The sequence below is a fragment of the Grammomys surdaster genome, unplaced genomic scaffold (assembly GCF_004785775.1).
Source record: "Grammomys surdaster isolate TR1022 unplaced genomic scaffold, NIH_TR_1.0 192, whole genome shotgun sequence".
Classification (NCBI taxonomy): Eukaryota; Metazoa; Chordata; class Mammalia; order Rodentia; family Muridae; genus Grammomys; species Grammomys surdaster.
This window is the reverse complement of record NW_021604637.1, coordinates 2,931,942-3,055,214: the sequence shown is the minus strand read 5'-3', so window position 1 is coordinate 3,055,214 and position 123,273 is coordinate 2,931,942. Positions and strand designations below refer to the sequence as shown.

At 47.3% G+C, this 123,273-nt stretch overlaps 10 protein-coding genes and 1 pseudogene across 24 annotated transcripts in view; 4 read left to right on the top strand and 7 right to left on the bottom strand.

Moving 5' to 3' along the window:
• Positions 1-2,249: 2,249 nt before the first annotated feature.
• Znf668 (zinc finger protein 668) lies at positions 2,250-11,515 on the bottom strand. The gene is made up of 3 exons (XM_028769363.1): positions 11,467-11,515; positions 4,007-4,675; positions 2,250-3,601 (listed from the first exon to the last, which is right to left on the bottom strand). Exons 2-3 carry the CDS (start codon positions 4,651-4,653, stop codon positions 2,389-2,391), a joined length of 1,860 nt encoding a protein of 619 aa, XP_028625196.1. The 5' UTR covers positions 4,654-4,675; positions 11,467-11,515; the 3' UTR covers positions 2,250-2,388.
• Positions 11,469-21,642, top strand: Znf646 (zinc finger protein 646). 4 transcript variants are annotated; one of them, XM_028769361.1, is made up of 3 exons: positions 11,469-11,781; positions 13,988-19,338; positions 21,085-21,642. In XM_028769361.1, the coding sequence occupies exons 2-3, from the start codon at positions 14,070-14,072 to the stop codon at positions 21,183-21,185; spliced, it is 5,370 nt and encodes a 1,789-aa protein (XP_028625194.1). In that variant the 5' UTR covers positions 11,469-11,781; positions 13,988-14,069; the 3' UTR covers positions 21,186-21,642. The 4 variants fall into 4 exon arrangements, with proteins under 4 accessions (XP_028625194.1, XP_028625192.1, XP_028625193.1 ...); XM_028769359.1 differs by having other exon boundaries at positions 11,469-12,548; XM_028769360.1 differs by lacking the exon at positions 11,469-11,781 and adding an exon at positions 12,542-12,637.
• Prss53 (serine protease 53) lies at positions 21,604-26,933 on the bottom strand. Its single transcript, XM_028769364.1, has 11 exons — positions 26,539-26,933; positions 25,478-25,498; positions 25,199-25,361; positions 24,647-24,912; positions 24,359-24,513; positions 23,989-24,208; positions 23,145-23,295; positions 22,823-23,064; positions 22,595-22,740; positions 22,172-22,388; positions 21,604-21,924 (listed from the first exon to the last, which is right to left on the bottom strand). The coding sequence occupies exons 1-11, from the start codon at positions 26,594-26,596 to the stop codon at positions 21,905-21,907; spliced, it is 1,659 nt and encodes a 552-aa protein (XP_028625197.1). The 5' UTR covers positions 26,597-26,933; the 3' UTR covers positions 21,604-21,904.
• A 1,840-nt stretch (positions 26,934-28,773) lies between these two features.
• Positions 28,774-31,356, bottom strand: Vkorc1 (vitamin K epoxide reductase complex subunit 1). 2 transcript variants are annotated; one of them, XM_028769443.1, is made up of 3 exons: positions 31,139-31,336; positions 30,241-30,350; positions 28,774-29,203 (listed from the first exon to the last, which is right to left on the bottom strand). In XM_028769443.1, the coding sequence occupies exons 1-3, from the start codon at positions 31,309-31,311 to the stop codon at positions 29,001-29,003; spliced, it is 486 nt and encodes a 161-aa protein (XP_028625276.1). In that variant the 5' UTR covers positions 31,312-31,336; the 3' UTR covers positions 28,774-29,000. The 2 variants fall into 2 exon arrangements, with proteins under 2 accessions (XP_028625276.1, XP_028625277.1); XM_028769444.1 differs by lacking the exon at positions 30,241-30,350 and having other exon boundaries at positions 31,139-31,356.
• A 339-nt stretch (positions 31,357-31,695) lies between these two features.
• LOC114622901 lies at positions 31,696-32,020 on the bottom strand (annotated as a pseudogene).
• Positions 32,021-41,538: 9,518 nt separating this feature from the next.
• Positions 41,539-46,397, top strand: Bckdk (branched chain ketoacid dehydrogenase kinase). The gene is made up of 12 exons (XM_028769417.1): positions 41,539-41,639; positions 42,228-42,597; positions 42,700-42,768; positions 42,844-42,954; positions 43,215-43,262; positions 43,339-43,458; positions 43,539-43,637; positions 43,805-43,878; positions 45,069-45,197; positions 45,282-45,371; positions 45,711-45,869; positions 45,956-46,397. The coding sequence occupies exons 2-12, from the start codon at positions 42,403-42,405 to the stop codon at positions 46,098-46,100; spliced, it is 1,239 nt and encodes a 412-aa protein (XP_028625250.1). The 5' UTR covers positions 41,539-41,639; positions 42,228-42,402; the 3' UTR covers positions 46,101-46,397.
• Positions 46,398-51,010: 4,613 nt separating this feature from the next.
• Kat8 (lysine acetyltransferase 8) lies at positions 51,011-62,886 on the top strand. Of its 4 annotated transcripts, none has more exons than XM_028769398.1 (11): positions 51,011-51,199; positions 53,006-53,080; positions 53,155-53,330; positions 57,367-57,420; positions 57,522-57,686; positions 59,056-59,145; positions 61,477-61,617; positions 61,708-61,801; positions 61,904-62,054; positions 62,217-62,371; positions 62,699-62,886. In XM_028769398.1, the coding sequence occupies exons 1-11, from the start codon at positions 51,103-51,105 to the stop codon at positions 62,761-62,763; spliced, it is 1,263 nt and encodes a 420-aa protein (XP_028625231.1). In that variant the 5' UTR covers positions 51,011-51,102; the 3' UTR covers positions 62,764-62,886. The 4 variants fall into 4 exon arrangements, with proteins under 4 accessions (XP_028625231.1, XP_028625230.1, XP_028625233.1 ...); XM_028769397.1 differs by having other exon boundaries at positions 51,011-51,231; XM_028769400.1 differs by lacking the exon at positions 51,011-51,199 and adding an exon at positions 51,331-51,435.
• Prss8 (serine protease 8) lies at positions 62,494-67,157 on the bottom strand. Of its 2 annotated transcripts, XM_028769402.1 has the most exons (6): positions 66,861-67,157; positions 66,624-66,641; positions 64,982-65,144; positions 64,141-64,412; positions 63,887-64,053; positions 62,494-63,776 (listed from the first exon to the last, which is right to left on the bottom strand). In XM_028769402.1, the coding sequence occupies exons 1-6, from the start codon at positions 66,943-66,945 to the stop codon at positions 63,453-63,455; spliced, it is 1,029 nt and encodes a 342-aa protein (XP_028625235.1). In that variant the 5' UTR covers positions 66,946-67,157; the 3' UTR covers positions 62,494-63,452. The 2 variants fall into 2 exon arrangements, with proteins under 2 accessions (XP_028625235.1, XP_028625236.1); XM_028769403.1 differs by lacking the exon at positions 66,624-66,641 and having other exon boundaries at positions 63,453-63,776; positions 66,834-66,945.
• A 2,552-nt stretch (positions 67,158-69,709) lies between these two features.
• On the bottom strand, positions 69,710-84,423 carry Prss36 (serine protease 36). 5 transcript variants are annotated; one of them, XM_028769453.1, is made up of 15 exons: positions 84,114-84,423; positions 83,754-83,789; positions 83,530-83,565; positions 82,879-83,041; positions 82,280-82,560; positions 79,456-79,622; positions 73,870-74,119; positions 73,623-73,752; positions 72,998-73,236; positions 72,729-72,904; positions 71,469-71,706; positions 71,215-71,356; positions 70,648-70,913; positions 70,452-70,573; positions 69,710-70,190 (listed from the first exon to the last, which is right to left on the bottom strand). In XM_028769453.1, exons 1-15 carry the CDS (start codon positions 84,148-84,150, stop codon positions 69,906-69,908), a joined length of 2,568 nt encoding a protein of 855 aa, XP_028625286.1. In that variant the 5' UTR covers positions 84,151-84,423; the 3' UTR covers positions 69,710-69,905. The 5 variants fall into 5 exon arrangements, with proteins under 5 accessions (XP_028625286.1, XP_028625287.1, XP_028625283.1 ...); XM_028769454.1 differs by having other exon boundaries at positions 71,469-71,702; positions 72,725-72,904; positions 84,114-84,150; XM_028769450.1 differs by having other exon boundaries at positions 69,887-70,190; positions 72,998-73,269; positions 84,114-84,150.
• Positions 84,424-98,845: 14,422 nt separating this feature from the next.
• On the top strand, positions 98,846-112,560 carry Fus (FUS RNA binding protein). Of its 2 annotated transcripts, none has more exons than XM_028769352.1 (15): positions 98,846-98,935; positions 100,793-100,817; positions 100,942-101,096; positions 102,995-103,136; positions 103,275-103,462; positions 103,718-103,934; positions 105,527-105,561; positions 107,008-107,040; positions 108,471-108,574; positions 109,398-109,527; positions 110,412-110,513; positions 110,636-110,759; positions 111,716-111,816; positions 111,940-112,084; positions 112,324-112,560. In XM_028769352.1, exons 1-15 carry the CDS (start codon positions 98,923-98,925, stop codon positions 112,361-112,363), a joined length of 1,554 nt encoding a protein of 517 aa, XP_028625185.1. In that variant the 5' UTR covers positions 98,846-98,922; the 3' UTR covers positions 112,364-112,560. The 2 variants fall into 2 exon arrangements, with proteins under 2 accessions (XP_028625185.1, XP_028625184.1); XM_028769351.1 differs by having other exon boundaries at positions 102,992-103,136.
• A 5,228-nt stretch (positions 112,561-117,788) lies between these two features.
• The window catches only part of LOC114622897 (apoptosis-associated speck-like protein containing a CARD), a 7,286-nt gene continuing 1,801 nt past the window's right edge, over positions 117,789-123,273 (bottom strand). The window contains exons 4-5 of one of the 2 annotated variants that reach the window (XR_003711691.1): positions 119,256-119,310; positions 117,789-117,909 (exon numbers count right to left, since the gene is read on the bottom strand). The gene's annotated coding sequence lies outside the window, so the exon portion shown is untranslated. The remainder of the gene's footprint in view (positions 117,910-119,255; positions 119,311-123,273) is intronic. The other variant, XM_028769472.1, reaches the window with a different exon arrangement.

Sequence of the window (123,273 nt, the reverse complement as noted above, 5' to 3'; positions counted from 1 at the left end):
CACTTGTTTTTTTTTTTTTTTTTTAAAAAGTATCGCCGGGCAGTGGTGGCGCACGCCTTTAATCCCAGCACTTGGGAGGCAGAGGCAGGCAGATTTCTGAGTTTGAGGCCAGCCTGGTCTACAGAGTGAGTTCCAGGACAGCCAGGGCTATACAGAGAAACCCTGTCTTGAAAAACCAAAAAAAAAAAAAAAAAAAGTACCATGGGCTGGAGATGTAGCTCAGTGGTAGAGGAAATACTTAATACATTTGAGACTCTAACTTCAACATCCAACACCAAAAACTAAACCAAACGAAAGAGAAAGATAGATGGTCCATATTAGCTTTGGATTTTCAGATTGGGTTAAAAAATTGGGCTCTTTCTATACACCAAAATGGTGCACATTAAAGTTCTCATGGATGTTTTCAAGACCATTCATAATGCCATACACAGGCAAACATCCGGCTGGTGACAAGCCACGTGCCCAAGTCAACTTCCATTTTCTAGTTGTGATGATGACATTGGCCATACTAATAAACTTGAGAACATTGGAAGATCAATATGAAGTTCACAGGCCGGTTACATGGTGCGTGCAGTGACCAGCTCCAGGGCTGATACAAAACTCAGGAATCTGGGAAAATGGCAAAAATAATCTGCTCCCACCCCAAGTCTGGTTTCACTGCACTGACAACCAGATGACATGAAATACAAACAAATAGTAGCAAACACACAGAAGAGGAAAACTTTGGTTGTTTTCCCAACAAATGTAAGAAACAGACAGTCAGGTATGCTGGCATGTGCTTGGGAAACTACAGTGGATGTACCAGTTTGAGGTCAACCTGGGCTACACTGTGATTTAATGCAAAAGCAATGAATTTAAAGATTAAACATGGAAAGTCAACTTTCCCCTCCTAATTCTGTATACAGAACCTAGAACCTCATAGATGGTAGTTAAGTCCTGCACCACAACATAAACTCAGCTGTTAAGTTCTGTGTCTCAAGTGGCCCAGGCTACCCAGGAAATCCTGATGTTGACCTTGAACTTAGAGACCCCTGCCTCTGCCTCCTGAGTGGTGCAGACTATCAACATCTTTTAGAACAACTCTGTCCATTGAGACACATGGAACATGCCCACTGCTCAGGCAGTATATGTGATTTCTTCATATAGTTTCACCTTTGCTTTTCATTCTTTCTCTTTTCTTCTTCTTCTTCTTCTTTTTTTTTTTTTTTTTTGAGACAAGGTTTCTATGTGTAGCACTGGCTATCTGGAACTCATTCTGTAGATCAGGCTGGCCTCAAACTCTGAGATCCACCTGCCTCTACCTCCGGAGTACGAGATTAAAGACATGAACCATCAAACCCAGTAAGGACTTTTGTAGTCAGGTTACTTCTTTGTAGTTCATGGGTTTTAATGTGAAGAGAAATGTCTTCCTCCAAATATGCTTCCTAATTTGTTACTGTGATAAACAGGAAGGAAAGATGGGTTGTTTTTTTTGTTTTGTTTTGTTTGTTTTGCCTGGCTGTCCTGGAACTAGCTCTGTAGACCAGGCTGGCCTCCAACTCAGAAATCCGCCTGCCTCTGCCTCCCAAGTGCTGGGATTAAAGGTGTGCACCACCACCGCCCGGCGGGTTGTTGTTACCACCGCCCGGCGGGTTGTTGTTTTTGTTGTTGTTTTTAAGCTGCCTTAAATCTTGGCAGGGGGCAATGTTTTTAAAAAAGTAGTTAGAGAGACAAGTATGGGTGCTGGGAACCAAACCTTTTTTTGTGAGCCTTAGCCTTAAACAGTGAAGCTATCTTTTTCAGCCCAAGAAAAAGTAATTGTGTAGCCCCAGCTTACTATCTGTGAAAGGACAGACTTAATCAGTAAAGGCGTCATGGTCCTGAATATTGGCTAAACAAAGCCACATAGGTTTGTTCGCTGCAGGACTAATACTTTTAATACACCTTTTAGTCACCAGTTATTCTCTGAGGTACAGACACATTTTTGTACAAACTTGGCCATGAAAACTCTTTCTCAAGACAGCCCAAAATACACTTTGGCAATCAATGCATTTCAAGACCTTCTAGGGGCCAGATGTGGTGGTGAGTCCTTGTAATCCTAGTACTGGGAGGCTGAGATAGGAGGACTGGTTGAGTTCAAGGTGAGCCTGGGCTAAAAAATGAGTTCTGGATCAGGCTAGGCCGCGAGAGGCTGTCACCAAGACCCTTCTAATGTATGTTAATCCCAGATTTCCACTGCGGTTAAACTGAACCAGAATACAGGAGACAGCTTGGTGTCAAAGCCAATGCTTTAATGAGTCTCCCTGACAAGTGCTACCAGCCTCCACCGTCCACAGCTCTGAGTGGACCGAGAGTTGAGCTAGCTGCCCAGAGGCTGGGATTGGAGTGCAGTAGAGAGATCTATAGGCTTCAAGCTGACCCTTCTTCTGGCATTCCTAGCAAAGCCACAAGAGGTTCCAGGGGTATGGGGGTCCCCATGGGCACAGGGTGGGTGCGTTCATGTTTGCGCAGATCACTAGCACTCAAGAAAGCTTTAGGACATTGGGAACAGGAGTAGGGACGTACAGAGCTGTGGGTGCGGCTATGCTTACGAAGCCCGGCCCTGTCTGAGAAGCTCTTACCACACTGCGTGCAGGGAAAGGGCCGGAGCTCCGGGTGTGAGCGCTCATGCCTGCGTAGCAGTGTCAGTGTGGAGAAAGTTTCTTTGCACTCACGACACACAAACTGTGGGGGCTTCTCATCAGTCTCCTCACCCCCCACCTCTCCTGCATCTCCTAGGGTACTAGGAGCTTCCCCGGCGCCAGCGTCCTGGCACTCCACATGCTCCACTGTCATGCCCACCACTTGCCACTGTGTGGCCACCACACCCCCAGACTCGGGTGGTATCCCTAGCAGCCCTGCCGGAGCGTCCCCTATGCCTGCACCTGCCACCGGGGCAGCTGAGCCCTCACCTACGACGCCTACAGGCAGTGCCAGTCCCAGTACCAACTCCTGCTGGGGGGCAGCGCCTGTAGTCTCGTTGCTTCTATGGGTACGCTCATGCTTCCTGAGGCTGGATAACACCACAAAGGATTTCCCGCAGGCATTACAGTGGAAAGGACGCTCGCCAGAGTGCATGCGGCTGTGTTTCGTGAGGCTAGCTCGCTCAGCAAACGCTCGCCCACACTCCTCACAACGGAACGGCCGCTGTCCTGAGTGCACCAATGCATGCCGCTTGAGGTCCCAGGAAGCCACAAAAGTCTTATCACACTGCAGGCACTTGAAGGGTCGGTCGCCGGTGTGTACTCGCCGATGCATGGCCAGGTCGGCTGGCTGCCGGAAGTCCTTGCCACATTTCTCACAACGGTAAGGCTTTACACCCTCATGTGCCCGCTGGTGGCGGCGGAAGCTGGAGGGATCAGAAAACATGCGGCCACACCGAGGGCACAGGAACGGCTTCTCGCCTGAATGCGTGCGCTCATGGCTTTGGTAGGAGCTGAGCTGTGTGAAGCCCTTACCACAAGCCGGGCAGCGATAGGGTTTCTGGGCTGCATGGATACGCTGGTGGCATGTGAGGGAAGAGGATCGAGAGAAGCTTTTTCCACACTCTGAGCAGAGGAAGGGGCGCTCACCCGTGTGAGACCTGTGGAGTAATGGAGGACTTGGTTAGATCACAACAAACTCACTCATTCAGCCCTATAGCCTGTCTGGGCGCTAATTCCCTAAGAGCCACAGAGCTGTACCCTAGAGTAAGAAACCCATAGACCTTCTTTCCTATGACCTATCCACATATGTCCCTCCCCTACTACCCTTTGGGTGACTGACTCTACTGCCTACTTTCCAGCTGTACTGGAACATAGGCCAACAGAGCCTCACCCACTCTTGGGGTTCCATCTCTAGTCACTTTGCTCTGCCACCCAGCCTGACCGCTGCTCAACCAGGCACTCCCATCTTTAGACAAATGTCCAGCCGCACCTCTTCCCATTGGCATAGTCTATTGAGATGCTAGTTCCCACGTCCGTCTCCCAGCCGAGGCTAGAGATCGCACCTTTCGTGGTTGCGTAAGTCCTTGAGCTCCGCGTAGGCCTTGCCGCAGCGCTCGCAGCTGTAGGGTCGCAGGCCGGCATGCGTGCGCCGATGCTTGCGGAACACTGAAGGATCAGCAAAGCTCTTGCCGCAGTCAGTACAGGCATAGGGCCGCTCACCTGTGTGCCCACGCTGGTGGATCTTTAGTTTAGAGAGTGTACCGTAAGCCTTGGGGCAGTGTGTGCACCGGAAGGGCAGCTCACCAGCATGGGAGGCCAGGTGCACACGCAGGCACACTGGCTGCATGAAGCGGCGGCCACACTCTGGGCACGGGAAGGGCTTCTCACCAGTGTGGCTGCGCCCATGGCTGCGTAGCTCAGGAGCTGTCTTGTAGGCCTTGGGGCACAGTGGGCAAGCATAGGGCCGGGGCTTGGCTACTGAACCAGATACCTTGTCTCCACTGGCTTCCTCGGCCTTGGGCTCTGTATCCGCCTTTGGCTGGACCTCATCCACCTCCTCTGTGCAGTCGGTAGGAGCATGAGTAGCAGCGTGGCGGGCTGCCCTGGGAGCACTTGGAAATGTCTTTGTACAAAACAGGCACTTATAACGGCGGCCAGAGCGCTTGTAGCAGGGGCCTGGGGACTTGGCCTCTGTAGCTTCCACTTCCATGTCCTTGGTGGGTAGGCCTTCTCTGCAAAAGAAGCAAAATTAGGCCAAAACCCTCAGCATTTTTCACCAAAACCCTCTCAAGATCTCAGAGGTGACCCTATCTTTAAGAAAAATACTTTCATTTTACATGTATGACTGTTTACTGGCCCGTGCCCATGCCTGGTGCCCAAGAAGGCTGTTTGTTCAGTCCCCTGGAATTGCAGTTAAGATGGCTGTGAGCTACCATGTGGGTGCTAGGAATCAAAGGTGAATGGTCTGCGAGAACAGCCAGTACTCTTAACCACTGAGCACCTCTCCAGTCCCAAAGGTAACTGGATCGTACCCATACTCTCCTCCTGAGGCTCTTCACCCAAACCACAGGACCTCTACATCCTTCCTGCTAATGATCCCCAGCTTTGACTCTGTGTTCAAGTACCCCCTGTGATCTGCTCACTGGGGGCAGAATTCAGTAAGTGAGGGCCAGTATTGCAAAAGGGCCAGCTCTATCATCTCCTTAACCTCTATTTTCCAAACCCTTGGCATTCCTAGAACACCTAGGTTCCCTTACTCTCACAGTCTTCCTTTCTCAGTTCCACCCACGGCCTTAAGATCTCCAAGTGTTCAGGAAAGACAGACCTAGATCAAGAGAAAGGAGGAGCCAGCGTTTAGACAATGTTTAGGCTATGTTTGGAGGTAATGGGTCTCCAGTATATGTTGGTCAGTTCTTGGAGAAGCAACTGCTCAGAGAATTCTGACCATGCATAGCTATAAGGCATACCACCCTAGAGAGGAATTTTGGTCCATCCTCTGCACTGGAATCCCTTTCAGTCCTGGCTCTAAAACTCTGGTGGTAGCTCACTCACTCTCAAGGCAGCCTGACTAACTGCTGACAGTCTGAGCCTCTTCCTCAGTCACAGCTGATGTATCTGAGCTAGCGAGGCCTCCTGGGATACTAGCTCTTGATGAGTCCCTACTCTCTGGCCAAGAGCCCAGACAACATCCACACAGCTGCTCCTAGGATCACAGTTGGGAAAAAATAGGATTAACAGCTGCATCAGTCTTAACACCCGCTCATCCTCCCAGAGGGATGAAGGGAAGAGGATTAGGGTAGATCCTCTTAAGAGAAGCTTAGATGTGGTGCTGGGGCAGGGGAGAGTGGGCGAGGAGAGCCAGGTATGCCCGGAAGGTGGCAGCCCAAAGTTCTGTGTTCAGACTTGTACATCATCTACTAGGATCTGCTTATAGACCTGTGTCCTCATCTGTACATCCCAGGAGCTGGGGTGTAGAAGGAAGATGGAACCCATCTAAGAGGACGGTGGGGGCATTGGGGCCTATTCCAGAAAAGGTAATACAGAAGTAGCTTACCTGGTTGACCAATGGAGCCCCTGAAAGGCTCCACAGAGTCAGCACCATACCAGGAAGCATTTGGGGCAGGGGGAGTGAAATTTGAACCCAGAACCTGCTACAGGCCAGATAAGTGCTCTACCACTGAGTCACATCTTTAGCTTCCTAAATTTCCCCAAAAGAAAAAACACAAAACAAAAGCCAGGCTAGGGAGTGTAGCCCAGCAACAAAGGTCTTCACCAGCATGGATGAGGCTCTGCGTGCTCCATGCCTAGAAGAGCAGCTCACATCCACTAAGTGCTTGCCAAATTCCACAGCATCCTAACTTTGTTACATATATCAACACGCCCGTACATCAACACCACAAGAACGCAAGGTTCCAAGAAGCAGAGTTCTGTGCAAACACATATATTCTGAAGGCAAACCATCCAGCTTCGAATCTAGCCTCCACCACTCCCCAGCTGATGTGACTTTTTGTTCAACTCACTGTGTATCTTAGAACCTCAGTTTTCTCACCTGCAAAGTTGAAGTAACAATAGTTTTACCACATGGGATGGCGGTGTGAGGACTGAATGGAATCAGACTGCTTCTCTCAACTACAGTCTTATCAGAGCTCATCAGCTGGGTGTGGCACCTTGCATAATTTCCATACAGCCTGAAATAGGAAGCCCTGACCCCATTTTATAAATGAGAATGAGTTAGTTGAGTTCTGAGAGTAAAGAGACTTGTCAAGTCATACAGCTAGAAACTTAACATGGCTGAGACTTGACTCTTGTGTCTAAAGTTTTTAAGCCCTTGCTCAGAAGTCTAGGACCAGACTGGAGAGATGGCTCCAGAGTTAAGAGTTCAATTCCCGGCCGGGCGGTGGTGGCGCACGCCTGTAATCCCAGCACTTGGGAGGCAGAGGCAGGCGGATTTCTGAGTTCAAGGCCAGCCTGGTCTACAGAGTGAGTTCCAGGACAGCCAGGGCTACACAGAGAAACCCTGTCTCGAAAAACCAAAAGAAAAAAAAAAAAAAAAAAAAAGAGTTCAATTCCCAGCAACCACATGGTGGCTCACAACTATCTATAATGGGATCTGATGTCCTCTTCTGGAGTGTCTGAAGACAGCTACAGTGTACTCTAGGAAGCACACGCTCAATAAATACCTGTCAGTCTCAGGCAGCAGCATAATCATTGGTTCAAAGCCAGCCTGGACTACATAGTAAGGTCCTAACTTAAATAACAAAAATAAGTGGTTAGAGAGACGGCTCTGTAGGTAAGAGCCTTGCTGGTCTTCCATAGGACCTTAGTCCAGTTCCCAGAACCCACAGAGTGGCTCACAACCACCTGTAACTTCACCACATAACTCTCTTCTGACTCCTTGGGCATCTGTAGATGTGTCAAAACACAAATGAAAATTTAAAAAAAAAATTTCTTTTTTAAAAAGCAAACAAAAAGAACCATCATCTAATGAAGTTGATATAGGACATTGCAATCTGTATTTTTACTTCAACATGAAGAATTGCATTAAAGGGCCACAGCATTGGGAAGCTGAGAACCACTGGTCTGGAGGCTATGAACTCAGTTCCCTATACCCATGTTAAGACAGCTCACAGTGGCCAGGCTCTAGTGGATCAGACACCTTCCAACCCCAGTCCTTTCTTCTCCTTCTCCTTCTCCTTTTCCTTCTTCTTCTCCTTCTTCTTCTTCTTTTCGGATTTTCAAGACAGGGTTCCTCTGTAGCTCTGGCTGTCCTGAAACTCAGAGGTCCGCCTGCCTTAGCCTCCCCAGTGATAGGACTATAGGTGTATGGCACCAGGCATGTTTATTTGTGTGTGTGTAGGTATGCAGAGGACAACTGGGAGTCAGGTCTTGTTTTTCAACTTGTTGAGGTGGGTGTCCACAGTCTCCCTTACTGTTACTGTTGCACACGGCTTACTCTAGACTAGCTTGTTGACAAGCTCCTGATCATTCTCCTGTCTCTGTACTCTATCTTCCTATAGCAGTGCGGGATTACAGATGGGTGCCACCAAATCTAGCTTTTTGCCTGGGTTTGGGGGTTTGAACCCAGGTTGTCAGGTTTGTGTGGCAAGTTTTAACTGGCCAAATGATCTCTGCAACCCTGAAATTGGTACTTTAAACAAACTCTGACCATTCCAACCAACACTTAAGAACCAGATATGTGAGCCAGGATATAAAAGGAGAGAGTACTTGCCTGACAGTGTGAGGCACTGGGCTCTACTCTCAGTACCACAGAGAAAGAAACAAAGAAACAAAGAAAGAGAGAAGAGGAGAGGAACACACACACACATCTCCTCAGTCTTCAAGTACTTCTAGGAGGGAAACATTTTTACTACAACTCTATTTTAGAATGTGTTTTTACTACAACTCTATTTAAAAATCCTCACAAGGCAAAAGTGTACACAGCTAATTAAGATGCCCACAGTCAAAACTCAAATCTTCAAACCCAGAGGTTGGACTCTTAAGATCACTTTTTGTTCACTTAAAACCTCCAGCAAAATCAAGACTCTTCCCAGGACAGAGACCAGGACTTTTCTTTGAATAGCACATCTCTAACCTATCTCCCTCTCGCTTAGCTCTGGAAATTCCTTCCGCCCATCACCAGGCTCCATGCACCCCCCCCCCAAGGCCTCCAGTCTTCATTCTAGACTTCAGTTCCTTCCAACCTCAGGTCACTCATACTAACAGCTCTATTGTCAGAACTGCTACCCCTCAGTCTCCTGAGGATCTTTGTATGTCTATGTATTAACTCTTTGGTTACTTCGGGTCTTATGCCCACACACTTCCTCTATTAAGGCTGTCTTTTTTCTTTACAAACTGTATTTCCTCTCTTTGTGTATGTGTATGCACACTCTCTAGGGGGTGTGGAGGGCAGAGGACAGCTTGCAGGAGTCAAGTCTCTCCTGTTACTACATGGCTCTAGGAGGCTAAATTCAGGTCATCAAGCTTGCCCATCTCCCTCCCTCCAAGAAGGCTTTCCTGGGTGCTAGAGAGATGGCACAGCAGTCAAGAGCAATTCTCTTGTTCCAGAGGATACAGATTTGGTTCCTGTTACCCACATGGTGGCTCACAAACACCTACAACTCCAGTTACAGGCATCAGGCATGCACTCGGCGCACATACATACATGTAAGCATAGTGCTCATACACATAAAAAATAGTAAAGGTTTTCTAGTCTATCTTTTTGGGGGGTGGAGTGTGCAGGATCTTACTATGTGGCTCCGGCTGGCCCTGACTCTTCCTGCCTTGGCCTCTTCAGTGCTGGGATTACAGGTGTGACTCCAGTATTTCGGTTCTATTCCTTTCTTTGTGGCACTGCTTGGAAGTGTTAGCTTTGAGACAAAGTTTCACTATATAACCTTAGCTGGCCTGGAACTCGCAGAGATCGGCCTGTCTCCTGAGTGCTAGCATTTTACCACACCTCATAGACTCCTTTAGATAATGATATGTTTATCCTAACTACATTTTAACTTCAAAAAACTTTTTTACAGTGCCATGTGGATCAAATCCTACGTTCAGGCTTACTGCTATGGGCCAGAGATACCATTTGTATTTTATGCACACTGAACTGACTTAGGAGTCTGTTACAGCTGAACGTTCGTCTTCTTCTAAAATTCTTATGCTGAAGCTCTAACCTCCCCCATGACTGTGTTTGGAAACAGGGTCTTTTCAGAAGTAATTAAGGTTAATAAAGCCATAAGGGCAGAGCTTCATGTTGTAGGGTTAGGGTAGTGTTTTGGGGGCTAGCAAGCTGCCCCAGGGGGAAAGGTGTTTTCTGTCAAGCCTGACAACCTGAGTTGTATCCTCAGGACCCACATGGTGAAAAGACAGAACCAATGCCAAGAAATTCTTCTTTGACCTCCACATATATGCTACAAGAACACACAAGATAAAATAAAATACTAAGCATGTCCTTAAAATAAGATATAACAGAAAAGTCAGGCAATTACCACAGACTTAGCTGGTATTTGAAGCCAAATAGTCAGATATGGAAATTCCTGCCATCTGTCCCCTTGACTATTTATTGCATTACTAGCACTAGTATATTTTATTATTTGGTTCTTAATTTTTCACCTCCAGGACTAGGGTCCAGGGAACTCTGTTCTATGCACTTGTTATTCCAAAACTGTTTGGTGGACCAAACACAAACTTCTGGTGGAATTCACACCCAGGTCTATAGCCTCTGCCTCTTCCACGGTAGAAGTTTGTGAGAGTCAGTCACCAACTATGTATTAACTGAAATGCTCCATCTTTACAAGGTTGCAGGGTTCAAGTATGACACTAGTACTCCAATTTGCTGTTGTGACAAAACCCAATGAGGGGAATGACATTTTACTTTCTCACAAGCTAATGAGACTCAGTGCCTCCAAAGCTGGGGGTGGGGGCGGGCGGAGCAGATCAGGTGTGGTTAAAATAATAAAAGAAGCATCTACACATGAGCCTCAAATAAGTCAACATATAAGCCCCACAAACCTTGAGCCTTTTGGTGAATTGATGGAACTGTGTTGCGGTAAATGTTTAATGATATCCTAGGCTAACAACCAGTCAGCTCACAACATGATCCCATTTTTTCCCACCCTCAGTTTCTGTGGCAGTATCCCCATTGGTCAGCAACCTATGCTCCATCAACAATTCACAAACTTTACCACCTCCATATGCAATTCCCTTTGCCCAGGAGCCAGCCCTCGTTTTCCTTCTCCCACGGGAGGATACTTGCATGCTTCCAATACTCCATTCCCCATAAGAATATTTAACAAGCAGTAAAAGATGAGGTGCATCGCGCTCGGGGCCTCGACTTCAGTGGAATAGGGTCCCTGAAGCATATGGGAGTTTGCAGGGCAGTAGGGCCTACCAGACTCTCTGAGGAGGGACAAGACCTGCAGAAACCCAGCGCTCCTCGCTCTCTGCAACCGTGTTTGTGCGGGTGTCCTCGCCAGACAGGCAGCCCCCGCAGAGCGGGGCAGTATGCTGACTCATTTGGAACTAAACCCTAAGATAACGTGGCTTCGGCGAGCGGAACAGGACAGAATGAATGAAGAAGGAAGGGATGAAGAAATGAATGGACGGAGGATCCAGAGCAGGACAAAGGCCTGCAAAATGGCGTTCTTTAGGACCGCGGGAGGGGCAGACAGAACCTCGGACTGGGAGGGGGCGCGCAGCCGCGAAGGGCTTGGCTGGGAGGCCCTCGCCGCTCAAACAAAAGCCCGGAACATGGCGGACTCTAGGACCCCCAGTCCGCGCCGAGCAAGACCGGCAGTCGCGTCCGCTGAGCCTAGGCATCCACAGCGCTGACCGGCGGGCACCGGGCGGGTTCTAGGACCTGCTGGGCCCGCAGCCCGCCCGAGGCCGCTCACGGCTCGCCCCGCCCGTGATGCTCGCGCCTGGTCAACTTCGTCCGATCGGCAGCAGACGGGAAACTGGGGGCACCCCAAACCGCGTCGGTGCCCACTGCCTGAGCCCCTTGCGACTTCCCGCAGACGTGTCCTACCTGGTTCGATTTTCGCAGGCTCCGCAGCTTCGGCAGTAGCGTCTAGCGCCGACAGAGCTCCGGACACTCGGAGAGAGGCTGGCGCTAGGACCCAGCGGGGGGGGAGGGTAGAGGCGGGGCCGGCGATCAGACAGCGGAAGTGGAAGACCGCCTTCCTTGCTCAGGAGGAAGGAAAAACTTACGGAAGCAGCCCCGATTCTACTGAAGCAGAGAAGTATCTTGCGAAGGGTTTCTGGGTGCTAAGGGGATGGGGCGCCAGGCCGATTGACGGTGTACACCCGCCAAGTCGCCGGAAGCGTCTGCAAGAGCTAGGAGGTGGGAAGATATGGAGAGGGCATTCAGGCTTTGTGGTGCCTGAATCCGTTTATATTCCACATTTCCTCTACCAGCGAGGAGTGAACTTAGTGAGGATCCCTCCACGCCTGTCTTGGGAAGAGTCTTTTATGGAACTTCGTGAAAAGTGTCACCAAAGTACCGTAGCCAGGGCTGCAGAATATTTACTATTACTGTGCTGACTGAATAAGCACTTGAACGAGTTTAGCAGCTTTGGACGGAAGTGTGGCTTAAATTCACCAGAACGCCGCGCTGACCTGCGTGGGCGGAGTTAGAGTTGCGCCCACAGCCGAGTGTAATAGCTCAAGCCGCCTGTGAGCTCCGAAATTCTGCAGGTTGAGGCAGGAGGATTGCTCCGAGCTCGAGGCCAGCCTGGGCGACATAGTTAGACTTAATCTCAAAACAAAAAAACAAACAAGATTTGGGCCCACCCGGAACGTAGCGTCGGAAGCGTGTCCGTGTGGAAACACTGCTCGGAGGAGGGACAGGAAGTGTTCCTAGGCGGAAGTTTCAGGGGGGAAGCATTAGCACCTAGGACACTTCCTGGTTCCTGGTAACAATAGGAAGTGTCCGCGGAACTGGGCTAGACTCTTGGCTCATACCAGCTGTGTCCCGGTCCCCCTACCGCCTCCTTTCTCCCGCTTCCTTCCCTCATCTACCACCCCCGGGAACCCTGGCTGAGTGTGCTTGTGTATGAGCTCGAGAACCCTCGCACCAGCAACCACTTAGGGCTCGCGGCTGCAGTTAGGGTAAGGGTCCCAGTGCGCAGGCGCGCTCCCGTTCACGACCTCCAACGGACGCGCCGGCGGCGGGAACCAGAAGGCACTCCTGGTGCGAGGTAGGGATCTAGAGAAAAAATTGGCAGAAAAAACTAGTGACTCTAGAGAAATATGATGGTGGTTGAGTAGGAAAAGGGGACTCGAGTGAAGGAGTTTTGAGAAGTGAGAATTCCAGGAACAGGCTCAGCTTGTGAGATTAGAAATAGTTGTGTTAGGGTCCCAGGAGACTAAGGTCAGCCTCGAAGAAAGGCAAGATGATGAGGCAGAAATGAGTAGCTGCTACTGGGTAAGCGAGGGTTTTGGAATGAAAGTTGCCTCTTGAAGAAGTGAGTTTATGTAAAAAACGAGGTAGCAGTGTTGGATTTAGTGGCGTAAATATACTTAGATTGCTTATCGCGGTGTCACATGCCTCTAATCCCCGCACTTGGGAAGCTAGTGCTACATAGTGAGACCCTGTCCGAATTGCCTCCCCCACCCCCTAATACACTTGTATAACTGCTGTGCTTGGCACATGGTACTGTCCAGCGTGAGTTGCTATCATGATTTAGAGAGGAAGTAGAAGAGAAAATGAAAAGTGTTGGAGACAGCAAGGTAAGGTAGGCAGGGGATAGAAAAGGCAGAGGATAAAATGAAATATCAACCTGAAATGGGATAGGATTAAATATATTTAAAGGAAGTAACACAGACGCCTAACAGGAAAACAGTGTGATGCTGAGAAGCCTGAAGCAAGGTTCATCCCTGAAAGGGCCTCTACCTTCTAAGGAGCTTAGGTGACCACTGAAGAAAGCAGCCACTCTGTCAGTGTTCTCAGAGCACTGGGTTTAACTGACGGTTGAAGAAAGAAGGGTTGCACTTGTGTTACTGTAAGGCCTGGCCAACTGTCGTGGCTCACACTTTCAGTCTCAACTCTCAAGAGTCTGAGGTAGGAAAATGCATGAGTTTACAGCCAGGTTGGGCTACTCAGGGAATTCCAGAGAAGCTTGGACTTCACAGTGAGCCTAGACCATATCTCAAAAACAAAACAACAGCAAAGTCAGAAATAGTTCTGGTTCGTTGTTTAAAAAAAAACCTCATGGATTTTTGTTAGGTTGTTCCAGAATGATAGAGTGCAGAGCCTGAAGAACAGTAAGATCAGTTACATATCATCAGAAAACAAAATCAGGTCTGTCTAGAGTCTAGACTCTAGATTATAGTTTTCCTTATTTCTCTCTGGCTCTAGAGATGACTTAAGCCTAGGGGAACTTTTCTAGAAGTTTGTGCATGGTGAAGCTTTCTGAAGGCACCTCCAGACCTCTAGAGACCAGGTTCCTTGGCATGGATGGTTGGGGAACCTCTTTGTGACATGCTCGTCTAGCCAAGAGACAAAACTGACTCAGTCCTTCCTTTTGACTACTGCTCCCTCTTTCTAGGCCTTGGCCCTTCTGCAGAGAGAATGCTGCTGCCACCTGTCTGTCCCTCCTGAACCTCCAGGGTTTTCTACCACTTTGCCCCATGGAGGACATGCCCCTCTCGTTCAGTTGCTCTGACTGTCAGCGCCACTTTCCTAACCTCCCAGAACTGTCACGGCATCGGGAACTGCTCCATTCAGCTGCTAACCAGGACGAGGAGGAAGCTGATGGCATCCCTCACTCCTATTGCAGTCAACCAGGGAGCTTGGCCAACCACCAGCGGAACCACGAGACTGTTCTTTTCCCCTGTACCACCTGTGGCAAGGATTTTTCTAATCCCTTGGCCCTCCAGACCCATATGACGACTCATGCTCTTGAGAGCCACCAAAGGCACGGACCTCCACATGCCAAGGAAACCACTCCACACCTTCAGAGAGAGACCATGTTCACTGACTCCTGGGGTCAGAGGCTCAGTTCTGGGGAAGGCTGGGAAAATCAGACAAAGCATGTACAAGAGACACGTGAATGGGAATCTGGAGCTGATCCCAGGGCAGCTTCAGAGACTTGGGAAGATTCACATACCAAACAAAGAGAAGCCTTAGAAATTCAGTCAGATTCTAAAGGAAGTACAGAGGACTGGGTACCCACCACCAATTCTGATGGAGCACCACCACTCCCCACTCCAGCGAGCAATCTCCTTAGCAATTTAGAACAGTATTTGGCTGAATCAGTAGTGAACTTCACAGAGGCACAGGACTCTACTGAGCTTCTTCCTGCTGAGGTGGAGCGAAGATACAAGTGTGATCAGTGTGGAAAGACCTATAAGCATGCTGGGAGCCTCACTAACCACCGCCAGAGCCACACACTGGGTATCTACCCTTGTTCCATCTGTTTCAAGGAGTTCTCTAACCTCATGGCCCTGAAGAACCACTCAAGACTCCATGCCCAGTATCGGCCTTACCACTGCCCTCACTGCCCCCGTGCCTTTCGGCTTCCTCGGGATCTGCTGGAACATCAGCAGTCCCATGAAGGGATAAAGCAGGAACAACCATGGGAAGACAAAGAGATGCCTACCACAAATGGACATGCAGATGAAAGGAGCTGGGGTCAGCTGTCTAGACCAGGGGTGTTGAATGGTTCCGGGGAGCTCAGCTCTTCTGGGCAGCTAGACGATGGTAACTCAGAGGAGTATCGGCCTTTCTGTTGTGGGGACTGTGGTCGTACTTACCGTCATGCGGGAAGTCTCATCAACCATCGGAAGAGCCACCAAACCGGTATCTACCCCTGTGCCATTTGTTCCAAGCAGCTATTCAATGCAGCTGCTCTGAAAAACCATATTCGTGCTCATCATAGACCCCGGCAAGGAGCTGGGGAAGACGGTCAGTCATCAGTGTCCTCCGCTGCTCTTATATCAGCTGAGAATACTCCAAAAGAGGAAGAAGTACCCACTGCCAGCCTGGACCATCGTCCCTATAAGTGTAATGAGTGTGGTCGGGCTTACCGCCACAGGGGGAGCCTGGTGAACCACCGCCACAGCCACCGGACAGGAGAGTACCAGTGTTCACTCTGTCCTCGAAAATACCCCAACCTTATGGCACTGCGTAACCATGTGCGGGTACATTGCAAGGCTACACGCCGAAGTACAGTTCCAGGCACTGAAGGTTCACCTAGCCCTGTCAAGAAAGAACAACCTGATCCAGTGGGAATAGAAGCAGCATTCCATGCAGATGAGGAACATGTATGCAAACGTGAAGAAGAGGCCACCAGTAATCCCCCAACAGCAGATAAGACAGTGCCACAGGTGTGTAGCATTTGTGGGATGATGTTTGAAGATCTCAAAAGTCTTGAACACCATGGCATGACTCACAGGGAAGGAGAAAAAAGCAGGACAGACACTACGTTGTCACCAACTAGAACATTTGCTTGCCAGGACTGTGGCAAGAGCTATCGCCACTCAGGCAGCCTTATCAACCACAGGCAGACCCACCAGACAGGCGACTTCAGTTGTGGGGCCTGTGCCAAGCATTTCCATACCATGGCTGCTATGAAAAGCCATTTACGACGTCATAGTCGGCAGTGGAGCAGAAGGCATCAGAAACAAGATAGTAATACAGGTGAAGAAGAAGCCAAACTCCCACCTGTGAGTACCTGGACCCTGAAGTTAGAAAGCGATGAGGGCCCGGATTCTTCCCAAGACCCTTGTGAGACTGAAGACAACCTGGAAAGGGATGGGGACTGTTTGCAGGCTGTATCTAAAGGCAACAAATGTGTGCTTAAAAGGGAGGAAGCCTGTTTTCTGGGTGATAAAGAGGGCACAGGCACTGAGGAAGGACTAGAAAAGAAAGAGGCCTGTTTCCTTGACGACTTAGACATTCCAGGTGATGGGGAGAGCAGTGAAACTGGCTTCTGTGGTAGCCTTCCTGGGGTGGACAGTGACCAGAAGAGCAGCATTTGCCAGTCTGACTCCTCCTCCCACCCTGCTGACACTGACACTGTCTGGAAGGCTGAAGCCACTCACACATGTTCTGACTGTGGGGATTCTTTTCCCCATGCTGCTGGCCTGTCGAGCCATAGGTCCTGCCACCCTCCAGGCATCTATCAATGCTCTCTCTGTCCAAAGGAATTTGATTCTCTGCCTGCCCTTCGAAGTCACTTCCAGAACCACAGGCCAGGAGAGGTAGCCTCAGCACAGCCCTTCCTCTGCTGCCTGTGCGGTATGATCTTTCCTGGGAGGACTGGCTACAGGCATCACCTGCGCCAGGCTCATGGTGCTTCTGGCATAACTGAGGGTTCAGAAGAAGAAGAGGAAGGCACAGCAGAAACAGCCTCTACCCATAGTCCTCCCCTGCAACTCTCAGAAGCAGAACTGCTGAATCAGCTGCAGCGTGAGGTAGAAGCTCTAGATGGAGCAGGTTATGGGCATATTTGTGGCTGCTGTGGTCAGACCTATGATGACCTAGGGAGCTTGGAGCGTCACCACCAAAGTCAAAGTTCCAACAATAGGACAGAGAATGTTCCTAGCCATTTGGAAGGATCAGATGATGCAATAGAAATGGTTGCAGATCATGGCTTTGAGGGCACAGTGACCTCTGTCCCAGAAGAAGGTGGAGATATAAAGTCTGAAGGGGGAGTAGGTGGCACAGTTGCAGACAGCCTTTGCATGCAGGCTGGTGAAAGCTTTCTGGAGTCCCACCCCCGTCCTTTCCAATGTAACCAGTGTGGCAAGACCTATCGCCATGGAGGCAGCCTGGTGAACCACCGAAAGATCCACCAGACAGGTGATTTCATCTGTCCTGTCTGTTCCCGCTGCTACCCCAACCTGGCTGCCTACCGGAATCATCTGCGGAACCACCCTCGCTGCAAAGGCTCAGAGCCCCAAATGGGGCCCATCTCAGAGGCAGGAGGCCCCAGTGAACCCCAGAATGCAGCAGAGGCAGGGCAGGAGCAGGCTGTCATAGGGCAGCTCCAGGAAGAACTTAAAGTGGAGCCCTTGGAGGAGCTGGCAGGTATCAAAGAAGAAGTGTGGGAGGAGACCACTGTAAAGGAGGAGGAGCCGGAACAGGGGTTAGAGACAGGCTGTCAGACTGAGGTTACCTCTGAGCGGCCCTTTAGCTGTGAAGTGTGTGGCCGCACCTACAAGCACGCTGGCAGCCTTATCAATCACCGGCAGAGCCACCAGACTGGCCACTTTGGCTGCCAGGCCTGCTCCAAGGGTTTCTCAAACCTCATGTCGCTCAAGAACCACCGGCGCATCCACGCAGACCCTCGACATTTTTGCTGCAGTGACTGTGGGAAAGCCTTTCGCCTGCGGAAGCAGCTGGCCAACCACCAGCGTGTCCATGCTGAGCGACGCAGGAGCAGGGGCACCCAGAAACTGATTCGTGAGGATCGTTCTTTCAGGTGTGGGGATTGTGGCCGGACTTACCGCCATGCTGGCAGCCTCCTGAACCACCAATGCAACCATGAGAAGGGCCGTTACAGCTGCCCTTTCTGTTTTAAGACCTTTTCTGATTGCACAGCCCTGAAAGACCATCAGAAGCTGCATTCTGATAGTCAACGGAGGCGACAGTCAGGATGGCCTCAGAGGGCAGCAGCTATACACTGTACCCTTTGTGGCTGTGGCTTTCCTGGCAAGGGATCTCTAGAGAGGCACCTCCGGGAGCATGAGGAGACCAAACTAGAGCTGGCCAGTGGCCAGGGAGGCCAACATGATACAGAAGGCAGTAAGGAGAACCTTGATGATGACTGGGGACTAGAGGGCAGGTCAGATGGTGTTGAGTCAGTACTGCAGCTGGAACAAGAAACCGAGAGGCCCAGGGAGCACAGTCAGAGTCCCAGTAGGCCAGCATGTTCTGAAGTCACAGAATCCACACAGGAGGTAGGGAAGGTGGATGGGTGTCAAGGAGACAGAGGACAAATGAATCACAATGGTGCCTGGGTTCTTCAGGATCAGTTAACCAAGCCAGAAGGCAAGTTGGAAGACACTGTCTCCAGGAATCCTTGTCATGTCTCTGAGAGCCAGTCCAACGGTCCTACTCTGAGATGTATGGATAGCTGGAATGGTGCAGATAGCAGCTCTCAACTCCAACCAGAGAGCCACTGCTGTAGCCAGTGTGGCAAGACCTACTGCCAACCTGATGGCTTCTTGAACCCCAGCATTAACAGGAAAGACTGTCACTGTTGTTTGCTCTGTTCCAAAGAGTTCTTGAATCCTGTGACCACTAAGATCCACAACCACATTGCTGCCCAGAGCTTTGCTTGTAGTAACTGTAGCAAAGTGTTTGAGTCCCACAGTGAACTGGCCACACACATGAAGACTCACACTGTTGAGCACAGTCAGGTGTCAAGTCAGACGGAGGAGACCAGAGATCCACCAGCTGGGTTAGTAGAGGTGGATCTTCCTGGTCCAGGGAAAGCTCGGGAGGCCCCGTCCGGACTTCCTAGAAACCCAGAAGAGAATGGGGAGCCAGCTAATGGAGGACAAGAAATAAATTTCACAGCAGCCGAAGACAAGGAACGTCCCTTTTGCTGTGCTCAGTGTGGGCGTTCCTACCGCCATGCTGGTAGCCTGCTAAATCACCAGAAGGCCCATACCATTGGACTCTACCCCTGTTCCCTGTGTCCCAAACTTCTGCCCAACCTGCTGTCTCTCAAGAACCACAGCAGAACCCACACGGACCCCAAGCGCTACAGCTGCAGCATCTGTGGCAAGGCTTTCCGAACCGCTGCCCGGCTTCAGGGCCATGGACGGGTCCATGCACCCCAGGAGGGACCATTCACCTGCTCTCATTGTCCTCGCCACTTCCGCCACCGAATCAGCTTCCTGCGACACCAGCAGCAACACCAGGAAGAGTGGACAGTATCTAGCTCAGGTATGTGGGGTGAGTTGGTTGGGCAAAGGATTGAGAGGATCCAGAAAGAAGTGGGCACAGAGGAGAGAACGCATGACCCAGAGTAGGTGAGGGAAGCAAGCAAAAGAGAATCATGTGGAATCTGAGTGGCAGGAGGCTTGGACATGCATTGACCATCTAGTTTGAAAAGGTTGCCTTTGAGCCATTGAGGTTTGAATCCTGCCTGAGTCAGGAAGGTGGACACTGGGGTAGGTTGGGCAGTGGTGTGAACTCTGACATAGCCAAAGCGGAGTGGCTTTTTTCTTTCAGTGAGCATCTGAGAATCCTGATTTAGTCAGTAATGATTTTCAGAGGAAAAGGATGAAACCATAGGCTTTGTCAAGGTTCTGGTCTTTCCTAGAGTGGGCAAGAAGCCAGGGAGTCAGAAAGGAGAAAGGTGGGAGGGAGATATGGCTCAGTGGTTAAGAGCATTAGCTGCTCTTCCAGAGGTCCTGAGTTCAATTCCCACCAACCACATGGTGGCTCACAACCATCTGTAATGGGATCTGGTGCTCTCTTCTGGCGTGTCTGAAGATAACCATACTGTGTACTCATATATACATAAAATAAATAAACTTTAGAGACAGACAGACAGACAGAGGATTGCAGACTCCTGATTGTCATACAGATAGTGGTCTGCAGGTCTAAGGCAGAGGTGGGCTCTCCTGCTCAGTCTGTGACTTCTAACTGGCTCTTCTATGGCTTTACTGCTGACTTAGCCAGTTTGCTGGGTCTTTGGCCGGTACTCATTCTTCTGTCTTCTCCTCCTATAGTTTGTCTCTGCCCTTTTTCTTGAAAGTGAGGCCTTTGGTTCTTCCTGTGGGTGCTACATTACATCTTTGTGTTCATTCTTTGGGGGGGGGGGGCGGTTTTGGTTTTTCGAGACAGGGTTTCTCTGTGTAGCCCTGGCTGTCCGGGAACTCACTCTGAAGACCAGGCTGGCCTCAAACTCAGAAATCCGCCTGCCTCTGCCTCCCCAGTGCTGGGATTAAAGGCGTGTGCCACCACCGCCCGGCCTTTGTGTTCATTCTTTTAGTTAATCTTAACCTTCTTCTGCTGCAGATCTTATAGGAGCCAACCCAACCACCCTCTGTGCCAGCACCTTCCCCCAACACACCCCTTTAACTGAAGAACTGACTCACACATAATTGTTTCTTTGAAGCCAAGCCCGGTTGAGCAGCAACAGTCATTAGTCCCTATCTCTTGTCCTCTATCACAGGGAATCTCCAGGTGAGCTGGTCTCCACCCAGCCCACTGAAGGGTCAGGCTGTGGAGGCATGGGGTAGTCTATGTACTCAGCAAGCTGTAAGCTCACATTCCACATCTAGAGAGGAATCCATTTCATCTATAGCCACCATGGGTGGTGTCCCTGAAATGGTATGCCCTTGCCCAGAGCTTGACTGGGAAGGACAGAATAATGGTGATGGTTTCTGAGGACTGAAGAAAGACTTTCTTGTAACCTCAAGTACAGTGAGTGAGGGGCCTGTTAGCCAAGGCCGCAAAACTAATTGGGAGTTTTAGTATTCATGGGCTTGGTTTGTTTGGTGAGGGAAAGAAAGATGCTGGGCATGATACCTGGGGCCTCACACACAGAAGGCAAATACTTGAATACTTAGCTATTTATTCCAGCCTCTTACACTTTGTGCTCTCAGGGTGTGTTGGGGAATGGCTTGCAGGGCTGGAGAGGTGATTTAGGTCTCCCTCAGTGTCCTCTCCTTCTCTCCCTAGGAGCTTCAGTGGCACCAGCAACAAGCAGAGGGGACTCCTCTACAGCCTCACTTCAGGACTCCTCACCCCGGTGGCCTGCGGACCTCAATCTCTCCCTCTGAACTTCAGGTCTCCAAAGAACAGTTCACTGAAGTTAGGGGTGCAGGCAGGGAGAGGCTTGCTCTCCACATTTTGCTCAGGAGTTGCTTGGGCATCCCCATCTCCTCTTCCCACAATGAGGACCCTGATCTGGCTTTTTTCTCGTAAAGAGCATGAGGTAGTCTTCATGTCTGTGCCCATGAGGGATGAAGGCTCTCCTTCCCAACCCCTTGTCACCATGTTCTTCCAGGGCCAGGCTCTGCCAAAATGCTGGGATAGCCAGATCTAACCCAGGGAGAGGCAGATTCAGAGAGTACCACAGGTGGGAAAGCTGTCTGTGGCAGGGGAGCCTTTTACTATAGTTTGTAACTTATTTTCTAAAATCTATTTTGTAACAATTTAAGTTTTAAAAAAGGAAAATTGCTCCCCACCCCCCCACACACCTCCAAGAAAAAACCAACTTTTTTTTTTCACAACAGCTACTGGTGTGGTTGTATCTGAAAGACTGGATAGGGAATACTGAGACATCTCTGTTGGAAAGCAGAGCTGGGCACAGGGTCATGGTCCCACATGGAAAGCATCTCTGGGTAGGCTCATTCCCAGCCAGCCACCCAGCAGTTGGATCTGCCTCAGGGCTGGGAACCACAAGACAAGGAGGGGAAGAGCAGGGGTGTAGAACTGGGTGTTGAAGTGGGAGTTGCCTGGTGTTGCTGGCGTCCTGTGAGTAAACTAGAGTCACCAGTCAACAGCTGGCAGGGTGGCCTGTGAAAAAAAGAAAGAAAATTAGTTTGGCCCCATTCCTATAGCTTTATTATTTCCTTTGAAGCAGCAGGATCCATCTTGGCCCCCATAGTGTATGGGAGACCTAAAGACCAAGAAGCTGAGACCCCTGCTTCATAAAAGTCCAAGTGGCTCTGACTATTGCCGTCCTCTACCCCAGGCAGCTAAGATGAGTAAGAACAGGGTTCCCCTAGATGGAGCCAAGGCTGAAGAAGAACAGGGAGCATACTTAAGTTGACCAGGCAGCTTCCAGGCTCAGGCTCAGGCTCAGGCTCCTCGGCGAAGTAGACCTGCCAGTCTAGATTGTTGACCCAGTCCTCGTAGGCAGGGAGTGCTGCAAAAACTGCAGGCTTTCCGGAGCCTTGGCAGGTGTCTCCAAAGCTGTGCAGTCCAGCCAGGAACCATGTGCCCCTGACCTCATGTACAAGTGGTGCCCCAGAGAGGCCCTGTTAGGGAGCAGGTTACACTTGGTAACTTCCTGCAGCAGGTAGAAGGGGTTTGGGAGCTGTGTGGGAGCCAGCTGACACAGAAGGGTTTAGTTTCAGATGAGAAGCAGGGTTAGCCACGCCTGGCAGAGAGTCTGTTTATGAACTGGGGGCTGGTGAGAGAATACCAGGGCTCTCCTGAGGAAGGTTTGGGAATTCCAACTCACCTCACAGTGAGGTGGCTCACCCACAACAGTGGTGCATACCATCCCTGGCAGAATGGGAATACCCGTGCTCCCAGGAGCTGCCTGTTGTCTGCTACAGGCCATTGGCCCCAGGACTGTCACAGGTACTGTCTGGAGGTAGTTGATGCCTGTAAAGCAAAGGAAGAGCCTCGGTGCCTCAGTTGCCTCCAAGTTCAATGGACAACCGCCAGGGTCCCTGTTCCTATGTACCTGCTTCTTGGGTCAGCCCGAGAACCCAGCCATGTTCACCATCAGGTAGGTGGTGGTCAGCATAGGGCAAGCAAAGGGGCCTTAGGCTAGGGCCCAGTGTCACAGGCTGAGCGAGCAGCAGGAAGGCCACATCATAACCACCTTCTGGGTGGATGTAGGCCCCATGTAGAATGAGTTGCTTCAGGCCCCATTCCTCTGGTCCAGCCCCCAGTCCTACACTCCATTCCTCTAGGGTTTGGCGCCTGTGGTGAGAGGAGGGGTTGACAGCACTGAGTGACAGAGCTGAGACAAGGGGCACAAAGGAGAGAGACATAAGGCTCACCCGATAAAGCAGTGAGCAGCAGTCAGCACCACCACCTCTGATACCAGGGCTCCACCACAAGCCAGCTTCCCATGGTGCTTCAGCCTGGCATCCCAGGGCCACTGAGAGAGGGCTCCTGCCTGAGGTCCCTGACTCCTCAAGGAGCCACATGCTGGAACAGGTGAATGACATCGTCCAGTTTATTAAGCAGTCACTGCTAGGGCCTGTGCTGAGTGAGCGCTTCCCCAAGTTAGCAAATCTTCCTATATACCCTTTGAAGTTGACTTTCAGCCTCATTACCAAAGGTAACCAAACAGTTTAGCCTAGAGCTCTGTAACCCAAACCAGGTAGGCCACTTGGCATTCAGAGCCAATGTGCATGCTTTTAATTCTCGTGTCTTGACAGTATCCATGCTAGTCTTACCGGGAACGGATCTGCCCAACACCTTCCCCCCTCCTCCCATCTGCACTTTTCCAAGCCTGTACCAGCCCTAAAACCCTGAATACCAGAACCCAGCTTCCTTCCCAGGAATGACTTTGCATGCAATTTGCATTGCAGTCATTGCCCTGTTTCACCTTCCTGGATCTCTGCCCTGGAAACTTGCAGCTTTCCCCCTGAAACCAGCCAGATTTCAGAGACATTTGTATACCCAAATCTGTAAAACTCCCTGGCCCCAGTGGGGCTGTTTGTATCTCAGGAACTAAAAGGGGCCTTAGCAAACCTCCTGGTTCTCTGTTGGCCACAGCTAGGCTCAGAGTCTGAGCTGAAGTTTGTTTCCTTGTCCTTCTGCCCACTGCTGAGGAAGTCCTGATGTGGCTTGGGTGGCCCCATACACCCCAGTCCTGATAGCCATGTTCATACCTACCTACACAGCTGTTCTCATCACTCATCTTCACAACTCCTGGGTCCTGCACCAAGAAAGCTGCCCCGTGAACATGAGCCTGCAGCCATGAACTGTGTGCTGCCATGTCAGTCAGCAGCACAGGGGTGTCCTCTTGGGCACATCTTGATGTGAAACTAATGATCCCAACCTGGACCCAGTGTCCATCAGGTTCACGGCACATCACAGGTCCCCCAGAATCTCCCTGGAGCCAGGAAAAGAGCCAAAAGCAGAGACACCTGAGCCCCAGTACTGGCCAGATGCTCCCCAGCTGTACCTCTATGACCCTTCTCTGAGGACTGGGCCCTTAGCCCTAGACTAGACCCTCCCTCCCACCCTGTATTTCTCATCAGACCTGGCAGGGTCCCTGTACCCCGGGCTGTGCACCCCCACACAGCATCCCAGGTCTTGCTGGGTTGGCCAGCAGCCTCTGGTGCAACCGATTGTAGAGACAGTTACAGGTGGGGCGGCTGATGAGACGAAGACGCAGATTCCTTAGGGTCCTAGAAACTGGCAAAAGAGAGAATGTTGAGTCTAGCTCTGAAACAGTGGGAGAAGGAGGATAGCGCAGTTAGGAACTGATCCTGTGTGAGGCTGGGCAAACAAAGTGCCTCTCTAGACTTGTGTCTAGAACAGTACTTACCATCACTGGTGTTCTGGTCCCAGCCAGTGGCCCAGCAAGAAGCTCCAAAGGGGAAATGGTGGGTGGGTTGGGGCAAACATAGGGTTGTGTGAACTGTGGGGTGGGTGAGCTGGAGCAGGGCCAGGTCCGATCCCTGGCTATAGTGGTTATAGGTCTTGGGCAACTGCAGGGCAGCAACTCCCACCTCCTCAGCACCCAGGCTCCGCCCCTCCTGCTTGAGAGAACCTAGGACCACGGACCAGGAGCTCAGTTCTGCTGTGACCATCCTGAAAGGAGAAGAGCAAGGCCCAGACAGCTGAGTGCCAGCGGAGATGTGACAGTGTGGAGAGGAGCAGACGGGAGGATGAACAGATACAGCACATGGCTTTCAGCACAGTTCCCTCCTCGCAGTCTCCGTACCATGAAAGACTGCTAAGGTTAATCTGGTAATGTGTCTGCTACGTGGCACATTTTCCGTAAATGGAACTTGTTATTTTAGAGGCAAAAAAGTCTTGTGAGGCACAGGGACAAATCCACCCTAAAATCAAGAGCCTGAACCAAAGTGTGACTCACTTTTCAAAGCAGTGAGCAGCTGTGAGGACCCAGGTATCTGCCACCAAGGAGCCACTGCAGATGTGTACACCCTGCCGTCTCACACTGGCCTGCCAGGGCCATTCACCAGGTAATGTGTTGCCTTCCTGAGGCTCTGGGGGGCCAGGACCACGCTGCCCGCATGCTGTGGAGTAAGGGTGAGTCATGCTAACTGCAGACACTGTCCTGACCTCAGGATCACACAATACCACTTCCCCTCATACATGAGTACAGCCCAGGTCCCAATTCCCCTTCACTTACCACGCTGAGCTGCTTGAAGACCTAGGAAGAAAAAAACACAAGATGTAGGAGTTCCTTAACTGCCCGGCCCAGGATACGAGAAGGGATGAGTTGAAGGACAGGCCCTGGGTCCTTATCTATGACTGGCTACCTCACCAGCCCCTCCCAGAATGAAGACATTTATATGAGGCGGAAAAGCAGTTTTTATTGGAGCCCATTCAGAGTACACAGCCATTAATTCCCTCAGCTGTGCTCAGCACTCCTGAGCCAAGGAGTGAGCCTGAGGTTTACCTTGGGAGTAGGCCAAGCCTCCTCCAGGCTTCTGAATCCCTAACTCCTGCCCTTACCACTGAGTCAGAGAGGTGGCCTGTGTATGTGAAGAACATTAGCTTAATTGTCCCTTCAGCTGTGGAAGCCTCAGAAGGTAGATTAGAGGTCTGTGTCATGTCCCAAGTGAGTCTCGCTCCACCCCATCCTAATGAAACAAACCGTCTCCCTTTCCAGTGGGTCCCTGCCATGCCTGTAACCCATCACAGCCCCTTTCAAATAGGTCTGCTGTACATCTGAGGCAGTCGGTGTGGACAGACTCTAGCCAGTGAGGCCAGAACATGCCTGAGGTCATTCTGGAAGTAGGGGCTAAGAGAGGGGGCAAGACACAGAGAGGGAAGGAGAGAAACATACACGTTCAGACAGTGATCTCAGATCCTTCCCTTTCTAACCCTGCCATTAGACTGGTCTCAAGGACATTTAGCTTTTCTGTACTTCAGTTTCCTCACCAAGATAGAACAATGGCAGTACTTAAAGAAATACTGTAAAGATAAAATATATTAACAGGTTCTTCCAAAGTGCTGTAACTTGGCCCAGGAAAATCACAGCCATCTGGCTGTGTGTTACCTCCCCTCAGCACCTCACCCCCAAGAGCACTCCTTCCCCAAAAGACACACACACTCACACACCAAGGACATCCCAGGGAGACTAGCCCCCTCAGGATCCCTTACATACCAAATTGCAGGCTACTGGGGCAGATGAAGGCTTAGGAGCCCTCACAGTGCCACCCCCTCCCTCACACATGAGTGACTTACCCTCTATCACGACCACAGCTCCCACAATAAGCAGCTCTGGTCTCCAGGTCTGCTTCATGCTGCTCCAGGCCACTCAGTGCTCAGGCTCTCAGAAAGGCCGCCTGGGTCTCGCTGGCTCCGCCCCTGCTCCGCCCCCAGTCAGCTAAGAGTCAGGTGTCACTTTTCCTGGGCTGGAAGAGAGCCAACAGCTCTTAGCTTGGGGCCTGTGCTTGTGTGGCCCTTAACCCTCTCCGGCTCCTGTTACTGGCCATACTCCCCTAGTTCAAATCCTAGTTCCTCCATTTTCTGTACCAGTGACTTTGAACAATGAAGTTATTTGTGCCTTACCTGAAAAACTTAAGTGTTTACAGGAGGCAGGGGGACTCTGGAGAGATGATCAACAGTTAACTGCATGACCTGGTTTAATTTCCAGCACCCATAGGGCAGTTCACACCGTGGTCTGTAACTACAGTTCCAGGGGATCTGACACTGTCTTCTGCCCTCCCACATAAAGTACAGAGACACACAGGCAGACAAAACACCCACACACATAGAATAATAGTAAAAAATTTTAAGTTGGCCCCATCAAATGGACTGGAAGGAATACTGTTTCTTATTACTGTTCTTTATTTTTATTCCAGAGAGGGCAACCTGTGAGCATTCTCTCCCTCTATGCTGATCCCAGGGTTTGGAAGCACGTGGCCAGGTGCCTTTACCTGGTGAGCCATCTCACCAGGACCATACACTTGCCACCAAGCCCACCTACCTGGGTTTGATTCTTCAGACTGACGTTAGACAATTCTTGCAAGCTGAACTCTACACATGCCATGATATTCAGCACATGTGCGCACGCACATACACTGACTTTTTAAAAAACATGCTTAAGGGCCCTGGAGAGATTGCTTACTGATTCTTCACTACCTGTTCTTTCCAGAGGACCCAGGTTCCAGATCCACACAGAAGGTGCCAAACACCTGTAATTCCAGTTCCAGAGGTTCCAACACTCTTCCACCCTCTGCAGGCACCAAACACGTATGTGGTGCCCGGATACTCATGGAGGCAAATGCTCACACACAGTAAATAATTTTTTAAATAAAGTGGTATACATTCGTAATCCCAGTACCTCGAGGCTGAGGCAGATTTTTGAGTTTAGGTTGAGCTACCTAACAAGTTCAAGGTCAGCCTGGACTAAAGCAAGACTCTGTCTCAAAAACACATCACCTGTTAGTGTTTAGCCAAGTCTGACTTGTAGACCAGTTACTTCCTGCATGAAAACATCAACTGTGAAGCAGTGGCAGACTCCCTGAATACTCAGCTTCCCTGCCTCCCACAGGCCAAGGCCAGGCGGGTTTTATACACTTCTCTCGGTTTACTTCAGAGGTAACAAACGTACAGGGCTGTGTGTTCAAGGGGCAGCTCTCATCCTAACTTCCCTCTGGGTCTGCCGCCTTCCTGGCAGGGCATTGCTCTCCTCTCTTGCAAATGTGTGGATGGAGGTTAGAACACTGAGGGGACATCCTGTTTCACCTTCCAACTCCGAATTTAGGCTAGCTCCACCATTGCCTGACCCTGATACAGAGGCAACTGAGCAGAGCTTAGAGCAGACACGAGCCAATCGTCCGGGCGGACACAGATTGCGATATAGGGACTAGGGCACAGCTCAGTGGTAGAACACTTTCCTCCCTCGTGGAAAGCTCTGCAATGTGAATTATGGGATGTGTGCTAATCTGAGATCTCCCTCCCCCAACACTTTCCCAGTACGAAACATGTAGTCTCAGAGCACATTAGCTTCTCCGTACCTAAGCTCCCTCACTAATATGGAAACAATGGCAGTAATTATCTCATAAATTAACACAGGTTCTTAGTGCCTGGGATGCCAAGTCCTTAGTACACATTAGGAAAAAGAGAATCTCAGCCTAGCCCTGCACAGGTGTGAAGACCGGCTGGCACGGTAGGAGAGGCAGCTGCAAGGGTTCAAGCTTCCATAGGAAGAAGTTCCGAGTCAAGTTTGCCCTCCAGGTATGTGACAGGCCCTCCTACGACAGGAGGTCTGATCTGGAGGCAGCAGGTACAAGCTTGTTTCCTGGATGTGGGGGCTGATGTGTCAGGTTTTGCTGACTATACAAGCTAGAGATGACGCAGCCTCCCCTTCTGGGCAGGCCCTCCATTCTCTCTGACTCATCCCAGTTCCAGAGAAGGCACTAACAGGGAAAAACCAACACCACGAAGGGTCCCTGGCAGACATATGCTTCAGAATTGACCAACATAGAAAAATTTATTGTTTAAAAATCCTTCTCTTTAACCAATAGCAGAAAGCAGCCCATGGGAAGGCAGGCCCATTTGGTCATTTTTCCGTGTGTGGTTATAGAGGGGGCTTTGGATGAGGGGAGTAGGGCCTTCTAGGGACCCACACACAATACACTTGGGCAAGGATCACAAGCCAAGGCAAAGCAAGTTAGGTTGGCCTGGCATGAGGTGGGACGTCAGTGTTTTTTAGCCTTGTGTTCTGGCACCTCCTGGAAGCTAAGCAACATCAGGCCCACATTGATGGCATAGGTGGTGATGCAAACAACGCAGAAATCATACAGCACAAAGAACAGGATCCAGGCCAGGTACACGGAGCCAGCGAGAGACACGAGGGAACTCAGGACCAGGAGGGTACGGGCCCAACGTCCCCTCAAGCAACCTGTAAAACACGAGAGGGTCAGTAATGGTATATCTAGAGCGGCCATGCCTGCTCAGTGACAGCAGGTGCTTCTGGAGAAAGTACTCTAGGACAGGGCCTGATGGGCCTCACCCTTCAGTAAGTCTGGGGAACCAGAGTAAATTCTCTTGCTAAACTATACAAGCTCCCCATTGGAGTCCTCTCAAAAGGAAGTTCAAGATCAACCTGGAATGTCTCAAGAGCCAAACCAAACAACCACCAGCTGAGCAAGGTGGTGTACAGTCTCAGCACTCAGGAAGCAGAGGCAGGAGAATCTCTGCAAGGTTCAGGCCAGACTGGTCTGCATAAACCAGGGTTCTGTAGAGAGACCTTGTCTCAAAAAGAACAAACCCTACTAGGTATGGCCCAAAGCCACGCCTTTAGTCCCAGCACTCAGATGGCAGAGGCAGTCGTATCTCTGATTTTGAGGCCAGCCTGGTCTACAGAGTGAGATCCAGGACATCTAGGACTACACAGAGAAACCCTATCTCAACACCTGCCTCAGCCTCGCCAACCCCTCCCCCCAACAAACCAAACAACAAAAGCAGAAACCAAGTCAGGTGGGGTGGTACATGCTTTTAATCTCAGCACTTCCTAGGCAGAAGCAGGCAAATCTCTGAGTTTGAGGCCAGCCTGGTCTACATAGTAACTTCCAGGACAGCCAGAGTTAAACAGAGAAACTCTGTCTTGGGGAGAAAAAAAGAAGGAAGGGGAAGGGAGAAGTGGGCAGGAGAGGGAAAGGAAAAACCAAAACACAACAAAAACTAAACAAAAAGAAAAAAGAATTTGAGTCTTTGCCATAAAACTGAGATTGTGGGAAATCTTTGAGGGCCCTTCAGCCTCTGGCTACCTAAACCAACTAGGATCCTCCTCCTGCTAAGTGTTCTCCTTTCTTGTCTCCTTGTGAGAAGATAGCTCAGTAATTAGCAGCTGGGTGTCAATTGTCTGGGTCACCAAGACATGAGGTGGGGCTGATCTGGATTTCAGAGGACAGGTCATGACGGGGCAATGCCACTCACCTAACAACAGCTGTATGCTGTAGAACATGCAACCGAATATGCTGTTGGATTGGTTGAGGACGCTGTCTGCTCCTAGCACATGCTCCACCAGCCCAAAGCCCTGGCCCCACCTGGTGGGAGGGAAACAGCCAGGTGAGTGTGGTCAGCCTAGAGCCTCTCGAGCTTTTTTTCTAGAAAAGTGATAAGCAAGAAGCTCCACCCACCAAGAATCCAAAGGTCACTGACCTTTTGGCATGTCCCTGACTCTTACTGGCCTGTCATCACAGACTATCAATAATTTTTCAGGGGCTGGTGAGATGGCTCAGCAAATAAAAGTACCTGCTACCAAGCCTGTCAACTGGATTGGATCCCCGAGACCCACAAAGTAGGAGAGAATCAACTCCCGAAGTTATTCTCTGACTTCCACAGGCAGGTAGTGGCATGCATGTGCCACCTCACAAACAAATGTAAAGTTACATTTTTTTTCTCCAGCTTGATTTCGCTTTACGGTGACCACAACTGGAAAATCTATTTGCTTTAAGCCACAAAGTTACAGATCCCTCGCCACCAACTAACATTCGGTCCTCCAGCAAACCCAGAGTGAGCCACTTTGTCCCTAGCACGGCCAATGCTCCACCACTTCCTCGCGCTTTGTGTCATCCGAATCATCCTCAGTCTCTGTATATACTGCCCTGCCTCCTCCAGTCTTCCAATCATAGTTATTTACTGGGATCCTCAGAAAGCGTTCAAACACCAGTATCTGAGTGGTCCGGCCCGTGTGCACGTCCGATTACCCACCAAAACTCGGGGGGCAATCCACTCTCAAAGTGTCCGTTCTGCGGACACTGTGACCCCAGACTCCAAAATCATCCGGTAACCTGGCCTTCAAGAGCCCCATGCTTTCCACTTCTGCACGCACCGAGATGAGAAGACGCGGGAACAACTGATGGCGGTGCCCACGTCACAGAGCGCGCGGTAATCCTTATCGCGGGCGCGCGCCGCCTTCACGTGGAGTGCGTACAGTGAGAGGGCTAAGCCAGCGAGGCACAGTGCAAGCCGCACGAGTCCAGGGCTCCTCCAGGTGGTACCCATGTCGACAGTACAGCCCAGGGACAGGAGGGATGGACCCGCCACGGGGCAGGGCGGGGCCTGTTATCACCACGCCCCTCCGACCGGAAGATTGCCTTGCCTTCGCTGGCATTCTCCAATTTAATTGGTTATTCTTAGGCACGACAGCTAGGAATGCTGGGCTAGTAAACAGGATTAAGGAATTTGGGTAATCAATGATACCGCAGTTGCAGGGCATGATGGGAATTGTAGTTGGAGAGGCTACAAGACATTAAGGGAAATTTGAGTATGTAGTGTTGTAAAGCTACTATTTTTTTTTTTTTATGAAAGCTTTAATTTATTCCCTCCCCAAAGACAATCAAAGGAGGTGAAAGGTCAAGATTTTACTGTCTTCATAACAAAATCGGCTTAGAACTGGATCACTTGGCCCTTTCTCTTCTTGTTGTTCAAAATGCTTGCACCTCTTAATAGCCAGCATCCTCTTAGATCTGCAGTTGGTCTCGACGCATTCCAGTCGCAGCCCGATCTTCTTTGTAGTTTTAGCCTTTTTGCGGAAAATAGGCTTAGTCTGACCACCATAGCCACTCTGTTTCCTGTCATAACGCCGCTTTCCCTGGGCATACAAAGAATCCTTGCCTTTCTTGTACTGGGTCACCTTGTCGGGTTGATGCTTCCCACATTTCTTGCAGAATGTCCGGCGGGTCTTAGGAACGTTCACCATGTTAGCAGGAGCGCTATCAGCTCAGAAAGAGAGAGGCGAGAGCAGCAACCGTAAAGCTACTATTAACATGACGGTAACACACACACACACACACACACACAGTCGCTATCTTCAGACACACGAGGGTATTGGGTCCAGTTAGACGGTTGTGAGCCACCTTGTGTGGTTGCTGGGAACTGAACTCAGGATCTTTGGAAGAGCAGTCAGTGCTTTTAACTCCTAAACCATCTCCCCAGCACATTTTTTATGCCAAGTCCTGTTCTATGCATCTGGCATGTCTAGAACCTACAGATCAATGGACTAATGGAATCCAGCGAAAGCAGAGATGAGATTCAAGAAGCATTTCCCCCGAAATTATTTCAGATGCCATTTGTCTATAACCACCACTGCTGATTTGTGTTTGCTATCCTGACTCTATTGAACTGGTGTATCCATGAAATGTTTGCGAGTGGATTGAGCTGCCACTGCTGACCTGTGAACTGAACTGCTGACAATGCAGATGGGATTTCTTCCAAAGAACCATTTCTAAACAGGCCCACTTCTCCTGTATTCTTTCTTTTCTAGTACCCCTGTTGGGAGATGGGCTAGAAGGGAGGTTAAAGCATTTAAAAACTCTCATTAAAAGTCGGTTTTGAGCCGGGCAGTGGTGGCTCATGCCTTTAATCCCAGCACTTGGGAGGCAGAGGCAGGTGGATTTCTGAGTTCGAGGCCAGCCTGGTCTACAGAGTGAGTTCCAGGACAGCCAGGGCTATACAGAGAAACCCTGTCTCGAAAAACCAAAACAAACAAACAAAAAAAAAGAAAAACCAAAAAACAAAAACAAAACGTAGATTTTGAAAAAATTAAAGTTACAGAGTCATAGCAGGCAGCAAATCTCATAAAAGAGATTTATTGGATGGTCCAGGGTGTGGAGGGAATCCAGAGTTGGTTACTCCCAGCCAAGGACAGCAGCAGATTGGACAGAGCTCATATAGGATTTCTTAGGAGGTGGAGCTTTTCAGGCCAGAGATTTCCAGAATAAGGATTGTTGGAATTTCGAGACCTGAGCTTGGAGAGCTCAGGTACTGGTGTGTGTGTGTGTAACTCAGGGATTGGTAGGTTTTCCTGCTCATGGATTGGTGAGATTTTTCCACCCTTTTCTCTGTATCTGGCCCATCAGTTAGGACAGGAAGACCTTCTGGTCCGCGAGTGGCTTTGGCTGAGGTGCCATCACTGTGGAGCTGCTTGGGGAGGCTGGCAAGATGCTGCTGCCATGGGCAGCTCTTGTGTTGGTACCTCATGACTGCTACAGGTGGAGGCGGGAAAGGAGGGACTACAGTTTGACCATGCCTTGGCAGCTCCTGAGGCAGTACCTTATGGCAACCCCGGGTTGTAGTGGATAGCTCCTTCTGAGAACTGCTCAGGGTCTACAGGTACAGCATCGGGTTCCAAAGACACCTCGAACCTGTGAGTACTTTGGGCTGTATGGCAAGTGGGAATTAATGTTGCATGGAATTAAAGCGGGTAACCTGCTGTTTCTTCTTTTTGTGTGTGTGTCATAAGACTGTTATTATTGTTTTCAGGATTAGCATACAGAGTAATGGGTTTTATCATGGCATCTCTGTACATATGTGCTTCATTCTTTTCATCCCTTCTTGCTTCTCCCCTTCCTTCTCATACTTCCCAGCTAGTTCCTTTCTTCCCCTAGTTAGTTCCTTTTCTGCTTTCCTATTATATGCCCTCTGTATTTCTCATCTGTCTTTAAGATCTCTTGTTTTTTTTTTTTTTTTTTTTTTTTTTTAAGATGGGGTCTGTATAGCTCTGACTGTCCTAAAATTCTCACATAGACTAGCCTGGCCTTGAACTCACAGAGATCTGCCTGCCTCTGCTTCCAGAGTGCTGAGATTAAAGACATGCAACACTATGCCAGCTAAGATCTTTTCCTTCTTAAGATTTCATTTCTAGTTGTGACCTACAAAGAAATAGCAAAAATGAGTAAATATATGCAGGATAAGCTAAGCACAGTGGCTGTCTTACTCAGGGCTTTTATTGATGTGAAGAGATAACATGACGGCAATTCTTACAGAAGAAAGCTTTTAATTAGGGCTGGCTTGGCTTATTGTTTCAGAGGTTTTCTCCACTAGGCAGATATGGTGCTGGAGAAGGAGCAGAGAGTTCTAGACAGGAATCCGCAGGCAGCAGGAAGAGAACTGATTTGATCTTTTGAGACTTCAAAGCCCATCCCCTAGTGACACACCTCTTCACAACAAGGCCACACCTACTCCAACTAGACCACACCTTCTAATAGTGCCACTCTCCATGGGCCCATACAAGGGCTGGGGGGTGGTGGGGGGCAATTTTATTCAAACCAGCATAATGGTAAACTTGGAAAGTAGATGCATATAGATCAAGAATTCAAGGCTATCTTCAGCACAGGCTATGTGAGACTCTGCCTCTAAAACTAAATATGGCAGAGAGTGTGTGGGTCAACAGAAACGAAGGACCACAGGGAAGAGTCACAGGGAGGAGACCCCAAGAGAGACAGCGGGAGTCCTGAGCTGACAATGAATGTTGTTGGCTTTGAATAGTGGGGAAGAACAGAGAAACAGAAAGAAACAGATCTTCCTAGGCTTTCTAGAAAGGTCTCTCCATGCAGCCTTGGATGACAGAGAACTTTCCGCAAAACTCTCCCTCAGCTCCTGAGTGCTGGGGTGACAGACATGTGTCATCACCTCTCGCCAGAACTGACTAATTAATCAATTAATAATGTGCTTTGGGGAGCCAGGGAAACCTTGAATGGGTAAGCTATTGAAATGTTTATTTTAGTCTAGTGACACATATATCAGACTTATCAGCAGATAAAGTCACCTGCTGGACAGATCCTGGTGCTGCGCAGACCCTGGTGCTGCACAAACCCTGGTCCGAGTTTAATCCCAGAAAGCACGTGAAGGGGATGAGGTCCCAGAATAAACCTTAAACTCTGCCAGATCCTGACCAATGAACTGTCCATTCCCAAGGCTTGAAGAAGTCCCCTGTCCCTGTGTTGAAACTCCAGCTCCTCCCCCCTCTCTACCATTGACTAATTCAGTCACCCACTATCACCCGGATCCTGATAACTAGGGCAAGGTAGTTTCTAAAGATAAAATGCCTTTGTGTGGGCAAACAACTCCAGGAAGGAGAGACTCAGACTTTGCACCTAGCCCCCTGAAGCTAGATTACCTTCCTCTTCTCAAGCCTCTGACCTGCCTCCATAAGGGGCCACTAGCCTTCCCCTTCTGCAGGCCTCCCTTCCCACGGGAGAGTGTCTATCTGATGAGGTTTGAAATAAAGGGTTCTGTGTGTTGTGTTAGATCAAACTCTGGTCTCTCTCTACCTTCTATCTCTTTACTCTGTACCCCAAAATATAACAGGTAAAATAAAAGAATCCTCTCCATCCATATGCATGTGCATGCTTGCACACACACACACACACACACACACACGAGCTCCTGTGCATGCACCTTTTAAAAGAAAAAGAAAATTAATGTGTGATGTTGTAAACTCTCAAACCTATGGTGATTAGCATACCAGTGAGTGGAAATGAATGCAGACAAATAGGGTTTAGGCTGTTGCTCAACTCCTGTTTCTACCACGGCTTCTGCTTGATTAAAAAGAGCGATCTGAGTGGGAGAGAGACAGAACCACAGCTGAGCATGACGGTGCGTGCTTGTAATCCTAGCACCTGGGAAGCAGAGCCAAATAATCACTAAAACTTGAGTCCAGCCTGGTCCAGGGGGTTCCAGACTAGCTGTACCCTGAGACCCTGTCTCAAAACAACAAGATGTAGACCACAGTTTCTGTGTGCTTCAGCCCCATTCGTCACACCACTTTTTCTGTCCTGTCCCCATTGGGTCAGTCCTGTCCTATTCAATGTGGGAAGAGATTACATGGTGGGTAGGATTGAGGATCTACCAATACCCAGCAAATCATCACAAAACAGCAATAGCAATTAGACAATAGTAAGTTAAAACACTAAGAAGTCACCCTGGACAGGGCAGTGGTGGCATAAGCCTTTGATCTGGGCAACCAGGAGGCAGAGGCAGAGAGGCAGAGAGGCAGAGGAATCTCTCTCTGAGTTTGAGACCAGCCTGGTCTATAGAGAGAGTCCCAGGATAGCCAGGGCTACATTGAGAAACCCTGTTTTGAAAACCAAAAACCAAGCCGGGTGGTGGTGGTGCACGCCTTTAATCCCAGCACTTGGGAGGCAGAGTTCCAGGACAGCCAGGGCTACAAGAGAAACCCTGTCTCAAAACAAAACAAAACAAAACAACAACAACAAAAAAAAACCGTCGGGCAATGGTGGCACACACCTTTAATCCCAGTACTTGGAAGATAGAGGCAGGCAGATTTCTGAGTTCGAGGCCAGCCTGATCTACAGAGTGAGTTTCAGGACAGCCAGGGCTACACAGAGAAATCCTGTCTCGAAAAACAAAAAAGAGGGGCTAGAGAGATGGCTCAGTGGTTAAGAGCACTGACTGCACTTCCAGAGGTCCTGAGTTCAAATCTCAGCAACCACATGGTGGCTCACAACCATTAGTAATGAGATCTGATGCCCTCTTCTGGTGTGTCTGAAGACAGCAACAGTGTATTCATATATAATAAATAAATAAATACTAAAAAAAAAGAAAAACAAAAAAGAAAAAAAAAGAAAGAAGGAAAGGAAGAAAAGAAAACCAAAAACCGAACAAAAAAACAAAAGAAAAAAAAAAACCAATGGTGACACACATCTGTAATTCCAGTGCTTGGAGGACTGAGGCAGGAGGATTGTAAGATTGAAGCCAGGCTGAGTTACAAAGTATGATTCTGTCTAAACAAAACAAAGATAAAAATATATATATAATAGAGTTTTTAAACATTTATTGTTCATGCACATGCATGTATGCACAGATTTATACTTATTCATGTCATGATACACACATGAAGGCCACACATGAAGGCCACAGATCAATTTGCAGGAGTCTGTTCCTTGCTTCCACCATGTGGGTTCTGGGTGATCAGATAAGCACCTTTGCTCACTGAACTGAACCACTTCATTGCTCTCTCTCAGGTATTTTTTTGTTCGTGTGTGTGTGTGTGTGTGTGTGTGTGTGTATGGTTTTGGAGAAAGGGTTTCTCTGTATAGCCTTGGCTGTCCTGGAATTACCTTTGTAGACTAGGCTGGCCTTAAACTCATAGACACCTGCCTGCCTCTGCCTCTCAAGTCCTGGCATTAAAGGTGTGTGCCACCACTGCCTGACTCTTCTCTTGAAGTTTCTATGTGTTAGGAATTCAGGAAGAGAATTTGGACTAGTAGTGCTGTCTCAGGCTGTTACAGTCAGATAATGACTACAGCTGATCTGGTGGAAGGCTGAAGCAGGAGAGATAGCCTAGGAGATCTCTCTCTCTCTCTCTCTCTCTCTCTCTCTCTCTCTCTCTCTCTCTGAATGTGTGTGTGTTCATCTATCCATGTCTTCTGTTTGTATAGATAGTTTGGGTATTAGCACTTCTCTGTCCCTCTGCTTTTCATTTTTCAACACAAGGCTTCTCTGTGTAGCCTTGGCCATCCTAGAACTCTCTGTAGACCAGATTGGCCTCAAACCCAGAAATCCACCTGCCTCTGCTGCCCACATGCTGGGATTAAAGGGGTACACCACCACCGCCTGGCTTGATATTCATTTTTAATTAGTTCCAAGTTATCATTTTTCACCCAGATTACAGCAGTAGCTTTCTATCTTGTCTCTCAGATATACTTGTCCTCACTCCAAGATCTGTACTCTACACAGCAATCAGAGTGATCAAATAAAAAAGAAAGTTGTGTAGACCAGGATGGGCAATCCCTTTGATAGCATGGTGTGTAGACCAGGATGGGCAATCCCTTTGGTAGCATGCAAGATGCCCTAGCTTCATCCCTAGGACTGTGAAAGCAAGCATGGTTTGTCCCTCTCTGCTAGTGCATGCTGTTTCAATAGCTCCTAGAATAAAACCCCAAACTCCTTTCTTTTACTTAGCACGTCTGTTAGGGGGAAGAGCAGCAGTACACGGCTGTAAAGCCACTTACTCTGGAAGCACAAGCAAGAAAATAAGTTCAAGGTCAGCCTCGGCTACATAGCAAATTTGAAGTTAGCTCGGGCAACTTAGCTAAACCAGAAAAAGACTGGGAGTGTAGCTCAGTGGTGGAGATCATGGTAAGGCTCTGGTTTCAATACCCAACACCACAAAGAAACAAAGAAAATAAAAACAGTTAAAAGGGGGAGATAGGGCTGGAGAGATGGCTCAATGGTTAAGAGCACTGGCTGCTCTTCTAGAGTTCTTGAGTTCAATTCCCAGCAACCACATGGTAGCTCACAACCATCTATCCTGGGATCTGATTTCTCTTCTGGTGTGCAAGTGTACAACAGATAGAACACTCATTTACATAAAATACATAAATCTTTTTTTAAAAGGGAGGATTTTGGGGATATAGCTATGCTAGAGTGCTTATATAGCAAGCAGAAAACCCTAGGTTTAAAATGTGTGTGTGTGTGTGTGTGTGTGTGTGTGTGTGTGTGTGGTGTGTGTGTATCTGAGAGAGAGAGAGAGAGAGAGAAAGAAAGAGAGAGAGAGAGAGAGAGAAAGTGTTGTGTGTGTCAGAGAGACAGAGAGACAGAGACAGAGAGACACCCAGAGAGAAGGAATTGGATTATTAGGGGTATGTAATAAAACAAGGTGCACACACATGTTTTTGTTGTTTTGCTCTTACATTATGTGCATGGTGTTTAGTTTGCATGCATGTCTGTGTACCATGTACATACAGTGTCCTCAGAGGCCAAAAGCGGGTGTCAGATACCCTGGAGAGCCACCTCTCCAACCCTGGCAAACGAATACTTAAACGCTGTATTCTTGTCCTATTGAAAATAGAGAGGGGGCCGGGCGGTGGTGGTGCACGCCTTTAATCCCAGCATTTGGGAGGCAAAGGCAGGCGGATTTCTGAGTTTGAGGCCAGCCTGGTCTACAGAGTGGGTTCCAGGACAGCCAGGACTACACAGAGAAACCCTGTCTCGAAAAAAACAAGAAAAGAAAATAGAGAATGAACAATTCGTATGATAAAGTTAGGGGCTGGAGGTGGAGATCAATGGTAGAACTCTTGCCTAGTATGAGGTCCTGGGTTTGCTTCCCTATGTTTCCCAGATGCACATATATACAAACACACACACGTCGTATCTAACTATCTATCTACCTCCCTCAAGTATAATCTCCACAGGGTATGTTATTGGTGAGAATGGAATAGTCAAGAAAAAAAAAAGCTGAATTTGGTGGGTGGAGGAGACTGCAGTTTTAACTAGAATGGACAGTGTGGGTTTCATCAAGGAGTTAAGGAAAAATTATTATGTGGATATCGAGGGTAAAGGTATAAGTGAGAAGAGCCAGTGACAGGCCCTGGTGGGATGAGCCCAGTGTTTTCGGTGGGTGAAGCACCGAGCGAGCAGAGGCTACCATGTGTGAAACAGAAAAAATGCAAAGACGTGAGGACAAAGAGAGGAAGACAAATCTTTGAATCTTTCTATGTCCCATTTCTTACATCTGTTATAGGAAGGTGGTAACAGTACCCACCTTAGAGAATAGTTACAGAGATTAAAAAAAAAAAATCAATACATATAAAGCGCCTGGAAGTGTGCCTAACCACCGCTAAGCTACTTATGCGCCAGCAGTTCTGTGAACAGCAGCTAAGGGCACATGTGTGCCCAATCTAGGTAGCCGGCAGCTGCACCCAATTCGGAACTAGACGTTTGTCTAGAGCCAGGTTAAACGGGGTGAAGTGGTTGCCAGACACCTCCGCCTACTGGCCGCTGCAGTCGCCGCCTGGGGTGGCTCCAGTCCACGCCGCAGCCACGTGACCTGCAAGTCCAGGAACCCAACAGGAACTCAGAGTCCTGTGCTAGCTATGAAGGCTGTCTCCTCTTTCCCATTTTCCATGTGCTAAAGTTATGCCTGCTAACCAAACCTGAAAGTCTTCCTGGTTTTACACTAGGCTGAGGACAGGAAGTTGTTAAAAAAAGGGGGGGGGGAGTGTGGTTTGCAGGATAGGATGGATTTGGGGAGGAATCAAGCAGGAGAGTCTTGAAGTCCGGGGAGGTGTCTGTGCACTTCCTCCAGTCAGGTACGTGAGGAATTCCACCCCCAAGACAGGACATTTTGAAAGGAAACCCCTGCTTTATTTAACACTTTATTTTTAAATAATAAGAAGTTGGAGAGATGGCTCAGCGTCTAAGAGCACTGACTGCTCTTCCAGAAGTTCTGAGTTCAGTTCCCAGCAACCATATGGTGGCTCACAACCATCTGTAATGGGATCCAGTGCCCTTTTCTGGTCAATCTAAAGAGAGTGTACTCACATAAATTAAATAAATACATCTTTTAAAAAAAAGATTTAAAAAGAAGAAGAAAAGAAATAACTACATACACTCTGAAATATCTCCTCTGATCATCTTCCTGCTTAATTGTCTTCTCTGTTCTTTTTGCTCTCTGGTCCATGTTCCCAATCAGTACAGCCAGAGGGGTCTAAGGCGAAGAGGATAGTTAAAACCTAGAGTAAACTCCCATATGGTAGCACTTGCCAGTAAACCCAGACTGAAGTAGAAAGGGTCAGATTGCTAGACTGAGGTAGGAGAGTTCTAGGGCCAGTCTGTCTACAATAGTGAAACGTACTTATTTGAGATTGGTCTCAAAACACAATCAAAACCAAACCAAACTAAAATGGTGGTTCCTAACTCCACAGCACAAATAACAGGCGAGTTGGCCACTCCTTGCATCTCCTCCCTCCTGCATTCCATACTGCTCTGGCCATAATGGTCAACATCCAGGCTGTTCTGCATCCTTGCAGGCCATGCTTTACTTTTCCTACACCTGCACACATCACACACCTGGCTCTCCCACAACCTTCCGTGAGGGCACCTAGCACAGCTATCAGATCCAAACTGTCTTCTTCCTCAGAGTAGATGCCTATTTATTGGAAACATCCTACCTCTCCCGGGACACAGAAAAGTCATCTAGTCATATTAACCTTCAGGCAGGCAGAAATAGTAACGCTCGCGCCAATCCACACCCAGCACTGTTCTAGGCAATTTGGATAGATAAATTTGCATAATCTACAGGCTTCGAAGATTAATACATCCTCATTTCGCAAATACCATAGTTAGAGCACTGAGAAATTGGCTGACTTTTCCTCGGGTGTTAAGGGAGTTTACCTAGAGTTTGAAACCAGGACGACGGTGAATGGGCTAGAAGCTTGAAAGATTGGACCTTAAGAAGCAGGCAGGGTCTATTTGTACACATTTAAGGATGTTTGGAGCTCTCTAGCATTTTGCTACCGGGAGCTTATTTTATACAGTGGAAGACAGAGTCCATGATACACTACTAGTAATTTCGTGACCACCGTAGGGAGTCAGACTACTCATCTGAAGAGGGTAAGGAAGGGATAGCCCGAAGGGCAGGAGCCTACTGGAGTTCTTGTGGTCAAACTACAACTCCCAGGAGGCACTGGGCACACACAGCCCGCGCGATGTTACAGCCAGGGAGGGTGAAGGCGGGCTCGGCTAGCCGGGCGGGTCGACTGCTCCCGCGGTTCCGCTCGGACCCGGGCCCAGCGTCTAGCCTTACGGTAAGTGGAATAACTCACTGTAACTCACACAGACCCCCTCCGGTGGACGCTCAGCAGCACAGGTCCTCAGCCTCCACCTCTGACTGCAGTGCGCATGGGCCGGGGCTGGCATCTACCATATGGGGGGAACCCTGGCCAGACTAAGTGACCCAGCGGAGGGGGAGCTCCGGTGGGAAACTCTGGGACCGCAGTTTTGCTGCCATGAACCCTGTTCTCCCGTGCGTTATTCTTGTCGCAGGGACACAGGCCAGTCTTCAGAGGCTTAGGTCCCCTAACGCCAAGTAGGGGTCAGATCCAGCCCCTGAAAGGGGGTGTCCAGAACCTGAGGAAGCTGGGGAGAGGTTTTACGTTAGAATGAACTAGAGATTACTCTACCCGCTTCCCCGAGTGTGCACACAAGCCTTTAAGTTGTTCTACATAGAATAGAATACCTGGAATGTGTGGTCCAACTTCAGCCTGATTGTATCTCAGGAGATGATGTTTGTAAGGGCTGGACAAGATTATCCAGGTCTACTGGTGTGCACTTGGAAAAATAGTGCAAACCATCTGGATTCGGATCCTTACAACCTCCTTCTACCGCTCCAATAGATGGAAGCTGCTGTGTCAGCGCTGAGCATGTCAGCATCCTCGAGGGAACCACATCCCTGAAATCCGGAGAAAACCCTGCCCACTCACTTCCTCTTTATTTCTACTTTGGGGTCACCGTTGCCTGTCGAGTCCTTAATCCTATAGTGTCACCCTAGTTCAACAAAGAAGCAGGACAATGATACTGACTTCAGTGCTGGGCAGTGGCCCTCGGAGCGGGTCTTCACTTTGGCCTCTCTTGGGGTCCTCACTGTCACTCCGGGCTCGCTCAACATCTGCCACCGATACACACCATGTAGAGCTGGCCAGGGAACGCTCCAAGACTGTCACCTCCTTTTACAACCAGTCAGCCATTGATGTGGCAGCAGAGAAGGTACGATGTCGATTTGGAGTAAGTCTTATGGGAAAGGGCCGAGCTAATGTGGGGTGGCCTGGTCTTGAATGTCTGGTGCTCAAAGTGCATCTTCCCTTTTAGCCCTCAGTCCGCCTCACTCCCACCATGATGCTCTATTCTGGTCGCTCACAGGATGGCAGCCACCTTCTGGTAAGGCTCTCTCTTTCCTTCTCTGTTCCAGGGATTCTGGCCAGCTGCTTAGGCCCTTCCCTCTTTTTCTTACAGAAAAGTGGCCGCTACTTGCAGCAAGAGTTACCTGTGAGGATTGCTCACCGTATCAAGGGCTTCCGTAGCCTTCCTTTCATCATTGGTTGCAACCCGACCATACTACATGTGGTAAGGCAGGGGGGAGCTTCAGTTGGTGTGCATGCTGCCCATGAAACAGATGAGGGAGGGAGCCCAGGCCTGCTGAAAATCCTGCTGGATGGGACTAAGCCTCAGAACATCAGAGGCCAAGACTACATATTGATGAAAGCTGGAAGGGTCTATTGGGGCTTGGACCTTACTAATTGAGTTGGGTATTGATCCCTATGGGTACTGTTTTCTACTCAAGTGTCTGTGGCAGCCCTGTGAACTCCCATACTTACTCCATACAGCACGAGCTATACATCCGGGCCTTCCAGAAGCTGACAGACTTCCCTCCGGTGAGGCTGGGCTGAGTAGGGTAAGGAGCCAAGATTAGGATTGGACTACCTGTGCTCATAACTCTGTGACCTGCAGATCAAGGACCAGGCAGATGAGGCCCAGTATTGCCAGCTGGTGCGACAGCTGCTGGATGACCACAAGGATGTGGTGACCCTGTTAGCTGAGGGTCTTCGTGAGAGCCGGAAGCACATACAGGTCAGAGGCAGCAGAGAATGGGCCTGGCAAAGGAGGAGGGTTGGGAAGGGGCACAGGTTTCTGAGCCTCACTCTTTATAGGATGAAAAGCTGGTCCGGTACTTCCTGGATAAAACACTGACGTCAAGACTTGGGATCCGAATGCTGGCTACTCACCACTTGGCACTACATGAAGACAAGGTGGAGCCGAGGCCCACTCCTAATCTGAGAATGGGGAAAGGCACCCGAGCCACGGGCCCCCTTGGGGCTGGGGCTGGGCGTTGGGACTGCTCTGACATTCCAGAAACTGTGGGATTTAACAGGTGAAGTTGGGTGGAAGCTAGTTCTGACCTTCTCTTTCATGCCAGCCTGATTTTGTTGGCATCATCTGCACTCGTCTGTCGCCCAAGAAGATTATAGAGAAGTGGGTGGATTTTGCCAGGTGAGACTAGAACAGTGGGGGACGGGTGGCTCGGGCAGGAAGGGCTTTTGTTTGAGTCCTTGCATGGTCTGGGGCAAGGTTTCTTCTTTGTTTTGATTTTCTTTTAAAATGAAATATTTCTATGTGTGAGGGTATTTTGCCAGCATGTGTGTCTGTGCACTGTGTGTGTGCAGAGGCACAGAGGAAATAAGAGGATGTCAACAATCACCATGTGGGTGCTGGGAACCAAACCAGGTCCTCTACAAGGGCAAGTACTCTTCACTGCTGAGCCATCTCTCTAGCCAGTTTTACTTTCTTTCTTTCTCTTTTTTTTTTTTAACTATGTTTATTTGTGTCAGGATGTGTGCATGTGTGTGGGTGTGTGTCACGGCTTGGTGAGTGTCACTTTTCTCTTTCACTATGTGGGGTCAGGGGGTGTCAGGCTTGGCAGCAAGTGCCTTCACTTATTAAACCATTTCTTTATTTTTCTTTTTTGAGATCAGTCTCACTTTGTAGGACTGGCTGGCCTAGAACTCACTCTGTAGACCAGGCTGGCTTCAAACCCACTTGCTTTTGCCTCTCCAAGTGCTGGGATTAAAAATGTGTGCTACCATGCCTGGCCACTGAGCCATTTCAATGATTTACTTACTTACTTATTAGTTAATTGTTTTGTTTTGTTTTGGTTTGGTTTGGTTTGGTTTGGTTTGGTTTTTCGAGACAGGGTTTCTCTGTGTAGTCCTGGCTGTCCTGGAACTCAGTCTGTAGACCAGGCTGGCCTCGAACTCAGAAATCGGCCTGCTTCTGCCTCCCAAGTGCTGGGATTAAAGGCGTGCACCACCACCGCCCGGCTTTTTTTTTTTTTTTTTTTTTAAGATTTACTTATTTTATGTATATGTGTACTCTGTTGCTCTCTTCAGACACACCAGAAGATGGCATCAGATCCCATTACAGATGGCTGTTGAGAACTGAACTCAGGACCTCTGGGAGAGCAGTCAATGTTCTTAATCACTGATCCAGTCCCCTACTATTGACATCTTAAACTAGTGGAGGGCTCTTTTGTATTTTAGGCTGTTTAGTACAACTCTTGGCTTCTATTCATTTGACACCAGAAGAGCAAAAGTATATGTTGCCCAGTGCCCCCTGGGAAGAAGAATCACCTCAAGTTCAGAACTGTAATTCTAGGGACACCTACCGAACCCTTCTATCCACAGACGCCTGTGTGAGCACAAGTATGGCAATGCCCCTCGAGTCCGCATCAATGGACACGTGGCTGCCCGTTTCCCCTTCATTCCCATGCCACTGGACTATATCCTGCCTGAGCTGCTCAAGAACGCCATGAGGTGGGCTGGTTAGTTGTTGGGTGTTGGGGGTAGGGGGACACTAACTAGGGCACCACCACCTATTGGTCTTTATCTCTTGAATAGAGCCACAATGGAGAGTCACCTAGACACTCCCTACAATGTTCCAGATGTGGTCATCACCATCGCCAATAATGATATTGATATCATCATCAGGTGTGTTTAAATAGAATTTGGCTGGGTTGGATGAAGATTCTGGGCATGATTTCTAACTTGCTGTAGGACCTCAAGCTCGCCAGGAGCTGTGCATTATGGATTTGGGGCCAGCTGAGGGACCTGCAGCTGGGAGATGGTATTTGCTGAGAGTAAAAGTAAATGTCAATTGTACGGGGAAGTAGAAGCATTCTGTGGCCTAGGCAGGGGTGAGTGTAGAAGATGATAAATAAAGCCACCTTCCATCTTAAGAGAGCACAGGAATGGACTCAGTGCTGTCTGCCTGGGGGCTAGCGAGACCTCTTAGACCTGACCAAGTCCCTGTTCTCAACATCCTGTCAGGATTTCAGACAGGGGTGGAGGAATCGCTCATAAGGACCTGGATCGGGTCATGGACTACCACTTCACCACAGCTGAAGCCAGCACCCAGGACCCCCGAATCAGCCCCCTCTTTGGCCATCTGGATATGCACAGTGGTGGCCAGTCAGGACCTATGCATGGGTAAGGCCCACCTGCCCAATATGGGGGGAAGGGGTAGACCAGGACACTCAAGCCTCTGACGCCCCTGTCCTATCCACTGCTCCCAGCTTTGGCTTCGGGTTGCCCACGTCCAGGGCCTATGCGGAGTATCTCGGTGGCTCCCTGCAGCTGCAGTCCCTGCAGGGCATTGGCACAGATGTCTACCTTCGGCTCCGCCACATTGATGGCCGGGAGGAAAGCTTCAGAATCTGATGGTGAATTTTGGCTGGCTAGCCTGCCACACTCCTCGTAGGACCTACTGGGCCTGGCAAGGGCCACTCTGCTCCACACTGCTGCTTCATGGAGCTTAGGGCCTCAGACAGGTGGACTTAGATGGAACTGGGCACCACTCCTTCTCACCAAGACTCACTGCTTTCTACCGCCTGGTCTTGGGGGGTGAGAGGGGAGGAAGCAGGAGCCTCTGAGGCCTCTAATACCAGCTCTGCTGTGCTTACTCTTGAGGAGTCCTTATTTGACCTGCTGTTTATTAAACTTTGCATTTTGAATGCCTTCTTGGGGCCCAAATGTTGGGAGGGCAGGCGAGCTTTTGTTTCTGCCCCCTTTGGGGTTCCCTAGGCCTTGGGAGTTAACCTGGTCACGCCCCATCTCTGGCCGTCCTGGCACCGTGGCAGAAGTGACTCCAAGGCTCTTGCCTATTTGACTTGGCAAGAATGGGAGTGACTTTGGCAACTTTTGCTCACTGAACAAATACTTCTGGGCCCCAGACGATATTAGAGGCCCCAAAAGACTTAGCTTCAGGCCCGACTCTTCCCTTCCTGGCAGTCATGGGTTTTAGAGGTAAAGGTCACTCGACTGGGCAGCCTTTAAGCCATCTGATTCCTGAGCTTGGATGAGGTTAAAAATACTGCCGGCCCACTGTGGCTGCAAAAAGAAATGTATGAGGTTCTGCAGAGACCTGAGTACCTCAGACAGATAATGGAGAAGTTTTCTTAGGGAGGACCAGGGATTTGGGCAGAAAGCACTTGAGCAGTACAGTGTGGAACACAACTTCAGATGAACTTTCAACTGAGAGTAACCTTCCCACTGTTTAGGACCTAAGGGCTTTTTTGGTGGGACTGGAAAGAAGAGTCAGATCTTTTTGTTTGCTTTTTGTTTGTTTGTTTATTTATGTATTCTTTGAGTTGGGGTCTTGTGTAGCCCAGGCTAGCTTCACACTATCAGTCAAGGATGACCTTGAAATTCTGACCATCATCATCGTGTCCAGTGCCATATCTGTTTTTATGCTGTGCTAAGGCTGGAACCCAGAGTTTCTCGAATACTACACAAGCACTCTTCAAGTGAGCTATATCCCAGCCTTTTTTTTTTTTTTTTTTTTTTTGGTTTTTCGAGACAGGGTTTCTCTGTGTAGCCCTGGCTGTCCTGGAACTCACCACTCTGTAGACCAGGCTGGCCTCGAACTCAGAAATCCGCCTGCCTCTGCCTCCCAAGTGCTGGGATTAAAGGCGTGTGCCACCACTGCCCGGCATCCCAGCCTTTTCTTGAGACGATTTTTCTGTATAGCTTTAGCTGGCTTGAAACTTGACTTCTAGGCCAGGCTTGCCTTGAGCTTGCTGTGCTCCCTCCTACCTCTGCCTCCTAACTGCTGAGACAGACCTATCTCTTGATTTCGTGTCTGACCCCTGTCACTTCTTGAGGCAGGTGTGGGTCAATACCATTTCCTCCCTTTCATGGAGAGAATTGTGGGATCGAGGGAAACAGGAAATTGTATCTGTATCTGGGGGCCAAACGGAAGGAGATGGGAAACTACAGTGCCTTAAGACACTGAAAATCCTGCTGTCTACCAGACAGGTGGGGAGCAGCCGAAGCGCAGTGCTTGGAGCATGGGCTTCCTGGAGGCAGGGCTCTGTGGATGGGTTTTAAGATAGGAAGGGATGGTTCAGGTTGGGTTCTCTAGAAGCTGATCCTGGGAAGGATTTGTGTCCAAATAATTTGTTAAAGTGGCCCCAAGCCCTGAGGTACTGTAATGCCCTCAGTTTCACTGTGTGTACGTGTGTATGTGTATGTTCGTGCATGACTGCATACATGTACTTCCAAAAGGGAGTAGGAGAAGCAGGAAAGGAAAGGGGAGAGGTCAAGGAGGTGACCATAAAGAGAAGTCCAGAGCTAGTACATTGTCCCTCAGCTACACATAAGAGAGTGAAGCTCCATGGTAACCAATTCCCTCACTTGACAATCCCTGTTTCAGGACGTAGGGATGGGAGAGTATTTACATTCCTACACTGAAAACTTGTAGCCTTTCCAGGTAGAATCAAATGTAATACACACTTGTGGTCCTAGTACTAGGGGTCCTTACACAGAAGTATCATGAGTTCAAGGCCAACCTGGGCTGCTTGGCAGAACCCTGTCTCAACAGGCAGTTGTCAAGGAAGAGCTTATTGTTCTAGTCTTTGAAAGTACATACAGGTGATCCACACAGAGAAATAACACAGATACAGCATCAGAAGCAACAAAACGGATCCGGGCCTGGTGAGATGCTCAGCAAGTCAAAGCACTTGCCACTAAGTTGTGCCCTTAGGTTCATCACAGGGAAGAACTGAGTGAATCCTGCAAAGTCCTACACACATGTAGGTCCATACTCACACACACAATGATAGTAAGTGGTGGTTGTGGGGGGAGTCTGAGTGCAGCCCCCACATACAATGATAGTAAGTGGGTTGGGGGAGTCTGAGTGCAGCCCCCACAACAGTTCTAGGAAAAGCGGTTGGATTTACTTGTTAATCATGGCTGGCACTGGCAAGGGGGCAGCATGGTGTGTGTATTTACTATGCCTAGGCTAGTCCTTATCTAGGAAGGACATCATCTGTAACTGAAGATGTCAGGTGAAGTGTCAAGTGAGGTAGGAGAGGCCTGGGCAAGAGCAATAACAATCCTGAAAAGGGCTGGAGTGGGAGTGTCCTGTGGTTGTCTTCTCATTTTTAGGATGCAGACACCTGGTATTATCCTGCTCTGCCTTCTTTACTGCCCAACAGCAAAGTAACCAGTTTTTCCTAGTGCCTTCTCTTACTTTGTTTCTTTATGTGTGTCTACCTGTGGGTTTGTGCTCACTGCTGCAGGCGCTTGTGGAGTCCAGAGGGGTTTAGGATCCCCTGGAGCTGGAGTTAACGGCAGCAGTGAGCTGCTTGATGTGGAAACAGACTGAGATCCTCTACAAAAGCAATGCATGCTGCTCTGATTCATCTATCTGATTCCCCCCCCATGCCACACACACACAAGGATTTATTCTATTCCCAGTGCCATCTCACATAGATACACAATGGTCAGATGTTGCTTGGGCCATAATTTCTGAGTTCCAACCTCAAGCTGCCTCTCTCTTAAGAACTGTTATGGCCGGGCAGTGGTGGTGCACGCCTTTAACCCCAGCACTTGGGAGGCAGAGGCAGGAGGATTTCTGAGTTCGAGGCCAGCCTGGTCTACAGACTGAGTTCCAGGACAGCCAGGGCTACACAGAGAAACCCTGTCTCGGAAAACAAACAAATGGAACTGTTATGAAGACTGATAACCAAGTTATGAATCAAAGAACTTTCAGAGAATGTCTGAAAGATGTTTACCCAGTTTCTACTGTGACTCACACTATGTTATGTGTAAAAGTTACCAGGCATGCTAGGTATGCAAACCATGTGGCAGAAGCCGGTCAGTCGAAACAACAGGGGGTGAGAAAAAGAAATTTACTCCAGTAAGCCAGCTAGTGAGAAACTGGCTGGCAGGCATTATCCCTTAAAAAAGCCTTCTTGCTTGTAAGTTAATTTGATGGTAGCTTGTATAAGGTGACCCAAGATTGGTGACCATTGTCTCAGGGGTGCACATGGATTCCTAATCACTACCATGTCTCAAGTCTGCAAAGCTCAAGCACAAACTTCTCACAGTAAAAATGCTTATTGTGTTCATCAGCTAGTGTGCCTAGGATGCAATTCCTAAAGTATTATGCACTGGGCAGGCTACAAAAGGCGTTAGGTGTCCCAACACAATAACGAAGGAAAACACCTCTTACCTTATTGGTGATGGGGAGGAGGGAGGGTAGAAAGGTGAAGTTAAACAGCAAATTAGACGTGTGTCACTCCAATTCATCTACCAATAAGTTTACCTTGAATTTTGTTATATAGCTTATACAAGTCTATGACTTAACCATATAGATATAGTTTAACCTTTACTGAATCTCAGAGAATTGGTATACTGTACTCAGAGAAGGGTCTCTAAAGATTCTCCAGGCACTGACAAGATAGCTCTACATTGTATCCCTGCTCAACCCCTCCCTGGCTGGTGATGTTCAGTGGTAGTGTTTGCGTAGTATTAATCAAGCTTCGGGTACAATCCCTAGCAGTGTATGAACCTGGTGTGGTGACATCCTAACCTCGACATTGGAAGGTGGAGGTTGGACGACCCGCTCAAGGTTCTCCCTGGCCACACTCGGGTTTGAGTTCTACAGGAGCTACATGAAATTCTTAAGAGAAAAAAAAGTTTATTTTGAAGGTAGTTTATTTGGCACACCTGTTCTTTCCATGTCTCGGCTGGCTTTTGCTCCCACCCTGAACGAGAGACACAAACATAGGGTGGGTAGCATATATGAATCCCTGGGTTTTGGCCCCAAGCATCCCTTAAATCTGATACGATCATAAAATACAACTGCAATCCCCAGAAAACTGCCACAAATTCAGCCACTGAAGAGAGCCTTTCTCAAAAAAATGGGAAGGGCAGTACACGATGGTGCTCGCCTTTAATCCAAGCATTTGGGAACCTAAGGCGGGAGGAGCTAGATCAGCAAGTATGTAGGCAGCCTGGACTACATCACAACAAACAACTCCACAAAAATCGGATTGAGCCCGGGCGTGGCACGTCTTTAACAGGGCTCAAAAGGTAGAGGTGGGTGGACCTCGAGGCCAGTATGGTCTACATAGCGAGTTCCAAGTCAGTGAAGACTATATAATTAGACCTTGTCTCAAAAGAAAAGAAAATCAGATTGGGCCAATTTCTAGCAAAAACAGCCCCACCAAGTACGCATAAAACAAAACCTTGCCACGTCACAGCTTCCCCGCCTCCAACACTATGCCCGCCCCCAATGATCCGGAACTAAAAGCGTCTCTCCGGCCGGTCTTCGGAACCACTTCCGGCACGGCAATGGCGGCACAGGGAGCAACAGCCGCAGTTGCTGCAACAACTTCAGGAACTGTAGGGGAGGGAGAGCCCGGTCCGGGGGAAAATGCAACAGTCGAGGGGCCTGCCAGGTCCCCGGGCCGAGTCTCTCCGCCAACTCCGGCGCGTGGAGAACCAGAAGTCACCGTGGAGATCGGAGAAACGTACCTGTGCCGGCGGCCCGATAGCACCTGGCGTGAGGGCGGGGTCCAGGGCCTAGAGGCGGGGTTTAGGGATAGGCAGGGCCTAGGAGTGGGGCGGAGTTTGGGGGTTGGTAGTCTTGGGACAAGGGTGGTGACTCAGGTAAGAATGCAGGACTTCGGGAGCTGAGAAACCTGCTTTGTAATGGGAGGCAGGAGTCGGAGGTTATGCTTGTTGTCCCTGTAAAGCCACCAATAAGGTGAATACAGTGTTAGCATATGAACATTCATTCTTGTCCGATTTCAGGCTTCATCTTTTTTGCTATATCTGTTCCTTCATTGGTGTTTTGTTGTTGTTGTCTGTTTTTACATTTCTCTTGTCCCCTCATCGCCAGCAAAGAGGACAACCCAGTTTATAAAAACACGTTTCCCTTTTACTTATGCTCCTCTTCAAAATAAACCTCAAGCTGCTGGCTTCAAAATAAACTCCAAGCTGAGATGGCTCAGGAGGTAAAGGTATTTGTCACCGAGTCTGGTGATTTGAGTTCTATCCCCAGGACCGCATAGTAGAAGGAGACAATGGTTCTCACTGGTTGTCCTCGGACTTTCATATAAGCGTGTCCCCTACTCCCTTTTTTTTTTTTTTTATTTTTTTTTATTTTATTTTTTTTTTTTAAAGATTTATTTATTTATTTCATGTTTGTGAGTATACTGTCACTGTCTTCACACACACCAGAAGAGGGTATCCAATCTCATTACGGATGGTTGTGAGCCACCATGTGGTTGCTGGGAATTGAACTCAGGACCTCTGGAAGAGCAGTCAGTGCTCTTAACCGCTGAGCCATCTCTCCAGCCCCCCCTACTCCCTAATAAGATAAATACATATAATTTAAAAGATAGAATACATGTTGGTCATGGTGGCATACACCTTTAATCCCAGCGCTGGGAAGGCTGTGAGTTTGAGGCCAGCTTGGTCTGCATAGCAAGTTCCAAAAGAGCCAGGACTACATAGAGAAACTTTGTCTCAAAAACAAAATTAAACTTAAACTTTCATTCATGTCTGAGACCTTTCCAGTTTCTAGCACTTGTAGTAAGGGCTATTGCTAGACCAGGCCTTGCGCTGCTTTCCAAAGACTATGCATTTATGTTCCTTTTATCACCTGTGCTTGCTTTCAGTAACCTTTCTCATGTTTTTCTTACTCCTCTCCTTATCTCCTGTGGTAATCCTACTCTTGACCCCTTCAGGCAAAGTTAATTGCTTGTATGTTCTGGCACATTTTCTTTTTCATACCTCAGCCATACTGTTAAAATTATCTGCCTTTCTCTGTCAGTGGGAAAATGCTAGAAAGCAAGATTGTATCTGCTTTCTGTGTCAACAGTACATAACAGAGTGCCAGACAAGCATTGGTTTCTAGACAGCTCTGCTATGTATCTGTCCCAGTGCTAAAAACTTTAAAGCCACCCTTACCCTTTTAGGTAGGCACTATTCTTACTTTCCAGGAGATGAAGGAACTAAGGTTCAGAAAGTCAAATAGTGGGGTTACAGTCGTTGAGGTAATGTGAAGGAAGAATCATATATAATCTTAAACTGTCTTAGTCCCCACCCAGCGCTCATGCCCCCCCAAATAAGCGAGTGAGCACTGACTTTGGAGCTAGGCTTAAACACTTAATACCAGGTTTTCTCAGTTTTCAAATCTCTGGTCCTCTGTAGCCCACCCCCACCCCCAAAAATGTCCTAACCTGGCTTACCTTACGGGGTCAATGGCAGATGTGGGCAGATGGCTCTGGAAATTACCCCTCAGACCCACCCCCCTTTTTTTTCCTTGACAGATTCAGCAGAAGTGATCCAGTCTCGAGTGAATGACCAGGAGGGCCGAGAAGAGTTCTATGTGCACTATGTGGGCTGTGAGTCTTGGGGCTGTGGGCCTGGGTGGAAGCAGGAAGGTAGCCCATCACTCCCTCATAGTTTGTCTTAACAGTCAACAGGCGACTGGACGAATGGGTGGACAAGAACCGGCTTGCACTGACCAAGACTGTAAAGGACGCTGTGCAGAAGAACTCTGAGAAATACCTGAGTGAGCTGGCAGAGCAGCCGGAGCGCAAGATCACTCGCAACCAAAAGCGGAAGCACGATGAGATCAACCACGTACAGAAGGTCCTGGCCCCTTCCCTTCTCCAGGGCCCAGGAGACCTCTCAGGTCCCCGGAACAACACAACCATAGCAGCTCCCACGTAAAATTTGGTAGTGTGCCAGGGTTTTTCTCTCATTTATTCTTCATATATAAAAAATCCTCAGCGTATAGAGAAGACAGGGTTGCTCTCTCACAGCAAGGAAATGGTACGGTTAGGACTGGAACTTGAACTTGAAGTCCAAAGGGAAGGAAAAGAAACTAAAAGTACTTCATTTATTTCGTTACCCAGTACTGTGCTGAGTACTATCATATCTCATGGAGTCCTCCCTGATGGTTTATCACCACTGGGAGAGTGACCTCTTTTTGTGTATGAGGAAGTAGGCTCAAAGGCCCTGAGCTCTCTTCAAGCCAGACTGTTCCTGGGGATTGTTTCTCCCACTTTGAACCTTCATTTCTTTTTATGTCCCTACCTCCCTTTCTCCTTCTTTCTGTTTTGGAAGCTTGACAGATTTATTAGAGTTTAAAAGAAAAACCCCAAGGCAGGTGGGCTGTCAAGTTTAGGGAAAGAATCATGATGGTTTTTTTGTTTTTTGTTTTTTTGGTTTTTTGTTTTTTGTTTTGGTTTTTCAAGACAGGGTTTCTCTGTGTAACCCTGGCTGTCCTAGAACTCACTCTGTAGACCAGGCTGGCCTCAAACTCAGAGATCCGCCTGCCTCTGCCTCCCAAGTGCTGGGATTAAAGGTGTGCGCCACCACTGCCTGGCTAAGAATCATGCTGTTTAAAATGGCATGGAGGGCCGGGCAGTAGTGGCACACACCTTTAATCCCAGCACTTGGGAGGCAGAGACAGTCGGATTTCTGAGTTCGAGGCCAGCCTGGTCTTCAGAGTGAGTTCCAGGGCAGCCAGGGCTACACAGAAAAACCCTGTCTCGAAAGTCCAAAAAAAAAAAAACCAAACAAACAAATAAACTGACATGGAGGTGGACATTCAGCCACTGCCAGGGAGTAAAGTTTTAGAGAAAGGAGTAAGGAAGCCCAGAATGTCCAGAAGAGCTAAGGAAAATATGCTTAGAGAAGAGATAGAAGAGAGAAAGGAACAATTCGGAAAAGGGAGCAAACCCAAGCTCCTACACTGATTTCCAAGCTAAGGGGCTGCAGCCGTCATGAGCCGTGGCTGCATAGTCGTTCACTTCCTTGCACGCTCTTAGCAAACAGTGCGGCGATTCTTTTCTCTCTGGACACTGTGTCACCAGGCCGGAAGTTTGTTTTGGTGTGGTATGTATAACATTTACATTTTGTAAAAGCTTTTTAGATTTACATGTATGAGTGTTGCCTGCATGTATGCATGTGTATCCAGTACCCACAGAGTTCAGAAGAAGGTATTGGATTCCCTGAGATTGGAGTTAAAAATGGCTGTGGCCACCATGGGGCCTGTGGGTGCTGGGAATCGCGCTCAGATCTTTCACAGAAGCAGCAAATACTTCTAACCTCTCAGCCATTTCTCCATCCCTTTAAAATGTTTGTAGGGTAAGTATTGTTTTGAGGCAGTTTGGTTTGACTTGTAATCCATGCATATATGTATACACAGACATTTCAACTGTCTGCAATGCTAGTATGTTTTAGTAAGAACTGTTTTTAGTCCCCTAAGCTAGAAAGATTCTCCAGTTCTAGGGTAGCACTGTAAGTGTTCTGTGGGCTGTTGCTAATCAATACAGTAGTTCCTTTGGCCACCTGTGGCTCCTCAGCACTCGTCTGCACATGTCCAGTTTGACTAGAATTGTTTTTAATTGTCATGATTTTGAGATTAAGTAGCATTTACAGTTAATGGCTTGGACAGTAATGTTCTTTTGGACAGCACAGGTTTAAAATGCTGTTCTCTGACTTGAATAGAGTGACTCTCAGTCAGCATGTAGACCAGGGTGGGCTGAATATTGATGGGCGAGTGATTCAACTCTCAGTAAGTTTCGATAGTTATTGGAGATTTTTGTTTTGAGACATGGCCTCAAACTTAGTATATAGCCAAAGATGACCTTGAACTCTACTACCTCTGAAGTGCTGGCAGACAGGTGTGTACTACCATGCCCTGTTCTAATTAATGTTTAATTCTAAATAAATTACAACATTGAAGAACAATAGTGGTTTTGTACTTCTTTAATGCATTCACAGAAAGGAATTTTGTTTTGTGAACATTGAGAAATTCAGTTTATAGAGACACCTGAAGAGAAAAATCTTTGTTTCTTTTCTTTGTTGGAATTGGGCCAGCCCAGGGCTACTCTGGATCCTAGTTCTGTGAACCTGGGCAAGATTTTTTTTTTTTTTAAGGATTTATTCATTAATGTATGAGTGCTCTATCTGCATATATACCTGCATGCCAGAAGAGGGCACCAGATTACATTATAGATGGTCATGAGCCACCATGCAGTTGATGGGAATTGAACTCAGGATCTCTGGAAGAGCAGACAATGCTCTTAACAGCTGAGCCATCTCTCCAGCCCCAAGACTTGGTTTCTTTGTGCCTCAGTTTCCTCTTTTGTATTGTGGTAATAATGAGCACTCTTTGTTTCAAAGACTCATTATGAAGGCAAAATGAAATAATGTCTATAGAGTGTTTGGCAGTTACAGTAGCAGCTGGCAGGTACCCATGGGCCAGTGACCTCATCCCTTCCTGTGTGTTTACTCCTCTGTAAAATTGAAATAATTCTCTTCAAGGCCAGGTATAATGGTGGATACCTGTGATCACAGCACTGGGGACCTGAGGTAGGAAAGCTTGGTAGGCTGAGGTAAGAATTTCCTGTAAGCTTGGAGTTCAAGGCAAATTCCAGACCAGTGTGATATGCATATTGAGACCCTGTCTCAGAATATCACTAACAACAACTCAACACAAAAAAAGGAGTAAATCTAGTCGGACATCCTGGAGAATGCTTGGGAAGGATGTTGGGCCTTGAAGGACAGGAAAGAACAAAGTAATTACACTTGGTAGTTGACAGAGCTCTGAGGTAGACTCACTTGGCCTGTGTTCTGCACCAAGGCACAAGGTAAGCATGTGCAGCATGAGGAGGGGAAAGTCGTACATGTGTGGAAGGCTGGGGGCTGGAAGAAAGGTCCTGATAGCCATGGATTTGAGGGGCCTCAGATGGAGCAGGGAGGTTAAGGAACCCTAGTCAGTTGTCCAGACCTAAAGTGGCAGTGGTTATTTGGAGTGGGTCAGAAAAAATTCCACAGGAACTGATTCCAGAAATAACCGTAGGGAAGAGAGTTGGCCTCCCCTCTGTTGGCCATTGGTTAGGTCAGCTACCAGGATGAGAAAGAAGTTTTAAGAGTGAGTCGGAACCCTAGCATGAAAAAAAAAACAAACAAAAAAAAAAAAAGAAGAAGAGTGAATTGGCCAGTGGTAGGCAGTGATGTTTAAGAGAGGGCCGAGGAGGAATAGGAACCTAGAGGTCCTTTCTGTTAACCTACTTCCTGACATCCTGTGAGAAGACACAGGACACTTTAAGGAGCATATCCAGAAGCTGCTGAAATCTAGTGTTAAGGAGGGAGAGCCACGCCTGCAGCAGGCCCAGGCCAACATGGAAAAGGAGATCCATTATTTCATCTGAGTCTCCTATAAGGCCCAGTGTACAGCTGATGCTCTTTTGTGGGGGAGGGAGCTTGTTTTTCAAGACAGGGTTTCTCTGTGTGGCCCTGATTGTCCTGGAATTCTCTGTAGACCAGGCTGGCCTTGAACTCACTGAGGTCTGCCTTCTTCTGCTCCAGAGTGTTGGGATTAAAGGCATGCACCACCTCTGCCCAACTACAGTTAGCTCTTAACCCAATTTCATGTCCTTCTCTAGCTCAAGGTCTAGACTTAGGTGTCTGGATGTGTGGGTGGGTGGGCAGATAGCAGAGGAGCCAGCCTCAACCACGTAAAGCCGATGAGACGTTGACATTATTTGTTACTGTGCTTACTTTCTTTCCTGTTGTTGCGAGATCTAGAAGACAGTAGATAAGCACTGAGTTCTAGGATGGGAAGGGAACAGTCTAACTATGTATATTCATCTCTGTGTACTTCTTACCCCAGACCTATGCAGAGATGGACCCCACCACAGCAGCCTTGGAAAAGGAACATGAGGCGGTAAGAAAAAGCAGGTCTGGGGAGCAGATGGGGTACTCCCTGCCCTTTTTCTTGCTCCCAGTGAGCTCTGAGCTGTGCCCTGCCCCCTACTCTCTCTGCAGATCACCAAAGTGAAGTATGTAGACAAGATCCACATTGGGAACTACGAAATTGATGCCTGGTATTTCTCGCCTTTCCCAGAGGACTATGGGAAGCAGCCCAAGCTTTGGCTCTGCGAGTACTGCCTCAAATACATGAAGTTCGAGAAGAGCTACCGCTTCCACTTGGTGAGGCCAGCTCACTCACTTGGGGCAACAGGGATGAAAAACACCCAAGGGACTACGAGAGCCCTTGATTCTTCTGGGTGTGGTGGTTTCTATAATCCTAGTGCCTAGCAAACAGACAGGGAGGTCAGAAGTTCAGGGTCATCCTCAGCTACATAGCTGAAGGCCTTCAGAAAGATGGCTCAGTGGTTAAGAACATTGACTGCTCTTCCAAAGGATCCAAGTTCAGTTCCCAGCATCGTCAGGCACCTGTAACTCAAGCTCCAGGAGGTCTAAAGCCATCCTCTGACCTCTGCTGGAACTTGTATTTATATATATGAGTATACATACATACATACATACATACACACACATGGTTAAGAATAAAAATCTTTTTTGTTTGTTTGTTTGTAGACTGGCCTCAAACTCACAGAGCTCCACCTGCCTCTGTCTCTGGAGTACTGGGATTAAAGGTGTGTACCACTATGCCCAGCTAAAAAATAAACTTTTTAAAAGAAAGGACGGAGGGCTGGAGAGATGGCTTAGCAGTCAGGAGCACTGGCTGTTCTTCCAAAAGACTTGGGTTCAATTCCCAGCAGCCACATTGGCTCACAACTGCCTATAACCCCAGTTGTAGGGAATCCAACACCCTCATATAGACATACATATAGGCAAAGTTACTGATGTACATAAAATGAACAAATTAACTTTAAAAAAAGAAAGAATAAAGGGAAACAGAGGCAGGTCGATCTCTGAGTTCAAGGCCAGCCTGGTCTACAGAGTGAGTTCCAGGACAGCCAGGGCTACACAGAGAAACCCTGTCTGGAATCACAAACAGCAACAAAAACAAACAAAAAACAAGAAAGGAGGGAAAGAAAAAAAAAAGGAAAGAGAGAGAGAACTCTCTCTGCTCCTGGGTAACTGACCAGCTTACTGCCTCCTTTCAGACCTCAGTTTCTTCTACAGAATGGGAACCAAATTATTCAAGTTGCTTGCCCTTTACTAAGGACTGGCGTTGGGTTCCTCAGTACAAAAAGAAGCAACAAATAGCTCCTGAGCAGTGATGTCAGCCTGTAGGAAGAAGTGCTTTACTACAGCTGCCAGGAGGGGGTGCTTTTCACAAGCACAGCAGGATGGCTCCCAAAGCTGGACCTGAGGTGAATGAATGACTGTGAGGGTTGGAAGAAGCTCGAGCAAGTTAGCAGCTTCTTTGTGCCCATTAGGAAATGGATCCTAGTCTACCGATGAGAAAACCAGGGTTACTGGATTTAAGGTGTTGAACATAGGGCGTGCAGATGGCAAAGATAAAGAGGCAGCATTGGCGGTACTGGTGAGTGAAAACCACCTGGCAGAGATCCACAGGTCTGAAGTGTGTCCCTCCTTGGGTCCCCAGGGCCAGTGTCAGTGGCGGCAGCCCCCAGGGAAGGAGATCTATCGAAAGAGCAACATCTCTGTGTATGAAGTGGATGGCAAAGACCATAAGGTGAGCTGCTCGCCCAGGGCTTGTGCTGAACCCTAGCCGTCTTCTGCTTAGTTATTGTCACGTCTGCCGGGCAGAGGCCAGCCCTCAGTGAGTATCTCTATCTCAAGTTCAGTTCCAAGTGAGGGCTCATGGCCCTTGGTGCTTGGCCTGTGTTGATACATAGTGAACACAGCCATGGGCTCTACCACCTCAGGACAGGTCTCCGGACTGTTTCTGGGGACTCCTTCTGACAAGGGTGGTTCTGTTTGAGTAGTTCTGGAGCCTAGAGACAGACTATCTTGCCTGAGGGTGCTCTTTAAACAACTTCCTCTTTCTGTGTGACCCAAAGATACTTGCCTGGAAGTGTAGAGATTTCCTATTCTGCTCTGAAGCTGCTATCTGCATTCCTGTTTTTCACAAGAATGGCCCTACTGTGAGTAGGGATAGGCTTTGAGGCCTGCTCTCCCCCCTCCCTGCTGGGTCTGAGAGAGTTTTAGCAAGTATTTGCATCTCCCCGAAAGGCTGTGTAGTACAAGATGAAGAAGACAGGCTTCTCAGAGCGCCATGTCACTTCCTGGCTGGCCTCAGACAAGTTACCTAACCTTGTTTTGTTCCTGTTTCCGCATCCATAAGACGAGTCATAATTATTTACCTCATCTGTTTGCACAAATGAGACCACAAATGTCAGGTATGTCGCACGTGCCTAGCATCTAGTAGGCTGTTAGTAAACACAGCCTTTGTTGTTGGTGACCTTTGGAGCTCAGGTGGCCCTGTGCTAGGGGAATCCCTACTGAGCCTGGTTCTTGCCAGCTACTCTGGCTTCCTTTAGCATGAACTGTTAGGATGACAGAAGGGGCTCCCACTCGAAACTGGAGGTGTTTACCAGCTCCACCTTCTGTCAACTTTGAAGCCTTAACACCACAATCCTTGAGCCAGCCTCCTAAGTCACATCAGACCAGCAGTGCTGGGCTTACAGTCTTAGATTGGATAACAGAGCCAAAGTGAGGAGGCATCAAAAACCAGGCATCCTCTGTGTGGTGACTCACGCCTCTAATCCTAGCACCCAGGAGGCTGAGGAAGGAGAATTGCCACAAATTTGAGGCCAACCTAGGCTATAGATTGTCTAAACCCTAAATGAGAAGAGCTGTGTGTGGTAGCCCACACCTTTAATCCCAACACCTGAGAAGCAGAGGGAGGTGGGTCTCAGAGTTCAAAGCCAATCTAGTCTACAATTCTAGGTGATAGTAAGACCCTTTCTCAAAAATAAAAAGTGAAAAAAAGCAAACAAACCCCCCAAACCCTTTAAATCTGTACTAGGAACCCAACTGCAAGGTGCTGTTGTCTCTCCCAGTGCTGGCCCTGGCAGGCCTCTGTGTCTGTGTTAGATTGAGGCCAGCAAATCTGTCCAGCTGCACAGGCAGCTCAGGGCTCTCTAGTTGGCAGTTGCCAGCTTCTGCTTAGCAGCTTTGTACTGACTGCTTCTGGCTCACCTGTGACTGAGACAGAGCCTGGGCCCAGCTGTGCTCTGGCATTCACCATCCTTGGAACCTAAGCCATTTTTCCTTCTGAGCCTCAGTTTCCTGCTCTGAAACACAAGATAATATCTGTAGATTGATGCATGGAAAACCCTACCCTTTATTTGGCCCTGAAAAGTGGCTGGATGGCTCAGCAGTTAAAAGTGCTCATTATGTAAGCCTGGCAGCCCGAGTTTATCCTGCAACCCAAAATGGAAGGAGAGGACCAACACCCAGAAGTTGCTCTCTGCCCTTCACACGTATGCCATGATGTATGTGTGTGTCCCTTCCCCACTAACAAAATTTAATATGTTTAAGTGTCAGATAGTTAGGCATGATGACCTTTAATCCTTGAACTCAGGAGGAAAAGGCAGGCAGACACTTTGTGTTTGAGGCCAGTCTGATCTGCAAAATAAATTCCAAGCCAGCCTGGTCTACACAGTGAAACCCTGGATGGATGGATGGATGGATGGATGGATGGATGGATGGATGGATGAAAGAAAAGGAAGGAAGAAAAAGAGAGAGAGAGAGAGAGAGAGAAGGAAGGAAGCTGGTCTGCACAGTGAGACCCCGTCTCAAACAGACAATTAAAAGGGAAGCCGTGGTCAGCCCAGCTCTCCTGTTCCTGTTAGTGCAGCAGACTTCACTCTGAGCCTCCAGTCCATCTCACTGACAAGATGACTCCTTTCTGCTTTGAATTCTGTGTTCTGAGGAGGGGCCTACTTCTTTTACCTGACTTTGGCTCCTCTGTGCAGCCTGTGGCTTAGAGAGCTGCAGAGTGGCTGCCGACTGGTCCCTGTACATGTTTGCTTACCCTGTCTCTACCTTTTATCCCTAGATATATTGTCAGAACCTGTGCCTGCTGGCCAAGCTTTTCCTGGACCACAAGACCTTGTATTTTGATGTGGAGCCCTTTGTCTTTTACATTTTGACAGAAGTAGATAGGCAAGGGGCTCACATTGTTGGCTACTTTTCTAAGGTACTAGACTGGAGAGCCTGGGAAGAGGGCGTTATTAACTAGAATGGGGGCTAGCACTCTCAAAGGACCTGAATACCCCATACTCTACAGGAGAAGGAATCCCCAGATGGAAACAACGTGGCCTGCATCCTGACCCTGCCTCCCTACCAGCGGCGCGGCTATGGGAAGTTTCTCATCGCCTTCAGTGAGTAGCTGCTGCAGCCTAGGATGTGGGTACTACAGTTGGGGGTGCTGAGGGCTGAGGTGGGGAGAGCCTGGATCCTAAGATTCTTTCTGCCACTGCCAGGTTATGAGCTCTCTAAGCTTGAGAGTACTGTAGGCTCCCCAGAGAAGCCACTGAGTGACCTGGGCAAACTCAGCTACAGAAGCTACTGGTCATGGGTCTTGCTGGAGATCCTGCGAGACTTCCGGGGCACATTGTCTATCAAAGATCTTAGGTAAGAGCCTCGGTTTCTAGCCAGGTCCAGAATACACTGTCCCATTAGGGACCTTGTGAAGGATCTCTTGGAACCCTACAGGAAGGGGATCTCCCAAGATCGGTCGTGAGTCTTGTCCCTCATCCTTTTGCTGATTCCATGTGCTGGACTCCTTCTCTACAGCCAGATGACCAGTATCACCCAGAACGACATCATCAGTACCCTGCAGTCCCTCAACATGGTCAAGTACTGGAAGGGCCAGCACGTGATCTGTGTCACACCTAAGCTGGTAGAGGAACACCTCAAAAGTGCCCAGTATAAGAAACCACCTATCACAGGTGTGTGGAGTGCTGCTGGGTGCAGTGTGTGCGTGTGTGTAGGGGGTACATTACGTGTGCACCAGCACATGTGTGTTTTGACAGGGTGGGATAAGAACCAAGGCCTCTTTTTTTGGCTGTTACAAGATCCCAAACCAGTTGAACCAGTTTCTAGGATGGCAGCCTAGAGGTGGTTACTCATTCCTGGGATCCCCTCCCCCGAAGTCCAAGGCTCCCTTTTGTTCTCCTGTGAAGGTGAAACCTGGCCTGGGCCCAGAGGAGCAGCCAGGTGGAGGCAGACTTGGCCCAGAGGCCCTGCTTACCTCTTGTGCCTCTTTTCTCCCACAGTGGACTCTGTCTGTCTCAAGTGGGCACCCCCGAAGCACAAACAGGTCAAGCTTTCCAAGAAGTGAGTGGCCTGCGCCCTGCTTTGGATCTGTGTTTCCTGGCCTCTAACCTGTAAATATGTGTACAGATCTGTTTTGTGTCATTTATTAATAAAGTAAATTCTGCTGGTGCGCTGGACTTTGGAGGTACGCAGAGGTGCCAAAGGGTGATATTCTTCATTTCATCTCTCATACAGCTAGCTGTGTTAAACATTTACTCCTTGCCCCTTTTATTCCTCACCCTGATCCAAGCCCCAGCCAGCTCCGGTGGGGGCTCAGTCCTCCGGAGTCCAGGAGATTAAGGCTGCTGTCTTTCCTGTCAGAAAGACAGGCAAAGTCCAGGAGGCAGGAAGAGGACAGAACGAAGGGCTCATCAGGCAGGGTGGGCAGGGCCCTGAAGCCAGCCTTCTGCAGAAGTCAGCGAGGCAGCTGCCCTGTGTGCTAGATACAGGGTGAAGTGAGGTTCCTTTTCCTAGCTGAGGCTTCTGGGAGCTCCATAGGAGCTTAACCAATGAGCTGCAGATATTAGAAGGGTGGCTAGAATTCCTGGCCCATTCCACAGGCTGTAAACTTCTCGGCCCTAGATTATAATTCCAAAGAGCAAATGCAGAAGAGTGGGCTCAAAGGTCAAGTCGGCTTCCTGCCCTCCCAAACAGGCACATGCCTTTGGCGTGCTGTGGTCCTGGAAGCATGGTCAACTCAGAGGGTTAAGAAGCTTAATGTTCAAGCCAAAGGTAGAAGAGGCCCAGGATCAGAGCCAGTGGCAGGAAAAGTACGGGCCTTAACAATTCCTGGGCTGCAGCTGAGTTGAAGACAGGATGGTGGTTGCAGAGGTGGCCATCTGGCTGGGACTCCTGAGTCTGGGGGACAACACGAGGCTGGAGTTCTGCCACATGGTGGTGGATCCAGGAAGCATAGGTAGATGTCAGAGTATAAACTCCAGGTCTGTTGGGGGCACCACAGGCATCACCCCAACTCACAATGCCCGCCAAATACCAGAGGCCCTCAATGGGACAAGAGAGTGGGCCCCCAGAGTCACCCTAAGGAAATAAAAAAAGAGCTCTGTCAGGACAGACCTCTGGCCATTAGTCATCCATGCCAGCCACACTCAGCCCTCCACCACTCAGGTTATACTTGTCTCCTCTGTTACCTGGCAAGCATCCTTGCCTCCCTTCACATAGCCAGCACACAGCATGTCCTGCTGGATGGTGTGGGGTTCTTCAGGCACCGCATTAATGTTGTACAGGCAGCTACAAGTTTCACGGCTGATGAGTGGTACCTCAAGCTGCTGCAGAGGCCTGGGAGTCTGGAGGCTCACTGTGGGGACAAAATGTGGTTACTCATGGTCCACAATCTCAGACAGCCTCCCTTCCTTGACCTTTGGCACCCAGTGCCCCATCTCACCTGAAGGAGCCACATGACCCCATCCTGTGACAGTACAGAGAAGGCCATTGGGAAAGGAGGCATTGGCCGCAGGGAGGCAGATGGGTCTGATGTAGCGGGAGAAGGTGACAGGGCTGCTGAGGCGGATGAGTGCGATGTCACCCTCGGAGCCCTCTTCTCGGTAGCTTGAGTGGGAGATGATCTGAGCCACTGTGTGGACCACAGTGTCATTGCTGTAGGAGTCTAGCTGGTGGGCCCCCAGCTTTACCTCATACTCTTCCTTGCTGTGTTCTCTGCAGGCAGAGAGGCAAAGAGTAGGACCTGAGGGACCTCTTCTGTCCCCTGACTCCTGTTCCTTATGCTGTTCTCTCACAGTTTGATCCCAAGCAGCACTCAAGGGCCTAGTTTCCCCCCATGCACCTCACCCTTCAGTTTTACCTCTGATTGGTTTCTTCTTCTTTTCTTTTTGAAACAGAATCTCACTGTGTATCTTGAGCTGGCCTGGAACTCTATACCAACCAGACTGGCCTTGAACTCACAGAGATCAACCTGCCTTTGCCTACCTAATGCTAGGATTAAAAGCATGACCTCTTTGTGTGACCTAAGAATACTGATACTCCTAAGCCCACATGAGGAACTAGTCCAACCTACGATCTGGACTACATACTTGTATGACATACTTGTTTCTAGAGTCTAATGTATTCCAAGCTGGCCTTAAATTTACTATGTAGTAGCTACAGATGACCTTGAACTTCTGGTCCTGCCTCCACCTCTCAAGTACTGGGATTTCAGGCCCGTGTCACCCAACCCCTGTTTCCAACCCACTTTTGACCCTCCCTCTGCCCCTCCACCAAGTTGGTACCTGGGGAAGCAGTGAGCAGCCGACACCACCCATTGATTTGACACGAGAGACCCGCCACAAACATGGATGCCATTGTAGGTGATGCTGACCTGCCAGGGCCACTGACCAGGCTTTGCACTGCCACCACCTGTGATGCGTGGCTGGATGACTGCCCCACAGGAGGCTGCCCGGGAAAAGGGGGAAGGTGAGGTCAGGCTCTTCTGTGATCCCAACAGCAGTCCTTAGCCCTGCCACCCTGCCACACCGAGACTTGGCTCAGAGCCTGGGAAGTACATTCATACTCAGCACTCAGCTTCCTCCCCCACCCTTGGCTCGGCAGCTGTGAGGAGCTCAGCTGTGCTGTGTATTCCAGTGTCATGTCAGCCCCTTCCTCATAAGCCTTCTTGCTGTCTATCCCTTACCAATCTGGCCAAATCAGTCTTGCTGTCTCTTCCAAGGCTCCATGCTGACCTTAACATACATCCCAGGGGTAGGAGAGGTAAGGCCTCTTTCGAAGGCCTGCATGTGGTTCCCAGCAACCACATGACAGCTCCCAACTGCCCCTAACTCTAGTTCCAGGAGATCTGATACCTTCTTCTCACCTCCAAAGGCATCAGGTATTCATGTGATACACAGGCACTTATACAGGAAAAATACTCAGTTTTGAAGAATTAAAAAAAAAAATCCAGATAATACATATGGCACTATCCTCTGATTGTTGCACAGCACATTTCCTGTCACACACATTGGGCCATCCACTCCTCACCTCTTGTGAAGAGACAAGTCACTCTACTCTGAATTCCTTTCCCGCCTTTCTCCACTAGGCTAGAGAGCCATCCAGGCACAGCTCCCCCATCCCCCCAGCCTGTTCTTATCAAGCCGGTTAAGTCACAGGTGTCACTCTCAGCTTCCAGGGCCCTCTCCACAGTGTCCAGGCTGACACCTGTTCTCATGCTTATGACTGTTCCAACTGCACCAACCTGAGTGTTACCTAGAGACACACCTGTTTCCACCCTATCCCGGCATTTGCTGGGCATACAAGAACTATGGATGTGGTTGAACACTGAAACAAAGTTGGATTCCTCAGGTTGGGGACCTGTCTATGTCCCCCAGCTGCTCCCCCCTTCCCCCTCCCCCCCCCAAAGCCAGCAGTTGGCAGAGAAAACATCAAGCTAGACTCTTCCTTCATTCCCTTATAATCATGACAATGGCTACTACTCAGAGTGCAGCTGATACTCCTCTAGACCCTGAGGGGCTTTCACTTCCCAATCCCCCAGTCCTCCTTACAGACCCCAAAACAGAACTGACAGCTTTTCAAGGCAAAGAAACTGGAGCTTAGAAAGATAAGGAGACAACGTCACTAAATAGTTACGCTCAGACTGCAAACCGGTCTCCACTGGAGCTGGTCCCTGTAGTTTCCCTCAGAACCACCTCATGTACCCACACTGAGAGTCAGGCTTCGATTATGCCCTCGGACAACTCACTGCTTCTCTTTACCTCAGTTTCCTCATAAAACAAGTGCCAAGATTCCCACACACTCAGAGCTGTTGGGACACTTAGTGTGGCTAGGTGAGCAAGCTCAGCTGGGCGACAAGTGCTCACAACCCGCCAGGGGACTCGGAACCGCAGTGCCCTCACTTCCCCAAAGCCCGCAGAGCCTCACCTTCAGTCCTGTCAGCTCCTGGAGGGAAAGAAGGAGAGAGAGTTGGCAGGGAGACCTGACCTGAGTCCCCAGACCCCTTCACACCAACCACTTTCCCAGAGGGCGACAGGATAAGATAGGTAAACATTAGGAACACCGAGATTCATGAATTCAGGGTGAGGCTGTGCTCCACACGGGGGTCTGCCTGCTCTCACCGGAGCTTTCTCCAACCCTCTTTCCCCGCTGATTCATACTTACCGACTCTTGACTGGAGCAATCCAATAAGGAGCAGAATGGTCACAGCTTCCAGCTGCCCAGGTCCCAGGCCCACCCTTAGGGCCATGGCCCAGGACAAAGGTCCCCTGAAGGAGACTCTAGGTAGAAAGGGAAGAACTAGAAGGCTGGTTTTGGAGGCAAGATCTAGCTGTGGGCTCAGAAGTGAGGAATCCCAGGATCTAGACTGGGAAGGTGAAGCAGGCTTCTCGGCAGGAAATGGCCACGGGGAAGACGGGACACGCCTTTAGTCTCTGCAGTGACCAGTGTGGACCTGTTCTGCCTTACAACCTGGTCAACACAGAGACCTCTCCAGGCACTTAGGCAGGAACCAACTACCTGTAGGCTCCTCCCTCAGCCACGCCTTCCTTCTCTGAAAGGAGGCCTTTTTTTTTCCTCCTGCTTCTGACCTCTATGATCCTTTCCAGGATCCTTTCGCAGTGGAGGTGCTTTTGGTAAAGGAGAACTGATCCTGGCCAGTCAGAGAGCAGTTCAAGGCAGGACTGGAAACCCTAAGGGCCAGCCAACTATCCCAAGTCTTCCTAGTCTCTAAGTTATCACCCCTCTTACTCCTCAGCCCCTTCCCCTCCCTTCCCCCCCACCTCTTCCAACCCCCCAACTCCCCGACCTGGCCTGGTCTAGACTTTATTAATGTAGGGCCACAGCCCCTGCTCACCCTTTTCCTTCCCTCCTCAGGCCAGGTATCTAAGACTAGGGCATGGGGGAATGAATGCCCCAGGCCAAGGCCATTCCTGGCAGGCCCTCTGTAAAAACACCTTCCTGCAGGTGTTGAGCACATCTGGCTGTTGACAATCACCCAATAAGTATTTGCTAAGTACAGCCTTGTGGACCTGGGCACAAGTGACAGACTGTACCATCCGTGACCTCCTTGAGATGATGATGATGAAGTAGAGATGTCAGACTTGAATCAAATAACAAAAGGCAATTATTGAATCATTTCAAATTAGGAGCTGTGATAGACACAATTAGTGGGACTCCCAACTGCACCGTAGCTGCAAGGGTTGTGGAAGAAGAACACTGGGAGCCAAATCCTCAGAGGGCATGGAAAGATGATAGCAAAACGAAGCTGTCGACGTTGGGCCAGGTGTGGTCGCACATGCTTAAAGCCAGCTGTCCTCCTTCCCACTAAGGCAGAGATGCCTCTGTGAGTTTGAGGCCAGCCTGGTCTACATAGCAAGTTCTAGGATAGTCAAGGCTACATAGAGGAAACCCTTCACTTAAAAAAAAAAAAATGACAAAGCTGGGGTGTTGTAAAGTAGGTAGGGCAGAAGTTCAGGTTCCCCTTGCCGGGCAAGCATAAAAACCCAGGTTCAGAATCCTAGCTTTCTTTTTTTTTTTTTTTTTTTCGAGATAGGGTTTCTCTGTGTAGTTCTGGCTGTCCTGGAACTCAGAAATCCGCCTGCCTCTGCCTCCCAAGTGCTGGGATTAAAGGCGTGCGCCACCACCGCCCGGCGAACCCTAGCTTTCTATAAAAAGTGAGTGTGGTGGCTCACAGTTGCAACCCCAGGGCAGTCCTGGGTGGGAGACAGCGGACCCTGGAGCTTTGCTGGTCAGCCAGTCTAGGTGAAACAGCAAGGTCCAGATTCAGTGAGACCCTGCCTCAAGATAGTGGAGAGCAGCAGCCTCAGAATTTGCTTGTGTGGGTGCATGCGTTTGTATGTACACACAAGTAACAGGAACACAGAAGGAGTTTGCGGAAAGGCATCCCGTGTGACTGCACTCAGCGAGTAAGGGTTTGGGTTAAGTGTAAACTTGGGGAAAAATTGACCCTTATTTCCTCTACTGTCTTCTAGAAGCCTAGGCATCTGGATTCCAGCCCAGCCCTTTGTCAGAGAATTCCTGGAGGGCGTGAATGGGAGAGGTTGACTTAGGAGGGAGGGGTAAGACTTTGGGAGTCACGTGTGGTATGTTTAGGGAAAGGATGAGGCAGGCTCAGTGTGGGTTACAGAGGGCAGGTGTATGTGTGCACTGCCTTGAGGGCCTGGAGAATATTCACTGTGGTACCTAACTAACAATGGAGGAAAAGCCTTCAACAGCATCTGCCCTTCTCAGTCTCCAGGGCTGCCTTCCAGTTCACTCTAGGTCTCCCTTCCCTGCTCTCTGCCTATATAACAGACTGTGACCACCCCCACCTCCACCCCAACTCTATGCGTAAACCCTCTGTTTACCCATCAAGACTTCCACGTGTTTCAGCTCTGTATTTGCTGTCTTCTATGTGCTCAAACCTCATTTGTGCTCTGACCGTTTCTTGATCGCTAGTCAAGGAGTATTTAGATGTGGCAGGGAGGGGTTGGTGAACTTATCATTTCAGGCTCTGGTTGTCATGCTTTGCCAGTTAGCAAGTAACATGGATTGAATTAACTGGTGAGTGGAAGATGCAGAGGTGGTATTTGCATGTAGGTGGCCCAGATCCTGGGGGCACTGGTTAGTGGACATGCAGGAGGGAGTCTCTTGAAGGATGCAGAGGTTCCTGTGTTTGTGTGTGTATATTATACATTGGGGTATTATTTATTTGGGGCTAGCTTTCACATCCCAAGGCTTGCTAGTCTAGTACATACAGAGCCAGGGCTGAGGTATGGTGCAGGTGCCAGGGACACTAATTCCAATGGAGAAGTGACACACAACCAGCTGTCCACCTAACCTCCCCCGCCCAGAGGCAGGAATGAGGGAACACTGCCACATGATAGGGTTCACATTTCCTGGGATCCCAAGGCCTGACTCACCAACAGGGTAGAGCCCTATCCTTGGGGCTTTCCCATAGCTCTGAGGTGTTCAGCACCTCTGTAGCCTAAGAGATGCCACAAAGCCACGTGTCTGTATTTACATTTTTATTGTCTGTTCCTCCTCCACCCCCAAGGATTCTTAGATTCAAAGTAGCCAGCACTGAGGTCCAATTATCTGAAAGCTGATGCAGTAGAGGTGGAAGAGGCCCTCTCCAGGCCTGGGAGCTGGCTGGTTGGGCCACATTCCAGCCCTGATGGGCGGTGAGAAGGAGAGCCAGGCTCGCTCTCAGCGAGGGATCAGTATAGCCAGGAGGAGGAGCAGAAGCAGAGCAGCAACCTTAGGGGAGCTTGCAGAGTCTGCCAAGTCTTGGGGGCAGGGGTCATTGCTTTCGGGAGACCAGTAGGAGGAGCCACTGACATGAAGAAAATGGGCTTCTTCCACTGTCTGTGATATCCAGGTTGCTTCCGGGCCAATGGCTGCAAACAGCTCCCGGCTACCTCGAACAGCCATGCCCACGAGAACCCAAGGACCTCCCTCAGTCTGGCACAGGAGGGCAGGTGCTGAGGTCACCTGCAGAGTTGGAGCCAAGGCCAAATGAGTCTGTTACCCTTCCATCTGGTTCTCTTAACTTCCCTAAGGTCCAGTCACAAAGCACTGCATATCTCTCCCTTAGAAATCCTGGTTCCTGGTCTCTCTAAGGTCTAGCTCAGAAATAATACTTGTTCCTATCTGGAACTCAATGCCAAGAAATTCCAATTCTATTCGAAATACGGTCTAGTGGCCCAGTACTATCTTTCTCCTCCCTGGTCCAAGATCCTTAGGCCCCTGTACCTCACATCTCTCCTCCTGCCCCTCTGTATAGAGGACACAGAAGGTTCCAGGAGTCAGAATGCCCTGATAGAGGCAGTGACAGAGTCGTGGTGTCAAGACGGAGACAGCAGCAGCTACAGGAACTAGGGAGGAGAGAGAGCTGTAAAGGGTTCTGGCTTGAGGTTATTCCTTATTCCCATGACCCAAGGGCTCTCACCTCTGTCCTGTGGGTCCTTCCAGCCCAGAACCCAGCAGCTGGCCCCTGGGGGAATACCCCCTGGGTGTAGGCAGACGGGAAGAGCTGATGGGGAGGGCTCCACCCGAGAGTTCAGCTCCAGTAGGGCCAGGGGGGGTCTAAGTCCTAAGTGCCGGGGCAGACGGATGCTGACAACAGATCGAGATACCTGGTGGCCCTGTGGGAGGGAGCTGACCCCTGCCCGGCCCAGATAGACTTCAATGTAAGGCACTGTTGTAGAGCCCAGCCTATGAGAAGAGGAACCAGTATCAGAACCGGTATCCTGTCTTATTTCTTCCATAGCTGGTGAAGTCCTTCCCAGCAGAAGAACAGGGCAGAAACGGTCTTTAGGACCACCCACCACTGTTCTGTTATTCCACTCTCTCCTGCCTTTTCAAATCTAACCAAACCAAAGCATCCTAACAAAATCACCCACAATGCATTCCCTGAGCTATGTGAGCCCAAATGTGATGCCATCCTACTACTGACAGAATCCCTCATCTATCACCCAATTTTCCTCACCTTCCTTCCTTGCTAGGAGAAACCCACCTGAGAATACAGTGAGTGGCTGCTAGGACCCAGCCTGGGGCCACCAGAATCCCAGTGCAGACTCTATCACCAGTCACATGCACCTCTGTCAGCCAGGGCCACAACACACCACCTGGAGTGGATTTTGGCCTTAGGCCACAGGCTAGAGAGAAGAGGTGGCCATGTCAGTGGGAGTCCCAAAGCTGCCCACTGAAAGTCTTTCCAGGGTCTAAGAATTACCAGGAACTCCTGAAGCCTCACAGACCCCTGCTCACCACCGTGCTCAGTATGTGGGGGACAAGTCTGTTTTTCAGTCTCCTCCCCTTCAGGGCCCCAGTCCCAGGTTAGCTGATCCTCCAGGTATGCTCCCTGAGTCACATGACTGATCCATAAACCATGAGTCTGCACTGGGGAAAAGGCTCGGGGTCGGAGACAACCATTTGAGAGGGTTCTGTGTCCAGCCAGGAACCACGTCCCCTCCTCACGACACAGAAGGCTCCAACCGGAATCTTTCTGCAGCAAAACAGTATTGTTACTAGCATGAGTGCAGGCTGCAGGGCCTACAGATCCTCAGGTTTTTGGGCTTTCCTGGGATCCTGATTCTTCTTGCATGAATCCTTCATGCAAGTTCCAACACTGATTTGTGTAAAACTCCAGCCCTCACTTGACAAACCCCAATACCTTCTCCCCCCACCCTCCCCTCTCTCATTCGTTTCATTTTTGAGACTGGGTTTCTCTGTGTAGCCCCAGCTGTCATCAAACTGAGATCGCCTGCCTCTGCCTCCTGAGTGCTAGGATTAAAGATGCGATTAAAGATGCAACACACTTGGTTTCAACTCTCTTAAAATTGACAAGCTCAGGTAGGGGAGATGGCTCAGGTGGCAAAGCACTTGGTTCACAAGGATCCGGGCTTGGTCCCAACACTCATATTTTTTTAAAAAAGGAATAATCTGGGCATAGTGCTGAGCACTCAGGCGGATCTCTGAGTTGTTTTGTTTTGTTTGCTTTTCGGAACAGGGTTTCTCTATGTAGTCCAGGCTGTCCTGGAACTCACTTGTAGACCAGGCTGGCCTCGAACTCAGAAATCTGCCTGCCTCTGCCTCCCAAGTACTGGGATTAAAGGCGTGCGCCACCACTGGCTGGTCTTTTTTTTTTTTTTTTTTTTTTTTTTTACTTTTAAAATTTTATGTCTTTTTATTCTATGAGCATTGGTGTTTTGTCTGCATATATGCCTGTGTGAGGGTCTCAGATATTGGAGTTACAGTTGTGAGCTGCCATGTGGGTGCTGGGAATTGAATTGGAAGAGCAGTCAGAGCTCTTAACCACTGAGCCATTTCTGCAGCCCCTACAAAGTAAGTTCTAAGACAGTCAGGGATACACAGAGAAACCTCTGGGGGCGGGGGGGAAGGGGGGAGAATAGAAACAATAGTTTTGGCACCACGCGGAGCCCAGAACGCCCCGCCCCATTCTAGCTCCTCCCGCCTCCAGCTGGGTCAGGTCAGGACCGGATTTCCGCAGCGAGTCCTGCCGCTCACCCAGCATAGGCCCGCCTCTTCCTCCTCCTGATAGGCGGGGCAAAGCAAGTGCGGCGGGTCTCCTGGCGGCGGCACGGACTCCCCCTGGCGGTCGTACAGGCAGTGACACCACCAGCTGTTCAACAGCTGCGTCTCCAGCTGCGCCTCCAGCTGCGCACTGGAGCCTGGTGCGAGTTCTGAGAGAAAGAGCGGCGAAGGGGTCGCTTCGGCCTCGTGGTTTTCACTCCGCCCACCCCACCCGGTCCGTGGTCCCGCGCGGCCTCGCGCACCCCCGCGTCCCCAGCGAGCCAGGCGGCAGCGGCTCCCGGGCAGAAAATAGTGTTCGCGGTGGGGCAGGCACACGGCACTCGGGGCCGCGGTCAGGTTCACGCGGGTCCTCAGCTGCAGCAGCGCCAGGTCCGAAGCGAAGTCTCTGGAAGCGTTCTCGTGCTCCACGAGGCGCGCCACCCTCTCCTCCTCCGGACGGGAGGGCAGCAGCACCCGCCAGGTCTCGAAATCCTGGGGTGAGCTGTCAGAGGTGCGGGGCTGCTGGATGGGGAAGCTGAGGAGCGTGCGCATTCCGCATACACGATGCGAACCCAGCTTCCCAGGCTTAGACTGCATCTCTGGGTTGGAATACTTCGTCCAACGCTGGAACCCCGCCCCTACTCCGTTATTCTGGTTCTCAGGTTTCGGACCGAACTCCCTACCCGCCCTCGTCAGACTCCCCGGGTTTGTGTTGGGTTCTGTGTTTCCCAAGACGTCACACTACACACTGAGGCACAATTCCTACCCCAGAGGAAGGGTTGAGCCAGTCTTTCAGGCTAATGCGGGAAAGGGAAAGAGTGCCTGATATATGGATTCTCACTCACTCACTCACTCACTCACTCCAGGAATTCCAGGATTCTCACTCACTCCAGAAAGCAGCTGGCGGGTGCCAAGACCCAGCTGTCAGACACCAGAGCTCCATAGCAGGGTGTGGAACCTGGCACCATCACCTGGACCTCCCAGGGCCAGGTCCCCGGCCTCGGAGCCTTCCCGCACTCTAAGAGATGAGAGGCCTGGGTCAGGGGGTCTGCAGAAATCCTTAACCCTGCAGCCTCCACCCCAGTTCGTATCCACTCAGCCCTGCTCAGCTTGAGTCAGTGCATCTGCCCTTCACCTGGTTGGGCAAAGGTACAGTTTTCTTCTCTGGGCTCCCAGGGTCCTGACAGAGGCTTCTGGAGCTGGCTGGGAAAGGCAGGCCCAGGTTCTGAACCCATCACGTGTTCTCGAATCCACGACTCATAGGGAGCCACTGCAGTGAAGACCCCAGGGCGGTTCCTCCGTCCACAGCCAAAGCCAAAGCTGGTGATTCCGGCCAGGAACCATCGGCCACCATCCTCACAGACCAGCGGTCCCCCAGAGTCACCCTAATGATAGATGGCTCAAGTCAGAGACTAGTTCAAGAATTCTCACCCTGTTTTGGCCTAACATATAGCCACCTTCTAGAAACCTTCCTTAGCTGTCTTCACCTTTGTATTACCTACAACTCTGATTAGAAGAAAGCCTGGTAAAGCAGAACCACAGAGTACCCAAAGCCAAGAGCATCCAGACAAGGCACCAACGACCATTCAAAAGAATCCTGTCGGTCTCATTTGGAGCTGAATGACTCTTGTAAGTAGTTCATCCCCAAAGTGTCCCTTATTTCTAAGGTTTCTAAGTCACAGCTCCCAAGGTTTTGTTTGGGGCTGGGCTTGACCCCAGTGTCTCACAAATGCTGAGCTCTGCCTCATTAAAAAGTAAATCGAGGAAGCTGAGCACTCTGGAAGAAGCAGACAGATCTCTAAGGTCAAGGCCAACTTGGATTACAGAGGGAGTTCCAGTGCAGTCTGGAAAATAAATGAATGAATGAATGAATGAATGCAGTCTGGAAAATGAATGAATGAATGAATGAATGCAGTCTGGAAAATGAATGAATGAATGAATGAATGAAGAAGTAAGTAAATAAATCAAGTACTGACGGGCGTTGCTCACCTGGGAAAATGCTTGCCTTGCAAGTTTAAGGACCCGAGTTCCAGCTCCCTAACCCATGAAAAAAATGTGGTGACCTGATCTTGTAAATCCACTACTATAGAGGCATAGACAGCCAGTCTAGCCTAATTGGTGAACCCAAGGCCAATGAGAGAACCTGTCCTTTATTATTGTTATTATTATTAAAGTTTTTCAAGATAGGGTTTCTCTGTATAACAGCCTTGGATGTTCTGGAATTCGATTTGTACACCAGGCTAGTTTCAGACTCATCAAGCCCTGCCTGCCTCTGCCTCCAGAGTGCTGGGCAAAAGGCCTGTGCTACCACACCTCTGCAAGAGACCCTGCCTACCTTAAAGGAGGTAGACTGTATGCCTAATAACACCTAGGTTGTCCTCTGCCTGCATACCTGCACACACACATACAATACTACCTCCATATGCACACGCTTAGACACACACACACACGAAGAAGGAGAAGGAGAAGGAAAAGGAGAAGAAGAAGAAATTAAAGCCAAGGTCCATACCTAGAGTCCTAACACTTGGGAGGTGAAAGGATCAGGACTCAGTGGCATGGTTACTTTTAGGCTAGACTGAGCTTCATGAGACTGTCTCCAAACAAATAAACAAAAATGGCTAAAGACCATATTGAGTGTAAAACACACAGACAATAAATAAATGTAAAGACAAACGAGGAAGCTGAGGAAGACCCTAGTAGAACTAGGCAAGCATAATAGCTACAGGAGCATGTGTGGTGCTTGCTATTGTAAGGGCTACATGTCTGTAGCCCTTGCTATTCGAGAGGCTGCGGCTGGAGTCAGGAGTCAAAAACCACCTTGGGCAACATAGAAAGGTCCTGGTTATGAATGAATGAATACATGAACAAATAAGTAAATATATTAAGAATGGAGAGTGTGAAATCAAATGAGAAAGACCTAAAATTAGCACACACACAAATGATTGATATGGGGAGTTGTTATTCTATGGTGTCTGTTTTGTAACCCAGCTCAGGAGTCGCTGAACAGAGAATTCTCAAAAGAAGGAACACAAAAAAACTATTAAACATTTTAAAAAGTGTTCAACATGATTAGCAATCAGGGAAATGCAAATTGAAACTACTTGAGAGTCCATCTCACCTCACTCAGAAAGAATATTTTCAAAAAAAGAAATGACAACAAATGCTGGCAAGTATGTGGGGAAATGTAAACACTAATCCATTATTGGTGGGAATGAAATTTGAACACCTGCTATAGAAATCAGCATGGAGTGTCTCAGAAAGCAAAAAGTAGAGGTATCCTATGATCCAGAGATCCTGGGTCTGTGTCCAAAGGACTCCAGGTTCTCCTACAGAGAGACCTACATATCCATGTTCACTGATGTTCCAGTCACAGTAGCTGGAAAATGGAGTCAGTCTAGATGTCTCCTCAGCTGACTAATGACTAATGAAAACATGGTAACTGCACACAGTAGAATTTTATTCACCAAGAAGAAGAAGAAGAGGAGGAGGAGGAGGAGGAGGAGGAGGAGGAGGAGGAGGAGGAGGGAGAAGAGGAAGAGGAGAAGGAAGAGGAGGATGAGAAGGAGGAGGAGGAAGAGGAGGAGGAAGAGAAGAAGAAGAAGAAGAAGAAGAAGAAGAAGAAGAAGAAGAAGAAGAAGAAGAAATAATAATAATAATTTGAGGCTGAAGAGATGCCTCAGTGGTTAAGAGCACTGACTGCTCTTCCAGAGGTCATGAGTTCAATTCCCAGCAACCACATGGTGGCTCACCACCATCTGTAATGAGATCTGATGCCCTCTTCTGGTGTGTCTGGAGACAGCTGCAAAGTACTAATGTATATAAAGTAAATAAATATTCCTTAAAGAAATTTTAAAATATATATATGTCTGTAATTTTAAAAGGAGTTTGAATACATGCAGATGGTGCTTCCTTAGAAGAAGCCTTAGGTATTAAATGAAAACCTCAGGCCGGGCAGTGGTGGCGCACGCCTTTAATCCCAGCACTTGGGAGGCAGAGGCAGGTGGATTTCTGAGTTCGAGGCCAGCCTGGTCTACAGAGTGAGTTCCAGGACAGCCAGGGCTACACAGAGAAACCCTGTCTCGAAAAAACCAAAAAAAAAAAAAAAGAAAAAAAAAAAAGAAAACCTCAGTGTCAAGTATGGCACTCCTCCCTATGAGTTGTTCATCAGGGAAGCCCCAGAGGCTTGTTCTAAAACAACACAGACTACTGCCGGTGCTCTTGATTGCCAACCATAGCTGGTAAGACTATTGAAGAAACAACGACTCGCTTGAGGCAGTACGCAGAGAAGGCAACCTGGAACTGACCAGAGATCTTCCTCCCTGATGGCGAGCTTTCATAGTGCTATGGAGAACTCAAGTCATCCATACTGTTACCCAACAGTGAACCCCTCATGCCACAGCAGGAACCTGACAAGCAGGATGTGCCCATTGATAAAACAGTGGTATGAAGGTCACGGAGGTAACCACCTGCTTTCTGATTGGATATCTGAGGAATCCACAGGAAGGATTCTATCCCTGGTAATGTAAACCAAGGATTCATGGGCCCTAGCAGGTAACCTACTCTGCTACTATTGTTTTGCTACATATTGGTTAACCGCCTTCTAAATACTTATGTTTACACCCATAGATCAGTGCAGCTCTCACTGTGGTCAGAAAGCTCTCTGCAGCGGGCATCAGTTAGATGCAGACATATAACTGACCAGAGTGCTGAGACTAGGTGACCATTGAGGGCTCATCACCTGTATCAACACCCCTGAGCGTTCCCCAGGGAACAGGGAAGAGGAAGAGGTGGAAAGGATCTAAGAGTCAGAGGGATGGGGAGGAGTGGTGTGAAGTCCTGTCTTCCAGGCAAAGACGGCCATCATATTCATGAGCTCACTCAAGTTTACCTACACATGATCAAACTAATGGAATCAGCCAGGGTTTCAACAGACAGCACTGACTGGACTCAAGTAATTTGCAAAAATAAAAAGAGACGATATGGAGGTAGGCATGGGGTGTTGCAGGTATCTGCTGGGGGGGCGGTCAGTGTGGATATGATCAATGTACACTGTATATATGTATTAAATTGTCTAAAAGTAAATAAAAGATATTCAGGGTGAGGGAAATCAACTAATTACAGCTGGAGAGATGCCTCAGTGGTAATCAGAGTGTTTGTTGCTCTTTGAGAGGACCCAGATATGGCTTCCAACACCCACATGGTTGACTCATCTGAAACTCAGTTTTAGGAGATCTTGTGCCCTCCTCTGGCCTCTACAGGTACTGCACTCATGTACTCATCAGGTAAAGCACACATAAAATAATAATAAAATAAATACATATACGTAAAATAAATAAAATCTAAAATTTTGACTGATTATGTGTATGGGTCCTGGAACCTCAGAACCATCTACTTTGTATCCACGCCACTACCATGAATGCTGGATTAATTTATCAAAAAAGTTGTTTCAAATATACTGTTTTGGCCATCAGCCAATTATCTGGAAAATTCCCTCTGTGAAGAATTAATTAAAAAAAAAAAAGAGCCAGGCAGTGGTGGCGCACGCCTTTAATCCCAGCAACTTGGGAAGCAGAGGCAGATGGATTTCTGAGTTCGAGGCCAGCCTGGTCTACAGAGTGAGTTCCAGGACAGCCGGGGCTACACAGAGAAACCCTGTCTCGAAAAACCAAAAAAAAAAAAAAAAAAAAAAAGAATTAATTAATTTTTCCCAATAATTATTTGCTAGGCTGGGCTTTGGAATAAGAAAAATAATAGCTAATAGTTTTTTAGATCTTAGTGAGGTCATTAATTATGGTTAACAACACTTGATGTATTATTGTCATCTTCCAGATATGAAGTTTGAGCATTTGGTAAAGTTGAATATCTAAGAGATGGTGGTGCCGGACTTGTGAAGGGAGTGGAGGATGCCCTGAGCTAGTGAAGTTCTGAGTGTACTGTTGACATGGAAGAGGCCAGGTCAAGGGCTTCAAGGCCTTGAAACCATGAGATATTGGCAAAGCTGTGTCCACAAATGGGCCATGCTCAAGATGGGTGGCAAAGCTCAACTCGGGAGTCCAAAATAATTGATAAATGTGTAAAGACTAGCAATTGTAGCTTTCTCTGAGAAGTTCCCAGACTACTGTTCTGCAGAGACTTCCTACTGAGACTAACTAAACCTTGCTACTGTGCTATGCCCAGTGAACACCTCAAAGTTCCAAGATATAGTGGGAATCCAACCTCAGTTTTGCTGTATGTGTGTCTGTCCTTTCTTCATTCTCTCACTTGCCCTAATCTGGGTTGCACAACCCCTGCCTCATGGGATGCAGGGGTAGATGTAGCAGCAACTGACACCTGGGAGTCTGGGGCCTTACTGCATCGTACTCCCAAGGGTAACAGGTGCATATGTTGAGTCCTAACTTCCATCCGTCTATAATCTTTATGCTATCCTACTCATTGATACTCTTTCGTTTGAGATAGGGTCTCATGTAGCCTAGGCTGACCACTATGTAGCTCAGACAGGCCCTGAGCGGTTCACCTGGCCTCTCCTCTACTTACCAAGTGCTTCCTGCTATGTCAGGCTCCACTGACTGTCTTCAGGTTTTTGTTTTGTTGCCAGAGATTGAACCTAGCACCTCTGAGGTGCTAGGCGCATATACTCCCCAGATCAGATTCCATGGAGATGAGGCTCAAATTTTCATCTACTCATTAGATGCTTCCTATGGGTTAGGAGACCAATCCTTACCTGGCAGGTATCCCTTCGTCCCTCTGGATAGCCAGCACACAGCATCCCTGGCAACAGCTGGAAAGTCATGTTGAAAGGGCCAGGCCGGCTGTAGAGACATTGACAGGCAGTCTCTCCCAGCAACCTGAGTTCTACTTCCTGTAGAACCCAGGGGAGAGGCAGAGGGTCTGAGGGCAGAACCAGAGAACAGATAGTGTGAGTTAGGTATGAAGTACTCACCTCTCCAGACCTTTGCTTTGTCCCTTTCAGCTGCCACCTAGATATTGCCATCAACATGCCTCTACTGAGTCTGAAGATGTAGCCCAGTTGGTAGGCTGCTTGCTTACATACACAAAGGCTGTGTTCAGTCCCCAGACTAAATAAACCAGGTGACCCGGCACATGCCTGTAATCCCAGAACTTGGGAACTGGAAGTGGAGAGTCAGAAACTCAAGATCATCATCAGCTACACAGTAAGTTCAATGCCAGCTTGAGCTATGTGAGACCCTGCCTTGTGTGTGTGTGGGGGGGGGAGAGATGGCACCCTGGCCTACCACTTTCATCACACCATCTGTTGCTCTTTCTTCTCTCTAATTCCTATTCTTATGTTTGGTCCCTGTAAACAGCCAGAGAGAACTGGTACAGATGCTACAGGTTGTGTACTATACAAGGTCCCCAGATAATAATGTGTATATGTTAGAGCTAAAAAAAATAAAAATAAAAATAAAAAAGTCAAGCTTTCAACCCTGTTGTATATTTGTTCAAAAAACAGAGCAACCTTTACACAAAGATATCATGTGTATTAGATATGGTCTTGTATCCATTTACCAAACACAGAAACTGGACTTTAGGATAAGAATCTGGGTGTTAGCCAGGTATGGTGGCACAGTGAATCTCTGAGTTCAAGGCCAGCCTGATCTACAGAGTCAGTTCCAGGACAGCCAGGGCTACACAGAGAAACCTTGTATCGAAAGACAAACAGACAAACAACACACACATACACACACACACACACACACACACACACGTACACGCACACGCACAAAAGCAAAAACACAACAATAAAAGAATCTGGGTGTCATCTCTGTCCCCATTTAAAAAGATTATTTTATGTATATGAGTGTTTTGCCTGATTGTGTGCACATCACATGTGTCCCTAGTGTGTATGTACAAAGGTCAGAGAAGGGCACAGGATATTACCCCGGAACTAGAGTTATGTGGAGTTACAGTTGGTTATAAGCTGCCATGTGGGTGCTGGGAACCAAACCTGGGTCCTCTGCCACAGCAGCAACTCCCTTTTAACTGCAGAGCCTTCTCTCCAGCCTCCCTGACTCCCTTTTTAACTCATCTTCCCCACTTAACTCCCAAGATGTCCCACTTGTCTCTGTATTCTCAGTGTAACTTCCCAGTGCAGGCAGCATAAGCTGGGCCCTCCTAACTGGTCAGTTTCTTCATTCACTCTGTATCTGGTACTTCCAGGAGTAAATGGGTGCTGCAGGCCAAGCCTGGGGCCCCAGTGCTAACCTTCTGGGTGTATGTATATATATATATTTTGAAACAGAGTTAGCCTGTTTATAGCCCTGGCTATCCTGGAACTCACTCTGTAGACCAGGCTGGCCTCGAACTCAGAAATTCGCCTGCCTCTGTCTCCCAAGTGCTGGGATTAAAGGCGTGTGCCCCCACCGCCCGGCCTTCTGGGTGTATATTATCACTTACAGCTGCTAACTTTGTTGTTGCTGTTGTTATTGACACAGGGTCCCACTACGTAGCCTTAGCTGTTCTGGAATTCACTATGTAGAACATTCTGACTTTGGACCCTCAGAGATTCATCTGCCTCTGCCTCTGGAGTGCTGAGAGTAAGTGTGCACCACTGCAACCAGCCCAGGTGCTACTTTTGAGGAAAAGGACTCAGGAGCCAGAGAAGGATAGGGAACGTGAAGAGGTCCTTCCAGACTCACCAGAATCCTGAGAGGTCAGGCCATGGCTGAACCTGTCCTTGGAGCTCAACTGGGGTAGTCTGGGGACCTTTGGCAGTGCCACTGCTTGGCGTTACCCTGTTCCTCAGTCTCAGCATTACTTTAAGATCTATATCCAGCCTCAGCATCCTTGCGAGCTTTGCCCTGACACTCAGTGTAGCACCCCCAGCTTTCCCTAGGGTCCTCAGGATGGCCTCTATTTAGCACTTCCTCTCTCCACAGAGCCTCCTTCTCAGAATCTCCTGCTCTGAAGACCCATGATCAGTTTGTTCTGGCTCTTTCCACAAAGACTTCCTAGGTGCTCAGGATCACAGTTCCCTGTTGGTACCCCTGCCAGCCGCAGCTACAGCTAGGGCATCTCCTCCACAAAGCTCCTTTAAAAGTCCTGGTGAAGTCTGACCAAAGCAGATGTGGAATAGCTATGGATATGTTTACTAGCGGCAAAGTAACACCGAGTAATAGGGGCGGAAAGGTAGTCTGCCGTCTGTGCTAGCCACGGATAGGCTTTACTTAGGTTTTCTCCGCTGAGCCACCCAACACCCCGGGAGTTGTTTTCCTCTTTTCACAGAAGGAAATGTGCAGGGGGGAATGCTTTGTCTGAAAGAGCTGGGATGGAACCCGAATCTGACCTAAATCCAAAAGAGAAAAGAAAAAAAAAAAAACTGGGAGAAAAGGTGAGGCCAGGAATGGGGAGGCAACCCTAGGGGCAGTGGAGGGTACATAAAAGGTTAGGAATTTTCCGTGGGTCAGAACCAAATCTCCCAAGCTCTGCTCTTAGGCTCAGCTTCCGTGGAGCCAACCCACTAGAAGACCCAGCTTTCAGGGCCCCCGGGGCCCACACTTGCAAGGGCAGTGGTGAGCCCCACTCACCAGCCTCCTGGACGTCTCCCCAACCAGTGGCCCAGCAGGCAGTTCCGTGAGCGAAGAGGTGTGAGGCACGAGGCAGGCAGACCGGCCGCACGAAGGGGCCCAGCTCGGCTGGTGAGGACAGGCGCAGCAGAGCCAAGTCTGCGCCCAGTTCCACTCTGCTGTAGTTGTCCGGTACCAGGATGGTGTCCACTGAGCGCACGTGCGCTCCTTCCAGGGGCCCGTCCTGGGAGTGCACGCCCAGCAAGACTGACAATTCGTCCGCAGGCTCCAAGGTCCCATTCCTGTTCCAGTGCCGGGAGGGAAGGGAACTAGGTTGGCCCTATAGAATCAGTCCTTGGGTTTGAGGACTCAGCCAACGGAGAGCTAGGGTCAGTAGGAACCCAGGGAGAGAGCAGATCCAGATTTGGGGCTGATACCGTGGAGTTTGAATGGGTCAAAAAGGACTTGGAGATGTCAGTTGGGTGCGTTGGAAAGATTTCTATTCCAGGGTATTCAGCCTGGACAGCGTGGCATTGCCAGGCAGGAAGGATAAGTAGGGAAAGTCGAGCTGACGGGCGGGGTTAGCTGTAGGAGAGAGCCTGGACAAAGACTGTACTCACGTCACGAAACAGTGAGCGGCGGAAAGGACCCAGGAAGGGGCGACGAGGGAGCCCCCGCAGATGTGGCCCCCACCTTGATGCAGGCTCACCTGCCATGGCCAAGTGCCAGGATGCGCGTCGGAGCCCCCCACGATGCGGGAAGAGGGCTCAGGGCGGCCGCAGTCTGGAATGGAGACCCTTGGAAGTCAAAGCTCTGTTAGGGTTCCCCTCCTCCTCTAACCCCTCGGATTCCAGAGACTCTGGTAACACGGGGGTGGGGGTTGGGGAGAGAAGCCTGACCCTCCATCCACCCCTTTAGTTTGCCTTTCTGAACATGAGTAAGGCACGACTGGAGTGTCTCCCTCCCCCCACCCCACCCCGCACTTCCAATTCACTTATGACCTAGCCAGTTTAAAACTTCTTTAGGATTCAAGACGGCTTTCAGTCCCAGGGCTCAGGAGGCAGAGGCAGGTGGAGTTCTGAGAGTGTGAGGTTAGCCTGGCCTACAGAGTGAGTTTCAGCATTAGCCAGGACTGTAAAGAGAGACCCTGTCTCAAAAGCAAAGCACAGCAAAGCACAACAAAACAAACAAACAAAAACCCAAAACAAAAACAAAACAAACACACACAAACAAACAAACAAGCGTGAAGGCAACTCATGGCTCTCTCTTACCTAGGTCTTCAGATTCTCCTTGGGTAGGACTGACTGCTGGAAGACAGAAGAGAGAGAGAGAGAGAGAAAGGGGGGGGGCTTACTTCAACCTGAACACTGTCAGCACCCGTCTTTCTGCTCTTACCCAACTTTTGCCGCCCTCACCCCCCAGTTCCCTGTTTCAGCCCTTTGACTTGCCACACTGAGGCAACTGGACCTAACTGTCCCCAGTCCATCAGTCTTACCTGAGTCCTGGAAGGCTCCTGGCATGGGACTGACCGCTGAGAAGATAAGAGAGAGGCAGGGAAAGTCTGGAGAGATGATGCACTTAGATGCTGCTCTTCCTCCTTCCACCCGATTTTATAGTGTTCCATCTTCCAAAGACAACCAGGCCTCTTTTCCCCTTCCCCTTCTGCACAGTCTCTCAGACTCCTGGTATGGATGGCCCTCCCTCCATCGGCCACCCTCCCCTTCCTCCTCTTGATACTCTGCTTCTCGACCTACTTTGACATCTCACTGCCATAAAGGATGCAGGATGTATCTCCTGTTTTTCAGCTCTCTAGGGCTGGTATCCAGCTTCTTAAAGCTCTGTCTTCTGAACTTACCCATGATTACAACTGGGAGAAACAGGTGTTGGGACATGGTCTACTAAAGTCAGCTGGAAGCACAGAGGCAGGTAAGAAGTTGCTTCTTGCCACCACTCTGTCACCAACTATGTAGCTGGTTCCTGATGGTCCCAGGAGTAGCCCCACCCTCCCTGGCTAGAGCCCATCTGTGGGAATCTGAGAGGATCTGGGGCTGAAAGGGGAAAGTAGGGAGCTCAAAGGCCCCACCCAGAACTCTGGTGCATCTCACATATCTGGAGGCTCAGAATGGAAGTAGGGAGGTGTCCTCGCTCCAGGACACCTGTTGGATGTGGGAGAGATGAGCAGGGAGCCTTGTGTGTTAAACCAAATAAGATGACTGTGGTGGGGTGGAGTGCTGGAGGTCCACACACTGGGTCTATGAAAGGGCAGGCCAGGCTGGGCAGTAGCCCTTGGCATGACTCACCTGAGACCTCACCCTTGATTTGGGTGTGGCTTCCCCTGTGGCTTGGCCTTTTCTTCTCACACAGCTCTGGTTACTGGAGTTACTGGCCAGGCCTTGGACAATAATTCTAGGGAATTCAATTCCATCCTAACAAAGGGATCATAGACTCTGCCTTGCTGAACAAGGCCTGGGGGTACTGGAGAGGACTAAGCAGCCTGGAAAAGCCGAAAACATCCCACTGCCCTCTGTGCTGGGGTGGTAGACCCTCAATACTGTCCCTTGCTTGCTCTTTATGTGACTTAGAAAAGTCACCCAGCCTCTTGGTATACTGTTTATCATTAGGAGCCTATTTAAGAAAGGTAAGGCACTGGTGTGGTGGTACCTGTGATCCCAACACTGCAAAGGCTGAAGGCACTCCAGTCCACATATCCTAGGCTACATAGGAGCTGGAGATGTGGATTAGCTGTTTTGATTGTTTGGTGTTCTTCCAGAGGACCCGAGTTCAGTTCCCAGACTCCACAACATCAGCTCACAGCTTTCTGTAACTTCAGCTCCAGGTTTGGTGCCCTCCTTTGCCCTCTCTGTGGGTTATTAGCACCCACATGGCATAGAGATGTGTGTGTGTGTGTGTGTGTGTGTGTGTGTGAGGAGAGAGAGAGAGAGAGAGAGAGAGAATGTTTTGGAATGTTTGCCTGGAATGCATGAAGTCCTGGGCTTGGTCCCCAGTTTTACATAAAGCAGCTATGGTGGTGAATGCTTTCGATCCTGGCACACGGGAAGCTGCAGTGTCAGAAGTTCAACGTCACTTTTAGCTACATTAGGAATCTGAAGCTAGTCTGGACTACATACATAAGACTTTGTCTCAACAAACAAACAAACAAACAAACAAACAAACAAGACTCTGCTTAGAGGAAGTGAGTGTTTGAGGAAAGAGCATGTGTGGGTAGACTTGAAGGAACCCACAAAAGATGAGGAAGCACTAGCTGGCAGTAATGGAGATCCCTGGGGCTGGGGCTGGATTTGGTGGGTAAGAACAATTGCTTTGTAAGCACAAGGACCTGAGATCAAATCCTCAGAACCTGTGTAAAAAGTTAGGTACAGCTGTCCTTGGAACAAGACAGATGCCAAGAGCTCAAGGACTAGTAAGCCAAAACAGTGAAGCTCTGGTTCTATGAGAGACCCTATTTCAAGGCAACAAGGTGGAGAGTGGAAAAGGAGAGTGGCAACGAGGGAACCCTTGCTGCCTTGCCCCAAAGAGAGAGAAAGAAGGGGTGGGACAGAGAAGGAGTGGAGCGTGGGTTCTGGCACTGAAGAAGAGCTATGTCTATGCAAAAAGCCAGCCAATAGAAGTTGCAGTCCTCAATATAAAAGTGTGACCGTCAGTCCCATCAGAGAAGAAGCTCGGAGGAAAGCAGTAAGAAAAACACACAGCCAGTTATTGCAGTGGTGTGCGCCCATAGTCACAATGCTGTGAGCTGAGGCGAAAGAGCAGTGTGAGGCCAGCCTGGCTGCCTCAGAAGCTAAAGGGAAACACTATCTGTGTTACTACAGTTCTCATTTTGTGAGTGGCTGGGCTCCGTTGAGCTGTTCTGTCTGTTGTCCCAAGTATTTTGTAGTCAGATTTGTCTGAGATTGGAAGTGTAACAGGGCCCTAGACCTTAGCACATATGACTCCATGATGGAAGTACTATTCATGCTGTAAAACTCAGCATGTAGACAGCCCTACCTGTCAAAAGTAAAATAAAGACCTAATTCATCAAAGCCCATAGTTTTGGGGGAAATCTCTAAATGTACTAACCTTGCTTTATGGCTTCTGTAGTTCCAATTCTGGCTAACTGTCCTTGTTAACTGAAATATGTCAGCCTATAACATGTTTGTGTGTGTGTGTGTGTGTGTGTGTGTGTGCTTAAAAGCTCACCCTGAGAAAGGCTCGGACTACACTGGGATACCAAACTCCCAGTGTAGTCACTAGCTGGCTAATAAAGACTCTCTACTGGCTTAAACCCATGTCCAAGTTGTCTTCTCTAGTGGATACCTCACAATTCCCCTTTAGAGACTAGAGGTCTCTTTTCTGGTGAGTACCCCAAACAGGAAACATCTGGCTGTTTACCTTTTCCCTGGTGTCAAGATCTCCCTTTTCTCTATAGTCTCTTTCAAGGTCTCTCTTTCATTGGCTCAGAAGCAGCAATTGTCTGCCTTTGTAAAGCTCAGGTCTAGACCTGGCACAATGCCACTTTTAAAGTGGGTAAAGACTCTCACAGCTCAGCTCAAAGTCCATAAAGATCTGCAAGGTGCACAAGTACCATGAGGCATGGTTTCCTTGGAATCATCTTTAGAGATGAGCTACCATGGTCTGTAAAAGATACTACATAGGAAGGAGACACCTCCATAAGCTGGGGAGATGGCTCATCTGTAAAGAACATGTACTGGCATTTTTGAGGAGCCAAGTTTGGTTCCCAGCACCCACATCAGGCTATGCACAACCTACTAGCTTCAGCTCCCGGAACCTAACACCCTGTTTTGAACCTGTACTCACATGCACATACATGTACACACAGATGTACATGTACACATGCGTACAAAATAAGCCAAGTGGTGGTGGCTCTTGTCTTTAATCACAGCACTCAAGAGGCAGAGGCAGGTGGAGCTCTGTGAATTTAAGGCTAGCCTGGTCTATAAAGTGAGTTCCAGTCCAGCTCTGAATACACAAATTTTGTCTCAAAAAATCGAAACAAAAATAGCCACTTTTACCATACTTATGGTGTATGTGTGTGTATGAACACATGTGTGGAGGTCAGAGAACAACCGTAGAAGTTGATTCTATCTCCTTCCACCCTGTAGGTTCCAGCAATTGGACTTAGGTTGTCAGGCTTGGTAGCAAGTGCCTTTAAGCCAAGGAACACTCTGGTCAACTTGAAAAAAAGGAAATTTAAAGCACCCCAGAGGATTGGAGATTTGACTATTGCTTAGGTAGTATTTCTGAGACCCTAGGTTCAGCATCATAACCACACACACCCCCACACACCAAAACCCAAACAAAACAAGATGTCAGTTGATACTTAGATGGTTAGAATTAAAAAGGCTGACCTAGGAATAGTGCAGCGACACAGTGAGGTGTGTGAGGTATAGGATGCAGTTCCTAGCACAGCAAAACAGAGGAGGGACTAATACTTTCAGGGGCTGTGGATGTAACTCAGAGGAATGGTTTGTACTTGCGGGGTACTGGAGGGGGGATCAGGCATTCAATGTCATCCTTGATTGTAGAGGAGTGGTTCTCTCTCTCTCTCTCTCTCTCTCTCTTTTTTTTTTTTTTTGGTTTTTCGAGACAGGGTTTCTCTGTGTAGCCCTGGCTGTCCTGGAACTCACTCTGTAGACCAGGCTAGCCTCGAACTCTCAAACTCAGAAATCCGCCTGCCTCTGCCTCCCAAGTGCTGGGATTAAAGGCGTGTGCCACCACCACCTGGCAGAGCAGTGGTTCTCAACCTGGGAAACATGACCCTTGCCGAAGACCATCAGAAAACACAGATGTGGAGTGGAGAGATGGCTCAGGGGTTAAGAGCACTGACTGTTCTTCCAGAGGTCCTGAGTTCAATTCCCAGCAACCACATGGTGGCTCACAATCATCTGTAATGAGATCTGATGCCCTCTTATGGTGTCTGAAGACAGCAACAGTGTACTCATATACATAAAATAGATAAATAAAAAGAAAGAAAGAAAGCACAGATATTTACATTATGATTCATAATGTTATGAAGTGACAACAAAAATAATTTTATGGCTGGGGGTCACCACAACATGAGGAACTGTATTCAAGTGTTGCAGCGTTAGGCAGATTAAGAACCACTGCTGTAGAGCAAGTTTGAGGCCAACCTGGACTACATGAGACCCTGTCATAAAAACATGATGTAGCATAACACAGTCTCGTAGCAGCTTTACCTACAAGAGCCAGAGGCAGAAAATAAAAAGTCTAACAGCAACAAGGAAAATTGACAGATTATGGTGTGTTTAGACAATAGAATACTATGCAGAATTGAAAAGAATGAACTACTTTTGGTACCTGGTATGGTGGAACCTATCTGTCATTCTATCTATTCAGCAGGCTAAGACAAGCTAACATCCTCTTAGCTCAGGGCTTCAAGGCCAGCCTTAGCAACACAGGAAAGCTCCGTTTTCAAAAAGAATTACCATGTATGTAAGAACAGGAGTCAGTCTCATAGAAATCATTTTCAGTGAATGTGTCATAGTGTATGATTTCAATTATATACAACCCTTTGCCCTTTGCTCACCTCATCTTTAGAAAACAAAATGAATCAAGGACTCGTATGCCTTGACTTTATTCCTAATCTTCCTGCTTCCACCTCCCAAGAGTCTGGATTTTAGGAGTGAACCATCACATCTGTTTTATCCAGTGATGGAGAGGAGATAGAAGTCAGGACATCCTGAGTGCAACAAAACCATTTTGCCAAATGGAAAAAGTCGTGCACACTGTGTGTGTGTTGTGCCCAGAGACTCCACAAGGTGATGTCGTCACCTTAGAACTGCTGTGAGCAGTCGTGAAGGTACTGGGCATCGAGTTTGGGCTCTCTGGATGAACAGCCAGTGCTTTTAACCTCTAAGCCATTTCTCCAACCCTCTTTGTTGTTTGTTTGTTTGTTTATTTTTTTAAAGATTTATATATTTTATGTGAGTACACTGTAGCTGTCTTCAGACACACCAGAAGAGGGCGTCAGATCACTTTACAGACAGTTGTGAGCCACCATGTGGTTGCTGGGACTTGAACTCAGGACCTTTGGAAGAGCAGTTAGTGCTCTTAACCACTGAGCCACCTTTCTTTCTTTTTAAAGACAGGATCTCATTATGTAGCTCTGGCTGGCCTCAAAGTGACTGCAGCTCTCTTGCCTTGGCCTTCTGAGTGCTGAGATTACAGGCATAAGCCGTTGGCTACTCACATGCAATTTAGGAAAAAGACAAAATGATAGCTGGTGCTAACAGCCAGGACAGGGAGGTCCTTTCTGGTGACCGTGCTGACTGAAAGGAACACAGAGAGCTTGACTAGGTGATGTCTATGTAGAAATGGACGTCTCACTGAACTATGTCCTTTCTGGAATTTGCTCTGTAGACCAGGCTGGTCTTGAACTTAGAAATCTGGCTGCCTCTGCCTCCCGAGTGCTGGAATTTAAGGCCTGTATGACCACCTCCTGGTTTGAGCTGTACTCTTAAGGTAAGTAAACATTCTGTACTTTACAGAACAGCTCAGCTCTTACACCTGAGTGAGGAGACAAGTTGGAGTTTAAATGGATTCTAGGGTCAGCTAAGGAAACACAAATGAATCAACTCCAAAAATGTTTTCCTTGACTGAAAATGATGGTAAAAGTGCAACATTCCATCAGATATACCAGGGTATTTGTGCTATGCAGCTTCTCAAAGTGCTGGGAAGATAGAGAGACCTTTCAGTGCTGGGAAAAACAGAGGCATTCTGAAGCCAAGCTTTTGATATTACATTTCCTGATAAAAGAGATTTTTTTTTTTTTTAAGAAAAAGGTTCCAGGTCACTATTTATTTATTTTATTTCTGAATTGGCCTCAGAAGGAAAAACAAAGAAAACTGATTGCCACTGTTAGAAGCAAAAAAAAAAAAAAAGCATTCCTTAGATAATCCTCAATTTTTTTTTTAATGATTTCTAGACTGGGGAGATAGCTGAGTGGTAAGGGCATAGTGAGTCCACGGGGCTGCGGAGTACAGAAAAACAGAATAGGTTAGGTTGGTCTTGGTGGTGAACACCTGCAATACGACACTTGGGAGGTAAAGGTGGTGGGATCGGGAGCTAAAGACTAATTTTGGCTACATGGCTAGTTCAAGGCCAGCCTGAGCTGCCTTGAACCTGTCCCTGTACGGAAGGAAGCCCTGTCTCAACCCTCTGCCTCCTTCTACAAACAAAAGCAAATAAATGAATTTAATAAGTAATGACCGGGTTGGGTACAGCACAGTGACATAGCACTTGTGTAGCACATGAGAGGCAAACAATACAACAAACGGAAAGCTGAAGCCAAGACTGTTGCCTCGGCAGAGCTGAGTGTGTTCCGGATCAACTGCACCAGGCAGGACTAAATCGCCTGTGAAGAATGTGCTTAGGCAAGCATGGCAGCTCCTACTGGCAATTCCAGCCCTTGGGAGGCTGAGGCAGAGGGACTGGTTCCTAGCTAACCTCATCTACATAGCAAGATGGAGGCCAGCATGGGCTATATAAGACCTTCCTTCTTCTTTCTTTCTTTCTTTTTTTTTTTTTTTTGTTTGTTTTTTTTTCGAGACAGGGTTTCTCTGTGTAGCCCTGGCTGTCCTGGAACTCAGTCTGTAGACCAGGCTAGCCTCGAACTCTCGAACTCAGAAATCCGCCTGCCTCTGCCTCCCAAGTGCTGGGATTAAAGGCGTGCGTCACGACCGCCTGGCTAAGACCTTCTTTCTTTAAAAAAAAAAAAAATATGTTGAGGATCTGGAAGCCACACCCAACTTCTGGTAGGGCGACTCTATTGAAGACTGTTTGGGCAGTGCCGTGTCCTCAGAAAAGAACTTGGATTTCTCTGTTCCGCCACTCCAAAGATCCAGAAATGGGCTCAACTCCATAGGAGGATTCCTGGCAGTTAGATAATAGCCAGTGTTCCTTGGAGACTTTGTGACATTGATTTCCATCTACCCAAAGGAATCATTTCTCTTACCTCTGGCAGAGGGACATATGGCTATTTGTGGTACCCATTACACATCAAACCTCATGCTGGCCTTCTCTCAGTATCACAAGTACCTGCTACACATGTCAAGGTTCATGCTGGCATCCCAGCCCTTCTTACCCACTCCTCCCTACCTTATACTCCCTCCAGCTTCCTTTTGTTCATTCTCCTTATTACCGTGGTGCTATTCCTGCTATGTTTGTTCTCCCTCCCTCCCTCCCTCCCCTCCTTCCTCCCTCCTTCCTTCCCTCCCCCCCCCCCCCCCCCCCGCTCCTGCTTCTTTCACCATGTTTTCTTTATTCTCTATGCCCTGCTATTCTCCCCTCTTCTTACAGATAGCCCTGACTATGTCCAGTGTGCTGGCCATGTGCAGTTTACTTCTTTCTCTGTTCTGGACTCTTCCAGATGCTTCTGGCCCAGTTTGGTAGAATACAGATTTTTAAAGTATGCCCTTATGATTCTCAGTATGTACTTATTGTCTATTGCAATGTTCACCTTTTCATCTCTAATTTTATTAATTTGGATCTTCTTTCTCTGTTTTTTTTTTTTTTAGTTAATTTGGCTAAAATTTTTATCAATCTTACTGATTTTGTCAAAGAATCAACTCTCTGTTTCACTCCCTCTTGTATTTTTGTTGTTTCTATGTCATTCATCTCACTTCTGAGTTTGAATGTTTCTTTTTGGGTGTCGTTTCTTGTTGCTATAGAGCTTTTAGATGTGCTATTAAGTTCCACATATGAGATCTCTCCAAGTTTTTTATGTAGACAGAGTGCTATGAATTTGCCTCCTAGAACTCTTTTTTTTTTAAAGATTTATTTATTTATTTTATTTATGAGTACACTGTAGCTGTCTTCAAACACGCCAGAAGAGGGTATCCAATCTCATTATGGATGGTTGTGAGCCACCATGTGGTTGCTGGGATTTGAACTCAGGGCCTCAGGAAGAGCAGTCAGTGCTCTTAACCGCTGAGCCATCTCTCCAGCCCCGCCTCCTAGAACTCTTTATCCCATGGATTTATTTGTGTTTTCACTCACTTAGTTCTAAAAAGTTTTTAGCTTTCTTTTTGATTTCTGTCTTGATCCATGTCTCATTCAGTAGAGAACTGTTCGGTTTCCATGAGTTTGTAAGCTTTTTGTCGTTGTTGATACCCGGCTTTGATCCATGGTAATAAGATAGGATGCAAGGTTACTTTAATTTCCTTATGTCTTTTGAGATTTCCTTTGTTCAAAACATGTGGTCAGCCGGGCGGTGGTGGCGCACGCCTTTAATCCCAGCACTTGGGAGGCAGAGGCAGGTGGATCTCTGAGTTTGAGAGTTCGAGGCCAGCCTGGTCTACAGAGTGAGTTCCAGGACAGCCAGGGCTACACAGAGAAACCCTGTCTCAAAAAAACCAAAAAAAAAAAAAACATGTGGTCAATTTTGCAGAAAGTTCTGTGAGCTGATGAGAAGAAAGTGTATTTTTTCGTGTTTGGGTGACATGTTCTGTAGATATGTTAGTTTCATTTGATTTATGATGTTATTTAACTCCAGCATTTCTCTGGTTTTTGTCTGGATGACCTGTGTATTGGGAAGACCTTCACTGTGTGAGGATCAATACATGATTTTAACTGTAATAGTTTTTCTTTTATGAACTTAAGAGCCCTTGTATTTGGTACATAATGTTTAGAATGGCAATATCCTCTTGGTTTGGAGGAATGGATGCCAGTTAAGAGTGAAGTCAGACTTGGTAGTTGCACGCCACACTGGGCTGGGGTTCGGATATGAGATCCTCACTCTCCTTCATGCCCTCCATTATGCTCTGACCAAACTGACTCTTAGACCTGCAGCAGCTTGCTTGCAGTATCCTCTCCTTCCACCACACCCCTTTCCCCTCCTACTCGAGTCACACGGTCTCCAGGGACGAGACTGGCATCAGCTTACTAGCTCCACCCTTCCTCTTTTATCCCAATACTTCCTGGGAGCACCTGTTACCTACTAGATCCAGAAATGACCATAGTACTTTGGTCTTAGATGAACTGCATTACTTCAAGTGTGACTCCCTTTAAGTGAAATGCATCCTGTGCCATTTGGAGAATGGTTCCTGATAGGTAAAGAGAATCTCTGGGCTGGAGTTTGAGGAGTGGTTAGCTCACTGGGAGAGAAATCCTCTGCCTTTGAAGACAGTGACTGCAGGTTGCTTCCTTGGCAAACTAGATGGGCCCAGTTGTATCCCCAGGGTTGAGGGGAGGCCAGGAAGGGAGGGGTGACAGCAAGGCTGTGTCTGGAGACAACTCTATGGCCCATGTAGAGAAAGCTTCCTCAACTGTTCTAATGAATGTGGTAAGTATGGGCATTGTGGGCCCTTCAGTAACTCATGCCATAGTAGATATTTCTCATGCTGGTTGTTTGTGTGAGTTCCAGGCCACCTGGGCTACAGGGTGAGACCCTGGCTCAAATGTGAAAAAAAGTTAGAAAAGTTATAGGAATCAAATTTAAAAATGTTTACCACTGAGAGTGAGAAAGATGGCTCAGGAGTTATGACACTGGCTGCTACTCCAGGAGCCCAGGTGTGGTTCTGAACACCCAAAATTACCTGTAACTCCAGTTCTAGGGAATCTGACTGCCCCCCCCCCCCATTTTTGGCCTCCACAGGCACAGCATGTAAACAGTGCACTTGCATACATGAAGGCAAAATACTCAAAATATATAAAATAAAAAAAATATCTTAAAAAATATAGAGCAGACTGTAGCTGGGGAAAGCAGTGTAGTGGTGGAGTGCTCGGCTGGCACACATCAGTTCCTGGGCCCAGTCCTTAGCACCGTGGCAGCATATGCTCACACAAAATCAAAAAAGGACAGAATCTTTTAGTAATATAACCTTACTCTAATTGTAATAATCATCGTATAACTAATGTATATATAAGGAGAGGAATTCATATGTATTCACGAATCTGTTAGTAACCTCCAAACAGCTTTCCAGTGTCACACCTTTTAGGCACAAGCAAGCTTAGGAAGGGCTGAACGTTTTGCCCCCTTGTGGTTGTAGAGCCGTATGAACTTGTACACTGAGCTGTGTGTGCATCAGAGTGCTTTTCTATAGTGTTTGTTTTATAACTAGTATTTTATTTTGTTTTGTTTTGTTTCAAGACAGGGTTTCTCTTGTGATATATTTTGATTTTGTTTCTGAAATAGGGTCTTGTTATGTAGCACTAGGTGGCCTGGAACTCTATCTGTAAACCAGGCTGGCCTTGAACCTGCTGTGATACTCTTGCCTCTACCTCCCAAGTTTTGAGCAGTATATTATCTCAGGCTAAAAATTTTTTGAGCCATTAATATGTCAATATGACTTTTGAACTTCTTGTAAACTACAATTCAACAATTTCTTCACAGTTAGATATATTTTTATATGACTATCAAAATATTTCCAAATTGTTTGAGGACTGTCCTACAGAGTTTAGTCTATTGTCAGCAACAGAAAAAGTGCCACTTACTAATCCTGTTAAGCAAAAAGCTACATTATTTTCCTCTGTGAACTTAAATAAGATGTTCCTATATTTCTGATTTTATAGCGAGGTTTCTTTCTTCTCTACCTTCCTTTTTCCCCTTTTGAAACAGGGTCTCTCCATGCTGACCAGGCTGGCCTGGGACCCAGAGAGGTCTTCTTGCCTCTGTCACCTGAGTAGTGAGATTAAAGGTGTACACTGCCACTCACAGCCACAAAGTGACTGAGTTGTTTTTTTTAAAATTTATTTATTTGGGGGCTAGAGAGATGGCTCAGCAGTTAAGAGCACTGGCTGCTCTTCCAGAGGTCCTGAGTTCAATTCCCAGCAACCACACACGGTGGCTGTAATGGGATCTGATGTCCTCTTCTGGTGTGTCTGAAGACAGTGATAAGGTATTTATGAAAATAAATATATTTTTTTATTTATTATGTATATGAATACACTGTCTTCAGATACATCAGAAGAGGGCATCAGATCCCATTACAGATGGTTGTGAGCCACCATGTGGTTGCTGGGAATTGAACTCAGGACCTTTGGAAGAACAGTCAGTGCTCTTAACCACCGAGCCATCTCTTGAGCCTGTGACTGAGGTTTTTAAGTGACATGATGACACATCTCTCAGCAAAGAGTAAGAGACATCTTCAGCTGAAAGTAAGTGAAGCACAAACTTACCAATAAAAGTATTTTTCTTTCTTTCTTTCTTTCTTTCTTTCTTTCTTTCTTTCTTTCTTTGGTTTTTTCGAGACAGGGTTTTTCTGTGTAGCCCTGGCTGTCTTGGAACTCACTCTGTAGACCAGGCTGGCCTCGAACTCAGAAATCTGCCTGCCTATGCCTCCCAAGTGCTGGGATCAAAGGCGTGCGCCACCACCACCTGGCATAGCCTTCTTTCTCAATAAAGCATCATTATGCAAGAAAGACCCTAAACCGAGGGGCAGGTTTCCATGGTTTTCTATCAGTTTTCAAGGTTCTTTCTTTTCTCTCCCTTCCCTTTTCTTCTATTTCCTCCTACTTCCTCCCTGTCCCTTTTGACAAAGAGCCTAGTGTAGGCCAAGATGGTGTATGCCACCATACCTAGCTTATCTATCCGTCCCTTGCTCCAGACCTTGTTTGTATATCCCTGACAGTCCTGGAACTCACTATGTGGACGAGGCAGGCCTTAAACTCTTGCTCTGCTGCCTTTGCCCCAGAGTGCTGGAACTAAAGGTGTGTGCCACTACCCACAGCTGCTTTCTTTCTTAGTTTTTTTCCCCCTGCTATGTGGTTCTAGCTAGCTTTGAATAGCCTGAATATAGGTCAGAATAGTCTTGAATTTTTTTTTTTCTTGAGTTTTACTTACTGTGTGTGTTTATGTGTGGGTTGGTAAGTGAATGCTATGGCATGAGTATGCAAGTCAGAGGAACGCTGAGTGGAGTTGGTTCTCTCTTTCTCCATGTGGGTCCACGGCATGGAGCTCAGGTCCCCGGGCCTGGAGGCATGCACCTTTACCTACTGACAGCCTGCTTTTTAACTTCTTAAGACAGATTTCAAAATTGTTTCATATGAATCATTTATGAGAGAAAGGAAACCATTGCAAAACTCTGCCCCCCCCCCCCCCGTCTTTCTCTCTCTGTGTACGGGGGGAAGGGAAAGGAGAGAGATTTGTAGGAGGCCAGAGGTCAACATTAGCTGTTTTCTTCTACTGCTAACTTATTGTATTTATTTAAAAAGTTTAAAGATTAGGTTAGAGAGATGGGTTAAGAGCACTGGTTGCTCCTCCAGAGAGAGGATCAGGGTTCAATTCACACCACCCACATGGCAGCTCACAACTATCTGTAATCTCCAGCTCCAGGGGATTCAACGTTCTCACATATTCACATAAAATAATAAAAAAAAACAAATCCCAAACCATTTAAAAAAAGATTGATTTGTGTGTGGTGTGTGTGTGTCTGAGTCTGTGTGTGTGCCATGTGTGTACAAGTGCCTTAAGAGTCCACAAGAAAGAGTCCAATTTCCTGGAGCTGAAGTTACAGCAGTTGTGAGCTGCATAAAATATATGCTGGGAATTGAACCCAGGTCCTTTGCACACTTAGTAGGTGTGCCATCTCTCTGGCACCGTTACTGGCCTTGAACTCACAGAGATCTGCCTGCTTCTACTAGGATTAAGGCCTGTGCCACCATCATCTTGCTATAACTTTATTTATTTATTTATTATTTATTTATTTTTTTTTGGTTTTTCGAGACAGGGTTTCTCTGTGTAGCCCTGGCTGTCCTGGAACTCACTCTGTAGACCAGGCTGGCCTCGAACTCAGAAATCTGTCTGCCTCTGCCTCCCAAGCGCTGGGATTAAAGGCGTGCGCCACCACCGCCCGGCTAGGCCTATAACTTTTTTAAAAGAACATTTATTTGTACTTATTATGGTCAGGTCTAGTTAAAGTCGATTTACAAGCCAGGTTGTGGTGGTACACAACTCTAATCCTAGTATTTGGGAGGCAGAGAGGCAGGAGATGCTCTGAGTTCAAGGCTAGCCTGTTCTACAGAGTGAGTTCTAGGACAGTCAGGGCTACACTGAGAAACTCTATTTTGGCCTCCCCACACCCACCCCCCAAAAGGTGGTCTACAAATGAAAACACACATAATACGATAGATCTACAGTGTGCTCTCTCTCTTCCTCAATTTTGTTTTTTTTCAGGATCTTACTCTAGCCTAGACTGGCTAGAACTCACTTTAAAGCCTAAGCTGGAGCTAGAAAGATGGCTCATTGGTTAAGAGGGCTGGTTTTTCTTTCAGAGATCCTGAGTTCAATTCTCAGCAACCACATGGTGGCTCACAACCATCTGTAATAGGATCCGAAGCTCCTCTGGTGTGTCCGAGAACCACAACATACTCACATACATAGAATAAATAAATCTTGAAAAAAAAAAAGCATGCCGGGCAGTGGTGGAGCACTTTAATCCCAGCACTTGGGAGGCAGAGGCAGGTGGATTTCTGAGTTCGAGGCCAGCCTGGTCTACAGAGTGAGTTCCAGGACAGCCAAAGCTATACAGAGAAACACTGTTTAGAAAAACCAAAAAAAAAAAAAAAAAAAAAAAAAAAAGAAGCATTTTGTAGTTTCACAGACTTAGATTATAAAGATCAGAAGGTCTGACCCTGAACTGCCTCGTATTCATCCATGTTCTTAGTCTAGCGGCTCACTGCTCTCATAAGAGCCAATCCGTCTTCCCTCCACCTCTGCTTAGCTCCGGGACTGGAGATGTACTCAGGGTCATGCACAGGCTAAGCGACCGCTCTATCATTAAGCTACATTCCCCAGACTTCACTTGTAGCAGGCAGATTTCTTTACAAGATGATGATGGGGGGAAAACCAGGATGTAATTCCAGTCCGTTATTCCAGAATGCACAGGACTAAGGCAAATAGGACCATGAGTTTGAGATCAGAGGCCCAATGAAAAGGGAGTGGGGTAGTGGATTGTGAGTTTTGAAGCCACTTAAGTTGTATACATATGTGTTAGTGCTCAATCAGACTAGGGCCATAGGGTCCAGACTAAAGCTCATCTTCTTTCAGGTTAAACGTCACAATCTATAAATCTTGTTAAGGTCTGAAGAAGAACAAGCTGAGGCACTACTAAGTGAAAAACGAGACTCATCAGTGTGCTGTCAGGAGAGAATGTGGAGGACCAGAGCGACATTGCGTTTAACTCAGTTATGGGCCAGGGCAAGCGAAAGCATGTCCTCCCCAGTGAAAGTGAGGCCCAGTCGAGGGGCCGGGTCGGAAGGATTTCGGTTCCCACACCCGGAGACTCCAGGCCTTGACTACAGTTCCGCTCTCTAGCGCGGGGCCCTGGCACCGCCCAGAGCGGGAGGCCGGGCCGAACCATTCTGCCTCCAGAGGGGTAGAGGTCTGTCGGAGACGAGTGCCGGCGGGCGGATGAGAGTTACCGCAGAGATAAAGCACGCACGAGGGTGTTGGAGTGAAGCGAGATCTGTTTTCGTCTGTCTTCCCGGGCTCTCTACAGTCTCGGGACGGGGCGGGGACCTGGTTGCGCTTCCCCCTTGCGCTGTTCGACTTGGTACGTCCGCGCGGCGCGTAGGCGGCAGGAGTACTTAAGGCGGGCGCGGGAGGCGGAGCTGCTCAGTCCTCGCGGCGTCCCTTCGCAGTCGCCTGGAATCCTGTTGCTTGGCGGCCTGTGCGCGCGTGCGCGGACATGGCTTCAAACGGTATGTGAGAGCGCGAGGCGCCGATGGCGCGTCCCTGGGAAGCCTCGTTCCCTCGCAGCAAGGCTTTTGGCTTCTCGGTGGACCTGTGGTGGCGGGCGAGTGTGGGCTCCCGCACCTCTGGCGGGAAGCAGCGGGAGGAGGAGGAAAGGGGAGGGCGGTGTCGCCATTTTGTTTGGCTCCTCTGGCGCCTTTGGCGCGGAGACCGTGTGCTTTCTCTCACGGCCCATTCACTTGGGTCGGGTGTTGAGAGGGACGCTGCCTGGCGACGTGGAGTGAGGGGTGAGGAGGCTCCGGGGCTCCTCAGCCTCGCCCCACCCCCTCCCTCCGTTCCGGGCCTCGCTTTGTCGCAGTGCTGCATCCGGGCACTTGGTGCGCGCACGCGCCTCTCTGGCCCCTCCCCCTTCTCGGCGTGTCCCGCCCGCCCGCCTCAAGTTGGTATTGGTTTTTGTCGCGAGACCCTCGGCGGAAGGCTTCTGGTCCGGTGTTGGCCTCGCCCTGGTCCCTTGGGAAGGGGCGGGGCCTCCCTCTTCCCGCCTCCGTGGCCTCCGGGCCCGGGCGGAAACTCCTAGCTGGCCCGCGTGTCTGGGATTAGGAGAACCGCGGGGGGAATGACCAACGGGTTCAAGGACCCGGCCTGAATGTCCCACTTCTGAATTTAGTTTTCCTGAGGCAGGAAGGAAATCAAAGCGAGTCGCTTTCCGAGGCCACACCCTCTTGCTGTCATTCTCACCTAGTGCAGGGGCAGAGCTTGGGTTTCCTGCGCGGAGCTGCTGAGCTACTGCTGCTTAGCTTGTGTAAAGTGCGCTCTGCTTTGGGTGCGCATGGTAGGCGGGAACGCCATTACTTGGAGCCACACGTTGGGAGCCTTGAGTACTACGCCTCTTGGGATTAAAGAGCTTTCCTGCCTTGATTGCTTGGCTTTGCACTAAAACGTCACTTTTGCCTTAATAAGGTCTCCAAGGTTGGTTTGACAAGGTGAATGGATGTTTATAAAGACATTCGTGTTGGAGGGTCACAGTCGTTTAGCTGCTTCCTTGGGCTTGAACTCAAGCATGTAATAGCGCCAAAGTTAATCTTGACTCCTGGTGATACCACCTTTCCTCTAGAGCTGCTGAGAAGTTACAAAATGTGGTGGTGTGTGTTGCAGGCCTTGGAAAGTTCAGGGATGATCTGTATTTTGAGATTTTTTTTAAAGAAAAGATTGATCCAGGTATGGTGGCACATGTAATCTTAGGACTAGAGAGGTAGAGGTAGGCTGATCTGTTTGAGTTCGAGGTCTACATAGTGAATTCTGGGACAATCAGGAACATATTAGACTTCTGTCTCAACAAAACAAAAAGGCAAAAAGGACGTGGTGTTGGACACCTTTAACCCCAGCATTTGAGAGGCACAGGCAGACGGAGCTTTGTAATTCGAGTCCATGCTGGTTTACAGAATGAGTTCTGGAACGGTGGGGGCTATGCAGAGAAATCTTGCCCTAGAATATACAGAACCAGTTCCTCCACAAGAATGTTTGTCGATATTAGTTATCTACAGAAATCTATCTCGGTGGAATGCTTAGTGGTAGCTTGTTTAGCATGACCCAAGCAAGCCCTGTGTTCTCTTCCTGGAACAAAAGACCAAGACTTTGTGGTGTCTAGAAATTTGTGCTTTTTTTTGCTTTTTGTAATAAAACTTGCCTGGCTATTTTCATGTGTGTTACTCACAGCTGGTCTCATGAGGAACTTATGCCTGTCTTTGCAATGGCGTTTTTTGTAGATTTATTTCATCTTGAGTACCTAGTACAAAAGTTGAAGAATTTAGTTCTGTTCCATTCTTAACTAAAATGAAGACCCTTTTCTCTCTCATCTTTTACAGACTATACCCAACAAGCAACTCAAAGGTGAGTACTGTTTCTGGTTTGGGGCTAGTAGACAGCAAGGGTGATTACTTGAGTTTTATGTATTTCTGTATGCTTTTGTTCTTATTCTTTCAGTTGAAGATTACTGGTCTGTTCTTTGTTCTAGCTACGGGGCCTATCCTACCCAGCCTGGGCAGGGCTACTCCCAACAGAGCAATCAGCCCTATGGCCAGCAGAGTTACAGTGGTTATGGCCAATCAGCTGACACTTCAGGATACGGCCAGAGCAGCTATGGTTCTTCTTATGGACAGACCCAGAACAGTGAGTCTCTTAGAAAGAAGAACACATCTTCATTTCTTTCTGAATGTTAACCTTTCTTAAACCTGAAAAATACTGAAGTTCCCACATTTTCCCTATTCAGTCTCCAATTGCTAAAATTTTGTAGTCTTTTCAAACAAAAATACTGATTTGTAATTGTTTCTATGTCTGACTTACTATTTTTGTGAAAAAGCAAATTTGTTAAAGACAGATAGGATGATGGATAGAAAGGAAATGGTCTACTTGGAAGTTCTTTAAGTTTGGCTGACACCTGTGATTCATAGAGGTGTTGCCCCTTTTTACTTCACAAAGGCAAAACATTTTCTGTCCATATCAGTACATTAAAAATGTAGTTAGGACCAAGAGTGGCACACACCTTTAATTCCAGCACTCTGGGAGGCAGAGGCTAATGGATCTCTTGAATCTGAGTTAGAGACCAGCCTGGTCTACAACATGAGTTCTAGGACAGCCAAGGGTTACACAGAGAAACCCTGTCTTGAAAAACAAAAACACAGATTAAAAGGCAGTTTTTTGGGATCTTTTGTGTTATGATTAGTCGCCCAGGTGCCTAGATTTGGGATAGATAGAAGAATGGAATTGAACCCTTATTAAACAATAGTGTTAGTGAAGTTGAAGATATCGAATGCTGCTATAATCTCAGTACCTGGGATGTGGAGGTGGGAGAGGCAAGGTCTTGTTCATTGAGGACTGGTTCTCAACCTTTCATTAGGTCGAATTAGCTGCAACCTTTTCTTCATTTTGTGTGACCCCAACCATAAAATTATTTTCCTTTCTACTTTATATACTATTAATGATAACAGATATGCTCAAAGAAAGAGGTTCAACCAACAGGTTTAGAACCACTGATTTAGAAGTCGAGGCAGCTTGAATTCTGTGAGACCCTGTCTTAAAGATTGGGTGGGTGGGTGCAGAGATGACCTAGCAGCTGAGACTGGCCAGATACTAGCCTATATATTTGAGAATGGCCTCGAACCTTCTGATTTTCCTGCCTCTGAGTGTTGAGAGCAAAAGCATGTATCACAGTACTTGGTTTGTAATGGTGATGATGAAATGAACTTGTATGTGTGCTAAGTAAACACTGTCAGCTGAGCTACGTCTCTAGCTCACACCCCTTTTGCTTGAGCTAGCCTTCTTTGAGGATCAGCATGAAACAGTGTTTCAAGATTAACAAAAAAATTTTTTTTTTGGTTTTTCGAGACATGGTTTCTCTGTGTAGCCCTGGCTGTCCTGGAACTCACTCTGTAGACCAGGCTGGCCTCGAACTCTCAAACTCAGAAATCCGCCTGCCTCTGCCTCCCGAGTGCTGGGATTAAAAGGTGTGCGCCACCACCGCCCGGCGAGATTAACAAAATTTTAAAAACTAAACATCATGATTTCTCTGATACACTCTCTGTTACATGTGGAGGTCAGAGGACAGTTCTGTAGGGTCAGTTATGCCTACCTTTTCTTTTTCTACTAATTTATCCCAAGTTGTCAAGACTTCTACAGCAAGTCCAGTTAATTTTATCTTTAAGAAGTAATTTGAGATAGTTTCACTAAGATTTTTCAGACTTGCCTTAAACTGATCTTTCCCCATTCTCCTGGTAGCTGGCCTCTTGCCAGTAAATCTAATAAAATCTAAGATGACCCCCTTCCCCCAAGGTATGGGTGAATACTGGGAAGTGTATTTTTTTTTTTTCAAGCTAATTCTTGGCCCGTCCCTCTTTTCTGTTTGAGCTGAACTGGATATGTAGACCACTTTAGCCTCCTGTTGAACAGAGACCTGCCTCTGCCTCCCAAATGCTAGGATTGAAGATGAGCACTATGGGTCTGGTCTTTTTTTTTTTTTTTTTTTTTTTTTTTTTTTAATTTGTTTTTTTTTTTTTTTTTTTTTGTAGCAGGCTATGGAACTCAGTCAGCTCCCCAGGGATATGGTTCCACTGGTGGCTATGGCAGCAGCCAAAGTTCCCAATCTTCTTATGGGCAGCAGTCCTCCTACCCTGGCTATGGCCAACAGCCAGCTCCTAGCAGCACCTCAGGAAGGTAAGGTTGGGAGGGGAAAGGCCAGAAAGTGTTGGTGACCTGCTGGGTCCCTGATGGGTAATGAAAGGGAGTGGACTACAGGTAAAGCGCGCATTGGGCATTGTACAGATCGGATTTTTGGTTTTGTTTTCCGTTTAGTTACGGTGGCAGTTCTCAGAGCAGCAGCTATGGGCAGCCCCAGAGTGGAGGCTATGGTCAACAGTCTGGCTATGGTGGACAGCAACAAAGCTACGGACAGCAACAAAGCTCCTATAACCCACCTCAGGGTTATGGACAACAGAACCAGTACAACAGCAGCAGTGGAGGTGGCGGAGGGGGTGGTGGAGGTGAGGAAGTATCTTTAGTTCTGTCTCCTTATTCTCCAAATTTGCCCATCTCTTAAAATAGTGGCTTTTTTGTTTACTGAGTTTCTAATCTTGACTTTTCTTTTAGTGGTACCATTGACCCTTTCCATGATACATGTATCCCTTCACTTTTGTTGTTGAGAACTGAAACCAGAAATTTGTATATATTAAGCATACGTGACTACTAAGCACCCCTCCCCCCATAAAAAGCATTCTTTTTTTTTGTCTTCCTTCCAGGCAACTATGGCCAAGATCAATCCTCTATGAGTGGCGGCGGTGGCGGTGGTGGTTATGGCAATCAGGACCAGAGTGGTGGCGGCGGTGGTGGCTACGGGGGAGGCCAGCAGGATCGTGGGGGCCGTGGCAGGGGCGGTGGAGGTGGTTACAACCGAAGCAGTGGTGGCTATGAACCCAGAGGCCGTGGAGGTGGCAGAGGAGGCAGAGGCGGCATGGGGTAGGTGTCTCATGAGCCAGGGAGTACCTTCAGTGGGGAATGTTGCATGGATTTCCCTTGAAGTCAATCCCTAGCGCATGGTTAGTATTGTTCTCTGGGCATTATTATGCAAGGGTTTCAGTTTGTGGCCAGTAGTGTTTCTTTGTATATTCATTCCTATTATGTTTTTGTGAGAACTTGGGGCCAAAATCTCATAGCTCTGAGTAGAGATTTGGATATTGGTGCATTTATTTTCAAAGAAAAAGAATATACACAGATACATATGGATTGAAGTCATTGTTATCTCAGGCAAGAAACTTGGGAGTAAAGACTTGTTGTTTGTAAGGGAAACCTATTCTATTCCTGGGAAATATTAGGGAAACTTGTTCTGCATATTCCCATGTGTCTTCCAAAGGAGTTGGTAATGGTTAACTTGACCTCAGCTTCTAGGAATTGGCTATTTACTCATCCATATTCTGTAGTTACTTGAATCATGAGCCTGATTTACACTAATTGACTATGATTTTGTGTGTGACTTGGTTCATTTATGGGGTCATCTGACAAGTGCGCAGACTTTCAGGGTAAAATACACTTTACAGTGGTATTCTGCTTTCTTATTCCACTGTTTACCTTTTCTTGGTCAGACATCAAATCAACTTGTACCGGATCTCTTCTAGTTGAAGTAAAACCTTAGATTTGATGTTAAAACAGTTTGTCAAATCTGTTGGTGACATTGAAGGGACCTTATTTCCCTTGAGAAGGGGAAAATGTCAGTGGTATTTCTTTTTTTGAAGAAAGTAGGTTTTTTGAGTTTGTACATGGTAAGTATTCAGAGGTGGGTGGGGGCAGTCTCAAAACCATGCAAAGATAATGAAAAACTCTTGTGTGCGTGTGTTTAATGCAAAACTTAAAAGAAAAACAACTGTTATGTGACTGTTAACTTGCTCTGCATTTTATGTGCCACAGGTATGAAAGGTGACATTGCAAAATACTCCGCTCTTCTCACAGTGTAGAAGGGGTGACCCCGGGGGTGAAGGGTGATTTAAAAATAGCTCAGTAGTTAGGATATAGGGCTTAGCTGAGTTTGTCTTGCTCTAAGGGGAAATTGCCTTTGGTTATGACTTTTTATGGAATGGGGTTGGGTCTGCTTGCTGCTTTCAAAGCAAAAACCACAAAACAAACAAAACAAAACACGTGTTCAGGGCTGTCCCAGGGCCTGGTGTGAAATGTCTTCTGGGAAATTTGGGGTAGATCTTTTAAACCAACTGCTGGGTTGTCCACCACTTGCTACAAGAGGAAAAAAAAATCTACGTCAGAAGAACAACCAAGGAAAATGGGCTTTTTTTTTTCCAGAGGATATAGATACAACTTTTTAAAGTAAAATCCTTAACTGTGTCTGAGAAATTGCACACCTGTGTGTGATAAGCTCAAAGGTCAGACAAGGGTGGTCAGGAAGGGGTATATTTTAGTAGCCACTTGAATATCTTTTTCCCAAAACACCAACCCATGTTTGGGGACTATGAAAACAAAACCCAAAACAAAAACAAAAACAAAAAAACCCTTTTGTAGCCGTTGGAAGCTTCATGTCCTTTCTTCTAACTTGTCTTCTCCAGCGGAAGTGACCGTGGTGGCTTCAATAAATTTGGTGGTAAGTGAACAGAGTTTCCAAAATTCCCAACTCCCAGCAATGCTTTGTCTTGATTGTTCATTTGCAGATGTCTTAGCGTGTTAAGTGTCAAAGGTTTCTAAAGTGTCTGTAGCCACCTCCAGAAGGGGTGGGGTAGAATGCCTCCTGCTGCCAGATGTGTGCTAACCTGGAGGCAGGCAGGGATAAGCTCTTGGCAGTCTGTTACTAAATTGGTTTTACCCAAGTTAAGAAGTATTTAGTAGGCCTCTTGGTGGGTGTTGCCACATCTAGCACTTAGTGACCACACCATCATGAGCAACTGGGGGAATGTTCTGGAACATGTGGTGCCAACTTGGCTTTAGGATCCTTTTGATCAGTGTGTCCAAGGTGTGTGTGTGCGTGTGTGTGGATGTATACACAACCTCCCAAATGTTTTGTTTTAGGGAGAGGGACATGAAATAGTGCCCTGCCCTGAGGATGGTAAAGTTGGTGTATATATATTTACATTAAATAGTGATGTCAATGCAATTCTATATATGTACTGAGACAAATACATAGGAACTAGATCTGGGAAGGAAGGTATGGACTACTTCAAGAAAGATCTTTTGAGTGTGTTGCTCATGGGAAATAACCAGGTTTTAAACAGCACAAACTTGAATTCATGGAAAAAAATGGCAAATTTGAGAAGTCTCCTAGTAAGCTGGAACTTTTCTGGTTTGTTTAACAAAATGGTTTCTTGATTTGTCTAAACACTTAACGCCAAAGGCTTGGGTTCATGACTTAGGTGTCATTGTGTACAGGTACAATATTATATGGTGAATTTAGATGAACATTGGTTAAAGATGGTGTCTTGAAAAAAAAAATAGAGGCTGTATTATGAAAACATTTCTGGTCTGTTCCCTGGGACATGCTTTTAAAATACAATAGCTACTATGTACGTTTCTTATTTTCATGTTGCTTTGGGGAAACAACATGGTTAAGAATGGTTTTCAAGATGAAATTAAAATTTGTTCTACAAGGGTTGTCTTGGTGTAAAAGTTTGGAGAAACTGGATGGATGCACATCACATTGCTGGTGTTGAGTTTATGTTTCTCTTGTGAGAGAACAGGCCCAAGTTATGTATGAGCTGGTTGGTTAATTTAAATGAGTTTCTAAAGCCCCTACCCCTATCTGTGCTGAGGACATTTCCCAGCCCTAGCTGGGGGAAAACAGCATTTTCTTGAAGTGTGGCATTATCTATAGGGACTCAAAAGTAACAGATCTTAAGAGGCCCTGTCTCCGTGAGATCCGTCTAGAATTTTCTCCACTGGGAAGGCCTCAGGATAGGGTTTGGAGAGAGGCTGGAAGCAATTCCAAGAATTCCAAGAATTTGAATTTGATATTAGTTTGTTGCCTTACCTGTCCTTTCCTATTAGCTAATGGCTTCTTTTCCTTGTTTTTGTTTTCTTTTTTTTTCATGTAACTAAGGTCCTCGGGATCAAGGATCTCGTCATGATTCTGGTAAGTTCATGGTTTTTATACAGTATTAACTTGGATTTTCTTTGAAACAAAAAATACTACAAAAGTGGAGAGAGATGGGAAAGGGCTATATAAATACTAGAAACACTGGATCTAGAGGTTTAGAATGAGTGGTATTTATCATTTCTAGTAAGTCTTAGGCTTTGCTTGAGAGCTGTTCTTTTAAAGTTAGTGGTTTTAAAGTTCATAGGTAACTGACCCAGACATGTTTTACACCTTTAATCCTAGCAGGATGGTCTCCTGAGTTCAGATCTAGGCCAGCCTGCTGCTCTACAGAACTTGCTCCAGGACAGCCTGGACTATATAGAGAAACTCAGCTTTAAAAACCAAAACAAAGAAATGTACACATCTAAACTGTTGAATAACATAGGTGAATAATAAAAAGACCAGATTAAAGATGTATAAGGGAACTTTTTTTGGGGGGGAGGGTTTTTTTTTTTTTTTTTTTTTTGGAGACAGGGTTTCTCTGTATAGCCCTGGCTATCCTGGAACTCACTCAGTCCAGACTGGCCTCAAATCCACCTGCCTCTGCCTCCCAAGTGCTGGGATTAAAGGCGTGTGCCACCACTGCCTGGCTGAGGGAACCATTTTTAATAGATGTTTTTTTGATGGTATTCCTATATTACATTTGAATGTGAAATTGGCTTCATTCTTTTGTTTTCTAGTTAAAAAAGTCATCTACTTAATTATTTTGAGGCAGGATCTCTATGGCCTTGGCTCTCTTGGAACTATGTAGACTAGGCTGTTGTATAATTAGGAGATCTGGTACTGCAGAGATGGCTCAGTGGTTAAGAGCACTGAGTTCATAATCCCAGCACTTGGGAGACAGAGGCAGGTGGATTTCTGAGTTCGAGGCCAGCCAGGGCTATACAGAGAAACCCTGTCCCCCCCCCCCCCAAAAAAAAAAAAGAGCACTGAGTTCAATTTCCAACAACTACATGGTGGCTCACAACCATCTGTAATAGCATCTGATGCCCTCTTCTGGTGTGTCTGAGGACAGCAGACAGTGTACTCGCATATAAAATTAATAAATCTTTAAAAAATTCAGAGATCACTTGCCTCTTCATCATGAGTGCTGGTATTAAAGGAGCATTTCACTATGCCCTGGCATGAAAAGTGGTTTTTTAATAAGGAGTCTAGAAATGAAAGTTTGAAAACTGGTTTCTGTATTAGGTGTCAGTGTTTCAAGGACAGTAAATGTAAAATTTTTGAAGGTGGTAGATAATATTCAAACATTAGAATAAGGATAGATTGTTTTGGATTATCTAATAAGATACTGTGTAACTAGTAAGAATCCTGAGCGCTTTTCTTGAAAGCTTTAATATCAAGCACTTACATACTGTTCGTATGCCTCATTAACTTTGTCTTTCCTGTGCTCTTCAAATCTCTTTCATCTGTTGTTGAACAAGCAGAACAGGATAATTCAGACAACAATACCATCTTCGTGCAAGGCCTAGGCGAGAATGTTACAATTGAATCTGTGGCTGATTACTTCAAGCAGATTGGAATTATTAAGGTACTTGTTAAATAGAGAGTAGGTACTTCCTCCTAACTGTATTACAGGCTCTGAGACTTCACATGTCATTAGAAACAAGTATTTGTGATTCTCAATAATAAAAACAATCTTGTTGGCTTTTTTGAGATTGGAGTACAGTCCATTTTTCAAAAATACATTTAAACTGTTTATTCCCAGCAGAGACAGGTGATTTCTGATCTAGGTTCATGGCTATCCTGGTCTATATGAATTCCAGAACAGATAGGATTTTGTAGAGACTATTTCTCAAAAAATAAAATTCAGTGGAATGTTGGGATTTTAGGTGTATGTCTCTTAAGTCTAGCAAAACCAAATAAATGGTTGTTGCTACCTTTATTTAGCAACATTTAGTTCTTGTTTTTTAAGAAGAAACCACAAAAAGATACATCTGATGAAGAACTTGCTCCAAAACAGAGTGTAAACCATGGCTAAGTTTAAGTCACATGACGGGAAGAGTAATTGATTGGTTAGAAGGGAGGTTTGGTCTCTAAGGGCTCTACATTTGTAGATAGAACTAACTTTAGGTCAGCTGTGTTTACTTTGAACTTGTTCAGATTAAAACAGTATAACAAAACAACTGTGTAACATTGCTATTTAGGTGGTATTGTAAGGACTGTGAAGTTTTGGTGCTTTGTTGGAGATTGAGCCCTGTGAATTGTTGCTAAGACTTGTATCCATTGAGTACATCCGTAGCCTGTGGAGTGATAAAGGGAGTGCAGTAAATTGTATGTAGGCTATATACAAATATTAGGCCAAGACCTGCATGTATCATCTAAAAATTGAAAATTCATTTTGTTTTGTTCAGACAAACAAGAAAACTGGACAGCCTATGATTAATCTGTATACAGACAGAGAAACCGGGAAGTTGAAGGGTGAGGCAACAGTCTCATTTGATGACCCACCTTCTGCTAAAGCAGCTATCGACTGGTTTGATGGTATGTATTAAAATAGAGGGGGGTGGTTGGGCTAGGGAAACAAGTTCCATTTTGGGAGTTCAAGTCTTCTGGCACCTAGTTTTTTTTTTTTATTGCGTATGGAAAGACATTTGATGTTCAGACAGTGACTTGGAGATACAGTTCTTTTACGTGGTTCACAGGGATGGAACTGGAGTGGTCAGGCTTGCCATTGGGCACCTTTACCTGATGAGCCATCTCGTAGGCTTTTGGCACTTTATCTGTCATTTTAGTGTAGTCTCATTTTTGTTCATGTCCCACTAGTTTATAAATCTTTCCAAGAAAGAAGACAGTCTTAGATCTTAAAAGTGTTTTGGATCTGCAGGTCTCAGCATTTATTTACATGGGTGGGCAAGTACAGAGGTCAGTGAACAAACCATCTGGGATAAATTCCTTTTACCATGTGGGCTCATGGGATCGAATATGGGTCATCAGGCTTGGGGTGGCAGCCACTCTCACCATCTTGCTTTTTTTGTATGGTGCTGGAGTTGTAAACCAGGTCCTTCCATATTATACTGCAATTCCAGCCCCCCTTTGTCTTTTGAGAGAGAGTTTCTCTGTGTAGCCTTGGCTGGTCTCAAACTAGAGATTTGCCTCTCGAGGGCTAGGATTGAAGGTGTGTGCCACCACTTATCAGTACCAAAACCTTTATAGCTACTTTTAAAAAATATTCTGACTTTTAAAAATTAGAGTAAAGCTGGGTATGGTGGCACACGCCTTTAATCCCAGACCTTGGGAGGCAGAGGCAGGTGGATCTCTTGAGTTTGAGGTCAGTTATGGCTACATAGTGAGTTACCCTGTCCCAAACAAATAGTAAGTTTCCATATAGGGTTTTCATACATATTTACCCACTGTTATTTCTTTAGGTAAAGAATTCTCTGGGAATCCTATTAAAGTTTCATTTGCTACCCGCCGAGCCGACTTCAATCGGGGTGGTGGGAATGGTCGTGGAGGCCGAGGGCGAGGAGGTGAGTCTTTTACTTTTTTTCTGATTTAAAGAGGTTATGGAACACAGTGCAGAAGATGATGAAAATAAATTTTATGGAAGAGATAGGCCTAAGAAAATGGTTAATGATTGCATCTGTACTAGGACCCATGGGCCGTGGAGGCTATGGAGGAGGTGGCAGTGGTGGCGGTGGCCGGGGAGGATTCCCCAGTGGAGGTGGTGGAGGTGGAGGACAGCAGCGAGCTGGAGACTGGAAGTGTCCTAATCCGTGAGTAATTTGGCTTTTTTAAAGTCCTTGTGTGATCCTTGATACTATTTTAAGAGCTTGGAAGGTTTTTTTTTTTAAACTACTGAGTGTCAAGGTCACATTGTCAATGGAAAACTGAGTTAATACTTTACCTAGGGAAGGTTAGTTTACAGTCTTTGAACATACAATCCAAGTGCATGTCTGGAACTTAAGAAAGAATAGAACCCTATTTTTCTTTTTTTTCACTTCAGTTTTTAAAAGAGTTTGTTTGGTCCTGGCTGTCTTGCAGCTTAATATAAAGATCCAGCTGGCCTCAAACTTAAAAGATATACCTGTCTCTGCCTCCCAAGTGCTGGGATTAAAGGCCTGTACCCCAATCACCTGGCTTTTAGTTACTTTCCCATTGCCATGATGAGACACTATGAACAAGGCAAACTTATAAAAAGATAGTGTTTTAACTTGTGGCTTACAGTTTCAGAGGGTAGCGTTCATGACCATAGTGGTGGGGAGAATGGAGTGGAGCAGGCAGGCATGGCATGGGGTGGTAGCTGAGAACTCATATCTTGAGGTAGTAACTGAGGAGAGAGACTTGGGCTTTTGAAGTCAGTACCTTAGCCCACCTCCTAACCCTTACCACCTGGGAACCCAGTATTCAAACATGGGCCTAAGCCTCCATTGTCATTCCGATCACACAGACACAAGGTACTAAGACCTGTGACTGAGACTGTGACTGAGACGTGAAGTGAGTAGGTTCATGTGCAGATAACAGTGGAGTGAAACTTGACTTCAAACATGAATTACTGAGACTTTGTGTGGAAAGCTGACCTGTGGGAAACCGAAACTGGAAAGGTTGAAAGGTGGTTTAGGGTTAATAATACTTAGTTTTGGCTCTTGGTGAGAAACCAGCTCTTGAAGTCTTGTGAATTCAATTTCTTAGATTGTACCTCTTACAAATTAATTGCCTTTCATTTCTTTAGTACATGTGAGAACATGAACTTCTCTTGGAGAAATGAATGCAACCAGTGTAAGGCACCTAAGCCAGATGGCCCAGGAGGGGGACCAGGAGGCTCTCACATGGGTAAGAAGGGAACAGAGCTGGCATTGAGGTCCAGAAAGAGCCCCACACTTTAGATTTGCAAGGGTAGTGGGAGGGAAGGTAGAAGAATTGAGGATGATAAGTGACTGACTCTCTTTGTTCTAGGGGGAAACTATGGAGATGATCGACGTGGCAGAGGAGGATATGATCGGGGTGGCTACCGGGGCCGAGGCGGGGACCGCGGGGGCTTCAGAGGGGGCCGGGGTGGTGGGGACAGAGGCGGTTTTGGCCCTGGCAAGATGGACTCCAGGTGAGTAAGGCAAAACAAAAGTCAAGAAAATTGGTTAGAGATCATGAGGAAATAAGGTTTCCCTGGGGAAGGACAGCTTAGCAGGTTACATTTTTGAGAAGGAGAAGAATTCAGAACACAGTCTTGAGGCTGATTTGTTTTAAAATCATTTGTTGGGTAGCAGAGTCAAGTAGGGTATTTGGAGGGTGTGGATGGGTAGTTTGGTAACTCTCAATCTAACAGATAATGTTTTCTTTTAGGGGCGAGCACAGACAGGATCGCAGGGAGAGGCCATATTAGCCTGGCTCCTGAAGTTGTGGAACTCTTCTGTACCCAGTGTTACCCTTGTTATTTTGTAAACTTACAATTCAGAGTCGCTCATGGATATTTTCGGGGAGGGGGGGCAGTGTGTGTATGTGTGTGTGTGTGTGTATGTCAGACTACCCTAATTGTAACCATATCTCTGGTTCCCATTAAAAACCATCATTTTAGTTAAATTCTGGTTCCCCCAGTTTACTTTCTGAAGAATGGGTCCATATTAATGTGGGGTAATATCCCCCAGAAATTGTCCTGTGCAGCAAGAATTGAAATAATTTATTCCTACCTAGCAGGAAGTAGGATAAAGTAATCTTGATGTAGGAGAGAAAAGACAATTTGTCTTGAGTGGTTTCTAAGAAATGGTATTTTCTGAAGAAAAGGACCATACATAAAATGGTCTAAGTGGATCACTTTTACATCTTGCCTAAATCCAGCTGTCTGTAGATCATTTGAAATTTGATGCTTCGAACTTCATCGTGTTTCAGCTAGAATTATAAAATTATGGAAGATTAATATAGTCCTGACCTTAAAATTAAAACTGCTTCCTGGGTATTAGGATTTAGGTGTGTGCCATTCCTGGCTACAATTCTTTTAAGGAAAGTTGAACAATAAAGGGGAAACGGGCAAAGTCAGTCAGTGGGTGGTGAAGCCTTTTTACTTGTTACATTTAATAACTTGCCCTTATTTGGCAACCACTTTTTTGAATTTTTAAATTAGTATGTAGAACTGAAAACTAGCCATGACAGGTATACGTTGGTAATCCCAGCACTGGGGAGGTAGGATTTCCAGCTTGATTGAGCTACTTAGTAATAATAATACACTGTCCCAAAGCTGACAAACCCAAACCAGTTGGGCATGGTTATGGATTCCTATATTCCTGGTACTTGGGTGTGGAGGCAGGAGGATCAGAAGTTCAAGGCCAGGGCTGGAGAGATGACTCGGTGGTTAAGAGTGCTGACTGGTCTTCCAGAAGTCCTGAGTTCAATTCTCAACAACCACATGGTGACAACCATCTGTAATGGGATCTGGGTTCTGGTGTGTCTGATGACAGCTACAGTGTACTCATATACATAAAAAAAATTCTTTTAAGAAAAATTTCAAGGCCAATATGGACTGCAATCAAGCGCTTTCCCCGCAAAGGGCAATTCCTCCCAAAATGGGCAAGCATCATGTTTTAGAATGTAACACAAACAGTAAACTGAAACTTGCTGTTATGTTATTTTTTGTATCATGCTTTATTTTTCTGAGATAGGGTTTTTCTTTATAGACTAGGCTGGCCTTGAACTGAGATGTGTTTGCTTCTGCTTCCATAGTGTTGGGATTAAAGGCGTGCACCACCAACCCCCAGATGTAACATGCTTTAAGAATGCACATCTTACTTTTCCTGGATTAAAGATGAGGTGTATCCAACCAATTGCATGGTTCTTGAGCATGAACTTGCTATTTATAGGTGACACTGTTACTTACAAAGTAAGGTTACAGTTAAAACTGCCTGGGGCAAAGATGGGTTTTGTGTTCTTCTAGATACTAGACCACAATCTTTAGTAATATTGGACAAGAGCTGCCCACTGATTCTTCCCTCTACTGAAGGTTTTTTGGATGATCTTGCCATTTAGCCTTTTCATGCCTTGTATAGGGGAGTCCTTGAAATTTTAGGAATCCAATGGACTTGGAGAGATGGCTGAGCAGTTAGAGCAACTGGCTGTTAATTTCCAGCAGCGACATGTGTGGCTCACAATCATCTATGGGATCTGATGACCTCTTCAGGCATACAAGTGTACACATAGAGCACATAAAATCTTTTAAAAGTATGAATTCTAGGTAGATGCTTTATTTCCAGCACTTGGGAGGCAGAGGCAGTCAGATCTCAGTTCAATGTCAGCTTGGCTAGTTGCAGGATAGCTAGGGCTATACTGAAAAACCCTGTCTAAAAACAAAAATTAAAAATTGTTGCCAGTTTTCCCAATACTGGGATTATAGACAGGCACCATGTCAGCCTGATTTGTAAAGAATTTCCATGTTTGTATAGAAGGTGATAGTTGAAGTATACCTTACAAATATATCAAGACCTGGGGCTGTTAAGTGGTTTCTTGCTGAATTGTGCCCCTCCCCCACAACTACTATCCTAAGTCATAAATTGAAGTTTTTTTGCTGAAGTGTAGTTCCCCCTACACTGGGTTTCCTTATGTAGCCCTGGCTGTCCTGGTATACTTGCTCTGTATACCAGGCTGACCACCTACAGAGGAATTATTTCATCTTCAGAGCTAGTGACTGGAGTAGGAAATCATGGTTGTATTAGAGGTTTACCTGCTTGCAGTGAAGGAGTAGGCATGCTTTAAGGTTTAATGTTCTAAATGCCCTTTGGGTAGTGTTTTTGTTACACGTGGTGCATGTGTGGGAACTCTTAATGCCTGGATAAGAATCAGAGCCAAGATACAGTAATGTACTTGCATCTGCTAATTTAATATGCTGTTTATTTGATGTGTTAATTTTGAGAAGCACTCTTTCATGTACTAGGGTGCTAACAGATTGTTTCCTTAATCCATATAGCTAGAAGGAATGAAGATTAAAGCTTTTTTTTTGTTCTCTAGTTTTTAAAAATTCATTTATGTGTGTGGATTGTTTACATATGTTAGGTGTGGGTATGTGCAGAGACTAGAAGACTGGAGGATCCTTAGGGGGTAGTTACTACAGGCAGTTGTTAATCATATGTTGTGGGTGCTGAGAATTAAACTCAGGTCTTGTAGGACCAGTATGTGCTTTCTTGGTGTTTTTTTGTGTTTTGGAGACTGGGTCTATAGCCCTGGCTGTCACGGAATTCGTCTAATATGTCCTGTTCACCTTGGAGACATTCTTTCCTGCCCAGAAGTCTCAAAAGTTGAAGTTTTTTTGTTTTGTTTTGTTGTGTTTTTCGAGACAGGGTTTCTCTGTCTCTGTGGAGCCCTGGCTGTCCTGGAACTCACTCTGTAGACCAGGCTGGCCTCGAACTCAGAAATCCGCCTGCCTCTGCCTCCCAAGTGCTGGGATTAAAGGCCTGCGCCACCACCGCCCGGCTGAAGTTTTTATTACCAGATAACTAGTGCCCGTTGTTTGGTACTGAGATTAGTATAGCAATGTGAGTAGATGAAATAAATGGATGGACACAATGTCATAGTGCCAGGTCACCATGGGTGACAGGATTGTGACATCCAGTGTTTTGTTTTTGACTCTGACTTAATGCTCTTAGCTTCATTCTTGTAATAATACCCAGACAAGTAATAGCCTTTCTTGTTTCTCTTAACTTATAGAGAAGAGTTCCCATTGTCTGCACCTTGATTCATTTTGAACGGGGACTCAGTTGTACGGGCTGGTATTGAAGTCACTGTACCACAGGTTGGCTCTGGATTCATGATTTTCTTGCCTCCCTCAGCTTTTTTGAATGGCTGGGATTTTAGCAACTTTCATACATTGCAAATGTTACTGAATTACTGGAAACAGTTTTTTATCTTTTTGTTGTAGGTGCTTGTAATTGATCTTGACCTATGAGTACTGTGTTTTTACACATTCATGCACATACATACACGCCTTTTTAAAAATATAAATGTTTCTTTTTCTTTAAGATTTTACTTTTGTGTGTGTATGTATGTGAGAGTACACTGTAGTTGTCCTCAGACACACGAGGAGAGAACATGAGATCCCATTACAGATGGTTGTGAGCTACCATGTGGTTGCTGGGAATTGAACTCAGAACCTCTGGAAGAACAGTCAGTGCTCTTATCTTAACCTCTGAGCCAACTCTCCAGGCCCCCCCCCCTTTTTTAATGATATGTGGTTTGTACATCTAATCCTAGGACTGGGGCAGAATCAGGTGGATGGATCACTGAGTTCAATGTCAGCCTAGTTGTAGGCCAGCCAGGCCTATGTAGTGAGGTACTGTGTTCTGCCTGTTTTGTGTATGCTGGTGCATATGTGCAGTTGGTTATATGTGTAAATGAGAGAAAATGTATGTTATTTCAGTTGCTCTTGTGGGTTCTAGGAGTTGAAATGGCATCATTTTATAGCAAGAACGCTTAGCTATCTTTACCTGACAGATTTGTAAAAACATGTTCTTTGATAAACAGCTGTGCTCATATTTTTCCCTGTGCAAAGTGGCATATGAGGATTAGCCACAGAATATGTTAATTTACTTACACGTGGCTGTCCATGAGCTCCTTCATAGAATAGCCCAGCCTCACAACCTCAGTTCTTTGCCCAGATGTAGTTCCAGGTGATGTTACAAGTTAGGGACAACTTGTGGAGTTTGTGGGTGGGACAAGGGGTTTTGTCCGTCTGTTTGCCTTCAGTTCTCAATGCCTCTCACTATCTTCCCCCCTCCCTTTATACAAGTTCTGTGTTTCAGCATATAGTTTAATAGTGCGTAGAATTGCCAAGAGTTCCAAGGGCCGGGAACTGAGGGCTGGTGCTCTGATTTTACATGTTTCTTTAGAACAGGTCTAGGTCTTTGTAGCTCAATTGGGTTGAAATAACAGGGTCTCACTGTAGCTCTGGCTGCCCTGGAACTCACTGTATAGACCCGTCTGACCTCAAATTCAGAGATCTGCCTACTTCTGCCTCCTGAGTGCTGGATTAAAGCTGTGCACAACCACCACCACCACCACCTGGCTTTTTTGTTTGTTTCTATTCACTCATTTAAGTTTGATATTTAATATTTTAAGAAGGTTTGTTTTTGAGACATGGTCTCTGTATGTAGCCCGGTTGTCCTAGAACTCACAATTTAGGCTGGTCTTGAACTCAGTCTGCCTCCAGAGTTCTGGAACTAAAGATGTGCTCCATCACCACCCCCATGAGATATATATTTTTTAATGTGTAGGAGTAATTTTGTGAATGTATAATTTTGCCTGCATGTATCTATGTGTACCACGTGCATCCCTGGCTATATATAGTGGTCTGAAGAGGGCACCAGATTCTTAGACTCAAGTAACGGATGGTTGCGAGTCACCATGTGGGTGCTGAGAACTGAACTCAGGTCCTCTGGAAGAGCAGCAAGTATCCTTAACTGTTGAGCAATCTCTCCAGCATTGATTCTGTTTTTTTTTTTTTTCCTCCTCCAGACAAGGGTCTCAGCACAGGCTGTTGTTGAACTTACTAGTTTCTGGGAATGACCTGGCAAACCAGTGATTAGAGGTCTTGAAGAAGACACTTGTCTGGTCTCTCTCTGTACAGCACTGTGCATATATGAATACTTGTATACCACATGCAGATTACCTGCTGGGGATAGTGGTTCACGTCTATAATCACAGCACATACTGTAAAACACTCACACTTAGAATTGTTGGTGTTTTAGTTCACAAAGCTTTGTGAGTACTGCAAAAATTACGTAGCTGGTATTATTTTGTATATTTCATTTTCTTTGGTATATGCCCAGAAGTGATACTGCTGTATTTGCATTTATTGAGCTTTTGGAGACAAGTTAATGACAGATGCCCATCATTTCTTGGTGTTCCGAAGCCAAAGCAGGAAGACAAGTTTCAGGTCTTTGTGGTGTTGGCCTAAAGAGAATAGAATAACTGCCATGAGCATGTTAGCAGATTTGACCTAAGGGCATTTGTTTATGGTGGCTAGCAATGTAAGGCTCTGGGAAGTTCAATCAAGAGTTGTTAGAGCCCATTGAGTCTGGGATGAGAGGCATGGTAGACTGTACTTCCACTAATGTATAGTGTAGTCATAACTCTAGGCTGTAGTTTCAGTCTTTTGGTATACTGTGTGTGCTGGGGAGGAGGAAGGCTATTTTGTTTGAGAGAGTGCTATAAAGTCAACTTTTAAATTGCTTTTTTCTCCATCTACCATGTAGTTATTCGTCTACCATTTTATTTTTTTGGAAACTGTAGCCTTGGCTGGCCTGGAACTCCCTATGTAGACCAAACTGACCTAAAACTCATGTATCTGTCTCTATAAGTGCTGGTATTAAAGGTAGGTAACCACCAAACCCGGCCAAATGATTTTTAATTGTGTATATGAGTGAATACCACTTGTTTGCATGTATTTTTGAATGCCAGAAGAGGATTTTAGGCTCTCAGGTGCTTGGAGCAAAACTCTAGAAATCTAGTCAAGTATGTTTAATTGATAAGCCATCTATCCAGCTCCTCTAACATCTTTCAAAAAGTGAATTAACAGGCTGGCTTGGGATGGGTAGGGCCATGCGAATAATAACCTTTGAAGAGTTTTTTCAGGGTATTCATGTAACCACCACCTCAGGAGGTATCAGTGTTACCCAACTGGAGAATCTTTGGAATGTCTGAGGTTTTACAGAAACTTGTGACATGTAGGAACCTTGCTGTTATCTAGGCTTTTGATTTCATTTTTTCCAGAGTTTTATTAAGTCTAGTTAGTTTATTGTGGCTGTCTTAGTTACTTTTCTATTGCTGTGGTAAAACACCCTGACTAGTGCAACTTACTGAATTTAATTGGGTTTACAAAGTGTTAGAATCTGTGATAGTAGAACAAAGGGTATCAGGAACAGTAGAGTTCATATCTCAAGACTGCCACCAAGAGGCAGAGAGCACACAAGGCCCAACTTCCAGTGTTACAGCCTCCTCCAGTAAGACCACAACACCTAAACAATTTTACCAACTTTCCATTTAAACCATCAGTCTACAAATAAAAGGTAATTCTCACCCTTGTGGGAAAAACTAAACTTGTGCAGGTTGACATGGTCTGAGTAATCCTTTCTAAACTTAATATACTGTTTATCTATTAGTAAAACAGGTAATTTAATAACCAAAACCTAGAATAATTAGGGCCAGAGGTGCTGGAAGTTTCAGGTGTTTTTAAGCTTTGGAGTACTCATATTTGGTGTATATTGGTCTTAAGAAATGTGAATTTACTTGATACATACCTTAGCTTGAAGGTAATTTCATGTAGTCATAGTGTGCTTGTATCTTGATGGTGACCTGCCAATGTCAGGTGAAAATATTGACTTAAATATTTTTGAAGTGGAATCTTACTCATGTTTAGCACAGGATGCCAGTTGGTTATTAGGACTATAGGCATGTACCTACTAACTGACTAGAAGTTGCTTTTTGGGAAAAACAAAACAACAAACAGATGGGAATGGGTGTTCCTTTTCCCCAGGCTGGCCTCCAGCTGGAGCTCAGGACGACCTTGAGCACTGCTTCAGTTCTACTTCCAGGTTCCTATCCCGACTTTCTCATGATGGACTGTAGCATTCGAAAGCCAGATAAAGCCACTTGTGGTGTTTGTCACAGATAATGGAACCCTAATTAGGATACCAATTAACACAGAAACGAGCCATTGGGTTTTTCAGAGGTCATCCAGGCATACATTCTCTGCCTGACCTTTCTTCCTGTGATTTATCTTTACTATTTAATTATGTATATACAGTGTGTGTCTGGGGATTTGTGCGTATATGTGGCCAGAGGCTTTGGATCACTCTGGAGCTTGAGTTAAGGTGGTTTTGAGCTGTTCTGGGAACCAAACTGTCCCTATCCCTGCCTCAGGATATGCTTCCTGCTTCCTCTCACTATGTGGTCTCTTTGTCTACACAGCTGTCTTTTCCTTTCTTTGGATTTACATATTTTGTGAGCTATGGGTATTTGTCTTCATGGGTATATGTGTGTGCATCAAGTGTGTGCCTATGAATGGTTGTGAGGTAATATGTGGGTGCTGGGAGCGGAATCTGGATCCTTTAGAACAGCAAGGGCTCATAATTGCGGAGCTGTCTGACCCCATGTCTCTCTGACCACATGGCTAAGACTGCCTCTCACTCTGGAGCTCAGGCTGTCCTGAAACACTGTAGACCAGGCCTCTGCCTCTTGATTGCTGCAATTATGGCATAAGGGTATATGGCATGTATAGGCCCAGCTCTATATATGGGTTTTTATAACTAGCATAAGTCTAGCTTGGAGTGGCTTTTATTGTTCAAAATTTAAGGTTGAATAGATGATTTGAGAAGGCAAATTTATCTTGCATAGCACCCACCTGTAGTCCTAGGACTTGGGTGGGAGACATCAGAAAAATCACAAGTGATGCAGTGAGTCCTCAAAAACATGTGCCTGGAAGCATGGTGGCATACAACTTGAATCTTACCACTCAGTCAGAGGTAGATAGGTCTTTGAGTTTGAAGCCACCCTGGTCTATATAGTGAGACTCAAGATGCTCCCCGCACCCCCACCCCAAACAAAAAAGGCAAAAATGTTTGTCTTTTCTTTTGTAACTTTAAATTTTGTCAGGAGATTGGAGCATCATTAAGAGATTGGCGTGAGCTATGATGTTGGAAGTTTCTGAGTGACTCCAGTGGTGCTTGGGGCTGCTGGTGACAAGTATAGCTTTGAGTTATTCTGTCAGTTTGTCCAGTGCCTACAACAGCTCTGGGCAAGACTGATCTGAACAGTGGTCATTCTTGCTTGTAGTGTTTCCTGTAGCTGGTTTTCTATACTTTGTGGCTTCTTTTTCCCAACCTTTATCCCAACTCTACCACCTCTGGCTTTATCCTCTACCACTAGATAGAGAAACTAAGAGGGGAAAAGGTGTTAGCAAAGTCTCTGAATCAAACTTCCTTCTTCCTTCTTCATGGTTATTAACAAACTGCAAACAGCCCCCCTTGAATAACCGCCAGCCATGCCTCTCAGGGGCCCTAGCATTTATGTATCCTCTGAAAAGTTCCCAGAATTCCAAATGTCACACAATTGCAGCATTTATCTACAGCTGGCAAAACCATGCTTCTGCTAGAGCTCAAGGCAAATCGTGTGGTTAGGTGCTTCAAATAGTTCAAAGCAGTCCAATATCCCTGGGATTAAAATGGCAGCACATTCTTAAAATATTTTTGTGTTTTTTTTTTTTTAAAGAAACCAAAATTGCAGAAGTCTTATTTGTTTGTTTAACTTTGGGCACTGGAGATGTATAGGGCTGTTTTGTGGGTTAGCTTTAGCTACAACCAGGATTGGAAGGTGCTTTTAGATATGTGGAAAGAGTTGACACTAATGTGCATGTCCCGGTGCTGTTAAGTGATGAGCTAGGTCTTGTTATTCTCACTTTGTGGAGGGATGCTGACATAGAGTTTTCATCATCACTAATAAGACCAGGAGCTGGTGTTTGAATTTTCATCCTTCCTATTTTCTACTCTTAAATCACTCTAATGCCAAAAAATCTGACTTCTTAGAACTGAGTTCTCCCAGGAAAAAATACAAAGGGATAGGGGGGAGTCCCTGTTTGTGTGTGTGTGGGAGGGCATGCATACCAGGGCTTTTATGTAGAGGTTGTGCAACCTTGGGTATTGGTCCTTGGTTTCTACCATGTTTGAATTACTGGAGTTTACAACTCAAGAGTTGTTCTGGGAGCTTTAATCTCCAATTAAAGGTGGGTACCACCATGCCCAGCCCATTTAAGATTCTGTGTTCTTTTTTTTTTTTCCATAATTACACTATTTTCACAGGAGAGGTAGAGGTACCAGCAGGTTACCAAGGAGGCCCAGAATACCAAACACCTAACTTCACTCCCTCCACTTGGTCTGGTCTAAAGCCTCTTAGCTGTAACAGATTGGATCTCCCTGGTTTTAGACTAACGGCTTAAGTAATGACCAAAGCTGGTTATAGGAACAGATTCTTAGGACACCTGAACTTCAAGCTTGGTCCTTAAGCCCCATTCAGCCCCATCTTCTCTCATACTCTTTTCCACATATACTCCACTATCTGTTCACAGTTGGCACAAAACACTTGGATTACAACTCTGGAAAGCCTTGAAGCCTACTTGTCTCAGCATGTTCAAAGGCACACCCACTGGCTCAGAACATTCTCAGTATCTCTAAGACTAAACCATTGCCACAGTATATTTTCACAAGGACCCTTCAAATAGACTGGATATACTAATAAAAGACAACCTTTTTTTGTCCTTTCCAACCACTAATAAGATTTTGCATGAACTTGTTAGGCATGGTAGCCCAAGCCTTTGATCCTAGCCCTACTTAAACCAGTCAGGGATGTAGGAGTAGTGAGACCTTGACTCAAAAAAGTCCCTAGGTAGGGCTGAGTGTAGCTACTGGGCTGTGGGTGGAGCTCAATTGTACAGAGCCTCTCTACCACTTGTGCATTCTGGCTTTGTCTTCTTTCCCTTGAATGATGGCAATCCCAACATTAATGTTGGTTAATCCCAACATTGCTGAGAGACCAGAAAGTACAGATGAGGCAGAAACAGAATGGCCCTGAAGCTCACAGCCCAGAGTGTTAGTATATATACAGCAAAAAGAACAGGAATTCCCTACCCCAAGGTAAGAAAACTGAGAACTGACTCCAGAGTTTGTCTTCAAACTTCAGTGCAGACATGTACCTGTGTTCATATTCACACAATACAATCTTAATTTCTTTAAAAAAGGATAAGCCCTTGGGGTTGGAGGGATGATAACTGCAGTTAAGTAATGACTGTTCTTTCCTAGGGGAAACTCACGTTAAATTTCCAGCATCATGTGTTGGCTCAGCCAGTAACTCCTGTTCCAGGGAATCTGATGCCCTCTTCTGGCTTTGGTGGGCACTACATGCACATGGTGCAGAGACATACAAACAGCCCCCCATACCCTAAATCCACACACAAGGGGGAAAAAAAAAACTTGGGCTGGGCATGGTGATGCATGCCTTTATTTATTTATATTTATTATATATATTTATATGTATTTATATTTATTTATATTTATATATTTATATATATTTATAATTTATTTATAGCACTCAGGAGGCAGAGGTGAGCAGATCTCTTGAGTTAGAAACCAGCCTTGTCTAGACAGGAGTCCCCATACCCCAAAGTCTTCTATGGACTTTTTTTTTTTTTTCTAGGTGCCTTTCCAAGTCCTGTTGCCTGTTTAGTTTTGTTTTTGTTGTTTGTTTCTCTTTTCTTTTTTTTTTTTT

What these genes read in the sequence shown, in the direction of transcription:
- Kat8 (XM_028769397.1), top strand. Translation starts at nt 51,021, where the DNA reads ATGGCGGCACAGGGAGCAACAGCCGCAGTTGCTGCAACAACTTCAGGA. An exon ending in TTGTTGGCTACTTTTCTAAG is followed by an intron (nt 61,618 to 61,707) that starts GTACTAGACTGG and finishes CATACTCTACAG; the next exon opens with GAGAAGGAATCCCCAGATGG. An exon ending in TAAGAAACCACCTATCACAG is followed by an intron (nt 62,372 to 62,698) that starts GTGTGTGGAGTG and finishes TTTCTCCCACAG; the next exon opens with TGGACTCTGTCTGTCTCAAG.
- Prss53 (XM_028769364.1), bottom strand. Translation starts at nt 26,596, where the DNA reads ATGAAGCAGACCTGGAGACCAGAGCTGCTTATTGTGGGAGCTGTGGTC. An exon ending in GGACCAGAACACCAGTGATG is followed by an intron (nt 24,514 to 24,646) that starts GTAAGTACTGTT and finishes CTCTTTTGCCAG; the next exon opens with TTTCTAGGACCCTAAGGAAT. An exon ending in GCTGCTCACTGCTTTATCGG is followed by an intron (nt 23,065 to 23,144) that starts GTGAGCCTTATG and finishes CTCTCACCACAG; the next exon opens with GCGCCAAACCCTAGAGGAAT.
- Fus (XM_028769351.1), top strand. An exon ending in TTATGGACAGACCCAGAACA is followed by an intron (nt 101,097 to 102,991) that starts GTGAGTCTCTTA and finishes TTTTTTTTGTAG; the next exon opens with CAGGCTATGGAACTCAGTCA. An exon ending in CCTAGCAGCACCTCAGGAAG is followed by an intron (nt 103,137 to 103,274) that starts GTAAGGTTGGGA and finishes TTTTCCGTTTAG; the next exon opens with TTACGGTGGCAGTTCTCAGA.
- Vkorc1 (XM_028769443.1), bottom strand. Translation starts at nt 31,311, where the DNA reads ATGGGTACCACCTGGAGGAGCCCTGGACTCGTGCGGCTTGCACTGTGC. An exon ending in TCCCGCGTCTTCTCATCTCG is followed by an intron (nt 30,351 to 31,138) that starts GTGCGTGCAGAA and finishes CCCTCCCACCAG; the next exon opens with GTGGGGCCAGGGCTTTGGGC. An exon ending in CAGCATACAGCTGTTGTTAG is followed by an intron (nt 29,204 to 30,240) that starts GTGAGTGGCATT and finishes CGTGTTTTACAG; the next exon opens with GTTGCTTGAGGGGACGTTGG.
- Bckdk (XM_028769417.1), top strand. Translation starts at nt 42,403, where the DNA reads ATGATACTGACTTCAGTGCTGGGCAGTGGCCCTCGGAGCGGGTCTTCA. An exon ending in TTGATGTGGCAGCAGAGAAG is followed by an intron (nt 42,598 to 42,699) that starts GTACGATGTCGA and finishes CTTCCCTTTTAG; the next exon opens with CCCTCAGTCCGCCTCACTCC. An exon ending in CAGTCAGGACCTATGCATGG is followed by an intron (nt 45,870 to 45,955) that starts GTAAGGCCCACC and finishes CACTGCTCCCAG; the next exon opens with CTTTGGCTTCGGGTTGCCCA.
- Znf646 (XM_028769361.1), top strand. Translation starts at nt 14,070, where the DNA reads ATGGAGGACATGCCCCTCTCGTTCAGTTGCTCTGACTGTCAGCGCCAC. An exon ending in GTGGACAGTATCTAGCTCAG is followed by an intron (nt 19,339 to 21,084) that starts GTATGTGGGGTG and finishes TTCTCTCCCTAG; the next exon opens with GAGCTTCAGTGGCACCAGCA.
- Prss8 (XM_028769403.1), bottom strand. Translation starts at nt 66,945, where the DNA reads ATGGCCCTAAGGGTGGGCCTGGGACCTGGGCAGCTGGAAGCTGTGACC. An exon ending in GCTGCTCACTGCTTCCCCAG is followed by an intron (nt 64,413 to 64,981) that starts GTACCAACTTGG and finishes CTCTGCCTGCAG; the next exon opens with AGAACACAGCAAGGAAGAGT. An exon ending in GAGGCAAGGATGCTTGCCAG is followed by an intron (nt 63,777 to 63,886) that starts GTAACAGAGGAG and finishes TTATTTCCTTAG; the next exon opens with GGTGACTCTGGGGGCCCACT.
- Prss36 (XM_028769450.1), bottom strand. Translation starts at nt 84,150, where the DNA reads ATGTCCCAACACCTGTTTCTCCCAGTTGTAATCATGG. An exon ending in AGGAGAATCTGAAGACCTAG is followed by an intron (nt 83,042 to 83,529) that starts GTAAGAGAGAGC and finishes TCTCCATTCCAG; the next exon opens with ACTGCGGCCGCCCTGAGCCC. An exon ending in CCCGCCAGCTGCTTTCTGGA is followed by an intron (nt 73,270 to 73,622) that starts GTGAGTGAGAAT and finishes CACGCTCCTCAG; the next exon opens with CTTCCCCATCCAGCAGCCCC.
- Znf668 (XM_028769363.1), bottom strand. Translation starts at nt 4,653, where the DNA reads ATGGAAGTGGAAGCTACAGAGGCCAAGTCCCCAGGCCCCTGCTACAAG. An exon ending in GACTTACGCAACCACGAAAG is followed by an intron (nt 3,602 to 4,006) that starts GTGCGATCTCTA and finishes ATTACTCCACAG; the next exon opens with GTCTCACACGGGTGAGCGCC.